Source organism: Lethenteron reissneri, chromosome 46 (genome assembly GCF_015708825.2).
Source record: "Lethenteron reissneri isolate LAM-NWPU_2019-01 chromosome 46, ASM1570882v1, whole genome shotgun sequence".
NCBI lineage: Eukaryota > Metazoa > Chordata > Hyperoartia > Petromyzontiformes > Petromyzontidae > Lethenteron > Lethenteron reissneri.
In genome coordinates this window covers 10,325,297-10,469,475 of record NC_083824.1, presented here as the reverse complement: position 1 = coordinate 10,469,475, position 144,179 = coordinate 10,325,297, and the positions used below count along the sequence as shown (strand labels likewise).

General features: G+C 47.8%; 5 protein-coding genes across 10 annotated transcripts; 1 reads left to right on the top strand and 4 right to left on the bottom strand.

Moving 5' to 3' along the window:
• Positions 1-3,875: 3,875 nt before the first annotated feature.
• Positions 3,876-16,845, bottom strand: GCNT4 (glucosaminyl (N-acetyl) transferase 4). 2 transcript variants are annotated; one of them, XM_061570739.1, is made up of 3 exons: positions 16,663-16,845; positions 16,090-16,237; positions 3,876-9,114 (listed from the first exon to the last, which is right to left on the bottom strand). In XM_061570739.1, the coding sequence occupies exon 3, from the start codon at positions 8,969-8,971 to the stop codon at positions 7,631-7,633; it is 1,341 nt and encodes a 446-aa protein (XP_061426723.1). In that variant the 5' UTR covers positions 8,972-9,114; positions 16,090-16,237; positions 16,663-16,845; the 3' UTR covers positions 3,876-7,630. The 2 variants fall into 2 exon arrangements, with proteins under 2 accessions (XP_061426723.1, XP_061426724.1); XM_061570740.1 differs by lacking the exon at positions 16,090-16,237.
• Positions 16,846-28,176: 11,331 nt separating this feature from the next.
• Positions 28,177-42,919, bottom strand: ANKRD31 (ankyrin repeat domain 31). 3 transcript variants are annotated; one of them, XM_061570862.1, is made up of 15 exons: positions 42,879-42,919; positions 42,399-42,448; positions 42,170-42,237; positions 41,068-42,042; positions 38,923-39,051; positions 38,163-38,305; positions 37,474-37,845; positions 36,650-36,740; positions 36,282-36,375; positions 35,053-35,905; positions 33,628-33,768; positions 32,024-32,147; positions 30,368-30,502; positions 29,395-29,493; positions 28,177-29,248 (listed from the first exon to the last, which is right to left on the bottom strand). In XM_061570862.1, exons 4-15 carry the CDS (start codon positions 41,606-41,608, stop codon positions 29,046-29,048), a joined length of 2,925 nt encoding a protein of 974 aa, XP_061426846.1. In that variant the 5' UTR covers positions 41,609-42,042; positions 42,170-42,237; positions 42,399-42,448; positions 42,879-42,919; the 3' UTR covers positions 28,177-29,045. The 3 variants fall into 3 exon arrangements, with proteins under 3 accessions (XP_061426846.1, XP_061426849.1, XP_061426850.1); XM_061570865.1 differs by having other exon boundaries at positions 42,408-42,448; positions 42,879-42,917; XM_061570866.1 differs by lacking the exons at positions 36,282-36,375; positions 36,650-36,740; positions 37,474-37,845; ... (4 more) ...; positions 42,399-42,448; positions 42,879-42,919 and having other exon boundaries at positions 35,053-35,940.
• Positions 42,920-48,136: 5,217 nt separating this feature from the next.
• On the top strand, positions 48,137-66,704 carry HMGCR (3-hydroxy-3-methylglutaryl-CoA reductase). The gene is given in 21 exon segments (XM_061571058.1): positions 48,137-48,332; positions 53,452-53,626; positions 53,881-53,992; positions 54,144-54,231; positions 54,450-54,534; positions 54,712-54,817; positions 54,962-55,068; positions 55,646-55,765; positions 56,449-56,609; positions 57,012-57,184; positions 58,092-58,216; positions 58,218-58,316; positions 58,987-59,181; positions 59,312-59,470; positions 61,000-61,157; positions 61,985-62,090; positions 62,552-62,722; positions 63,458-63,598; positions 64,074-64,232; positions 64,830-64,984; positions 65,680-66,704. Coding segments are annotated over 20 exon segments (2,640 nt in total). The 5' UTR covers positions 48,137-48,332; positions 53,452-53,461; the 3' UTR covers positions 65,735-66,704.
• A 2,365-nt stretch (positions 66,705-69,069) lies between these two features.
• On the bottom strand, positions 69,070-89,150 carry LOC133354165 (sodium/iodide cotransporter-like). 2 transcript variants are annotated; one of them, XM_061570791.1, is made up of 16 exons: positions 88,841-89,150; positions 87,616-88,021; positions 84,529-84,594; positions 84,168-84,219; positions 83,625-83,692; positions 82,890-83,044; positions 81,349-81,489; positions 79,793-79,922; positions 79,048-79,136; positions 77,892-78,004; positions 76,789-76,859; positions 75,367-75,453; positions 73,510-73,757; positions 73,075-73,178; positions 72,322-72,434; positions 69,070-71,565 (listed from the first exon to the last, which is right to left on the bottom strand). In XM_061570791.1, exons 2-16 carry the CDS (start codon positions 87,952-87,954, stop codon positions 71,371-71,373), a joined length of 1,971 nt encoding a protein of 656 aa, XP_061426775.1. In that variant the 5' UTR covers positions 87,955-88,021; positions 88,841-89,150; the 3' UTR covers positions 69,070-71,370. The 2 variants fall into 2 exon arrangements, with proteins under 2 accessions (XP_061426775.1, XP_061426776.1); XM_061570792.1 differs by lacking the exon at positions 88,841-89,150 and having other exon boundaries at positions 87,668-87,795.
• Positions 89,151-122,506: 33,356 nt separating this feature from the next.
• On the bottom strand, positions 122,507-143,947 carry LOC133354074 (arrestin domain-containing protein 3-like). Of its 2 annotated transcripts, none has more exons than XM_061570632.1 (8): positions 143,157-143,947; positions 133,113-133,200; positions 131,310-131,457; positions 128,568-128,670; positions 126,981-127,237; positions 126,035-126,197; positions 125,409-125,563; positions 122,507-124,447 (listed from the first exon to the last, which is right to left on the bottom strand). In XM_061570632.1, the coding sequence occupies exons 1-8, from the start codon at positions 143,431-143,433 to the stop codon at positions 124,433-124,435; spliced, it is 1,206 nt and encodes a 401-aa protein (XP_061426616.1). In that variant the 5' UTR covers positions 143,434-143,947; the 3' UTR covers positions 122,507-124,432. The 2 variants fall into 2 exon arrangements, with proteins under 2 accessions (XP_061426616.1, XP_061426615.1); XM_061570631.1 differs by having other exon boundaries at positions 122,507-124,410.
• Between the last annotated feature and the right edge of the window lie 232 nt (positions 143,948-144,179).

The window sequence follows — 144,179 nt, the reverse complement described above, 5'->3', positions numbered from 1 at the left end:
GGGGAGATCACCATGCACAAAGAGGTTGTCATAAGAGGCCGTCCATAAATGACGTCACGCGATTTTGGACAATTTTTGACCCCCTCCCCCCCTCGTCACACATCGTCAAAAATGTCTGACCCCCCCCCCACCCCTAGGTGCGTGACGTCATTTATGGACGGCCCCTAACGAGCAAGGCTCCTGCAACAATCCGCATGGTGGAGCTGAGGATGTCAGAATGCAGGGTCCCAGGTCCAACTGAATCCATCACACCTCCCTCCTTGCACGAGAGCCGATAAATCATCGCTGCATCTTCCACGCTGGAGATCATCACAGCCGCTGTTGTCCAATCCTTCTTTGGCCGCCGCTCTCACGAACAATTGTGGTCCCGTCCAAATGCCTAAACGTCTCAAGATGTAGTTGCAGGGCAAGCGCGTACCCGTGAACGACGTCACATCAGGACATATTATTATTATTGATTGTTATCGTTAAGAATAATAGAGTCAAACAAACAAAAAACAATTGAGGCCTATTGAGCTGAGTCCGTCGCAAAGTAACGCTTCGTACGCCACGACCCCACGTTGTCGATAGTGAACTGTGCCCTAATCGGAGCCAGAGGAGGGTTATTATCGTTCCCGAGAGGCCACGTTAGGAATAACTCTCACTCCCTTCGGGGTGGTGGAGCGTGAATCTATGGCACATGGGGTTGGGGGGGGGCATTGCAACATTTTAATTAAAACAACGAGCCAGCAATGAGCGAAGGGAGTGTTGTTTGTATTGCTTTTATTAAGAAGGATAATGAGAATAAACAATCCCATATGAAACACAAAAACGACGTGTGCAGTGTCTTGTATTTGTTGGTTCATGGGGGTCTCTGCGAGTCTTGGACCCTGGGCAAATGTCCCGCTCGCCTCCGTCATCAAAATCCAGCTCTTGTTGGCGTCAGAGTGCAATAGCCGAGGTAACAGCATCTCAGATACGTTACGTATGCCAACAGCATACTGTATCTGTGGATCGCTCGTATTTCGAGGGCCACTGCAGAGCGCACGCGCGTGCGGGTGCTGTTTGCGATGTTATTTGGTGATCGTGTTGGGACTCGCTATCCAGACGTCGACGGTTCGATCCCACCCCTCCTGGCGAGAGGGTTTGAATCAATCTGTTAAGTTTCTTAAATCTCTGCCCCCCCCCCCCCCCCCACTAATCCCCATTATTCCGCCTCTGTCCACCGAGTAGTTAATACACCACAGTCGATCGGCAGGTGTAGCGCGTGGTGGGGTAAAATGTGGGCACTCGCACCGCTTTCTAAGGTGTGTGGCCCGCGTGGGATAAGTGGCCAAATTCCCCCCCCCCCCCCCAGAGGGGGCTCGCTAGAGCCCCTCGTTTTATAGAGAAGAGGTCCCTTCGACCAGCAGTTTGAGTGTGAGCAAGAATTCACAATAACAATAATATTTCAAATGTGTAAAGCGCCCTCCACCCTAAGACCCCAATGCGCAAATGCATGAAAAGCAGTGAAACAAAAAAACAGAACCAGGGGCAACTGACCAACCTAAAGATGGAAGGCCGCTTCAGAGAAATGGGGGTTTCCAAGCAGACTTGAGTTTATCTACTGACTCCGATTGCCCGGATGTCAAGTTGCCCGCTCCTTTACAGGATCCTTCACACACACGTGGAATAGTGCCGCCGGACGAAATGTTCAACATTGCGCGCAGTAAACTGATATGTGATCCATAATCAACGTTTTTGGGTTAGATCGCGTTATTTATAAATGTGTCGTAACCCTCCACCACCCGATACGGCCAATCAGCAAAAAAGTGTCACGTTGACAAAAGACAAATAGTTCACTGCTTTAGCCCACCGGTGTGTTGAAGCGTGAAACCACAACATTTATAAATAACGCGATCTAACCCAAAAACGTTGATTATGAATAATATTGGTCGCGAAAGCCTATTACGTGTTAAACTGACATGTGATCCTTTATGCACAACCTTACCATCACGTCCACCCACACGGCCTTCCCGACACCGCCCCCCCCCCCTACCAAGCGACAAGAAAGACCCTGTCTTTACTCGCACCAACAACAAGAACAACACCACCACCGCGACTAAAGGTGTCTGATTGCCAGTACGGAATTCCTCATCCCGAATGACAAAGGTCACCAGGGCAACGGTGCAAAACAACAGAACAGTGTTCGACTAAATGCCTAGACTAGGGGCACCTGAGATCCCTGCTAAGTCGGCATAATGTCATCTGCGGTGAGGTACACAGGCAAAATAATTTCACGCTCGAATGAGCAACTCCTTGTTTCGTGTGGCTGCTGATGTAGACGCGGTGTAACAACTACACTCTCACGTTCAGATGGTCAAGCCCAGACAAACGCGCCGGGAGCAAGCGTAGTTGTGTATCGCTGTGATGTCTTCTTCGCATTTGTGGATAGGGCATTGCGTCGTTATACGTTGTTACGGTCTGTTATGGTTAACTACAGTCGCACGCTGCTACTGGAGAGTTTTTATGTTTAAATTTTTTGCATCAGGTATCTGATGCACGGTTTGTGCGGTGGATGCGATTTGAGGTGGACCACGAGTTCGTGGAAGACCAAACCCAGGGGATCTTCTGCGTTGGGTCTTTAAAGCGAGCACTGAGGTGGTGTTTGTCTCCTCTTTACAACTCTGAGTCAGTGGTGGGAATTCCACATTCCTATGGCGGGGGCTGGGTGGGGGTGGTAGGTTTATCCATAGGAAAATCACTGTCGACTTCCCTGGCCTATTGGTACTAATTTTATCGACCCCCTCCGGAGGGATGATGGGCTGAGTCAACCGTCAACCAGGGATGTGAACACCGCACCCCCTTGCCATCGCGAGCCGCCGCCGGTAAAAGTCGCTAGACTTTTGGCTGGAACGAGTCGCTTTGACTGAAGCGTCGTTGCTCGGGGAAACCCCCACACACACCTCGTGGCGAGGTCTCGAGACAGCCGTAGCTCTAAAAAGTTGGCAGCCTCTCGCTCCAACTCGTTTGGCCACGCGCGATGAAAAATCCGGTCGAACTGGGTGGTGGTTCTGAAGCCAAATCCAGCCAAGACCAACGAAAACCTGCATCCACTTTGGAGCGGGGAGGCCCTGCAAGAACACGGTGGGGGTTGGTGGGGGTGGGCGGAAGATACGACATTGCCAAATATTCGAAACGGCACTGTCTTTTTTTTTTCATCAAACGATGCATCACGACGAGATGTGAGAAATAATTGACTCGTGAGGAACGCATCGGCCCGGTTCGATCGGGGTCATTTAGGGCGGATGTAACAATGCGTTGAAAATCACAAGTAAGAGTTTAAAAATAAATGTATTTAAAAAAAAAACGAAGGGGAACCAAAGCATTGAAAATAAAACTTTAATAAGTACAACATCAACATTTTATGAACAAACAAACAAAAAAACCACCACTTTCAGCAAAGCATTCACTTCTGAAATGTACGGACTGTGCTTGTGTGAAATGTAGCCGACTTGGTTCAGGATTGATCGTGAGCGAGCGTGCGTGCGACAGCCACGGCCGGCCCACGGCACGGACGAACAGAAAGTCACGAACCACAGAGCCGCTGTCAGGGCACCACTGCTCCCCCCCCCTGCCCGCCTCTCCGGGTGACCTGTGCAGAATTCTAGATTTGAAGCTTTCGTGACTGCAATGATTCATATTCCTAGGTTTTTTCGGTAAAGTCACGTAGGTAAAACATCAAAATTAATAAAAATAAAATAAAGATCACGACGTTTCGGAGGCAACACAAGTCTCCGTCATCAGGTGGAATCTGGCTGTGACGGTCCCACCTGATGACGGAGACTTGTGTTGCCTCCGAAACGTCGTGATCTTTATTTTATTTTATTTTTATAAATTTTTATGTTTTACCTACGTGACTTTACCGAAAAAACCTAAGAATAAGACCTGTGCAGAAGTTCTGATGACCACCACGGGGTTGGAACGATGCACCACCGAGCCGATCGAATCGACGTCGATCGATAAAGCTCGCACAGTCCACGCGTCGGATTAGCGGGTATGAGAAATGCCACGTGACTGTGTGCGCCGCCTGTGATAGACGCAACATCGCCTCGCAGCCGCAGTGTTTGGGTGAAACCATTCTGAGATCGAAACGGGACCCTGAATTACAAGAAGGGTTTGGTGGTGCATCATAACATCCCTGGTAAATCAACATACATGGACCATGAAAAGTGGTTCAATAGCCCCGGCTTTAACATCCGTCCACACACAAATCAGACTGACGGAAGCACTTTTCATGGAAACCCAAGGTCCACTGTACATCATTACACATACTTTTTCCACACTTCCATCTGCAATGCGTTCAAACCGACCGCAAGCAAAGGCAGTACGGCACCACCTCACTCATCTGACCATCACATTGACCCTGACCAACTAATCTGTGATTTTCTACCAGATGTTCCGAAAACCTTTGCGTACGCAGTCACTAATTCTCTTAACCTCGCGTTCGTCCGCGATGAACTGAACTGTCGTTTTCTGTAGATGATCTCATATCCGACCTTGTCACGAATCTGCCTACGCCTCGGCCTCCCCAGCGAGTCGGATACGCGACACCGTACCGTAGACGAATGCCGACTCGCGTCCAGTAAAGTGCGGGCTTCACACCGGCGAGCCAAACGGAAATTTGGAGGACAATATGGAAACAGGCGGTCACTGCGGCCAGGTAGGGTTACCCCTGGCTTCTGGCCGGCCACTATAAGCCACACGTCGACAGCGACACTCATCAATCATTCATCCATCGCCCTGCACCACGCAACTCTGCTGATTCGTCGACTTTGGCGACGAAGCACAAAGTAGAAAGAGTTTTATTTTTAAACAGCGCTTCTGCTTATTTTTTATTATACAGTTCATGATTTGAATTACACCTGGCATTGTGACCCACTCATTGCTTCATTTGTATCACTCAGTTTTTTTTATGCAAGGGCCTTCAATACATTTGGCCACTTTATTTATTTATGTTTAACACTGTCGGTCCCAAGACGCACAAATATAATGTGGCTTGGATTGGATCAGCTTCACGTGACGTTGGAACAGACGGATGGATCATGCGTAATAGATGTTTTTGGGTAAGGTTGCGTGAATATAAATGCATCGTGAAACCTGCCACCACCCGACACAGCCAATTGGTAAGGTTTGACACGTAAACAAAACGTGCCAATTCGTTACTGTTCAGCACACCACTTGTGTGTTGGAGGGTAAACGCACAACATTTACAATTTGATTCTAGATTTGAAGTTTTCGTGACTGCAAGGATTCATACTCTTTGGTTTTTTCGGTAAAGTCACGTAGGTAATTTTTTTTAATAAATTAAATCACGACGTTTTGGAGGCAACACAAGCTTCTGTCTTCAGGTGGAATTTTTAACCTACGTGACTTTACCGAAAAAACCAAAGAGTATTTACAATTTGAGTCGCACAACGTTTCGGCGCTAATTACAACAACCAGCTTCACGGCACTCAAATTGTAAATGTTGTGGGTTTCCTCTCCAACCCACCGGTTTCCTGAACAGTAACGAATTTGATTTTATTTGTTGACGTGACACACCTTAGTAATTGACTGCGTAGGGTGGTGGCGGGTTTAACGACACATTTACGCAATCTAACGCAAAAACCTCTCATGGGTAATAATGGTTTCGAAAGCCTACTTCGTCGTAGCGAATGCATTCGTGCTTTCAACCGTAGTTGGAAAGCAATAAAAAAAAACTGTTCTGCTCATCTGCACTGTACCAATGGACCCAGCTCAGTGATTTCAAGAAACTACTGAATTCTAGCGGGTAAACCAATAACGAAATAAATTAACCCAAGCCCAGGCATATAAAGGGCACTTCCTGCTCACTTTTCCAAACATATTCTATTTGAAGTTGCATTAAAAAAGGCCACGTTTAAACAGTTTGAAACACACACACATACACACAGCAACACATAACCCCTCTGCATGCATGTAGAACTTCTTTTGCACCGTACTTAGCCAGCAGTGCTCACATCACTTCATGTGCCAATACAAAAATATATATACGCTACTTACATGAGCCAATTTTAAAACCATGCAGAGGGCACAAACACTCCCTGTGCAGTCGTGCAACTTTGTAAAACATGGATAAATATGTTACTTTCAAATCATCTGTAACCGAACAAGGCTCTCACTGTGTTGACCTGAGCTGCACTTTACAAACCCAGGCCAAATCTTCCGGAAACAACTCGGCTATTTCCAGACTCAGCAGAGTCCAGCCGTCGACTGGCATTATCGACACTTATCGTATGTCCCAGGGACTTTGTTGGCAGGAGGAGGCCTGCCTATCTTTGTCCTATGCATGTGTAGGGGTGTTACAGGAGGGCAAACAAACACACAAGGGGTGGTTGCGCCCGCACGCGTAAGGGTGCCTACATCCACGTCCGCAACGGTTAGCCCTGGGGGGCTGTGACGGCGCTGTGATCCCCCACAGCCCCACCCCTCGGGGGGAGTTGCTATATAAGGCGGGGAGCCGGTGGGCTCGGGGTCGAGTATTACAGCTTAATCAGCGAAGAGCGAAGACCGGCAGGATAGGCCCTGGGACTCCCCTGGCTCGCTGTCCTTCTAAGGACCGACCAGGGCAAGCCAGCGGCGCGGCCCTGAGAGCCCAGAGCCGATGCTCTTGTAAGAGCCGGTCTGGTTGGCTAAGGGTGCCGAGATCCTAGCTTGGCCAGAGCTGGATCAGCTAGCCTCCCCTAGCTCTCTAGTGGAGGACCTGGGAGCAGACTAGCCGGGCTAGCGCTAGGGGTGGTCTCCCTGTTAGATGGGTTAAGGGGCCGTTACCCTTTCAAATATTGTGTTCTGCCCTTTGGTTGAATAAATAAGTGTGCCTCCGACTACGTCGTCTACGTCTCCTTGAACTCACTACACATGTATGTGGAACTTCGCAAATTGCGTAGCCGGCCGTGTTAATCCGAGGCGCTGCCGCATTTTTTAACTTCCACGAGCACTGAGAATTGCGCTCCCTGTCCCAGAAATGACTCCACGATTTGGCCCAGGAATTGCCCAGACGTGACGCGGAAGCAGCATCGGGCCTGAGCCTCCGTCCCTATCCTCCGCATGCAGTGGGACTCTGTGGGCTCTGCTCATCACATTTGTTCTGTCCCCTCAGCGCCCCTTTCCTTCCTCCACCATCTGCGTCCGGGAGCTGGGTGGGTGGGCAGGGGGGGGGGGGAAGCAATCTAAAACAATACTCATACTTCAATAAAAAAACATTAAACTGTGGTTCGGGTAGCCTATTTTACGCTAAAATAAATTTGTCTTGTGATTTTCTACTGCACAATTTTTACGCGCACGTGGCCGACGAATCCGTGATGTCACAGCACGTGCCTCTTGCTCCTACGTTGACCCTTACCGGCTTTGGGGTCAGCCTTGCTCTGAGCATACAGCTCGATATGGGACTGAGAGCCAAGGATGAGTCAAGAACTCTGTAGCATCGCTTTGGCATGGGCCAGGTTGCTGTGGACACGCCAGCTCTACCGACGTAGCAGAAAGGCAGGATGATTCCCGCCTTCCTGTCTAACCAAAGGCTTCGGGTCCGCCCTGTCTCACGAACACCAGCAGCTCCTCTGTGGACCCTCACGCGTCCGCGAAGGCACTCCCATCACTCACGTGCGTTCTGCCTGCTGGAGATCTCCTCTTCAAGGCACTTGACGACCACGGGATCGACGTGCGGGTCGAACTTGTTCGCGAACCAGTGGCCGTCCTGCAGCAGCCAGCCCAGCTCGGCCGCGCCGTAGATGCACACGCTGCGCACGTGCCGCCCGGTGCACGCCGGGTACAGCCGCCCCTCGAGGTAGCTCCACTTGACGAGCCGCGTCTTGCTCTGCAGGTCCGACACATCAGCGCCGCCGCCGCCGCCGCTGCCGCCGCTGGGGGCCTGCGGCGAGCGCGCCAGGGTGGCCCAGAAGTGCTCATCGGGCGAGTAGGTGTCGGCGCACCAGCGCAGGAAATCCGTCGCCACGGCGCTCGTCATCGCGAAGCGGACGAACTCCCGGCTCAGCACGAAGTAGGCGCTGCCGACAAAGACCTCGAGGCCGTGCGGCGCCGGCGCCAGCGCCGTTTGGGTGTCCTGCAACGCCGGGAGGGAGGAATCCCTCCTGGCGAGGACAAACTTGCGCGTGAACCTCTGCTGCTTGTACGCCGACGGCTTGCCGGTCTCCAGCATGCTCCTGCCTTGCAGGCCCGTCAGCTCGCTCACGAGCTCTCGGTTGGACCGCAACGGAAAGTCCTGCCCGCAGAGATTAATTGCGTACCTCCAACGCACGGGCGATTTCAGCAGGTCGGCGAGGCAATTGATGTCGGCCTGCAAGCGCGAAATATGCGCGTAGTGCACCTCCTCCAGCTTGGACGCTACAAATACGTTGTCGAAACACTTGGCGAGACTCTGCACGGCGGACTTGAACGTGGCGGACGACTTGGCGTCGACGTGCACGCAGTAGACGTTCTGCGGCACGAAAATCGCACGCAGCAGGCGCTCGAGCGTGGCGGCATTTTTGTGCACGACGATCGAATACGCGATGGGGAAGTCTCTCTCCTCCGCGGACACGTGCTTCGAGAAGTACTTCCTCGTCTCCAAAAACACCGGGCAGTCGTCGGTCAGGAGCAGCACGTCTTCGTCGGTCAGGTCGACTATCGTCTTCTTCCGGATCTTCAGCGTTTTCCCAATTTCTCGCGGATCCTGCTGGAGGATCTCGCTGCACCGGATGTCGTAGAGCTCCTTGTCGGCGGCCTGCCACTCGGCAGGACTGATCTGCCACTGGACCAGCTTGGAGGTGCTCAGAGAGGGCTCCATGAGCCACATGTCCTTTAAACTGTCCGAGTGGTCGTCGGTGTGATGCACCGTGTATATCAGGAAGGAGAGCAAAACTGCCACGAGGATTATAACCTTCATGATCTGGCCCCATAGCTTCATGATCTCGCAGAGATTCCTTTTCCGCAGCATCAAGGGCGTCAAGCCGCCGGCCGGTGTGACGCGACGGGAGAGCACGCCGCCGCTGGTGCGAGCTCCGTACCCGCCGGCTACGGGAGACGCGCGACCTCCAGCCCGCCAAGGCGTCGCTCGACAAACCCAGCGGCCCGCAACATCTGGTGAAACACCGCGGGTAACGATCAGGACCGCGAGCCTCTCACCCCCGCGCTCGTCGCACACTCGGCAAGTGGACGATCGCCGTGCCCCAGCGATTCACTCGATGGCCGCTGAAGACTCCGTCTGTGCATCCTTCACAGGCCGCAAGGGATAGTGCTATTAGCGAGCAGCGCCCATGAAAGTTGGCATGTCACATACCTTTTCTAGGCCCTGCGGCGTTCAAACTGAATGCAGAAAAATACATCGATGCCGGAAATCCTCCAAAATTAAATGAAAATGCATTCCATCCACTGTTTAAGCGCGTGATCGGGGTAAAATGGTGGCACAGTGGTTAGCGCACTGCATTATGGTAACTTTGGTGGTAACCTGCATTCGAATCCCGGCCACGGCTAACGTCAGTGACATCTGAACTGGCCCTCTTCTTTCTCCACCCCCATGTCCCTTCACCAACCCATACTGAGCAGAGTGGTGAAGTATGGTGAAAACAAAACCCCTCCATAACCAATACGTGGGGGGTAGGGGGTGGGGGGGCTTCATCTTGCAGTAGATTATTGACAAAGTGAAGTTGCTTCATCAATTGAGGGGCTGTCATCACGAGTGGCGTCAGTTCATCACAGGTGGCGTGAGTTCATCAGGAGTGGCGTGCCAAATTGGCAGCGTTGAGGCCGCCACCAGTGGAGATCGAGCGAATTTCTAGCCTGTCTCCATAATGATCGGGAGTCGCGGACTGTCCCTGTTTAAAATAATGATGGGGTGGAAGGGGGGTGGAGGTAGCTGGGAGGTCAGAGCAGAGAGCTAGAACTGCTTAGAGCCTGGGTTCAATTCCAGGCAAGCTGCTTGTGATTACACTTGTGTTCTCAAGTGTAGTCAGTTTATGTTCGCAGCCCAAATCGCCAATGACTGGACACACACGCACACTTTGGAGCTCTGAGAATGAACAAAAAATATTGGTTTGAATGTCATGCGATGAACATCACTCTCAGCGCATGGGGGAAGTTCTGCCTAGAAGCCTCCCGCGGGCCGCTGTACAACACGAAGAAGGGCCGCACTGATCGGAGAGAGATACAAATGGATACCACGCTTCATGGTAACTCTGGGTGAACGTTAACAGGCAAACAGCGTCAACATTAACGATTCTTGCCAAGTGTAGAAAACACATCTGCTTTATAAGAGTAAGGAAGATCATGACTTTTCAACAAAGGCACTTCATTGCCAAAGCACACACCGTGAGTCAGGTTTAATGTACTACCTGTGTACATGGAGTAACAGACTGCATAACAGACACAAGGGGGGGGGGGTTTGTGGCTTAGTAAATGATTAGCCAGGCGGTGGCTTCCACGCGGCCTGTAATTCAGCATTGTGGAGGCAGCGAAGGTTGGAGGATCACAGCACAAAAGTTGTCAAACTCCCCGTGAGCGTCAAGGCGCCACTTACCCTGACTCGCAAGGGGGAGGCAGTACAGCGAACGGACTAATCACCATCTGTGTCCATCTGCATGGGGATCGAGCGTTGCCCCCTCACGGGCATGGGTTTTCTCCGGGCGCTCCGGTTTCCTCCCACTTGCATAAACAACTCATCGTTAATGAGTTGAAAGTATCTTAAAATAAAAACCCAATGTAGGACCCTCCTGGTATTTGATGATAATCTATAATTTAACTTAATTTTTCTTAAAAAAAAAAGAGAATTTTCCTATTGCGATTATGATTTGCTTGCTATTTTTTCCTCTTATCTGTTATTGTTTATTATTGACTTATTTAACTGTGACTTTTGTAGGATTATCGTTTTTGTTGATGAACCTCGATTTAAAAGCTTCTTGGCTCACAGGGTACTTCAAAATAATCTGAACTGAAAAATCTGTCTGCGACTCAGTGTGTCTCTCCGGGATAAATAATCAAAATGCAAGCGTATCAAAAAACACATTACATCAACGCTTTTGTAGATCGACTAATTGCGGAACACACATTTTCACTGCTGGTGAAGGGGGTGGGCAGTCATTTAAGAAACTTGCCGCACCAGGAGATGGAATCAGGGCGCTGACCATTACACCGTAGCAGCTTCCTTGCACATTAAATTATAACGGCCAAACTTCACTGCACATAAACCGTACAACTGTATTATTTATTCATGCTAACAAATGTGTAATACATTACGCCCTGTCATGAGTCACAATTTGCATTTATGCAGTATCAACACCTAAGTGCACGGCTATGTCAGACACGGAGACAATTCACACAGTAGCTGCAGAGACAATGTCGTTCTCTTGCCAAAAATAGATATTTAAAAAAAGCTTTTGTGATAAACTGTGCGCAACTTCTCAAAGGCGGACGCAGTTTCACGGTGTTCTGATATGCACGCGCGCAAGCTACTCACTTTCAGCCAAATTCACCAAATTGATCTGCAGGGTTATTCGAAAACTGCCGTACGTCAGTTACGGAAAATAAAAACTGTTTAATCATCGTTTCACTAAATTTCAAACAACGATCGTGCAACCTTTGCAGTGAACTTATAATGAACATTAATACTTCTTCGTATTATTAAACAGCTACCTGCTTCTGCCGTAACTGATGTAACCTTATTTGGGGAATTGCCATTGGTGGAAATTCCAAATTTCCATGGCAGGCGTCAGTAAGGTCATAGAATATGGCTAGCGATCAAACAAAGACGGTCACTACATCACGCGCTTTCGGATGCTTTGGGTGCCGTCTGGAACGCTCTTCCTTCCCATATTAGGAAACCATTGGAGCTGTGCACTTTTCAATAATTTAGATTAAAAACTAATTTCTTTAGGACAGGTTTTTTTATCGTTAAGTTTGCTCGTCCTTCCCCGGCACCTCCTATTAGCATGGTTGGCTATGTACGGTGCAAAAGAAGTTCAACAGCAGCAACCCATCGTGTGTGGTGGGCTGTCGGGGGCTGGACCCCTTCCCTCTACCTCCCCTCTCCCACTGCTGAATGCTCTGCCGCCTCCCCATACCAACTTATTTCATGTCAAGTAAATAAAATGTTGGCAGACTATTTAGCACCAGTGGTGTTTTTTTTCCGTCACAGTTCTTGTTACACTACAAAAAACTTTTTTTTTATTTTAACAGGTAAGGCCCACTGAGCTATGTAGCTCTTTTTCATAAGCGACCTGGCGGCCACAAATGATAGTTGAACGAAGTGGCTTATCACGTGGAATTTTACAGCAGCCAAATACTCTAAACGTATATTGCTAAATGTGGAGGGGAAATCCGGAAGAGCCGGAGAAAAATCCACGCGACCACGTGGACAACGTGCAAACTCCAAATATACAGCAGCTGGCGTCAGGGGTCGGGATCGAACCTACGGCCTCCTGTTTACCAGGCGAGGTAGTTAACATCTCCTAGCCACCGTACACAGGGGGTCACGGAGACCAAGCAAGAAGGCACGGGTCGACAAGCAGGTCACATCGCTACTCTGTTCGGCATTCTAACTTTCAGTTGAAGTTTCGTTTAACATCGCGTGTGTCGTGACTCCTACCGCCCTGATATATTGTCCGCCCCCGCCCCCCGACTGTGAAATTAAGTGACACTACAGCATGTGTTGTGTAGTGTGTAGCAGGCTGTGGAGGTTTAATGATTGCGTTCGGACGGCTTGCTCAGAACACGGCTCGCCATCAGTGGTGTAGAGTTTTTTTTTTAATACATATATATATACCGTGCCGCATGTATAAATAGCGTTGTGTGAAACGCTACACGTGTCGGCATTCTGCAGGTGCGGGGGGAGGGGGTTATCGTCTATTTAAAACCCGCTGGCCACGTTCGCGACGGAAAGTTGTGCCAACCAATTTGCATGGAGGCGCGGTGGAGCACCTGAGGTTAATGTCGTACGTGCGTGCCGACCAATTGGTTAACTGCTGTAAACTCAATTTCGATTTAAAGCTATCGTGACTGCAGGGATTCATCTTCTTGGTTCTTTCGGTAAAGTCACGTAGAAGGGAAGTGATAAAATAATAAAAATAAAACATAATAAAATAATTATCACGACGTTTCGGCCACACTCACCTGAGGACGGCTGCTTGCGTTGTGGCCGAAACGTCGTGAGAATTATTTTATTATGTTTTATTTTTATTATTTTATTACTTCCCTTCTACGTGACTTTACTGAAAGAACCAAGAAGATGCTGTAAACTATGTCATTTTAACTATCTATATATTAAAAATGTTTTACCAGGTAAGGTCCACTCAGCTATATATCTATTTTTCAGAAGCGACCTGGCTTTCACAAATCGTCGCCCAATGAAGTGGCTTTTCTTCTTCTTTGTTCTTTCGGTAAAGTCACGTAGACTGGAAATAATAAAATAAAATAAAAACATGATTTCCCTTCTACGTGACTTTACCGAAACAAACAAGAAGATGAATTCCTGCAGTCACGAAAGCTTTAAAATCGAAATTTAAGTGGCTTATCATCATGTGAAAATGTATAACAATTTGTGACAGGTCGCTTCTCAAAAATAGATATACAGCTCAGTGGGCCTTACCTGATTAAATAACAACTGTTTAGTGTAGTTTAGTTTACTCTCAACTCATGTTTCTAAATGTGGAGGGGAAAAACTGGAGGACCCGGAGAAAAATCCACGTGACCACGGGGAGAACACGCAAACTCCAAATATACAGGCGACGGGGTCAGGGTTGGGATCGAACCCACAACCTCCTGTATGTCAGGCGAGGTGGCCACTGTGGCGATATGTTTTGGCCTGAGCACAGGCCAAAGACATCCAGCGGCCAGCAACAATCAGCACTGTCACAGTTGTAAGAGATACAGAGCTACTACGTTTCCTGAAATGAGCTACGTACGATGCGAAAGAAGTTCAACGTATATACATTCAAGGTTGTTGTTATTATTATAGGAGCTTGGGAAAGGAGATGACGGGAAGGAATGGTAAAGTGCAGCAGTGTGAGGGACGAAGCAGAGGGGGCACGTGTTGTGTGACCTGTAGTCTGGTGAGTGTGTGGGTGAGTGGATGGGTGAGTGAGTGAATGGTTGAGTGGGTGGGTAATTGAGTGAGTAAATGGGTGGGTGAGTGTGTCAGTGACTGCTTGAATATGTAAGTGTGTTAGTGATCAGGTGAGTGAGTGAATGATTGAGTGGATAAGTGAGTGAGTGAATAGGTGGGTGGGTGCGTGGGTGACTGCTTGAGTAGGTGAGTGGGTGAGTGTGTGAGTGATCGGGTGAGTGAGTGAATGATTGAGAGAGTGGGTGGGCGGGTGATTAAATGGGTGGGTGAGTGAGTGAGTTGTGGTGACCTGAAGCATGGCGAATGAGATGAAACAGTGAGTCTGGTAAACATGGGTGGAGCAATGAAGGAGCAAAGCGACCATGGCATTTGTAACCATGGTGAAGGCGTGATAAGAAGCCGACTTAATTTCCACAATTTACAAAAATATTTGGAAAATATACTGTGGCCTGCAATATACATAGAGTGTATGTAGCATTGCATGCTATACTAATGGATAGCAATGGGCTTTTGCTTGCTTAAACACCAATTAGTTTTTTTTTCCACTATGTGTGTTATGCCAACATTTCAGACAGCTGTCTGATGACGCAAACGTTTGGCACTGTTTTTCCATCCCTGGACTTTGGGTGGAATTGTGTCGTTCTGGGAACAGGCGTGTCATCCTGCGTATGTAAACACACGCATGGGGAGCGGTCGTGCTGCGGTTAGCACAACGCACATCGAACCCGCTTGTCCCGAATTTTAATCCCGCTCACGGCCAACATCGCTGATGAGCATTTGGACTGGTCCTCCAGGTTGACATGGCATAAAATGAGTACCTGGTGCGGTGGGGTGAACATCACGACTGGGGAAACAAAGGTGGCCGGGCGTGGTGCTGGCCACCAACCCCCTTCTGCAGGCTATATGGGGGATTTTATCTTGCATGTATTTACTCTACACGGTGTACGGTTGGTTACGTACGGCGCAAAAGAAGTTCAACATACATACGTAGACTCCTCTCCAGTTTTATGGTTGAGGTCCCCGCATAGATATGGAACCCTTGACGCCCGAGCGTCAAGGGTTCGATGTCTACGCGGGCGAGAATTCATCCAGCCACTCCGCTTTGAGAAAGAAAAAAATCCCACTTCGGGTGTTACAGAGCCCCAGGTGCCACGTGGGGGGGGGGGGGGGCGACAATTGGTGGTGAAGTATGTCCGTGACGCTGCCCGGAGGTTGCCGCGTCCGCCCCTTTGTTACCGAGGCCCACGGTTCGAATTCAGCGCCCCCCCCCCCCCACGATGGATACCCCCGCATCAAACACTACCAAACTACCAAGTGCCGCCCGCTTCACGGCGGACGTTCCAGATCACGTGGGGTCACTCGCAAGAGTGGGGCCTCATCGTGTGCTGGTGTCATTGTCCAAAGTTTGAAACAAGTTTGGAAGAGTTATCCGCAAGTGACTCCGTTGGAAAGTACACGGCAATAATTGGGCTCATATTGCGAAAACTTGGCAGGACCCTCCTGAAAAAGAATGTCACGATACTCCGTGAGGATTTTCTGGGTAAAGAAGCACAATAACAACAACAATATTCATATTCTTGGTTCTTTCGGTAAAGTCACGTAGATAGAAAATAAAAAGAAATTACAAAATTTAAATAAAATATTTTTTAATAAAATGAAATTTAAATAAATTAATTTTATTATAAAAAAATGTAATAAAATAATACATTGAAAATAATATAATGTTCTTTTAGAATTTTTAATATTTTTAATTATTTTTTGTTTTTTATCTACGTGACTTTACCGAAAGAACCAAGAATATGAATTCCTGCAGTCACGAAAGTTTTAAGTCAAAATTTTACAACAACAATTTTATCATCACCACCATGTAATGATGACCAGATCTTCTGAGGAGCTGCGTACGTTATGCGCCCCTCTGCTCAAGAAGCCACTCAACATGAGCTCACCGCCATCGCAATTCAGTCAATCTGAGAATTGAAAACCCCACGGGTTGGTCGTACCTACTACCGCCCAACGCTTCCGCGGTTGTGCCGCGCGGCTCTTTCCGAAGTGTTGTCGTGTTGCCCCTCGTGTTGTCCAGCACAATGTCCGTCCAGCGCCTTAATAAGCTCCCAGTATGTGCAGCGTAACGCCAGACATCCTGTCAAACTGATAAATAAAATACACATATTTGCCAAGTGCTGCACAGACGAGCGGGAAGGCTGCCAAAGCGGGGGCCATGAATCGCCCAAGTTCTGTGATCCTATTTTGGGATATTTGGTAAATTCCATTAATGAGAATGTATACATGTGGGAGGAAACCAGAGTATCAGGATAGAACATACACATGCAAGGGAGGAGAGGTGTGATCCCCGTGAAGATATAAATGAACCTACTTGCTGTACTGCCGTACCCTGGCAAGCCAAGGGGATGGTGATATCGCAGCCCAGAATTTCACTCATCTGTGCCATCCACCAACAACCCTGGCTTCAAGAGCGCTGGATAAGCGCGCGGGGCAAGGAGCAGAAAAACACAGCGGCGAGCTTCTACTGCCCTCCGAGGTGGAGTTTGCAGACTCCTCACACCTGGACTTACCTGAGCGCTCAAACGCAAACCTTGCAGCGGCCGGAACCCCCCTGCCAAACGGAGCGTTGCCCACGGAACTCTCTGCCAGCTGCCGAGCCGGTGGTGGCCTTGGCCGACTGATCGCGACTGTTCCACGCGAACTGGCTGTGGTGGCGCTCTAAAAGCCTCCCTCCTCGCTCTCTCGTAACCATACCGCCCCTGCCTCCGCCGTAATCCAATACCAGAGACCCGCACGCACGCCGCTAGCGACACCCCCCACACACACATCACATCACCCGCCCACCGCCACCGCTTAATGCCCAGAAGCTCCGGTGGGCACACACACACACAGACACATCGCGAAGGGTTCGTGCTGGTCAGCCAACCAGCCCCGCAAGGCAAAGTGTGCCAACGCCGACACGTGGCAGCATACCGGCAAGTGGAGTTTAAAGCGCGCGCACGCACCAATACACGTGCACTGACACGCGTAGTTGTAGGAGTGTTGTTGTTATACACACACACGCGTGTTGTTAATGCACGTGTATACACTAGGGGTATACGTTTGTATGAACGCGTGTGTAAGGGGCCGTCCATAAATGACGTCACGCACCTGCGGGGGGGGGGGGGGTCAGACACTTGTGACGATGTGTGACGAGGGGGGGGGGGTTGAGAAATGTGACGTCACATCAAAATGCGCCACTTTAAATAAATATAGACAACACGTTCTACTTAATTAAATAGACTTTTTAATAAATGTTTTCTCCTACAACATCAGAGTGCAGCGGCACATTAAATACGCACTACAATGACAATAGTTTAAAGCGATTTGAAGCATATTCTTGGTTCTTTCGGTAAAGTCACGTAGAAGGGAAATAATAAAATAATATAAATATAAAACAACGATTTGAAGCATGTTTAATTTTTGGGGGGGGGGGGGGGCAGAGCTTTGTGACGTCATATTTGAGGGGGGGTGGTCTGACTTTTTGTGACGCCGTGTGACGAAGGGGGGGGGGAGTCAAAAATCGTCCAAAATCGCGTGACGTCATTTATGGACAGCCCCTTAGTGTTGTACATCACTCTTAGCTCGGTTGTCTCAGGCTGTTAAAGTTATCACGGTATGTAACCCAAAGTCAAATGTCAGAGACATTTCCTCGCCAAATGAGCCTTGAGGCAGTAGGGGAAATTCCACATTCCCATGGTGGGGGCTAGTCTATCCACAGGACAACGACTGTTGACTTCCCCACAAAGCGGTACCTATTTTATCTACCGCAGGATGTGAACTCGCGACTTTTCCACTGGGAGCCGCTCACTCTACCGCCGAGCCACAGAGATATTCACTCTGGGCAATTTCCTGAGATGGAGCATCTCGTACACAAGGCAGTCCAGAGCTGTCATGTGACACATGCCTAGCAAAAAGAGACAAAGATCCCCCGTATAGCCTTAACAAAATGTTGGGGCAAGTGCTGTTAGCGAGCACCTATGAAGGCCAGCACGTCACACGAGGGGGTGGGTGGCGATGTTTACACGCCGCACCAGGTACTCATTTGAGGCTGAGTCAACCGAAGGGAGGCCCAGGACCGATTCGAATAATCGTCACCGATGTTGGTGGCCGTGAGCGGGAACCGAGCTCGAGTCGCCGGGCTTCGTGGCGCGACACACCGAGCGCTACGCGACGGAACGACACGCGTGTACAGCACTGCCGTGTCACTCATGGGGTGGAGAGTATATTTAGTATACTGATGATACTATGTAGTTTATACTTTAGTTGTTTACGTGGTGGTTTAGTTACTGCAGCTACAGACTATTAACATTCCTTCCCTTTATTAATGCTTCCCCCTATCTCCTCCCTTTGATGCTGCTAATCCTGCATAATGCACGGGCAAAACACAACTTTAAACCCCTCGCTAAACCTCCTACGCATTTCACAAGTAGTACTCATCGCATATCTGCATTTCCCATGAATATGCTAAAATTCCTCTTGATATGCAAATTATTTTGTCAAGGCGCTCTTCCTCCTCCCTCCCAGCTTAAATATACGCTCCAAGCCTGGGGTGTGTCATTTAGACTCTGTCGTCTCGACAGACCTGTTCTTCACCTGAGGACGGCTGCTTGCGTTGTGGCCGAAACGTCGTGAGAATTATTTTATTATGTTTTATTTTTATTATTTAATTATTTCCATTCTACGTGACTTTACCGCCGAAAGAACCAAGAAGATGAATCCCTGCAGTCACGAAAGCTTTAAATCAAAATCGTGGGGGGTTGTTTGACCATACTTCACCACGCTGGTCATTGCGGTTTTGGTGGTGGTGGTGACGACGGGGAGGGTGGCGACTGAAGGACCCAAACTAGTTCGGATATCGCTCGCCACCGATGTTGGCCGCTCCTTGTACCCACGTGCGAACGTACGAAGGGCCTGTCGCCGGGTGTTGTATTTCTTCGGAATAAATGGAACGCGTGGCATCCGGGACGTGAACAATGTCTGGCAGGGAGAATGAACGCGCAAGACATGTTGTTTCTACGGCCCAGCGCCGAAAAAAAACAAAGCAGTGTTTTAATTCTTCCAAGTTTCAAATGTATGACGATGTAAGATGACTGTAAATACGCCCATTGTATAATACAGTAGGGAATATAATAATAATAATGGGGAGATGAAAACGGCTCTGCTTTTTGGTGTGTCGCGGTGATCCATCAGTGGTGGTGGCGACGGCGGCTCTTGGGGGCGGGGGGCATTTATCCATCAGTGGATTGACCATGGCTGGTGATTAAAATAATAAAAATAATGTCCTTTATTTACCCAGGAAAGCCTCTCTCAGTTCCAAGACTCTCATAGAGGAGCCCCCCCTCCCCCTTTGGGACGTTTTTCCCAGTTCCGCTAACGAGTGATTGTGTAGCGCGATTTCTTTTACAGATACCCCATTGGTTTTTAAACTAAATAAAAAACTACAAACACATTTTTTTATTTGACCAGGTAAGACTCACTGAGCTGTGTAGCTCTTTTTCAGTTGCGACCTGGCCACAAATGATAACTCAACGAAGTGGCTTATCACGTGGAAGTTTACACCAGAAAAATGCTCTAAACGCACGATTCTAAATGTGGAGGGAAAACACAGAGGACCCGGAGAAAAATCCACTCGACCACGGGGAGAACACGCAAACTCCAAATATACAACAGGCGTCAGTGTCTGAATCGAACCTACGACTTCCTGTATACCAGGCGAGGTAGTCAACATCTCGCCACAGTTTCTCATAGACATGTCTTATGCTCTTCTCAACAGGTGACTGAATGGAGCAGACCATGGCTCCGTCCCTACTTTACAGAGGAAAGTTAGAAAAAGTAATAATAATGTAATAATTTAAACTTGTAACGCCCACCGCCGAAGCATTTCCTCATTCTCGTCGTGAGGGAATGACTCAGAGTCGCAATGAGGAACCACAGACAAGCGAGAAGGCAGCCACGTGGTGAGCCGGCACTACCAGCAATTGCCAAGGCTCTGCGGTTCTCTATATATTAAGGTGTCATCGGCCAATTCGCTTACACGTGGGAGGAAACTGGAGCACCCAGAGAATTCGCACGTGCGAAGGAGAAACGCTCTATCCCATAAATACGGCACAGGTGGAGTGCATGTGTGTGCTCTACCGCAGGCTGCTGGCGACTCAAGGGAATTGCACGTTGATGCCCATGGCAAGGGAGTTTCACGACATTTGTGCGTTAATCCACCAACCCTCGCTGCGGCCTCCACAGTGCTGGATTACAGGCAGCCACGCGCATAGCCACCACCACCGCCTGGCTAATACGTGTACTGAGGATGTTGGTTGGGGGACATGTAGACATTGTAGAGGCTTTTAAATAATGTGTTTTTTTTTTACAATTTAATCCCCATGTCTATAATGTTCGTGGGCTATCCATAATGGTTCACTCTGTATAGTGTCGTCAAAACCTCACGAAGTGCTTCACAGCTGAAGGTGAAGCCCTGAAAAGTCTCGCTCACGCCACTGCGGGCAGAAAGCCCTCCCACTAGAGTAGGCCTACAGAGTCACTCCAGAGGGCATTTTGGCCTACTCTAACATGCTGAAAAGACAATCTTGAAAGGTGAGTGCTCATATTTTACCCCACCATATGCGATCTACCAGGGGCGGGGGGAGGGTGCTGGGTAAGGGGGGGAGATTCGTCAAAGGAAGTTTCACCAGTGTTTCAACTGCTGCATGGGAGATTGAACTAATGACCTCCTAGTCCAGTGGTTGTAATTGTTACACCCTGACCCTGGCAGTATCCTGGCCAGTAAAAGTTAAACTAAATTAGGGAGAAACAAAGAGGGGGTGTGGGTAGTAGGGGGTTTATGTGGATAAGTATTTACCTGAGTGGATGATCTATCCAGGTGGCAAAAACATCTCCTGGGTCTCTAAAACAAGTGCCACTTCGTTGGGAGACGACTGTGCAGGTCCTAAAGAAATACTGAGCTCAGCCACAAAAAATTGTATTAATCTTCTTGGTTCTTTCGGTAAAGTCACGTAGAAGGGAAATAATAAAATAATAAAAATAAAACATAATAAAATAATTCTCACGACGTTTCGGCCACAACGCAAGCAGCCGTCCTCAGGTGAAGAACAGGTCTGTCGGAAAGACAGCGTCTGAATGTCGTGAGAATTATTTTATTATGTTTAATTTTTATTATTTTATTATTTCCCTTCTACGTGACTTTACCGAAAGAACCAAGAAGATGAATCCCTGCAGTCACGAAAGCTTTAAATCGAAATTTAAATTGTATTAAGTTCAACCAGTGGCTCTGGATGGGCCGATGGATGAAGACGAGCGGGGAGACACTTTGACGTTCCGAGAGGCAAAACAATTTTAATTGGTGCGAAGGCGAACGAGGTTCACGTCCTTTGGTGGACGCGTTGCGATGTCGCGCGCGCATCAAATCCCAAGCAGCACTGGCACGGCAGGTGTGGCTACTCGGCCTCTCGTTTACACCGCGTGCACTGCGCGGCGCGTTCATAGCGGACCTTAAATTGTGGTGATGTATTCCGGGTTATTGTACCATTTGGGAGCATGATTATGAAACCCAATTGGTCCTTGAGTAAATACATCACGCCCTTTATCAAAGGTCCTGCATTGACATGTTTGGCCAATACAATTCATGCACGTTTGCCATGTTGGAAAACATTCAAAACAAAAGTAGCATTTGAAAAGCCTAATGACAAGCTTGGCAACGATCAGCACCGGGCTTTGAGGGATCGGGGGGGGATGAGTCAGGTTCAGGAAAGGTTCATACATCACTCGACGCTGGCTCCTGATGTTAGCCGCGGTCCTGATTCGAACTCAGATGGCCCATGATCAGAATGCGACCTGAAGCACGTGCCGGGAACGTTGTGACGCCCAGCAATCATCGTTATGACTCACGATCAGTCCCCCGAGTTCAGATCGTGCTGCACAAGGGAGATTGCGATGACGTGGGCTAAAGAGGCATTACACCAGCAGTGGATAGATTACGGCTGATGATCCAGTCCCGTAGCGTTGGGGGAGGTGGGCAAACCCCCCCCCCCTACTTAAGGACCACAACCCCCCCTTTCTAAATTCTTAAACAGCACTGTCGTAGAATAAAAAGAAACTTGTATTTTACCAGTCAAGGCCCACTGAGCTACTTAGCTCGTATACACAAGCGACCCGGCTTTCACAAATGACCGCGCAACGCAGCAGTTTATCGCGTGGACATGAATCGCAGACGCGCGCCCTAAACGCACGTGTCTAGATTGGCATCACAGCATTTCCTCGGTACTGTTTAAACACAGCAGAGCCATGAATAAACAGGAACAAAGAAGATGTTATCGTTACTATGTCCGCCTTACGTTTCACGTTTGTTTAACAGTGTCGTGAACCTTTGAATTGTTTCCATGGCCTCCCGCATTAAACGAGGTAACCCTACAGGATTGTGAAGATGGTGACGACGACGACAATGATGTCGTACACCAAATACTACTCTCGCAATCTTGATTTGAAGCTTTCGTAACTGCAGGAATCCATACTCTTTGGTTCTTTCGGTAAAGTCACGTAGGTAGAAAAACAATAAATCACGACGTTTCGATCGCAACACAAGCAATCGTCATCAGGTGGGACAACCACAGCAAGAAAAAACTGAAGTAGCAGACACCTCCCGCACGGACACGTGGAGGTCTTGGAGGACGAGAGGGCTTTGGGGGCAAACCAGCTCCGACAACTCAGACCGCAGTGAAACTGGTAAACCAAGGGTGGCACAGTCGGGTTTTTTACAATCGGGTTTAATTGTCTTTTTATATTAAACCCGATCGTCTGAGATTGGGAGAAATCCGGTTTAATTGGTTCTAATTGCAGAAACGCACTTCGCCAACTTCTCAACGATGGGCTTCATCCATTCCAAGCTAAGGAACTCACTGGCGCCCACGATTGTGGAGGAGAAGCTCGTGTTCATCAAGACCAACCTGCCCGCCGCATTCTACGACTACCCTGTGCCCGACGGCCCCGAGTACGATAGCAGCACCGACGAGGACGCAGCCTAAGCCTTGGATCAGAGTTTTGTATTCATTAAACCAGGTTTTAATTCCCCAAAATCGGGTTTAATTGTATTAAAGAAAAAACCCGATGCCTGCCGCTGGAAAAATCGGGTTTTTTCCAACAATGTGGTAAACACGACCACCAATCTCACCCTACTCCCCCAACCACAGAGCAGGCAGGAAACGAGATAGCCACGCCTTGGCCATACTAACGTTGGTGTATGAACACACACGTGTTTGCCGGGCATTACAGTTGTACAGTTTCCACACTCGAACTAAGGCCCACGCATATATTTTTAACACGGGGAGGGATCCTTGTTCTATAACCATCGGGCAGTGTTGGTTTCAGCAGGCCTGAATCCTGTTCAAGGTTTGTTGAAACCGATTCAGGTTGCTTGCTGTTGGGGAACCAACGCTGTTTTAGTGTTTAGTTTGTTGTCCTTACCCCCCCGCACCTACGATTAGCACGGTTGGGTACGTGCGGTGCAGAAGAAGTTCAACGTAGAATACGTTGAACGCTGCTCGTAAGATTCGGAAGACCGCGCGATTTAATGGATTGTGGAAAATATCATCTTAACTTGTTTCGCACGTGGATAACTAACCCGTGATTAGGCGGTGTCTGTACTTGCCTTTTAGCGTTCCAGCTTCCCTGCAGGGCCGCGTGGTATTTCAAAACGCCTCGCCAATGCCCCGAATGGGGCCCTGGGTTCTAATTCGATATTTTCCGGAACACTGCCACTTATAGTGCAAAGCACGCTCATACATCGACAAGCCGATAATATTGCGTGGCACGGTATTCCTATAATCCTCCGAATTTGTTGGTTAAAAAAAAGATTCAATGAGGGTGAAATACAGAGCGGTGGATGTAGCAAAATTATTCCTGCAATTAGCATTATTGACTTTTCTGGCTTTTAGCTCCATACCCTGCCTATGTGAGTCCGTGCCATCCCGTTTAAAATCCAGAAGCCTTTGTTAAAATCCGCTGCAGTATTTGGGGAACATCTCGCACTGGAATGTGAGCAATTAATTTGAAATGAGTAATTATATAAATAACGAGGTCTCCCGTCACTGCGTACAGGACAGAAGATTGCAATGTTTGAGTCCATTGCCATCATCATCACGGTCATCCAAGGTCACTCCACTTGATGATGAAGGGCTTGCAGAGCCAGTGCCATCTCTCACGACCCTGCGATGTGCTCATTCATGGAAACTCTCAATGTTCGCTCCATCTCCGTCGGTGCGCGTGCTTCCACTCCTATACACATCACCTGCTGCTTAGCAGCGTCTCCTGCCGAAGCCCCAATTATATTTGTCCATCAGCCTATTGGATTTCCACGCCAATGTTATTCAAGGGCATTCGTAGACAAAATACGTACTCTGTTGGGACATCCTCCGATGAGCACGGTCGGCTACGTACGGTGCGCGAGAAGTCCAACGTGTACACCAGATGTCATTGACACGACGAGGGCCGATTCAACGCAAACACATTCCTCCTGCGGAGGGAGCTGGTAGGAACGTTGGGTTGCTCGGTCAATGGCCAGGGTCAACGGCGGCGTGGTGTATTCCACAAATATGCCCGACTGTGAGGGCGGGCACAAGCCGGCGTGAGTAGGCTAAACGTTGAGTTTTATAAGGGCACCACGGGGTGACCAGCCCCTCCTCACCCAGCCCCACCCCTCCCACCCCCCACCCAGCCCCACCCAGCCCCTCCCCACCCAGCCCCTCCCCACCCTCCCCACCCAGCTACACCCTCCCCACCCAGCCACACCCTCCCCACCCAGCCCCTCCCCACCCTCCCCTCCCCACCCAGCCTCTCCCTGCACGACGGACACAATCATCCCCTGTGGGCTGGTGTAACCAGGAGGTTCCTACCAGTAAAAGGTAACGTTCCTCGGACACGTAGCCCACGTCATCGTATCCCACGAGACTCCCGCAGTTTGCGGTTCAAAAATGCAGTCAACGCCAATCATGCACTGCCGTAGGCTCCCTTTCGGTTTAAAGATTCTAAGCCGTGCTGTTGTAATACACTCCGCGATATTGATCGTTATATACCTGCAACATTGAAGAATGTGATCGGGTTCCTTGCTGCAATGTTTAACGATACGATCAGAGCCGGCCCAGCCACTAAGCGACCCTTGCAATTGCAAAGGGCCCCGTGGCCAGCAGAGGGCCCCCTAGAGTCACTGCTAGCTAGTGGGTGAAAACAATCATACATCAAAGGGGCCTCCAACCAAAGTTTACTTAGGGCCCCCAAAGGTCTAGGGCCGGTTCTGGATACGATTAAAAGTCAACAATATCAAAACAATTACCGCTCAAATGAGCATTGAGGAGGCGCTCATTCTCTGTTTACAACCCGGAGCCAGTGGTGGATATTCCACGTTGTTATGGCGGGGACAAGTCTATCCATAAAACAAACCGCTGTTAACTTCTCCAAGCGCTGGTGCTCGTCGTGCCGACCCCGGGGGGCTATGATGGACTGAATCGATTATCGCGGACCTAATATATCGCACGGTAAATTGCAATTTCGCTCTATCGCAGAAACGAATAAACATGCACGCACGTGGAGGAATCCGATGAGCTATGAAGCTCTTTCACAGTAGGGGCGGGTCAGAGCGCTACAACAACAAATACAAAGACACGGTAGGAGTGTAAAGTATAGGAAAGGTGAGCAAATCACTAAAACAAATACGAGGAAACTATTTTTTATTTTACCAGGTAAGGACCACTGAGCTTATTAGATTATATTTCAGAAGCGACCTGGCCACAACTGATAGCTCAACGAAGTGGCTTAACATGTGGAAATGATTAGCAGCCAAATAATCGAAATAATCTAAACGCGTGGAGAGAGGGAGGGGGTAGGGAAAATTTTTTACATGTCAATGAGTACGAAGGGAGGGGAGGTAAGGTAAGCAGGCTTAGAGGGAGACAGAACACACTAAATTAAATAACCTAGCAAAGTATCGAAAAATTAAGATTAAACACGTGTATTTAAATGTGGAGGGAAAAACCAGAGAACCCGGAGCAAAACAAAATCCACGCCACCAAGGGGAGAGAGACACCACAAACTCCAAATATACAGCAGCAGGCGTCAGGGTCGGGATGGGATCCACGACCTCCTGCACACCCGGCGAGGTAGTTAACATCACTCGTTACCAGTGTTGTGCTGCAAGTCGGAAGCAAGGCAGCATCGGCGGAGTTTGACTTCTATTTTGGGGGGGGGGGGGTCGCTTTGAAATCTTCTCTGGCTTTCTGTACCGAAAATTTTAGCAGTATTCACTCCCTTGTTTTGTCATTACATGTCCACGAAATGTAACTGGCCGTTCTTTTAATTAAATTATCATACATTTGTAGTACTTGAGATACGCGTCACGCGCTGGGGTCGGTGTGCGCGCACGCGGCGTATAGTGAGAGCAAATGAGGACACAGGGCGCTGATTGGCTGGTCGTTGTTGTTGTCCCAATTGAGGTGGCGTGATGTTTGAGGATGGTAGCAGGTGGCAATTAAGGGTGCAAGGCGCTGATTGGCCGAGAGGGTGTTGTTGTCGGAGAAAGGCGCCAGTGTCTGCAAAAACATGCCACGTGGCAGCGGGGGCTGGGGGCGAGTGGCGTCTTGGGGGATGCCCAGATTAATTGGGAATTAATTGGTTCGGGGATAAAGTCAGGGGTTTTTGGAGACGGGAGTTCGCGCCTGGGAGGAGACAGATGATGGAGAGTCGGAGCAGCAGAGTGAGTACCAGGATAGGGTAGCAATGGAGAAGCGTAGGGTAGCAGTGGAGAAGCGTAGGGTAGCAGTGGAGAAGCGTAGGGTAGCAGTGGAGAAGCGTAGGGTAGCAGTGGAGAAGCGTAGGGTAGCAGTGGAGAAGCGTAGGGTAGCAGTGGAGAAGCGTAGGGTAGCAGTGGAGCAGCGTAGGGTAGCAGTGGAGAAGCGTAGGGTAACAGTGGAGAGGAGAAGCGTAGGGTAGCAGTGGAGAAGTGTGGAGTAACAGTGGGACGACGAAGAGTAGGAAGCGGCTGGAGCGTGGGAAGAGAAGTTGATGTAGTTACGACGGAGTGGGACGGCGGAGCTGATAAAGAGCAGCCGAACTATGGTGGAGAGAGCGGAGAGGAGAGTCGACGGAGGAGTTAAGGGGAGCGAGTGAGGCCGGCGGAACGCGGCGAGCGGAGAGAGGGGTTGTGGATCGGCGTGAGCGGAGGAACATTGAGCGATGTTGAAGGAAAGAATGTTGAGCGACATACACGCAATAAAGTAATGAGGAAAGACAAGAAGCTGCCGTGTCGGTTCGAGCACTAAACATTTAATTGTTGTGTACCCTGCTATCCGTAATGTTACTCATCTGGTCAGTACATAAAACAAAAATATCCTTCATAAAACCGTATTTATCTCGGTTATAGTTTGCTTTGTAGGGTAATTGTCCAGCTTTCACATCCATTTATAGTAACATATCTAAGCACTATCCAGGAACAATCCTGATCTTGAACACATTCCCAAGTGATTTAGTTCCTATAGACTGTCAACCATTTACTCCTCTAAGATTAATTGACACTCAATGCTTAAGTTCTCACTTTACCATCGCTGGCTTCGGTATTCTTGTATTCATGTAACAGCTACATGCATTGCTCTTTTTCGCATCTTTATAACCGATGTTATGTGGCCTGATGGAATTATGGTGATTAAAAGTGTTTTGCATTCATGGTAATTGCTTAAAAAAACGGTGATTTTTTTTCTGTGCAAGAGCAATAAACATAACACGTTCGATTCACCTATAAATCCAACACAGCCAGTCATTGCAGGCATTGGACACAGCGATGTACGAAAGCAAATATTCGTGTCCCGTCTGACATCTTGAGTCTCTGTTGGCGGTGTGTTTGAGTTAAAGACAGCCAGATATGCCAGCAAGGGTAAAACTCACACAGTTGCAATTAAAGTAAGCACCACAATTAAAACACACATTTTATCAATCAGTAACAGAAGGTGAAACCACTCGTAAAACGTTGCTCAATCGAATTTTAATGGATCTGTTTCAACATCCAACTGCAAACACTTGTAGAACTGAGCAATAAACAGTAATGAATAACTGAAGTTTTAAGCACTAACAACAAACTACGCTCTTCACCGGGGCTTACTTTAACTGAAAACCTTATTGGTCACTGGCAGAGTCGAGTAAGGTACAATATGTTGCTAGTCGGCACAGCCAGAGTCAAAGGTATACTGGATGTGGTGTGACGGGTGCAGAAATGTTTTCTGGATCGCCAACTGGGACAGACCCAGCTGTAATCGATCTCTCATTATAACCATCTGAACAAAGACGTTAATTTTCACATCAACTACACACATCTGGCTTTTACATTGTAGAGCAGTTGTAAATAAATATGCAATGAACTGGCATTAACAACATTCACCCTGTGTGAGCAACAGATTTTCCCATCAAACCTGACCCAAAAAGAACAAAGCCAGTGGCAACTGGTCGATCAGATTTGTGGTGGGGTCCTGGCCCCAACGCCCTCTCATAAAGACCGGCAGTTACGGAGGATAGACTTCATAGCACGCTCGTTTCTAACAGCAGACAGCTCATCGTGTTCATGAGACACCTGGAATTGATCATACGGCAGATGGATTGAATCACACGCCCACCAGCACTCACAACCCAAATCCCCGACGCCCTGAAAAACACTCGGCACTGCTCATAGCAGCCTACGATCAACAAAGCGGAGTCATATTTTGCCTTGGGGAGGCCTTCATCCAGCAGTCCATTAACCGTGGCTGATGATGAAGAAGATGAGTGGAATAAAATGAAAATTAAATGTTTAGTTAGCAACATTGGCTGCTGATTGAAGCGGTGCTTGAAGAAGAGCCGCATGCCCGCTACTTGTGTGATTGCTCGCAATTTAAGAGCATTCCCTGCTGCTGGAGGGCTGAGTTGAGGTATGATCAGCGTGTTTGGTTCCTTCGCTGCATAGGAAATCCCAGTTGTCTGGGTTATTAAATAGGTTGTTAATGTAGTACATGGGACAGAGTTCAGAATTCTGTACCAGAAGAATCCTCTTTGGATACGTGAATATCTGACAGCCTTCACATCCAGTGAGGTCACCTGTAATAAACAAAGTTGTGCAAAACATGTGAAAGGGTGTGCAGATTTTGCAAATAAATTACACAAGCTAAAATAATTTAATTTGGTTATGTAACTATTAACTGAATATGTTAATCAGCCTGTGAAAAGTGAAAGCTATTACTTACAGTCTGGCGATGGCAAAATAAAGTATTTAGTGATGGGGGCATCCCTGGGTTTAGTGCAAGACCGAGTCTCACTGTAGATAGGTGTCTCTTGGGCAAGACCTGTGGACATAAATGCCAGACATAAAGACCTAGAGAAGACATTATATCATTAATTGTATGGGGGAAAAAACTGGATGCATTAATCATCCCACATTCATCACACGAATCCGACTGGTTTTGACATTTAATTCTTGAGTAAATCGACAAATGAGTAAATTTAATTATGCTTGGCTGAACTGATAATTGACGTGGTAACTCGGAAAGGATGTTGACCATAAAGAAAGTTCACACCAGACGAGATGTCACAATATGCGATAAAGAAATGCAAAAAGTTGTATCTAACATCGAAAGAAGTTCAACATACATACATACATAAAAAGGGTTATTCAGGAACATGCTTATTCACGGATGATTTTTTACCTAAACCATGTAAGCACTAACGGGGAAGATGAAATACCACGTACAACTGTAAGCCTGTGTGTACATTATTATATTAATACTAAATGCAATCCAATCCACAAGCCTTAGACAAATATATAATCTCCCCTTGCTTAAAGTACGACGAGTCAGCTTCACAAGCTTCAGCAAATATACATGTTATCCCTTTGCTTAAAATATTTCAAGCAGATTACATTACAGAAAGTTAAACATTCTTAACGTTACACTTTGTCCTCCAGTTTTTACAATCTTTTCATGAAACAGTACATATATACAATAAGAATACAACAATCCATCGACAACCGCCGCATGTTACGCTCCTGACTAGTAAGGCATTATGGGAAATGGGGGCAACTGTGGCTGCAGTTACACTCGCCAAAGTCAACGTTGCCTGTTCCTACACTAAGCACAAATAAAATACACAATAACATAACAACAAAAAACCCAATAAATGTTCAAGTAATATAATTAAAAACGATAAAATTATGTTATTTACCTTTTATACTGAGGGATGAAGTCCATGGTAATGGCGTTGAGGTAATAACGGGGGGGTGGAGGCGATTGTTCAAAGGAAGAGGGGCTCTGCCCCCCCCACCTTTACCTGGTGGTGGGAAGAGAGCGGTGGCGGGAGCTGGGAGACGAGAAGATGCACGGAGGGAACACATTGCAGGGTGATTTCAAATTACAAGTGCCGGTCGCCGTGCTCAACCGCGAATACACAAAACTCTGTGCCGCGGTTAGCAAAGTTAGCAAAGTGATATGCCGCAAGGACACGTAAATACCGCGGATGGCGAGGGGATGCAGTAATAACATATCGATGCTATCAAGTTACTTCCTTAAGCAACAATATGTAGTTACTACTTGTCACTGTATGGTGCCGGGAAGTCACAGCCGGTAACATTGTGATTACGGGCAGCCCTGGTTGCAGGCTGCAGTACCAACTCTAGCGGTGGTTGGGTGAGCGCTGGTGAGAGCGGAGGCACCATGAGCAGTGTGCGGTGCCGGCTCCCAGTGAGGGAGCAAGAGGGAGAGTCAACCAGCGAGGGTTACTCTGGGGCACGACACTCTGGCTGACCTGTTGTCACGTGACCAGACGATACTAGAGGGGGGGGCACCGGTGGACGGGGGCCGAGGGGCGGTCACGTGGTCCCGAAGAGCTCTCGGGAACATTCGAGAAGGAGCTCTAGAAGCCTGGAAGGTGGACGGGGCTGAGGGCGGAGCCAGCCCCAGCCCGTGAGGAGCTCGGGGTTCTTCAAGTGTTGGTGTTGGAAGATCCACGTCGGGGAGAAGAAGCCTCTAGCCACGCAGTCCGGGACCCAGCTCATGGTCCGGGATAGCGAATCGTGTCTAGTTCTAGCGTAGCGTGGTGAGATGGGCATTTGACACCCGATACCAGATAACGAACGAGACTCCGACGTACTAACTAGCTACGCGGCCCCTGTATCTTCACTCAAAACTGCTCTAGAGGAGTTGTACACCCCTAGCTGCTACTGCTATTCAGTGGCCTAAAATAAAATAAAATGTTTCGCTCCGGATGACCGTTGCAAAGTATGATGTGTGTTTTGATTTAGTGTGCTGATCTTAAAGGTGCATTGAAAAATTGTGATACTCCGACTGATGCTCCTGCTGTTGTGGAGTGACTCAAGCAGCCAGCTATGGCTGCATGTTGTTTATGTCGTTTATTGTGAAAATTCGGTCACAGTTCCTATGATCACTGTTACATTGCTTTTATGGCTTTATTTTGGCGATTTCGAAAAGTTTTTTGGTTTGGCCATGTTTGTTGTAGTACAGAGTTAAGACTAATGGCCTTAATCGAAGTTGTCTTGTGGTTGTTGTTGTTTGACTTGCATCCCACTGGGATTTTTGCACACAGCGTTGGTGTACGGTGCTTTTTCTGCAATATTTAGTTGTCTTTTTTTGGATTTTCTGTTTGCACATAGTCACATAGTCACTTTAAGATGTTTTCTTGTTCATGTTTTTGTTTTTTGTTTGTTGCGGTTGCACCCGATTCAAGAGCCGAATGGCTCACAGGGCTATACCAAATAAATGAAACTGAAGGTTGTGTTATGTTACGTACTGTTATGTGAATAAATAGTGTTGCTCCCAACTACACATACATGGCATTGTATTCACAACATAATTCAATACGCACGAGCAGCAATGTTTGCTGTATTCGATGTCGAAACAGCGACTGCAATGCTTGGAATCGCCAGAGGTGCGGATGGGTAGCTTTCACGTTTAGCATAACTTGACATCATTCTTCCCTCGTACGATACCTGAAAGAAGGCAATTACATGAGCAAGGCTTCACAAAGTCAACCAAAGAAATATTTATATTGACACTGTTTGCACCGCCATGATCTAATAAGAGCAAACACTGAATGTGTGCGCGGCGTTGGGGCGATGCCGATGGGATGTTGACAAGTTCTTAAGTGCACTGGTATTGAATGTCACATGTGTGGTACCAGACACTTAACATTACTCATCTCAAAGCGTTTGGCCTTGCTACTGTGCAGGTGTTCGCGTTTGTTGCTGCAAGGCTCTCCGATGTGTTTTCGGGTTGTGCCGCGTGTTTGTGTGCACGTTGAACTTCTTTCGCACGTAGGCTAGACAACAGTGCTAATTGGAGGTGTGGGGGGGGGGAAGTACTACAAACTAAACAGCAAAAAACAGTTCTCAAGAAATATCTGTGGGACCTTTTGGCCAATGTAGAGGAGTAGAACAGAGTGGCGGCGTCATGTGCGCTGTCCGGTGCGATGGCGTCACGGGACGTGGGTTCACGCGCGCTGGACAGTGCACATGACGACACAGCTCCTCGAGGATAAAGGGGGGACCCCGTGACGTAAGCGGGGTCGTAGCTGGAGTCAAGGGTCGAGAGAGGGTGCAACGGGGAGCCAGGGTCAAGAGGGTAGGGATAGTGGATATAGCACAGCGCCAGGGCTGGACGTGGCTGTGCTCCTCGGTCGGCCGTGTTGGCTGATCCCACGGCCGGCGCAGAGGAGACGGCACAGGGCAGCCGGCTGTGTCGGGACCGAGTGGGACCAAGCCCGGGACCCCTAACCCCTGGGAAGTGGTTCACCCCCCCCCCACCCCCGTGTGTTGTGTAGCCCTGAATAAAGGGTGAAAGCCCTTAACCTGACCTTCGTCTCTGAGTGAGTCGTCGCCAACTTCTCTACACCAGTATCAAAAATGATGAAAGACGAACAATAGCTTTACCCTTTCTGGCAATCATATTTTTTTTTTTCGATTTAAAGCTTTCGTGACTGCAGGGATTCATCTTCTTGGTTCTTTCGGTAAAGTCACGTAGAGGGAAATAATCAAATAAAAGGCGTCATCTGGTCCAACCCATGTGAGACTAGGCTCTAAGGAAAGCTGTCTCGGGTGTGGACCAATCAACTTCAAGGACAGTGCATACATTATCAGAGTTATGTTTTTTGTTTGCATTATGACTACAGGTATTGTGGTCTATGCAAACATGACTCCTTGTAAAAAAAGTGTCAGTTTTGTTGCCAGATAGAAGGGTAAAAAAACAATTATCATCTTAACAACTGTTTTATTGCCATAAAGGGTAAACACCTATTCTTATTTTTTCACGAGTTTTCAATATTTGACGTGACGTCCGGCGTCAAGCTACGGCAAACAAAGAGCGGCACACGTCCGCACACCGCATCGGAAAAGTGACCATGGCAAATCTCATCAACCCTGAAAAAGAAATATTGATGGCATGCTCCTTGGAGCGTGGCAATGACGCACGTACCACGCTAGCAGTAACGCTCCACTTGGGGCTGGAGTTGCTTGCCAAGAGCGCCTTATGCCACAGCATCGGGGATTTGTACATCACCAGCTGTGGCGTCAGGATAGTCCCATTCATCAGCAAAGTGGCATAATGCACCGTGCCCTGTGAAATGAGGCATGCACACGCATATCACAATTATTCCACAAATGGTTACTGCTAATCCTGTATATTGTTTTACAATCCTGTTTTATATTTTATACGGTCCTTTAGTCAATGTACTAATGGATTAAGGACTCCCCAGTGTGTTGCTCAATTGAGTTGAGTGACAATACTCCACCATGCTGTTCAGTGCGGCTTGAAGGTGGATCAAGGACGAGTTCAGATATCACTCGTCCAACAGTGTCAAATGTGGCTGGGAATCAGACTCAGACTTATTTTGATTTAATAATTGGGCCACAAAAAATATCGCTGTCAACTAAACTCTTGAGCACACTGAAATATTATGACACGGTCCACAGCCTTCCAAATTTGAAGAACTTCGATTTAAAGCTTTCGTGACTGCAGGGATTCATATTCTTGGTTCTTTCGGTAAAGTCACGTAGAAGGGAAATAATAAAAATAATACAATAAAATAATAAAAATAAAGCAATAAAATGATAAAAATAAAACAATAAAATTCTCACGACGTTTCGATTGCAACACAAGTAATCAGCATGTGTGAAAACCTGATTGCTTGTGTTGGAATCGAAACATCTAGAGAAGTGTACTGTTTTATTTTTATTATTTTATTATTTCCCTTCTAAGTGACTTTACCGAAAGAACCAAGAATATTTGAAGAACTGTCATGATTCAAGGCAACTCTTCCTTTCAATAATTATTTTTCACGAATCGGGTGTCCTTTGTCCCGTTTCTTACGTTTTTTCCAATGCTACATTTTGTTTGTGCCGTCTATTTCACTCCATCGGACTAATTGTATGTTTGTACATGTACAGCCCTTTGTCAATCCACTGCTGGACGAGGGCTTCCTCACATCGTGCAAGCCGTGGGGAAGTTATTTGACCATACTTCACCGCGGTGACCAGTGTGAATTTAAGGTGGGGATCACAGGCGTGGCAGCATAGCACAGTGCAACTTACATTGTTTTTCCCTTCATATAGACCCGCAAGCCTGTAACACTTTTTTTTACTGCATGGTGGCTACCCATAAAAGCACTATTCAAGCTCAAACCTACTTAGCTTCCGAGATCTGACGCGTTCAGGCACATTCCGGGTCAATTGGTCATCGGCAAAGCTGCAAATAATGTTTACAAACTAAATAATTGATTCTTGTGCGCATGACACAATATACATTTTGTGGAGTAATCCGTTTTTAATCGACGATTCACTACATGCCTAACTGTGATCACTTGCATGTCCATGTAATTGCATTCAACACTGTGCGTATTACCTTCACGTGAATGGAGAGAACATCTTTCCCGGGCTGTAAAACCCCTTGATTAACGAGCTGTCGATAACTGAGAAACGACGGAATGCTTTTTCCCGTGACACCTGTCTGACTTTCAGTTGGCCGCATGATGACCTCTCCCGGTGCAGCTCGAATAACTACTTCCACGTCCGCATCCTGACGTTCTACGCCCCCTTTTTGCTGTCCGTGCAGCCGGGTGTAGTCATGGTCATCTGTAGGATGCCTTGTAACACTTAAAATCTGTGGTGTGTTTTGAAGAACGACAGCCGACTTATCTGATACGTATTCATTTTGTGCTCCCGCTGACAGACCGTTCGCAAGTATTTGCATTTGGCTGTTACAGGGCTCAGGTGTCACTGCTGAACTCTGGCCGCTGCTTTTCTGTGTACAGCTGATCAAACTATCGGGGATATAAACCACCTCCTCAGAATCAAAAGTCATATTTCCTACTTGCACTATAGTAGCTCTGTCCTTCTGCACTGCATAATCGGTGATTGGCGGAGCGGACGTGTTTTCCGAAGTACATGGAATGACCACAGATGATCCCATGGTTTGTTGTTGTTCTGCTTGCACAATGGTGTTCGGAACCTGAGCAAAGTCACTCGATTCCACAGTCATTCCCGATGCCGAGGGTATTTGTTCCCCCTGAGAATTTCCGCTCTCCAACGTCTGCTGCTGAAACTCCGACTGCTGTTTAAGTTCTTGCTGGAAAGTCTTGTATCTGAAGCTGAGCTCCCTGTGAGTTTTGAGTCGTTCCATAAATTTTTTTTTGCGAATCATGAGCAGATCCCACAGTTCACTATTCGCTTTGGCTCGGCACACACTTGAGTGCTTTCTAAATGTAAACAAAGCAGGCAATGTGAAAAAAGAGTTAACGTTTGTAATTTTACGTCACATTTTAAAATACACACATTTGCGTTTTAAAATATACACAAATGGTTATTATACATTTAAGGTGCTACTTTCTTGCTGACAATTTTCAATCTATTTTACGTAATGTAATTTTTTTTTTAATACTTGTATGGGGTTTGACTGATCGGGAGAACACCACAACTACCATTCCCACCAGCCAAATGTAAAGGGTTATAATATGTTTGCCTCCAATTAATTTAAGTTTCTGGCACTCTAAGGAGGAAAAAAAGTATTACTTTGAAGCTAATGAATATACAGATTAAAAACAACAATGTCAAAGACGCCGTTTCACTCATTACGTGCTGTTGCTCAAAGAATGTGAGTCTTTCTTTTGACGTTGAAGCAAAGTGTTTAGCATCAAATGCATCTTCTGTACAGCTTGTTTGTATTCGCCTGTTAAAAAAAATAATAATTTAGTTATACTGCACATGTACAACTTCCCATATGTAAAGCGTTAACCTACTCCTTTCAAATCAACATAATTGTTCTTTATCACATTTGCCATTTTTATCCGGTACATTTTTTTTACCACATAACATAATTATCACAAGTCGTACCTTTGCAGCTTAAAAGGGAGTGTGATACATGTACGGTCACAAGCTTCAAAAAAACATTCATGTTTTAAGACGTGTTTTCTACAAAAGAAGAAACTGATCTGAAATTGTACCTGCTTTTCCAGTCACTGAAAGATCCCATGACTTTATGGACTGCAGGGTGACCTCGATATCGTCAAGTTCTTTTATAGCCTCCTTAAAAACCTAAGTAGCATTCATTACAAAGCAAAAACAAAGATCCCCCACGTAGCTTTTAATGGACTGTTGGCACAAACGCCGATAGTGAGCACCCACTAAGTCCAGCATGGCACACGATTGGATGCTGCCTTTGTTTTCCCAGTGATGATGTTACATACCAGTTACTAATTTCAGGCCGAGTCAAAATACCAGTGGTATCGGTGGCCTGGGACCGGTGAAGACATTCACCAGTGATGGTGGCCATGACCGTTCACCGGGTTCGTAGGGCAGTGCGCTAACCACTACACCTCCGCTCCCCAGAGCTTTTAAAGCACGTACCCGCTGATCAAGTCATTTATCGATTGACCCCCTGCAACTAAAGAATGCATATTTAAAACACATCTTATTTTACAATATTTTTTTCCCATCAATTATGCTGTTCATTTCATTTAAAATAAATGTAACATTTGTGTATCTGAAAAGATACAGAAATTGTAAATACTTGCAATTGTACTCATGATTGTACGTGTGTATTGCTGTGCGTAGGAGTCGATGAAATAAATTAATGAATCATTACATCCATATTGATGAATAAACACACTGAAAGATTTGAGGTACAATACAGCAATTATCGTATATCCACGGCTAGCCTCCCCAAGGTGTCACCAGCTCAAATTCTCGTAATCCAGCACACAAGCTGATTGTCCCCTTGGGCAAGTTCCCTTATTTAGTAACTAACACCTCCGTGTAAAACCTGTACCTGAATGAGATGGAGCTGTTTATCACTTGAATGTCCGTGTCCTTTCTTCTTTCCTGGTTTCACTGGATATGTCTTCCCTTCTGGACAGTGGTCCTTCAATGCCCCATCACAGCTCCGTCTGATCTCTACCTCGCTAGCAGGGCAGTGACGTCCCCTAAAGGCGGTCACTGGCTCCTTACTAGCTTCACCTGCAGGGAAACGGGCTGGCTCGTCCACGAGTAATCTCGTTTGGTCGCCATCGGCGCACTGTGCTTTAGCCCAGGTACTCAGCAGATGTTGCACCCTGGCATCTTGACACAACTCGAGGGCGGTTTTGCCGTGAGCATTTTTTATCCGGGGGTCTGCGCCATTCTCCAGCAGGCACTGCACCACCTGCACACACAACCACAATATAAACACATTATTCGGACACACTGTATTGCAAGCTTAATATAAAAAAAAAACTGAACACATTCATGAACACATTACATTCATTGAATAACGCTGCCTTAAAAGGAAATGTATATTACAGGCAATCTTTTGGGCAGTGACACTTTTTCACGGTCCATGTTGAATGGCATTGAAATGATGCACTCCCAGAAGGCCGTGCGGCTTACGGGATGTATAAAGAATACTGTACTTTTATTTGTGTTAGGTGGAAGGGCAGATATGGGAAGGAGGCGAATTGTACGTCGAAGGTGCACCGTTACCTTCCAATGACCACACTTGGCAGCGTCGTGCAGAGGGGTAATGTCATCCAAGCCACGGCAATTAACCTTTGCTTTGGCTCTGACCAATTCCAGAACTACATTCACAAACCCATGAGTACTCGCTACATGCAGTGGCGTCCAACCTTAAGAGTAAAAACAAAGTTATTCGTAAAACTGAGAACGTATTTGTAAACAATGTTTCTATAATGCGTTTAACCTCAGAAAGTATCTTGTGAACTGCAGGAGATGACGTCACGGGCAAATTACATCATTGGGTGGGGCAAGGCACGTGCTAGGCTTGTGATGTCATTGTCTTGGTGGAAAAGACTTATTATTTGGACGTATTATTTTTTATTACCACGTGTTGGGCAACCCTTGTCAGTTTTTTTGTTGCGTCCTGAATTACACAACTTTGTACTAAAGTTGTATTTATCTTCACCACAGTTATCGTGACCTCTCGTTACAGGCTAGAGCTAATGCATTAATGCGTTTCTTAATTGAATAACATTTTTAAAAATGCCATGTTATGGCCAAATTATTAAGTGATACTGCATTGCCAGTGCTAAACAGGCAAAAATAATGACATTCATAAAATAAAAAAGATAAAATAGGCAACGTTCAGGCAGTGGCTTTTCTTCACAGCACACAGAGGCAAGAGAGTCAAATGGACAGTATGTTCCAAGTAGATAAAATAAATGTCACATGCGATGATGTATTTTTTGTCACGAGCAAAGCATGTTTCACAACACAGTAAGCTCACCAGCATAATCCGGAGCATTAACGTCTGATCCACTCTGAATCAAAGATTTCACCTTTGACAAGTGACCTTTCAAAGCTGCCAAATGAAGTTGAGTCTCGCCTTTAATGTTGCACGCGTTCACGTAGTCATCTGCTGAACAACAAGTGCTCACATGGATTACAATACAAACTTAAACAGCTTTATTTTCTTGGTTCTTTCGGTAAAGTCACGTAGAATGGAAATAATAAAATAATAAAAATAAAACAATAAAATAATTCTCACGACGTTTCAGCCACAACGCAAACAGCCGTCCTCAGGTGGAGAACAGGTCTGTCGAGGAGACAGAGTCCGAATGACTCTGAGACAGAGTCTGAATGATTTATTATTATTTTATTATTTCCATTCTACGTGACTTTACCGAAAGAACCAAGAAGATGAATCCCTGCAGTCACGAAAGCTTTAAATCGAAATTTAAACAGCTTTAGCTTGGACCTAATCACCCGTAATGCATCCAATCTCATCAGATCCCAGCAGCTGAGCAGGTTGAGCCTGGTTAATGGTTGGATGGGTGACCACAAGTGTGTTGTCATAGGGCTGTGGGGCTACAAGGTGGGCAAGCAGTGGGCCGCACAGACACACCCACTGCTGTAACTCTCGACTTGTGTGCTCCATTCCTTCACCATCACCAACCACTGTGGTGCAGCACGTGGCTTGTCCCTCATCCAGCAGTGGGTTGACAAAAGGGCTGTACAAGCTTACATAAATATATTAGGCACGAAACATCATTAAATTACTTCGAGACCACCACGCTACAAATATATGAAAGATTAAATTTCGATTTAAAGCTTTCGTGACTGCAGGGATTCATCTTCTTGGTTCTTTCGGTAAAGTCACGTAGAAGGGAAATAATAAAAATAAAACATAATAAAATACAATTCTCACGACGTTTCGGCGACAACGCAAGCAGCCGTCCTCAGGTGAAGAACAGGTCTGTCGGAAAGACAGACCTGTCGGAAAGACAGCGTCGGAAAGACAGCGTCAGACGCTGTCTTTCCGACAGACCTGTTCTTCACCTGAGGACGGCTGCTTGCGTTGTGGCCAAAACGTCGTGAGAATTGTATTTTATGTTTTATTTTTATTATTTTATTATTTCCCTTCTACGTGACTTTACCGAAAGAACCAAGAAGATATGAAAGATTGACACATACCCTTCTTAACGTGACTACTTAAGCTCATTGTGCTTATGCTGTCAATTGAAAAAAAAGTGCACAATCCTTAATGTTAACTTAGAAGTCTGGGTTAATGCATACTACAATTGGCTTTCACTTATCCAGGAAAGCCTCACAGAGTTTCAAGACTATTTCATGAGGGTCCTGCATTGGGATGTTTTTGCCAATTCCAATACTGTTTGACATGTGGGTGGAAGGCTGGGGTACCCAGCGGAAACCCACATGAGTCTAAGAATCCACTGCCATCTCCTGGCCAAAAATATTCTGAACATGTACGACTAGTCGAAAGCCCGTTGAGATTACAAGCCTCTGTTGCAAGGGCAACCACGGTTACAAAATAATAATAAAAATACAAAATTACAAATATAAACCACAAAAGTTATTACCACAGGCCTATGATAGAAACTAATCGAAGCTATTGCTCTCCGGTGCGTTGTTAGTTTGCACCACGTGCTGTTCGTGCAGCCAAATGTCCGACATCATGCCGAACACGCGGCTCAACCCAAAAACGCATCATAGACCGCACAACCGCATAAATAAAATGAAAAGTATGTAGATGGCGATGAACACAAATAATTAATTTTTAATTACCCTTGCAAAGAATAAATTGTTCAAAGAAAACCGATTGAGAGGGAATAGCTGTTAGATGTAAAATAGACGACGTATTTTTAGACATAAAACTTTCGTGACTGCAGGAATTCAAATTCTTGGTTCTTTCGGTAAAGTCATGTAGATAGAAAACTAAAATCAAAATTAGCTACATTTGGAGGCTTGCCCCCTCTTTTCTCTCCACCTGAAGACCACTTGTGTTGCGATCGAAGCGTCGTGGGTTTTTTGCTTTAAATTTAGATTTTTGTTTTCTATCTATGTGACTTACCGAAAGAACCAAGAAAATAGACGATGTATACATGCGAATGTATCACACAAGCCAACGTACGTGTCTCTGTTTTGATGTTTTTGACTCCTCTCCAGAAATAAGTTGGTGGGCCATCTTTCCACTTTCTTGCCAACCGTGACGACTTTCTCACTTCGGGTGGAAATTGTGAATCAAAATTTGAGTATTCTGTTGAATCCAGCAACACTTCAACACTGCAGCTCTCTGCATTCTTCTCAGTCATTTGTCCTGCAGTATGCTCGCCACACAGCACATCTAATGAACAAGAGGTGTTTGAGGCATCATCAGCAATGGTGTCTTCCTGACAACTCAGTGGCGATGTCATCTTTGAGCAAAAAGTAACCTCACCCACTTTCGTTTTTCCAGCATTTTCAGCGCAGCTATCAGTTCTTTCTTTGTATTTTGCATACGTTCTCAATTTCTCATTCTTTGGCACATTAGTTTCAATTGCGTCTTCCAAATATATACTTTTCCCATTTTTCCAGATGGTCACTAACGGTAATGTAGCCGCGGAGATTTTAGAATCAACCACAATCGTGTTCAAAGTGTTCATCGCTTTGTCTGATGAATCTATTACTGTCATGGAGCTCTCCTTGCTCTCCTGGGTGATCGATAGGTTATCAGGTCTTGTAGGCAGGGCAGCGATATCACTTGGTGTACTCTCACTCGAACCAAGGACATCGACACTTTATTCGATGTATAAACTTTGGAAAAAACATCGTTGGGTGTGCATTTATAGGAAAATGTGTTTGGAGCACTCTCTGATGAAATGCTCACTGCACGAACGTCTTCAGCTGGCACGGAAACCCCAAATCTAATATGAATAGGAGAGGCGTGCGGAGAATAGTGGGAATCTTTGAATTTTTTCATTGCAACACAATCTCCAACCTGGAGCATTCTTTGACTTTCGTCTTCAGCAGCTGAGCTTTCAGAAGTATGTGCCAGTGGGCGATACACCGACACCACATTTCCAGATATGAGGCTGATTCCAGAATTTTCATAATCTGGTTCCATTTCCTGAAATTATTTACATTGTAATGTTTAAGATAAAATATATACTTTTTACATTGTAAAATTATATTACAATAGACACTGTATCTTGTAACTGAGTGTAATGGGATGTTTTTTTAAATGTATACTTCACCTGTTGTACAACTTCTTCTCTGTCACTGGGGGGTTTAATTATCATGCCCTCACCAACTCCCACCAAGTCTAAAGGCAAACGCACAAACAATATGACAATACATTCTCGTGCACACATGTTCACAACGAGCAGCTGCAGTATATTTTATGCTTTTGCCCATTTAGAATGCGAGTGTCTATTATGTGTTATGTACAACAATTATAATACGCTTTTATTTTAACTTCCTGACCAAAATGACCTTTGGCTTCTTCAGAAGAATGTACATTTTTCTTCGAAATGCTGAAATAGACAAAAATGCCATAATTGAGCAGAGCCACCGTCATGTTGAGTCTGTAAAGCAATCTCGATGTGCATATTTCATAATAAAGGTTTCTGGGTTAGATCGCGTGGAAAAAAGAACTGTTGAAATTATAATATAAATATTTACACAATCTAATCAAAAAAAAACTTTATTATTAATAATATTGGCCGCGTAAGCCTACGTTTTAAACATAATAATTTCAGCTGGTTTTTCCACGCTATCTGTGCTCTATTATTATATTGCAGGATTCAATTTGGAAGGCTGCAGCTTGGAGAGGCCTTCATCCAGCGGTTAATCGACCATAGCTGATGATGGTGATGATGAACCATCACCAATGTCAGCACAATATAGCGTGGGAAAATATTTATATTGTCAACTTTAAATCTGAGGAGCACATGTAACACTTACATTTCATCAAAGAGAGATTGGGAAAACCCTTCCTCTTCCGTTTCCTGTGAACAATTGAACATGTTACCATATTTTCTGTGATTACATGAATATGCAGCACAAGCAAAAAAAAATATATAATAAAACGCTTAACCTCCATGGCAGGACGCTGAAGGGTCAGTCTCGAGTCCCCAGTCCTGAATGTTGATTTTTATTTTGGGCACGACTGCGATCACCGGAGAGAGCCCTTCTGGAACATAAACATTACATTTGTCATTTGGATAAGTCAATGTGGCCCATGATATGTTGGATTACGAAGACGATTCAAATCGGAACAGCCAAATGTCATTAAATTAGGCCAAGTGTAGTGAATTGATAATCTTAGCCTAGTCACTAACATTCATCATTTCCAGTCCTTTGTGAATCCAATGCTGGATGGCTTCCCCATGCCATGTCAGTCATGGGAGTTCTTTGCTCATACTTGACCACACTGACGAGTGTGGGGGCGGGGAGGGTTGGGGACCAGGACTGACTCAAATATCACTCGCCACCAGTGGCGGCTCGTGACATTGCCACTAGGTGGGGCTGTTGTGAGTGACCTCTGAAAATCTGGTGTTCTAATGAAAAAAATCTCATCATGTTATTGGCCTTCCCGTGAAAATTATATAACTGTGTTATCTACCAACACTAGGCATTTGTAAACAACTAGCGGGAAGTACCCGGCATTGCCCGGGTGAAAAATGTATTTAAAAACTTATCTTAAAAACACAACATATACATAGACAAATACTAAGCTTTTGTGAAAGCCCAGCGTGCAGTTTGTCTGTCCATTTGTCCGTCAACAACATTATAAGATGCTTGCAGAAGTCCAAAAAGTTATAGAAAATGGGGGGTAAATAGTTTATCTAAAAGGTTTCCGAAAATTGTCGATCACCCCCCTCTAAAAATAGTTTTACCCACGCGTAGGCATATATACCTAAACACCCTACACACAATAGAATGACTAATATCTGACTCTATAGTAGTATCTAGCTCTACAGCAGTATCTGACTCTATAAAAGTATCTGTTTACTCTATAGTAGTATCTACTGACTCTATAATAGTATCTACTGACTCTGCAGTAGTATCTCCCGACTTTATAGGGGTATCTATCGACTCTATAATAGTATATATCGACTCTATAATATTATCTAGTAAGTATACAAAGTGCCATTGTGAGGCCTAGTCCCGTAGAGAGCCGGGGCTTATCATGTGGTATCTGGGTACTTTTTTTAAGCGTAAACCCCACAATTTGTGAGTTAAATCCGTCGCAAGTTGCGTCCACGCACGGACAAAAAATGCCTTTTATAGGTAAGAGAAGAAAACACAAATGCAGTCCCCATGACCCTCAAGTCCACGCTACACAACCCCTTTGACACTGCCAAAAGCCTAAAGAACAATGCAAGATCAGCTGACACGCCTCAACAAATTAGCCAAGGAAACCAAGACACCGCATACTGTACAATAACAGCATCATACTGTCGTACACCCACCTAAGTGTAGGCCATGACCTGCTATATTTGCAGTGCCACCTCGCGTTGTGACATCGTAATTACAGCCATGGGCGCCTTTTTACCGTCCTAAATGGGTCTCAAACGGCGTGGCTACGAGGCGAAGCTCATTTCAAAGAATGAAGAGAAATCTCTCACTCGGACGCCTTCACAGGCGCCCCGAGACCTCCCCGAGGCACAAATCAGACTGTGTTTTTTGCAGCGGTGTCTAATACGAACAACTTAAAATGTTATCTTCATTAGGCAATTCACGTTGAAAGAACCAATAGACATGTTTAAACACAACTAAACGATTGATATACAAGTATTTTTTTATTAGAAAAATAATTTCTGATTTACAGCTGCTATAGTGGGGCGGCGCCTTGGCCAGGCATTAAACTCAGGTCGCCGGGTTCAGAGTTCAGTGCGTTAACCACTTCGCCACCGCCCTACCAGTCGCAAAAATAAAAGAAATATGAAATCTGGTTGTCACTAAGTTGGCATACTCCGGCTTTGATAGAAAAAATGCAGTTTGACGTGTAATAAAAAAAAACACTTTGCAGGGTATAGACATGGCGTGCCCCTTGTGTGGATAGAATACCAATGTTCTGTGACATCTTCCGAAGCCATTCTTCGATACACGTTGGTGCAATGGCAGCTGCTGGAATAGAAATCACAGCTCATGACGTGACAAATTAACAGAAAATATAAATTCTAGATTTGAAGTTTTTTTCCGTAAAGTCACGTAGGTCAAAAAAAGAAATTGATACAGTAATTTTGCTGTGAAGGTTCCACTTGAAGACGGAAGCTTGTGTTGCCTCCGAAACGTCGTGATTTGTTAAAATTTTTTACATAGGAAATATAAATCCATGAAGCAGATGACATTACCTTCCCGTCCCCACACCCTACAACTTCATTTTCACCACTGAAGGCAAACCCTCACCTGCATCTCCATGTGTCATTATTCCAGCCACTTCTCCCATCATCTCATCTCCGGTGGTGCTATCATCCTGCACTCGCCTGATCGACAGCAACACAGCACAGTTCAACAAACGTGGGGCTTTTGTGACATTAGAACATCAACGGGACGTCCAAATTAGCGCGGTTGGCTACGTACGGTGTGAAAGATGTTGAACATCATGCACGTACGGTGTAGAAGAAGCTGAACATACTGCACGTACGGTGTGAAAGCTGAACATGCTGTACGTACGGTGTGAAAGAAAAGCTCAACATAATGCACGTACGGTGTAGAAGCTGAACATCATGCACGTACGGTGTAGAAGAAGTTTAACATCATGTACGTACGGTGTGAAAGAAGCTGAACATCATGCACGTACGGTGTGAAAGAAGCTCAACATACTGCACGTACGGTGTGAAAGAAGCTCAACATACTGCACGTACGGTGTGAAAGAAGCTCAACATACTGCACGTACGGTGTGAAAGAAGCTGAACATCATGCACGTACGGTGTGAAAGAAGCTGAACATCATGCACGTACGGTGTGAAAGAAGCTGAACATCATGCACGTACGGTGTAGAAGACGTTTAACATCATGCACGTACGGTGTGCCAACCAACCCCCCTTCGTCAATGGATAATTGAAGACCAAGGCCACAGTCGGGCGTGTGATTAAAGCTATGGGACCCGAACACACGTGCAAACTCAATAAGAGAATAAATTGCGATGAAAACGTATAAATGTATATAAGTGAAGGCCTCCTCGAGGAATGCGGCTGCGCGCGTGTAATCGTGGAGGACATCACTGTGTCCTGTAATCGATCATGTTAATTCGTACCGGTGGTGGGGCTCGTTCCATTTGTCCTCGTCAAAGGAACATTCCACCAGGCTCGCAGTGGAGTCGCTGTCTTCATGATCCATCGTGGCGTCGTTGTTAATATCGGATCGATATTATTGTGATCGGTGGGCCAAATTCATGGAAATTGATTGCGTTGGAATTGTACGAGCGCACGGTAGTGTACGCAACTGTGTACTTCGTGGAACCACGTTTAATTATTAGCAATCTCGCGACTTTAATCAACTTCGGAATACGATGGAAAAAAGTACGTAATTAATTGTAATAAAACTTGTCAGCTAACACGAGGGCGCAGATGAATCTAAAGTCCCCCCAAAAAACACGGTAACGAATTACATCAACAGCAAGTACCTCGTTTAACGCGGTAACCACGTTCGTGAAAAGTTCCACGTTAAGCGAAAATGCATTAAGGAAAAAAAAAACTATTAGCGAGATAGGATGCACTACGTTGACACAGCGAGATGGAGGTGGTACTCATAACTGAGGAGGGTACCGCCGCCGCCGCGTGACTGTATCAGTCCGCGTTTCGTATCACTCCGCTCAGTCGCGCAGCTCGAGAAAGTAGTTCGTCGTCGAGGCACGGCAACCGCGTTATAACGAGGCACGTTCCGCGTTATAACGAGACGCGTTCCGCGTTATAACGAGACGCGTTCCGCGTTATAGCGGCGCGCGTTCCGCGTTATAACGAGACGCGTTCCGCGTTATAGCGGCGCGCGTTCCGCGTTATAACGAGACGCGTTCCACGTTATAGCGGTGCGCGTTCCGCGTTATAACGAGACGCGTTCCGCGTTATAACGAGACGCGTTCCGCGTTATAACGAGACGCGTTCCACGTTATAACGGCGCGCGTTGTGCGTTATAAAGGGTGAGTGTTGTGCGAAAAGTGTTCCCCGATGGAAAAAGCGTGTTAACGCTAAAACTTAGTAACATCACTGAACCATAATATAGGCATTTTTTGGGTTAAATCACGTAAATATAAATGTGTCGTTAAACCCGCCACCACCCGACACAGCCAATTAGTAAGGTTTGTCACGTAAACAGAACGTGCTAATTCGTTACCAGTACAGCACACCGGTGTGTTGGAGAGAGAATCCACATTTACATTCTGTGTACGACGTTTCGCCAGTAATTACAACTAGCATCATCAGACGGACAGCCAGATTTGTGGAGAAATCCTTTGTTTACGTGACATAACTTACCAATTGGCTGTGTCGGGTGGTGGCGGGTTTAACCACACATTTACGCGATCTAACCCAAAAAAACTATATTATGGATTACATCGCGAAAGTCTACGCGTTATTACTGGAACCGCATCTCAACATTAATCACCGATTTTAATCAACTTCCGATATGCCTAAAATAAGACGATAACTCTTATTTAAACTTTTCAGGTAACACGTGAGTGCAGATATATTTTTTTTACATGTAGACGTCCTAAAAACACAGATAATACTGATGGCTACGACCCAGAATAGAATCTTCCGGAAGACGTAGACGGCTTTGATCTCCATGTCGTAAGAGATCTCATCTCTACTCTTTGGTTCTTTCGGTAAAGTCAAGTAGGTATAAAATAAAAAAAAATATTTTTTTTATAAAAAAATAAAAAAGAATAAAAAAAAACTACATTTTGTGATTTAATTAATTTTTTGATAAAAAAATTCTTTAGAAAAAAATTATGCAATTTCATTTCATTTTTCTACCTACGTGACTTTACCGAAAGAACCAACGAGAATAAAAAAAAATATTGCAATGATCCGTAACAGCATTGCCACCGACAGCGAGTCCGTGTCACCGCACGGGAGCCCCCTGCTGAGCGAGACGAGGTCAGGCCCCGGGGTTCCTCCCCACCCCCATCGCCCCGGGCTGGGCCGTGCCCCTCTCCCTCCCCTCCTCCTGATCCTCCTCCTCCATCTCCTCCTCCTGATCCTCCTCCTCCATCTCCTCTATCTGCCGGGCAGCAGCAGCGGCAGCAGCAGCAGTGTCACCGAGCGTGCACGCATCCCCATCACTATCATCATCCCCACCATCACCATCATCCCCACCACCATCACCACCCCCACGACTCTTCTCTCATCACGAACCATCATCAAGCAAGATCCGCCTGTGACTCAAGTTGAAGAGAAGCCGCTCTCACCAGGTCAGCTTCGGCGTTGATAATCAAATCCACTGCTGGATGGAGACATCCACCAAGCCGTGGTCCATCTTATATCTGTTATAACAGTTATACATTGGTACTGTGTGTGTGGAAATTGTCCTACATTGTGTACGATGGATGGGTATGCTGTATACAATGCTCATAATCACCAACATCTCGAGGCCACTGCTGGATCAAAGCTGATTTTAAATATTGTTCGAACCCGTGCCTTTTGGTGGTCATTATATTTACGTGCTTGCTGAAATTGCTATTTTATTTGACACAATTGTAAGTGGCGATGCGTGCGATTTGTATGGAATTTTTATTTATTTTATTTATAGCAAACTAAAAGACGGTGGGCGTTGTTGCTGCTTGCCAACGAAACATCAATCTAAAGTAAGAAAGGTGTTGTTAATTTTGCTACAATATTAAAATAAAAACCGCGTACAATTGTCGCGACTAGATATTCATTTACGGGTCCCATAAATGCCATTACAACAACATAGAATGGGGGAATGTACAGTATTGCATTTAGGTGCATCTTGTTGGTAAGCAGATTAAATTAATCCGACAATTCAAATGTTGTCACATGCATTCGTATCAGCAAATGCAACATCTTTATTTTATACGCAATTAAATTGACATACTATACTTTTGCATGCAAAAAAAACCCACCCACCATGGTATTATAAATGCACACAAATGCATTATTATAGGCAGTGGAATCAATTGGACAATTTGCTTTTCTCCTATTGGCTTAGCCCCATTGTCTCGCCGCGGGGCGGGGCTCCGCGTCGTCGCGGGATGTAATATGTGGTGAGCGCCGTCGACCAATGGGAGAGCGCGCCTGGGCTCATGCGATCTCGCGTTCGAAATCTCTACTCGGCATGCGCAACCAATGGGCCCGCGAGATTCCCCGTGGCCACGCCAATCGACTCTACGAAATTTAACGGAAATCCCCCCCCCCCCCGTAGCCCCACCCCCTCCTACACACCCCCCCCTCCAACACCCCCCCCCCACTAATCGACCCCCACCAACCCCCCTACACCCCCTCCTACACCCCCCCCCACCAACCAACCCCCTCCCCTCCCACTCCCGACATCACGCGGCTGTCACTCGTCTGGCGCGTGCAACCCGTGACGTAGTCACGAAGTCGGGGTGTTCCCACCACCCCGCCCCACCGCCTCGCGACCGTTGACCAATCGGCGAGCGCCGTCTCAGCTCTTGGCAAAAACGACGAACGACCCCGGATGACGTGACGGGTTGGAGGGGGGGGGGGTGGAGGGGGGTGGAGGAGGGGTTGGAGGGGGGGTTGGAGGAGGGGTTGGAGGGGGGGGTTGGAGGGGGGTTGGAGGGGAGGTTGGAGGGGGGGGTTGGAGGGGGAGGGTTGGAGGGGGGGGGTTGGAGGGGGGGGGGTTGGAGGGGGGGGGGTTGGAGGGGGGGTGGGGGGGGGTTGGAGGGGGGGGTTGAAGGGGGGTCCCCTCCCTCCCCCCCCTTTTTCGTACGATGACGTCATCGCGTAATGACGTCACCGACCCGGGCGTCTCCATGGTGGTGTTGCCGCAGTGGTAGTCGAGGTGGGGTTAGAAGATTCCAGGCTCATCGTCAACAGTCGGTAAGGCGAGAGAGAAAGAGGTTTGGCAGTCGGGGGCCGCCCTTGAGTCTCGGTTCTTCCCCCCATCCTGTGCGAGCTGTGGCCCGGGGGGTGAAGCGGATGTTTGTTGTTGAGCGGCGGGCTGAGGTCAAAGGCCTGGAGGCTTAGGCCGCGGCGTTTCTTAGGCTTCTGTTGTGTGCTGTCCGCATCCAGCGTGTCCGTCATGTTGCATGGAGCCGCTTCGTGTGTGTGTGTGTTCCGTACCCTCGCCGGTCACGTCTGCTCATCTCGTAGCCTTTGTTTAACAATCCTGGCTGCCGATGAGACCCAGAAGTTCGAAGCTCGCGCAGAGTTTGCTTGTTTAAACGCGTCTCGATAGTGGTTAGAAATGGCAATAGGCTCGTTGGTGACGTTACATTTAATTGTGTATCTTATGTTGATGACATTCGTGAATGTGCTAGCGGGTTTTTTTAATACGATTCTTGAATTCGGTTCTATGGACCATACAGTGAACCACTGTCGTCTGCGTCCCTTAATCGTGGGTAGAGCAGCTAACTTACACCAACTTTCTCATGAAACCCTCTCGTCGTGGCTAGCAGACATCACCTCGACATTAACATTTAGCTCCTGAACGTATTGTAATGCGCAAGAATAGAATATAATTTTGTTATATCGTATATTCCTTGGGGGTTTCTGCCATTGGTTTATTGAGTTTCAGACGTACGTGTTTCTTCGGTTACTTTCATTTCTTCATAAATACTCTTTGGTTCTTTCGATAAGTCACGTAGGTATCAAATAAAAACAATTATTTGTTATAAAATGAAAACAATTATTTTCTACTTACGTGACTTTACCGAAAGAACCAAAGAGTATGGATTCCTGCAGTCACGAAAGCTTCAAATCAAGATTTTCTTAATAAAGTTTGTGTTAAATAAGACAATGTAATGGACGGCTACTCAGGTTAGTACCACATTCTGATGAGCTCCCCCCCCCTCTCCTCCCCCCTCAACTTGCTTTTAAGGGATTACATCTTGAATCATTGCCTCACTTGATGCAGCAAATCTGGCTGTGACGGTCCCACCTGATGACTGAGAATTGTGTTGCCTCCGAAACGGCGTGATTTTTATTTTATTTTACTTTCATTAATTTTAATGTTTTACCTACGTGACTTTACCGAAAAAACCTAAGAATATGAATCCTTGCAGTCACGAAAGCTTCAAATCTAAAATTAGTGTGGCGAGTTGAGTGGCTAGTATTGGGATTTCTCTTTAAACCTATCGTGAAGACCGGTCTCAACATATGGTCGCATAACGTGCGTCATTTATTTGGCAATGACGGGTCTTGATGTACATGTTACGTGGTTGGGAAACCGATGAGTCACACTCGTTTGTTAACTGTTTGTATTGGCGAGTGTGCAAGTATGTGAATTTACTTCAACGTGTACCAAAAATGGCCTTTGTGGGTGCATGTGTATTGTGTCGAACAGTTGTCTGTATTTGAGGTGCCACATGGAGTTTGAATGGGTGAACCTGGTCACAACAAAGTGACAACATTAAACGCTGGGTTTTATTTCGTTTTCAACGGAATGTGTGTTATGTTTACAGTAACTTTAGGAAGGTCTGCGTGATGTAATAATTTGCACGATTTCAAAACTTGACTCACTACATTGGGCACTTTTTGACATTGGGCACTTTCTGACAGTCGAGGAATTTTTATTGTTTTACAACATCCATGAAGAAAAATATTGGCTAACAGTTAAACGGATAAGGCACGCATGCTGTCTGAGCCATGTAAATAATGTCAGCATTTTCAAATGAGGTCAAGGTTGGAATGAGTCGGGTGAAGGTTGGAGTGGGTAAAATCTATTAGTTAAGATACAACAGTTCAACAGGTCAGTGATGGTAACAAGGCCAACATTCTAGATTTGAAGCTTTCGTGACTGCAAGGATTCATACTCTTTGTTTTTTTGCATCAGCAGTCGGTCATGCTTTACCACCTGATGGCGGACGCTTGTGTTGCGCCCGAAACGTCGTGATTTAATTTAGTTTTCATTTTTTTTACTTATGTGACTTTACCGAAAAAAACAAAGAGTAACAAGGCCAAACTTCATGCAGGTTGCTGATTGTGTAACTATAGACGAAATAATTATCATATCTAATGGGTACAAATTATATAGATATATGTTACTTAACAGATATGAGTTTTAAATGTTTTTACTGTGACTTCAGCCTTTAACCCTAGTTTGCTGCTTTAATAACAATTTCAACGTTTAAATACTTTACATTTCCATTGTTTGCATCTGGAAGACCTGCACAGGCAATAATTTGCTCACCAGATGAGTTATGGATCCCTTTATGTACTAAGATGTTAAATGTCAGGTGTAAATTCATGCAAGAGGTTGTGGCATGGACACCAAAAACATCGTGTTGGGTTTTTTGGAGCTAGGTTTGCATCTTAGGGTTACACTTCATGGATAGGTCAGCCCAACTATAATTTGGAGGCTGTTGTCAAGAATGCATTTATTATATATTTCACTTATTTGGCACAAAATGAAGCATTGCTGTTATATTAAACATGTGTTGCGCCATAACAAGGTGCTGTAAGCAGCTTACCTGCCACCACGCTCACAGGCCAACAGGGGGCCGTGACCGGAGGTTGACACCCCTGACCCCCCAGGGGCTGGGGGCTGAGGACAATGGGCTCCCCCCACCCCTTCCTAAGACCTCTTAAGATTAAGACCTTCCAGAAGGTTCTGGAGGGAGGTTCATGAGGGGAGGGGTAAGCCCGACCTGGGGATAAAAGGCCGACCCTCTGAACGGGTCTGGCAGTGTTCGCCAACTCAAGCTTGAAGTCATCGGAAGACCTGAAGACTGGACCAGCACTCGGGACCCCTCAACCGAGGCTCTCATTAGAGCCGGGTTGTAGCGGACCCGAGGTAGTTCAGATACCCTGGGACCCTCCCCACGGCTCTGGTCAGAGCCGCGGTGTAGCGGACCAGGGGTGAGCGCCGTACCCTGCCTGGGATGGGCCGGTCCAGTCTTCCCTTGGCCACCGTGGCAAGGGACCAGTGTGTAGAGTAGCCCGGAGTGTGTAGGACGCGCTAGAAGGAAGGCTGTACCTCCCTTAGGCTATGGGGTTGAAGGGGCCGTACCCCTTCGTGTTACAGTTGTACAGTTGTATTTAACAGAATTGTTATAATAAATGCGTGGCCTCCAACAGACGTCTCCATGTGGTTAGTTATAGACACAACACATGTAACATATGGGAACTCTGGTATACAATACTAATATTTGCACACCAACTCATTTGACTAGCATGGTAATGTATAATCATAAAACCGTCACTGCCTGTATGGTGTGGAGATAGCGCCTCATATAGTAGTGAATTGACAACTGGGTTGCGCATTTACATGCTCACTTGAAAGCTGAAATAGTGTAAAACAGTATTGCTTGAATCTACACACACTTTTTCCAGCATACTGTACATTTTTGGCATTCATTACATTTGTGTGTGTTGTCCTCTTGGCAGGTAGCTAAAGATGCTGTCACGACTATTCCGCGCCCATGGGCGCTTTGTGGCCACCCACCCCTGGGAGGTGATTGTGGGAACCATCACCATCACGCTCTGCATGACCTCCATGAACATGTTCATCGGCAACGACGTCGTCTGCGGCTGGAACTACCAATGCCCCAAAACAGATGAGGTAGTTAAGTGCATCAGGTTATTCTCTATGTTCGGGGAATGTGTTTATAAGCAAATATTTTCATGAAAGTACAATATCGTTTGCAGTGTAATATAATTTGTTAATGGGAGTGCATGTTGTATATATGTAATGATAATTTAAAAAAAAATTGGTGAAACGAATGTAATAAAAGCATTGAAAGTTACATTGTTTTGATTATAATTTGTGTTCCTGCGTGTACGAATAGATTTCACTTGTGCTTTTGTTGCCCACAGGAGGTTCTCAGCAGTGACATTATTATTCTGACCATAACACGCTGCCTTGCCATTCTCTACATATATTTTCAATTTCAAAACCTGCGACAGCTTGGTTCCAAATATCTTTTAGGTGAGTGCTGTGAAACATATTTTATACACTTTGAAGGTGGATGCCGCAGTTGTTGCAAATTCTTTTTAAGAGCCACTGTAGTGACCAAGCTGATTATTTATTCTCACCGAATGTTGAATACCTCTCTGAATTGAATGTTTTGACTTCCCAGGCATTGCAGGATTGTTCACCATCTTCTCAAGCTTTGTGTTCAGCACAGTTGTCATTCACTTCCTCGGAAAGGAGCTCACTGGACTCAAGTGAGTGTTGCAAGTCTTAAGTTTACATTTGTGCATGCATCCACATGTTTCTAGATTTGAAGCTTTCGTGACTGCAAGGATTCATACTCTTAGTTCTTTCGGTACCTACGTGACTTTACCGAAAGAACTAAGAGTATCATCCACATGTTATTGAAGAAAAATGTTGTACTCTCTGCATTGTTTTGTTTGACACTAATATGCATGTGTTATTCTTTCAGTGAGGCATTGCCATTCTTCCTACTGCTTGTCGATTTGTCCAAAGCAAGCGCTCTAACCAAATTTGCCCTGAGCGCCAACACACAGGTACGTCAGTACTATACTATTCATCACTTGAGTGTAATGTATGGAGTTCTCAACATATAACACACAGCACACAGTCATTTTTACACAGCTGCTGACGTTCTCTACTCGGATATTTTTTAAAGTATAATGTGTTTAGCCATAGTCCTGCAGAATTCTTATTTATACATTTTCCTACAGGAAGAAGTGCGGGATAACATTGCCCGAGGAATGGCCATTCTCGGACCGACCATCACTTTGGATGCCCTTGTGGAGAGTCTTGTCATCGGAGTGGGAACCATGTCAGGTGTGTCTTCTGTCACCACGTGCTGCTAGTTAATGTATTGTTATTGTGGGATTTTTATTTTTTGGCAGACAGCCCCCTCCCCCCCATTAGCCAGGTTACACGTGCAAACCTTTGTGTGCGCGTGTGTCTGTCTTGTTCGAGCAGGTGTCCGGCAGTTGGAGATCATGTGCTCATTTGGTTGCTTCTCCATCCTGGCCAACTACTTGGTGTTCATGACCTTCTTCCCTGCATGTGTCTCTTTGGTGCTTGAGGTAAGCAATATTGGCAAGTGAAGAGGATAAAACAAATTCAAACCACGGTGCGGTAAAATAAAATATATAGCAGCAATGGCTATTTCTATGACCCCCGGTTTATTTAATCATAGCATCCATCCATCTCCCATGACTGATCCAACGATGAGGTCATTGGGACATCGTCTTAGCAGCTCTGGTCAGATCTGGTCGTGTCTCCCTCCACCTTTCCTGGTTATCCATCTCACAAATCAGCTGGTTGTCTTCCCTGCTCACCTTACTTTTCTAGTCCCTTAAATTGTGTCTTGTAGGATGGATTTGGATAGTTTTTTTATCTATTGATTTATCCAAATTACTCAGATTTCCTTTTTTTGATGGTAGCTATAAGTTTTTATTTCTGCCCTCATTGGGTGATAATTGGGCTGCATATATATTAATTAGTTATGTCCCATCATTGGCATCACTAGCATTTAAGCGATGTTAAATTATGGAATTATACCCTAACGGCAGCGGTTGGGCACGCCTTGGCAGATCAACAGCAATTGTTTAATTTCGGGATAATTTTGAGCAATTGTGGAATGTAAATGTTGGCTTTCAGGTATCTCGTGAGAGGCGAGAGGGAAGGCCCATCTGGCAGCTCAGTCAGCTGGCTCAAGTCCTACAGGAGGAAGAGGACAACAAGCCCAACCCCGTGGCCCAGCGCGTCAAGATCATCATGGTCCGTGTCACCCATGTGTGCTTGTACTTTACTTTAATAACAATAGTACACCTATCACTTGCCCAGTGATGTTTGCCATGGCCAGTCGTCATACTCGGGATTCTTAGCGGAATGTGCTAACCACTGAGCCACGGATCCAATCCTGTACTTTATATAGTATTTAAACATGTCTAAGGTTACGGGTATAGGTTATATGTGTATATATATGTTTACCTATCACTAATTTTTGTTATATTTGTACGTATGTTAGCGATGAAACTGTACCTGAATGTTAAACTGTTGGAAGTAAAATTTATGAACTTAAAATTACAACATTCAGGTGCAGTACTAATTTGTAATTGTTATTATAATTGTTACCCTTGAATTTCTCAAGTTGTAATTTAAAGCGGTTATTAAAAATACATATGTTAGATATATTGTCTCCAAAAAAAATCTGTAGAAAACTACTAAAACTGGTTTTCACCCATACCTGACAAGCAGAAGTCAGTTGGAAACTTAATCATACATATTCATGATGGCTGGCTTCAGTAATGAGGTGTGGCTTAATGGTTATTTTAGGATTTATGAATAAGTGCTAATTGGAAAATTGGAAAACAACAAGCGGCTGTTATCCTGGCAATCCTCACACCCTAAATGCTTTCACAGATTGACACGTGCGTGTGTGTGGTTCCTGTGTGCCACAGTCACTGGGGCTAGTGCTGGTGCATGCCCACAGCCGCTGGCTGGCTGAGCCCGTGGGGGAGAGCAGCCTCTCCAACTCTCCCGGAACCCTCGACGACTTTAACGACAACTTGCCTAAACGCATCGAGCCCAGCGTGTCTCTTTGGCAGTTTTACTTTGGACGGTCAGTGAATCTTGCACCCAAACACACACTATATATAAGTGTTAACAATGTTACCTGCTCGTCTGCTGTGATAAATACGAAATTATTTTCTTTATAAATGGTTAAGGTTACAAAAGTGACAATTGCTGCTGGTCAGTTTCGTCTTTTTAATGTACGAGTAAAATAATGCACACATAGTATGTATCGCTGTCCGTTGTTTTTTGGTTGTACAGCGTGTTGCATTTAACCTTTTGAAGCAGCTCCCGTTATGCGGGGCGAAACAGCAGATATGCTGAACAACATCTGATACGACCCAAACACATATCGGAGAACTGTACAGCACAACTACGACAATCTATGTAGCGGTAATAATAGTATGTGATATTTGACATCTGACATTTATGTACGTATTTTGTTTTGTAGACTGGTGAGCATGGACATTGAGCAGGTGGTCACACTTGGCCTGGCACTCGTCCTGTCCTTCAAGTATATCTTCTTTGAGAAGATAGACGAGAAGGCTGCCTCGGAGAACGGCCACGCTACCCGCCCACGCTCGCTGGAGCCCACGACAGATGCCGTCTCCATCAAGGCCAGGGGTAACGAGTGGCTCTGCGATGAACCCCACGCTTAAACTCGCCTTTTTCTCTCCTGCATAATAACGCGAAACAAGTTTCCTGAAATGGGTGTAGTGTATTGTAAAATGTGCATGTGAAGCCCTTTGGTCTAGGCCAAAGGTCTTTAAAGACTGCTTCGTAACGTTATTTATCAAGGGCCACCGTCTGGTGTTCACCTGCATTGAGACTCTTGAAATATTGAGTTTTTTGTTTAAATCAAATTCGAAAAAAAATGCCCTTGTTATTTTGGTTGCCGAACCTTGGTCTAGCCTCTGCTCGATAAGGAATTCAACGTGTTGTGCAGGGTCGTGGGTTTATTTGACTCTAACTTAACCATGCCTGCTGGGTTGGTGAAGATGTGGTGGAGCATAGATGTGAAAATATGGAGATGCAGTTTAGCAATGGATTTATTGCACACTGCCCTCTACTGCCCATAGCAGCTCGAGTAAACTTAATATTTCATGTCATTTTATTTGCTGTCATCTTCTGTTGAAAAAGTACTGTGTCAGATATTACATTTATGCTAACGGAATATTCCTTGCTTTTCACATCACTGTAGAAAACCTGTGCAGACTCATTGGGTTAATTATGGCCAGAGTTGAGGTGACTCCCTACAGTTCTAATTGCGGTTTTAGCCACATCTTGTAATGCTGTGTGTAATGTTTGTATCTTCAAAGTACACTGCATAAGTTAGACTTGTTTGATAAATAATTTATTTCTAAAACACAAACTTTTGCTTTACTTAAGTTTAGAGCATTCAGAATCAACTTGATTTACTTAAATATACGGTGAGCTGAAACACTTGCACCAGATTTATATTTTTTCTTGTGAGCATTTGTCCCACTAGATATGGTTGCTAACTCTTGTTTGAACATTCTGTTTTTTTTAGAAGACATGTTTGAAGTTATTAAACCAAAGAACCAACCCGAAGTCGAAGCAGCGGTCGTCCCTACCGTGATCCCCCGCCGGATATCAAGGCCTTCCTTCACACTGGGGGACACAGATTGGTCTCCTAGAAGAGCTGACCGAGGAGCTGCTGGATGAAGATTCAGAGGAGGATATTCCTGCTGAGCCACGGCCCATCGAAGAGTGCAAGAGCATCCTCAACTCAGAGGTGCAGCCCCCCCCTCCCCCCCGAGCACACACAAGTGAAGCGACCACTTTTGTCCTGCTCTCGTAAACAAATGTCTTGGCTTTGCCTTTCCTTTGTGTATCTGCATAATAATAATATTTTGTCCATTGTCCATATGAACTAGACTTGGATTTGCCATGGTTAATGTTTATTTAAATTAATTTTACATCACTTTGTTTAAACTTTAATTTTATAATTCCCAACCAAGCATGATTAAAATCTATTTTACGTGAATAATTAATCCATCAAATCATGCTTGTGAGAATCACTTATTTTAAATGATTTTTTTTACAAATTATATAAAAAAAATCCTTTAGTATAATGGATTAAATGAGATGGCACACATAGGTCAAAAAGGAATAAATTATTTATTCAAATTGCCCCTGAATCATATTTCATAGAATTGTAAAAATACAAAGGAGACATTACAGCAATACACTCTGCTGCTCCTAGCATAGTTTTCTAGCTTGGCTGCCTGAATGTGGTATTGCAGTTGTTGCTCTGCATCTACATCAGCCATACTAAAGAAGAATTGTGGGGGTGGGGAAAGTTACACGGCAAATGAGGAAGTAGAGATAGTGGCACGAACACCCTTGTGCACGCGGAATCAGTGAATAATTATAGTTTGTGTTTTCTTCTGCTGCCGTGGCAGAAGGGAGCCCGCTCCCTCTCCGATGCAGAAATAGTGCAGCTGGTGCAGGCCCGTTACATCCCAGCATACAAGCTGGAGAACCTCATGGAAACCCCGGAGCGCGGCGTCCACATCCGCCGACAGATGCTGGCGCAGAAGCTGCCAGAGTCCGACGCCCTCGCCACGCTACCCTACCAGAACTACGACTACTCGCTGGTGAGCTGCGCCGCTGTGGCCGACTGCCGTGCTCAATTATTGGACGGGTTTATTGTAAAGGTGCGGCTTGGGCCTGGTGCCAGGGATGCGTGTCGCGCCGTGGCTGATTGGCGTGCCATTACGGCTGCAGGTGATGGGGACTTGCTGCGAGAACGTCATCGGCTTCATGCCGGTGCCCGTCGGCGTGGCTGGGCCCCTCCGACTGGACGGGAAGGACTTCCAGGTTCCCATGGCGACCACGGAAGGCTGTTTGGTGGCCAGCACCAACCGTGGCTGCCGCGCCATCGCGGTAAGTCGGCTCGGAGGGGAGTTGAAATGCTTTTAAATGACCGTTATGAAAGTCGTATGATGTAATATCCACGATAACCTGTCAGCTAGTGACTTGGCTCATTTGTGGTTGCTTTGTGATTGTCTGAAATAATTCTGTGAATATTTTAGCGACGACATAACGTGTACCCATATATGATACATTTATACATTGCAACGTTCATTTTTTTAATATTTATTTTTTCCCACTCGTGCCGTGTCATGAGACTAAGGATGCTTTTGAAACGCATAGAGTAGTACATCATCCTGTTATAGGATAGTCTGTGGTAGGAAATGACAAAATTGCTGCCAATATATTTTCCCATGTCCACTGGTCCACAGTAGGTGGCAGCACTTTCTCACAGTAAGGGGCTGCACTCTGAAAAAATTAACCCGTAAAAACAAAGTTTTTCACTATAAATCCTTTATATGCGTGGTGGCTAGAGTCCTCTCGTCCTCTGGCTTGAGATAGCTGCCACCTATGGGTCAGATGATTGCCTGGCAGCATTAAGCAATTGGTAATTAATTATAAAAAAAAATTCCCTAAAAAGTGTAAAATTTTGCACTTTTTTTCACGAGAATTAATTGTCACGCACAACGAGTCTCTGTGGAAAATGTCAGCTCGATTTGATCACGGGAAGTGGGTTAAAAAACGACCGAAAGATTTGCACGGTCGTAAGCAAGCAAGCAAGCGAACTTAATATAAAGGATTTAAATAAAAAACGACCGAAAGATTTTCACGGTCGTAAGCAGGCAAGCAAGCAAGCAAGCGAACTTAATATAAAGGATTTAAAAAGAGAGTTCAGTCTGCAACAGAGTAATATTCATAATAATATCTTTACAAGACAATCTAACCAATATATTTAAAAATAAAATGTAGCCAAATTAAGTGCTGATACAAATTCAAAGTGGTGTTTTTTTGCATAGTAATTTGTGACCATCAACTCACTATACTCGATGATATGGTTTAATAATTATTAAACCATTATGATAATCATAATCACAGGTGGCATCTGCCCAGAATTCAACCCAGAATGTCAGTAGTGCCAGCTCCGCACACTGGCCATTTGGCCACTTGTGCACATGCTATTTAATAAATAAAGAATAAAGAAACACACCTTAAATGTGTCTTGGCTCAGTCCACCCTAGTTGGGTGTTATTTCAGGTTTCCGTCCAATTATTGCAGCTGATGCTTATTGCGGAAGTGTTTCTATTGCTGGTAATAATATCTAGATTTGAAGCTTTCGTGACTGCAAGGAACCATACTCTGTTTTTTTCGGTAAAGTCACGTAGGTTGTTAAAAAAAGGAAAACATAAATTAAATCATGAAGTTTCGGAGGCAACACAAGCCTCCGATTTCAGGTGGAACCGTCACAGCAAAAATTACTGTAACAGAAGAAGGGAGCTCCAAGAGACAAGACCTTAAATCCTGGCTCCTCCTTTTCCCCTAACCAGTAGTTAAGGTCGTATGGTAATATCGTTAACTCATCTGCACGATCCGTCTCTTCACAGCTGGGTGGCGGTGCTCACAGCGCCGTCCTTGGGGATGGCATGACGAGAGGCCCTGTGGCCCGACTCCCTTCCGCCATCGAGGCAGCCAAGGTGAAGGGCTGGCTGGAGAGCCCGGAGGGCTTCAGCATCGTCAAAGAGAAGTTCGATAGCACCAGCAGGTAACTCCCTTTCCATGACAAAACGGTTGAGCCACATTGACCTGTTTTGTTGAGTCTTGAAAGATGGCAAAGCAGGATATTGCGCCTTTTGGCATCATCTGGTCCAACCCATGTGAGACTCGGCTCTCAGGAAAGCTGTCTCGGGTGTGGACAAATCAACTTCAAGGACAGTGCACATTATCAGAGTTATGTTTTTTGTTTGCATTATGACTGCAGGTATTGTGGTCTGTGCAAACATGACTCCTTGTAAAAAGGTGTCATTTTTGTTGCCAGATAGAAGGGTAAAAAAACAATTATCAGGATATTGTTTTTAATAGTGACTTCTTTAAGCAGGGAGGTCGAGACACAATGCTGTTTTAAGCGCGGGAAAATATCACCACCGAATAGAATGTTGTAGCAATATCTCTGGACATTATTGAAGGCCAAATGTTATGAAGCCTGTATAATTCTGTAGCTTCACACCATTGCACTATTCATGAACGTGTGAACTATTTGTTCTTGTGTCAAAGCTCGGCTTACTCATTTTAAATGTACGTGTCCAGTCCGTTTGTCAATCCACTGCTGAATGACAGCCACATCACATGGGTTGCGGTGGTTATTTGACCGTACATCACCACGCTAAGTCAGTGCAAGTTGGTGAAGGCAGAGCACGGATGTACAGAGCAAGTGGATTTTTCTGCTGTTCCCGCTGCTGCCCACGTAAAAGCAGGTGGCATAGACTGCTGCATAAATTGTCAGCTAAATATAGGGCATGCTTGCTATGTGTAGCCATTGAACATGTGTTGTTTCAAACATTAATTCTGTGTTTCGTTTGTGGGGTGGTGCAGGTTCGCTCGCCTGCAGCGTCTGCACGTGGGGCTGGCCGGACGCAATCTCTACATCCGGTTCCAAGCTCGCACAGGCGACGCAATGGGCATGAACATGATATCCAAGGTAGCTCTTCGTCAATACGACACAAACTTTTTAAAAGGACATTTGGCGCGATGGTAGCTAGAGAATGTGTCCATGAATGGACATCGGTGCGTCCCTCAATACTGGCTAAATGGGCCATTTATTGCTTATGATTTTATTTAAATATATTTTTTCATCAAAAAAAAACTATAATGGTGGGAAGGTTAAAAAAGACCAATGATACCAGTAAAATCACAAGGCAATTCTGGGTTACACTCCTGAAGCTCAAAAGTTGTTTAGATTTCGAGTTTCATGAGTGCAGTTTTCAATCTTTTTCCAATTTTTCTGGATCTCCCAGCACATTCCTGTTGTAAGGGGGCACAGTTTATCCACCTCACGTTATAGTGAGGGCACCGTAACTTCTACTAACCATGGCGAACGAGACCTAAAGGAAACCCTTACCTCCTGTCCCCCCCCCCTCTCTCTACCTGTCGCTGACCCAGGGCACAGAGCTAGCACTGAGCCGTGTCCAAGAGGAGTTTCCAGCCATGCAGGTGCTGGCCGTATCGGGGAACTACTGCACGGATAAGAAGCCGGCCGCCATCAACTGGCTCCTGGGCCGGGGCAAGACGGTCGTGAGTGAGGCAGTCATTCCTGCCAAGGTGGTGCGCGAGGTAGGTTTTAAAATCTTTTTTATCAACATCGCACCCTGCTGAGCGCAGGCTCAAAGATCCAAAACGCCAAGAAGCCAGCATCAAACAGCACTATTCAGTGTCTAATGGATAAGAGTTAATCCTGATTCTTGAATTGAGCGTGGGTATATGAATGTGAGAAAAGAGATGGTGGGAAGGGAATTTCAAAGTTGAGCAATGCAAGGAAAAGAAGTGCTTTGACCTGCAAGAATGGTGGCTGAACACAGAATGTAGAGCGGAAAACAGTCGGTCTAATTAGATGGATTCCTCAACAGTTTCGACTCCCCAAAAACAATGCAACATTTCAAAAAGGGTGTCCCTGTTTGACCCCCTAAAGGAGAGAAAAGATGCCAGTAGCATGGAGAATCTACATTTTACTTCATTTGAGTGGGATCGTGGATGGGTTGTGTACATTTCTCGTGGGCATCCATGCGCCCGTTTGACATGTTGATACGTGTACATTTCTGTGTCAGACTTGAGGTAAAAAGGTGCAAAAGGTTTCATTACAAATAATGCAGCAATTCACCAAGGAGATGTGCTTGAACGTTTAGCGAGTATGGGAATCTGTCCCGTAGTGTTTACGTGGTATTGCTTGTAGTTTTTACCACGTACGCAGGTTTCAAAAATTGGCTTTTTATTTGTAAAAACGGTTAGGAATGCTTCTTCTATGTTTGTAAGCAGGCTAATATAACCAATTATAAATGTCGATTTCTCTAGGTGCTAAAGACAACAACAGAAGCCCTGGTGGAGGTGAACATCAGCAAGAATCTCATCGGTTCAGCCATGGCGGGCACCATTGGAGGCTACAACGCTCACGCTGCCAACATCGTCACAGCCATCTTCATTGCCTGCGGACAGGTCAGAGGTCACCTGCAACACTGGCCCCTCAAGAGCCGCAACGGAGCCAGTCTTTAGACATTTCGAGTTAATACGTTTCCAAGGGCATTTACACAAAGTAGGCAACCTAATTTGACAACACTTCAAACAATTGTGGAAATGCCTGCATGTGTTACTTGTACATTTGAGGGAAGAAGGTATTTAAAAAAAAATGTTTTGTAGAATATACCAAAAATGTATGCCTAAAGCAAATATTATTACACCACATTTCGTGTTGCAGTATATTGTCTAAACACAAGACATTATAAAGGAAATGTAAGTAAATTATCTGGAGCAAAAAAAATTTGTCAAGCTTTGGGTATTGTTTTATTTTTATTATTTTATTACTTCCCTTCTACGTGACTTTACCGAAAGAACCAAGAAGATGAATTCCTGCAGTCACGAAAGCTTTAAATCGAAATTTGATGGCGCTAACGTTGGTGGTGTTGCTGTGCAGGACCCTGCACAGAATGTTGGCAGCTCCAACTGCATGACCCTGATGGAGGCAACCGGCCCGTACGGGGATGACCTGCATATCAGCTGCACCATGCCATCCATCGAGATTGGCACTGTCGGAGGTGGCACCAACTTGGCCCCACAGCAGGCCTGCCTCAAGGTGAGCAGCATGGCACCAAGATTGTGGGTACCACCAATAACAGCTCTGCGCACGTGGTTTAGCCCTTGTCAGTTATTGTGCTGTAATTACATTTTAAAAAATTATACTGAAATATTTTCAACATTTACACAATTACAGTCCAGCCCTGTAGTTAGAGTAAGGCGTGCCCAATAACATGAAATCTGCAACTGGCTAACAGGTGAAACCAACGAAAAAGGTGAGAATTAAGGGAACAAATTCAGGGTTTTTTAAGTAATTGAAAGCTCATTTGGAATGAAAACTATAAGACAATCATTAAAAACTGGAGTTGTACACCCATTGATTTTCAATGCACAGGTGTTCAAATCCCAGTCTGGGGTCAACTCGGCCAATAATACCTACAGGGCCAATACAATTTATTACATCTTGTTGCAAGTTAACTTTTGATATACTGCCCCTGCCATATGAATGTGGAATTTGTTCAACTGGATCAGGGTTGTGAAAAGGAGATGCACACCCCACAATCAAGTGGGACACCACTTGGAACTTTCATGAAGAGCAAATTGATTTTGAGCCGTGGTTTAGTTTTTGACGCTGCGTGTCTGTGTGCACACGAAGATGCTGGGCATCCTGGGCGCCAGCAAAGATGATCCAGGCTCCAACGCCTGCACACTGGCACGCGTGGTTTGTGGCACCGTGCTGGCTGGAGAGCTGTCCCTCATGTCGGCACTGGCAGCCGGACACCTTGTCAAGTCCCACATGATCCACAATCGGTATGTGTCACACCTGGTTGGCCACACCCCTTTGCTGGGAGAATGACTTCTTCAAAGAAAGCATTGTTGCGGCTAAATAGCTCGGGTGTTGCCGAACAATCATTTACTAATAATACAGACTGCTCCTATGTCAGTAACAAGATTAATTAAATTTGGATTTAAAGCTTTCGTGACTGCAGGGATTCATCTTCTTGGTTCTTTCGGTAAAGTCATGTAGAATTATTTTTATTATTTTATTATTTCCATTCTACGTGACTTTACCGAAAGAAGGAAGAAGAAGATTCATTAAGTGTGCTTGCCCTGGTGCAAATCCCACATTTTAATAGCTCCCACGGCTAAAATTACTGATGGATCCACACTTTAATATCTCGCACAACTAAAATTACTTGTGGATCCAATTCAACTTTGATTTATACTTCTCTAACAAATGTAGAATATATATTTGGGACATATCATAGGGTAAAAAAACAATAGTATCCCAATACTGGAAGAGAGAAGTAGATGTAAATGCATTGTCTTAACAAATAATAAAAACCGGGACTTGTAATGTACAAGCTACCTCAAAGGACAATTCTAGGAAAACCAGGACAGTTGGAAACCCCCCCCCCCACCCCATTTACTTGCCATGGTTTCTTTGGTAATCGTCCATGCAAATGTGTAATGTCTCACCCGCCGTATGATTGTTTTGTGCACAGCTCCAAGATTAACCTACACGAGGTGACTGGGAATTGTACCAACAAGGCCGCCTGATGGAGCAGTGGAGTCATCATAATGGAGACAACACACACACACACACAACCGCAGTGCGGGTGTTAACAAAGCCACGTGCTTATTGGAACGACGTTGCAGCTGGTTATGACGCTGTGGTAGGCGCGAGGCGGTGAAGGCATCCTGCGTTTGCAGGCCAATGATCCGCTCACATGTACCCCTTTCCTCCCCCTCCCTGTCATGTTTCACGTTCCCCAAAATGTTAGGAAATGAGTGTTAGACGTTGCAGTTTGTCTTGTATCAGAGTAATGGTTTCAAGATGAGAGCTATCTTGCCAATTTTTTCCAACGTTTTGTTACGGTCCTGACGTTTAAATGTTTGTTCTTAATCATATCATTCCATGAACAAAGTCGACTTTGGAAGGGAATGTTGTCCAAATATTTTACAATTAAACCCCTGACTTTGTTTTATGAATTTAATTTGCGATTGTTTCCATCAGCTGCTTGAACATGGCTCTGTGATAAGTGTGAGTACCAAATTCATAGCCAGTGGAGAATTTGCTTACATGAAATACAAATAGCATCCAGTGTTTTTTTAAAAATTAAAGTACTGTTGACCCTCAACAGGTAAATATTCAGTACATTTGCTTCATGTTTTAGTTGCTTGTGTAAATAACCAGTTTTGTTTACATTGTTGCTTTTAAGCCCATGGTTTTGTAAACCTGAAGATTGCTTTGTAGCCACATTGCAAGTCCTGTACATCATAAATCGGTGTTCTGAGTTCACTCTTATGAAGATCTGGGCATTGTCTCCACGTCGTCAATGGTTCAGTTGAAGTTTTATGGCACTTTTGGTATGCAGATTAACTTTGCTGTGGTCTTGCATACATCACTTTCAGAACGGTGGCTTTCGGTTGTAAAGACTTTCTTGTGCATTTGCTTTGTGCATTGCTTCGGATGCTGTGCTGCAGTGGGATGTAAAACGGTACATCATTAAAAAGAGGCACAACCCAATCTTTAAACGCTGGTTTTTGTTTTTACGGAACTGTATTCTGCATTTAATAAACGAGGGTTTACTTTCCTAATTATTGGGACACTGCTTTAAATATCGTCGATGCAAAAACTGTCAAGTATGGTCAACATTTTTTGTGCAAAAACTCTCTGCGTCCATAGTTACTGGTGTGATGCACGCCACCCTGCAGTAGATTTGAGCGATTGAACATTTGCAAGCGCCTGTGATATTGACCCCGAAGCTTTGAGTTTTCTGCAACCATAGCAAAATCCCCAATGCTTTCCCAGGCTTGTGGCCATGCAGTTTTTTTTTATGCACGACTGCACAATGCCATTAAGAAATGCTCACACAACAAAAACATTCCATCTATATGCAACGTTTTAGTCCCCGACAACAAAACATCCCCGAAAAGGCTTGGGCAATTTATAAATTGCGTTAGGCCATGATTTATCGTCCCATTTCCGATTCCCTACGGGAAGTTCGCAAGGGGGAGGGGGGGATTGTGTAAATTTCTGCGAGCCAGCATTAGACCGGCATTACTCTTCGACACAAGCTGCGTGGAAGTAGAGTTCTGTGTTGTAGTTGTGTTTGAGCAGGTGTGTGCCTCTTCTGTAGTTGTTGGTGTTTGATCGGTTGGAATTGCTTGTGTAGTTGCACTTTGTGATGTACGATTGTGGTTGGGAGGTTGTTCATGGTTGTAGTTGGAGTGGTTGTTTGAGGTTGGGTTATGATAGACTATTATAACATAAAAACATTGCATTATACTACATCAACTTTGATAACATTCCTAATATAACAATACTTATTACACACTCGTATCACTTGAGCAACAGCACCATGCTTGCCTCTGCCATAGACGCACGGAGCTCACCGGCTGTGCGCTCCTTTCCCACGGAGGTGGACACCCGCTACAAACGATGGTTTCCCACTTCGTCACACACACGGTCGCTTTGCTTGCACTTCTTGAGAAGAGGGGCTGCCGTTGCTGCAGCAGCAGAAGTTGCATGAATGAAAGTTGGCGCCTAAAATGACCATTGCAGCCGATTGGTCCGTGCAGAGGGAGTGATGTCGCAATCCCGAGCCACCGTTGAGTGTTTGTGGTTTCGCTGGGATGATTGCACAGGAACTCGGGAGTTTTTCACGATGCGAATTTGCTGCCTTGTAGGTTCTAAGCAGCGTTTTCTGTACTCAGGCGGGGAAGGCCCCCCGATTGTATGTTTGCATGTAGACTTTTTTCTGCAGGGGAAGGACAACAAAACTAACCACAGCAGTTCTAAAGAAATTACTTTTCAATCAAGATTTAAGTGAAGTTCCAGTGACTTCCTAATATCGGAAATGAGAGTATTTCGGATGGTCACAGAAGGGCATCTGTAAGCGAGCGATGCAGTGACCGTCTTTGATGGTTTAGGCATAAATTTCTGCGAGGATGACCGGAGATGACGTGATGGTTTATGCTCCTTGAGATCAGCAAGGTTAACGACTTGTGGCACGTGCTGCTCGACGAATGAACATTTTGGCCATTTGGCATGGCTGCTTAGCCCAACACGGACTGCATTTCACCTGCTTGAGACCAGGTAACATCCCACCGACACTTGAAGTTCCATTTGGTTTGGTGCATTTAAATTAGTCGTAAATTGTAATAGTTTAATAACCATTCGTCCAACGGTGAATTGACAAAGGGCTCACCAGGCCACATTGTTCGTGGCGGTTGTTTCACCTTCATGGTGGACGTGGGGGGGGGGGGCAAAGAATTATTCAGACATCACTGCCATCGGTATTAGCCACAGCCGGTAATTGAAATTGGGCCGCGAGGTTTAAAAAAAAACCGCATTGTGCCATCTGCTGTGCCACTGCCACCAGCTGAGTTAAATTGGCACAAAACACCTATCCAATAATATTTCAGTAGGTAACGATGTTTACTGTGGTACTCCTAGGATGTTACTTATTCTGCAGTTTCTAATACATACGTGGCAACCCGTAACGGATCACCTGTATTCTTGTCCAGGCAAATTTATTTTTCATGTCTATACGGCGTACAGCCGTTTCAACACAGGGAAAAAAGTGTTTCTCCCTTGTGATGGGACTTTTTAGCATGAACGTTGAGATGTATAAGGGCACGGGGTGATCAATAAGGTCTGAATTGGTCTGTAATAAGGTAGGGCACTGATAAGGCGTTCACATGTGTGCTAATAACTTTTAAAGTTAGGCTGGCTGCCAAGATAGTATAACTTTCAATAAGAAACATCCTTTAGATATAATTCGCGTATGGTCTCCTGGTCGAGAGAAATATAATAACAGCAGATTCTTAATGTGAGAAATACATTTTACCAAAGGAAATGTAAGGCCACGAATGGGATCCGACCACTTTAGTGTTTAATTTTCTGAATACAGCATTGCATAGTTGTATCACTGTTAAGGGCTGAAAAATGCCTCCTGTTATGGTAAACTTTTAAAAGCCTCTTAGCTAAGTAAGCCAGTGTGATGCACTGGTGGATTTTCTGAATGTCACTTGTGGTCCTTGGACAGGAGTTATATTTTCTTTAAACAAATGTGAAGTACATTGGGTCCAAAAACGCACGCTCAGTTAGAATCGCAACAATGTACCTGTACAGTACGAGTACTTAAAAATGTTTAGTCTTGGACTTTAAACATTTCACAATCTGTTAAGTTCAGTAAGATCGTGTGCCAAATGCAAATTAATATGCTTATTTGGAGGTGCAAGCCAACCCGATTAAACGTAACTTTACACAGTATATCCATACCCACCAAATACAAACTAAACTATTGTATCAGGTAAGCCCTTTCTGAGCTACGTAGCTCTTCTTCAGAAGCGACCTGGCCACAATTGGTAGCTTAACGAAGTGGCTTGTGGACATTTATGGCAGTCAAATACGGTTAAACGGACGTGGATTCAAACTGTGGAGGGAAAAACCGGAGAATTCTCGGGAAAAAAAATCAACGCGACCGCAGAAAGAACACGCCAACTTCAAATATACAGCAGGCGTCAAGGTCGGGATTGAACCCACAACCTCCTTCATACCAGGCGAGGAAGTTAACATCTCGCCACCGCATCCAGTGTATACACAGAGGGCCATGCACTGCATTTCCATTTAAGTAAGCAAATCAAGGGCAGACACGTGGGGTGAAATAAATGCTGGCTCTGCAAATAAGCTCATCCACCCAGTTATTACAATGCACCATCGTGAATGCCACGGTGCGGTGCTGTGGTCAAGTACAGGTAGGTGAATCCTTGTAACTAGAATTGGATTAAGGCTATCCCTGGGCTGTATGCCAGGACAATGACTTGGCCATCCTCCATCTCAAGTCATCAGTTTCTGCCTTTACCTGTGCGAGGCCATGCAAGACCACCCCCAATGCTCTTTGTCAAGGTCCGATTGGTTAAGCTTCTCTTTAACTTCCTCTCCAGACATGGTGGGAAAAAAAGGGCTGATACGTTGAAAAGACAATCACAGGCACCTTTAACGAAGGGAACATAATTATACACAAGTCGGTTCTTAATGGGAACATCAATGTTAAGTTATTTCGAGGTTTTTCTCTTAATTCTTGAGCAGTTGGTAACACCATGGCCACGTTCGGCTGTGGAGCCGCTGCAGACATTTCATTTCAGATTTTGGAAGACTTGTTCATCCCTAACCAAGTGCTGCCCTTAGGTCGATCCACTGCTGGATGAGGGCCTCGCCCAGCCATGTGGTTGGGGATTATGTGACCATACTGAACCGCCGGTCATTTCAGGCTGGTTAAGGCGTCTAGAATACAATGTGGACGCACAAAATGTGTCAGCGATGGATAGTGCTGCACTGATCTTCGTTGTCCACGTAGCCCCGCAGCTTGGAGCAAGCCGCTACGCATCGTGGTCGCCCTCTCGAGTGCTAACCAGGCCCGATTCTGCTCAGCTTCTAGGGATCGCATTCGTCAATAAACACTGCCCCAAAAATGAGATGATTTAATGGACGACTTTTTACAGGTAGGAACAATAGTTCCACACTGCTCACCAGGGATTATTTGTCTGTCGTGCATAGCCCCTCCCAAGCATGTACCGCTCCCGGATTGGTTGAAGTGCGTCACGTGACCGCGAGCTCTCTGTCGTGCACGAATGCGCTCTCCAACCAAGTTCCTACCTGCCCACTCCGAAGGAACGTGTTTGGCAATAACCCTTTTTCATCCAGCACGTAAAGTGTCGAGCAGCCTAGATTATTGTCGACGGCGTTTGCGATGCGTGCTCGTGCACCACTGCCAAAGCATGGTCACCAAATAATTTGTTTCATTTTGAGATGAGAATAGGTATCGTCCCGGGTTGGTTTGGTCACAGACAACGTATACCGTAGTGCAAGTGGATTTTATTTCCAGCTCGCGGAGCTAAATCAGTGGACAATAGGCTCGCACGAGTCATTTGGCAAATTCACTTCAAGTTAATCGAACAGCAGAGACGTTATATCTTACATGTTTGGTGTTCGTAGTTATAGTCTGTTATTTTCAAGCCATCGTTTACACATGTACAGTATATTGCTAATGCGGTGAAGTTTTAACAATGGTAAAAAAAAAATGTCCCAATTCTACAGACCTCGTTGACGCAGAAAGTTAATACATTCCACAAACCCATTGCCAAACGTCACGCGGCGTGACCGAATACAGACCGAGACCACACGGTCAAACGTTAGTTTCGCGCTCGGGCAGCAAACCGAATGTGACATCTCCAAACACCTTGTCTTTCCCGAGTGCACATCGTTCGCCTGCGCTCGTCGCAATGCCCGTGCGTTCACCATTGTCGGCGTCTTCCAGAAAGTACATCTTTGGCGTGCTGCCTTTGCTGCCATTGCTTTCCAGAGGGGCAGTGTCCAGATCCTAAAGTTAGCAACAGACAAGTGTTCAACTCCCGGTTGGCGACGTACGGTGCGCGAAAGGAGTGCAACGTGCCACACGTACAACTCGGCGAGCAAACGGTGATACGCGCGCCCACATTTTTTAAACGTGTTCACGTTTCAATTTCAAATAGATTTGTTTGTTTAACCAGGTGAGAACTTGAGTGACCAGGATGAGGCTGGAGCATTAGTTTGCCAGTATTGGGGGTGGGCGAGGGGGAAGCAATGGTTGTTACGTATCATCTCGCACGATTAGCACGGTTGACTACGCACGGTTATAAAGACGTTCGCACCGTGCGTAGTTCAACGTACACACGCAACCCAAATCGCGTAGTTTGCCGTAAAATTTTCAAACGCGCCAAAATTCAGACCCCGACGCCTTTCACACGGTGGGTGGTCTGCTCTTCGCGAATGACGTCACGGGGCCTTCAACGCCCACGTGGATGGCGCATGGTATCATTACGGTTACCGTACCCCGCAGTAACAAAATCGGGGCAGCCGCCGCATTCGAACTGCGAACGTCGACAGGCAGAGGGTGCGCGCCACCGCTCCGCGCGTACGTTGAGCAATCACAACGCGAGGCTATCGCAATGTGATGACGTAGAAAGGATCATATTGTTAAAATGAATTTTCTCGTTATTCAAATCCACATGGCATTTACTTAAAAGGGCAATCCGGTATCCAAACGCACGCACGCCACTCGCACCGTGGGTGACAGCCGTCGGGGACTCACTCTCACCTGGGAGTTGAGAGAGGCCAGGGAATGCTTGGCCTTCTTGAGCTTGTTCTTGGAGGGCCAGGAGAGGTCGCTCCACAGCAAGCCTGGCCCAATGTCCTCTCGCCGAGTTGGGCCTAGCATGAATGCGAACATCATCATCCTCATGGTTAATCCACTGCTGGATGAAGGCCTCCACAAACCGTTGCCAAGTGCTGTTTTCCAAAAGCACTCCACGCTACTCTAATCTGCCTCGGCGTCGTATTTATATATTGTTTTATCCTGGTCGGCTTTTAATAACTGCCCTAGTTATACCTACTCCTCGGCACTTAAATTCGCAGTGAATATCTTCTGGGTTGCTGCTAAACTGGATTAGGTAAGCGACTCGTAGCCACAGGCATGGTGAAGATGTAAACACACAGCTTTAGACTATTTGGCTGCTATAAATTTCCACGTGACAAGCCACTTCGTTGAGCTATCATTTGTGGCCAGGTCGCTTCTGAAAAATAAGCTCATAGCTCGGTGGGCTTTACCCGGTAAAATAAAAAGTGTAGTCCTATTTAAGTCAAGATTTAGTTCTATTTGTTTGCTTCTATTTGTTTGCTTACCTTTCCTATACTTTTCACTCCTGTCATGTTTTTTTTGTATCGTTTGCTGTTGTAACGTTCTGAACCGCCCCGAATAGACATCTGTGAAAAAATAGCTTTATTGCTCATCGGATTCCTCCATTGTTGTGAGCAAAGCATCCGTCTGCTGCAGGCGAGACTCGGCATTTACCTGTGAGGTAGCTGACGGCGACCCCCACCAGCATGGTGACGACCGTGCCCAGCGGCCCAAAGTACAGGTACGACATGGCATAGAAGCTGTCCGCCAGGGCGGGCCTGCACGGCATGACACGGGGCGCACGCACCACCCACACGCAGAGCTGTGGTTTCCATGAGGCCACAACGGTGGGACAATTGACCAGGGGGCACCAAACTTTGCACGTCTCTCTTCCCGTGCTCGCTTGGATTTTTCTACGGCTCCCCCCCCAGGGGAATTTGTCTACTATAAATTTCCACGTGATAAGCCACTTTCGTTGAGCTATTATTTGTGAAAGCCAGTTCGCTTCTGAAAAATAGAGCCACACAGCTCTGTTGGCCTTAACCTGGTAAGATAAAATAAAAAAAAATCGTTTGGTGTAACCGTGGTATTCATGACGACGGCACCAACCTGGCGACATCACAGATCTCCGGCACCGCGGAGAGATTGGCCCCGAAGGTGCGCAGGTCGGGTGCGGTGCTCGCGTTCGCGGATCCGCCACGCAGGTGCCACGTGGCGGCGGCGGCGGCGGCGGCACCGCACGCCGACACGGAGGTGGGCAGGGCGCCCATGTCGGCCAGGCTGGGCGGGTAGATGGAGGCGCCAACGGAAATCCACAGCGACGCCACGAAGCCCGCGGCAAGGCCGACCAGCACCCCCTGGGGGATACATCGAGCCACTCCAAAAAAAAACGACGGGAAACTCGCCACCCCTCTCGCCACCCCTCTGCCGCCCCCGTACCCTACCCGTACCCGGCCAGGTACGAGTAGGGTACGGGTATCGAGTACCTGATTGCGACCTCTGGGATGAAGCCATGTTGCAGGCGCGGGTGGGTTGATTCTAGGAACTTGAATTGTCAGAAGAGACAAGACGTTGGGAAATGAGTGACAAACGGTTACTCACCAGTGACTCACGGCCTACCTGTACCCGGCCGCACCAGGGTCGCAAACGGGTACCCGTACCCGGCCGGGTACGGGTAGCCGGGTATCGGGTATGGTACGGGTATCTGGTAGCGGCCTCTGCTGGAGGGGGGCCCAGTCGCCGACCGTGCCACGCAAACAAGAGCACTGGGTTTGTTCGACTGGCGTGGTGCGTCATCATGGAATGGGTCACACGCAGTCATCCACGGACTTGAAGTGCGTCAAGGAGACGGAGCTTTCTAGATTTGCAGTTTTCGTGACTGCAAGGATCCATACTCTTTGGTTCTTTCGGTAAAGTCACGTAGGTCAAAAAAATAAGAATAAATATTTAAAAAAAATAACCAAATTAAATCACGACATTTCGGAAGCAACACAAGCTTCCGTCATCAGGTGGGACAACCAGAGTAAGAAACAAGTATTTTTTTTTCTTACTGTGGTTGTCCCACCTGATGACGGAAGCTTGTGTTGCTTCCGAAACGTCGTGATTTAATTTATTTATTTCTATATATTTAAAACAAAAACAAAATTCCCTTGCGTGACTTTACCGAAAGAACCAAAGAGACGGAGCTTCTAACCGCAGTCATCACATTTGACAAGCCAGCAGTGTTCTGCACCTGCGGAAAAGCCGACAGAATTTTGGAAGCCACGACGGTGTTTGTGGGACGCGTTTGGCGTAACCGTGCACGTCGTGCACCTGGGAAATGTTGCACTGTCGACATCGCCAGCCGGTCGCTATGCAAAATTTTGTTGTCTTTTCTTGGATTTTCTGTTTGCACTTAGTCACATATTCACTTTAAGATGTTTTTTGTTCATGTTTTTTGTTTGTTGCGGTTGCACCCGATTCAAGAGCCGAATGGCTCACAGGGCTATACCTAATAAATAAACTTGAACTTGATGCGATTAATCCAGGTTCTTGAGTAAAGAGAGGTTATAGTTTCAGCCCGGTCACCAAAGACTGGACACAAAAAAAAATGATCACATTCAAATTTGTTTCTGGACTTAACTTGGCTAAACTCCAGGTCTGAGAAATAAATATTACTTGTCTGCCATGCAATGCTCTAAAATGCTGAGAGGATGGGAAAGTGCTTCCCCCTCTACTGCGTGGAGCAGAGATCGCTCGAAGGGATGTCCGGCAGTAGCTTCGCGATATCCACTTCTGCGGACCATCACCTAACGCGGTGCGACGCACCGCTCTGCGAGAGACCCGATTGGACGCTGTCTCCGCCCCTCCGATTTAGCAAGGCTGGCTCCGTACAGTGTGCGAAATAAGTTCACACACATACACACGCACGTACGTCTCGTCACATGGACAAAAAATGAGCAAAAAAAACACATAAACGAGACGTACGGTGGAATTGGACGGCGGAACGAAGATGCCGAGGCTGAAGGCCCCGAGCAGAGGGCCGCTCACGACGCCCATCACGGTGAAGGAGGCCTGCACGCCACACACAGCCCGTCCCCGTACGTACATTCTGTACGCACGTCGAACTTTTGTCGCACCGTACGTAGCCTTAAGTGCTAATCGGAGATTCGGGGGGGGGGGGGGGAAGGACAAACTAAACACAAAAAGCAGTTTTAAAGAAACGAGTTTTAAATCTACATTTAAAGTGCATAGCTCTAAGTGGCTTGCTCATATCGGAAGGAAGAGCGTTCCGGACGGCCGCAGAAGCGCATCCGAAAGCCCGCGATGTGGTGACCGTCTCTTTGTTCGATGGCTCGTGCCTCTCCCCCCCTCGATTCAAACGAGTTGACAGCCTCGCTTGCGTGGCGGCGGCAGCGTCAAGCGCGCGTGTTGTCAAAAATGGGAATCAACCAAATGGCTTTAAAAGTTTCGTTAAAAAAACTCTTGCATTGGTGTTAGGAATTGTTGTTTTTGCTTTGGTGAGTTGGCACATTCCCACCACCCAGGAATGTCCCCCGTCACTGCCGTCCGATGCCGACAATGTTTCTTGGGCTGCGGTTGCCCTTGCAAAAGAACTCCTCAGCTTAATGGGTTTAAAGGGTAAAAACACATTCCTGCGGACGGAGCTGGTAGGAACGTTGGGTTGCTCAGTCAACGGCCAGGGTCAACGGCCAGGGTCAACGGCCAGGGTCAACGGCCAGGGTCAACGGCCAGGGTCAACGGCCAGGGTCAACGGCCAGGGTCAACGGCCAGGGTCAACGGCGGCGTGGTGTATTCCACAAATATGGCCGATTGTGAAGGCGGGCACAAGCCGGCGTGAGTAGGTTAAACGTTGAGTTTTATAAGGGCACCACGGGGTGACCAGCCCCTCCCCACCCAGCCCCACTCCTCCCCATCCCTCCCCACACAACCCCACCCCTCCCCACCCAGCCCCTCCCTACCCATTTTTGGATGCACGACGGACGGACACAATAATCCCCTGTGGGCTGGTGTAACCAGGAGGTTCCTACCAGTATAAATTCCGAGTCTGACGGACGTTCTGTATGTATGTAGAACCGCTTGTCGCACCGTACTTAGCCAACTCCGAGCTCAAATTCGGAGGTATTTGAGGGTTGCCCAAAACTTGGGAGACACAAACCAGAGCAAAGCGAACTGGATGTCAGCTACCCGTCAGCTTCCATACTGGCTAACAACACAGGACAAACACGCCCGTTGGAAAAGCATTAGAGAATCCCTGCTCATGCACCATTCGTCTTCCTTATTTATGCTAACATTGGGAGGCATCGAGGGGCACTTTTATATTTCGACACAAATGTTGACTCGCAAGCACGACCACCGCTGGAAGTGTGAACGAGACTCCGAGTTTACCTGCAGAACTCCGCCACCCAGCAGGGATGACAACGCCGCCACGATGATGCACAGGGACCCGTACATGAACGCTAAAAAGACAAAGATCCCCCGTATAGCCTTGACAGACCGCTGGGGCAAGTGGTGTTAAGCGTGCACCTATGAAGGCCGGCATGGTACACGAGGAGGTGAGTGGCCAGCACCACGCCCGGCCGCCTTTGTCTCCATAGTGAGGATATTTACACACCGCACTAGGTTCTCATTTGAGGCCGAGTCGACCTAGGGGAGGCCCAGGACCGGTTCAGACATTCATCAGCGATGTTGGCCTTGAGAGGGAATCGAACTTTGGTCACCGGGTTCATAGCGAAGCGCGCTGACCGCTACACTACACACACGCACGGCGCATCACCCACAGCTTCACCCCTACGTCGCTTACCGGCAGACGCACAGATGTTAACGTGCAGCCCTTTGGTCAATCCACTGCTGGATGAGGGCCTCCCGAATTAACATGGCGGGCCGGCGGGGGGGGGGGGGGGTTATTGTACAAGGAGCCCGACCGTACCCCATCTGGGCTCGGGGACAGGGAGGGGGCTTGGGGCGGAGAGGGACCGCGAGTAAAAACTAAAACAATTTTTGTTATTTTACCAGGTAAGGCCCCACTGAGCTATATTTTCAGAAGCAAACTGGCCACAGATGATAGCTCGACGAAGTGGATTGTCATCACGTGGAAATGTATAGTAGCCAAATACTCTAAAAAGGCACGTTTCTGAATGTGGAGGGACAAAAGGGGAAGATACCCGGGAGAAAAACTCCACGCGACCACAGGGAGAGAGATATGCAATCTCCAAATATACAGGTGTCAGGGTCGGGATCCAAACCACGATCTCCTGTGTACCAGGAGAGGCATCTAACATCTCACCACGCTGACATCCACAGTAAGGAGGCTCGCTTGGGGGCTCTGGACGGTGGGCTAAGCCAGGAGCCGTCTCAGCCGCGGGCGGAAATCGAACCGAGGTCGCCAGCTTCGGAGCGCATCAACCAACCCTGCCACCACTCCCCCCCCCCCCCCCCACAACTGGCGGGACGACGTTTCGGGGGGGGGCCGGCACAGCGCGTGGACTCACAGAGGCCCTTGGAAATGAGCGCGAGCTTCCTCTCCGGCAGCACCCTCACGTTGGGCTTCAGCAGGTCCTCGAGCGTCACGGCCGCCAGCGCGTTGATGCTCGTTGACGCCGTGCTGCCCACGGGCGGGGGAAGTGAGGGTGAGGGTGGGGGTGACAGCGATCGCCTCCCCGTTGCTCGCCACGTGGTTCCCCCCCCTCCCCCCCCAGCACTCATTGATTCAAGTCCAGGTCGCTCGGTCGCTCGCCCCCCCCCCCCCCCCGCGGCCAGTTGCCTCCTGAGTACTCTGTCGCTACGAAGGTGGTTCCCGTGACAGTGACGGTGGCGTCTCTTTCACAATGCGGTCAAGCACCACACTGCAGGTCACACTTGCCTACACACCACATTCACCACACTGCAGGTCACATTCACCCACTCACCACACTGCAGGTCACACTCACCCACTCACCACACTCACCACACTCACCACACTGCAGGTCACACTCACCTACACACCACACTCACCACATTGCAGGTCACACTCACCCACTCGCCACACTCACCACACTCACCACACTGCAGGTCACACTCACCTACACACCACACTCACCACATTGCAGGTCACACTCACCCACTCGCCACACTCACCACACTCACCACACTGCAGGTCACACTCACCTACACACCACACTCACCACATTGCAGGTCACACTCACCCACTCGCCACTCTGAATTCCCTCCCATTAACTTCCCAAGTTCTTATTATAACCTTTCTCAATTGAAAAAAAACTAATCGACTCATATCTCTTATACTTTTAATTGCGCCGTCTGTTGCACGCTGCTTGTGGGTCTTTGCGCTGCAGATCGTCACGTTCCTTTAAAAAAGACCTCTCGGCTTAAATTTGGTAAAAAAAACTCTTTGAACGTCGAAAGAAGCGGCCATGGGCCGCGCTCATCACAGGGCCTCATTTCAACCGGGTCTGTCCAGCTCAGCGACTCAGAAAATATTTAAGCGCCCGGCACATTGCATCCAGAATCCCTCCAGTCGTGGCGGCTACGCATCACGTGCCACCTACTCTAGTCTACCAGCGACCGGGCGAATACTCCCTTCACCATGACATCTCCGACAGTGAGAATGAGCGAGTCACCGTGGCCGGGAACGCAGCGTGCGATTGATACCTCAGTGTCCCAGAGTACGCGCAGGACAGGAAGAGCCCCGGAACGCCGGGAATGTTTTCGAAAATATCCAGCACAAAATACGGCATCAGCTGCAGGAATATCAACCAGGTGGCGATGCGATGGATGAGTTGAAAAATAATACCGAACTGCGACATGAAACGCACTAAAAAAATTCAAACGAATGAATAAAATGATACAGCAAAAAAAAAACACGCAAATAAGTGAGCAAGTGAATGGATGAGTGGATGAGCGGGTGAGTAAATGAGCGAGTGGTCGGGTGGATGGATGAATGGATGCGTGAGTGGGTGAGTGAATGAGCAGGTGAGTAAATGAGTGAGTGGTCGGGTGGATGGATGAATGGATGCGTGAGTGGGTGAGTGAGTGGGTGAGTGAGTGGGTGAGTGAGTGGGTGAGTGAGTGAATGAGCGGGTGAGTAAATGAGTGAGTGGTCGGGTGGATGGATGAATGGATGCGTGAGTGGGTGAGTGAGTGGGTGAGTGAGTGGGTGAGTGAATGAGCGGGTGAGTAAATGAGTGAGTGGTCGGGTGGATGGATGAATGGATGCGTGAGTGGGTGAGTGAGTGGGTGAGTGAGTGGGTGAGTGAATGAGCGGGTGAGTAAATGAGTGAGTGGTCGGGTGGATGGATGATTGATGCGCGAGTGGGTGAGTGAATGAGCGGGCGAGTCCACGAGTGAACGGATGAGTGAGCGAGCGAGCGAGCGAGCGAGGTGCTGGTCTGCCTACCTGGTCGGCGGCGGTCACAAGACCGGCCTGCAGCGGGTCACAGTCCTTGTACAAGGCGAACATGACAAGGCCGCACATGCCGGCACTGCATACGATCACCCACAGCCCCACCAGATTCACAAACAGGGCCCTGCAAAAGCCACAGTGGGTAGCAACACGGCAATCGCCCATGGGTTCGGAGCAGCAGTTCTCAGCCTCTCTGGCCGTGCGCCAATAGCATTTCTACCCCAAATGTACCGTGAAAAGTAACAAGTAAACCCGTAAAAACTAAGTTTTTCACTATAAATTCTTTATATGCGTGGCATCGGGGCGGCTAGAGTCCTCTCGTCCTCTGGCTTGAGATGGCTGCCACCTATGGGTCAGATGATTGTCTGGCAGCATTAAACAATTGGTAATTAAATATTTAAAAAAAATTCCCTAAACAATGTAAAATTTTGGAAATTTGTTTTCACGAAAATGCATTGTCACGCACAACGAGTCTGTGTGCAAAATGTCAGCTCGATTGGATCACGGGAAGTGGGTTAAAAAACGACCGAAAGAGTTGCACGGTCCTAAGCAAGCAAGTGAACTTAATAAAGGATTTAAAAAAAAAGCCGTAAACACAAAGGGAAACCTGCTTGCCATCGACTCATCTACATTGTGCAATGGGCGGTAAAAACAAAGAGTTCCGTGCACCACTTGTATGTACGCATGTTGAACTTCTTTCACACCATACGTAGCAACCCGTGCTAAGCAGAGGTGGCCTTGTGCACCAGTGGTCACGGAACGGACCCGGACGAGTCTATGAATTGGCATCTGTGAATTGAGCATCCGTCTTTGGGTTGCAGGAATTGATTTGTAGCGAGATCTGGTACTGGTATTACTGTGTTGAACTTTAGTGCAGTAAAGGGCACAGCTCTGACACTTGACCTGGTCGACTGACTGACACAAAGGCCCCCCGTGTAGCCTCAACAAACTGTTGGGGCAAGTGCTGTTAACGAGCACCTACGAAGGCCGGCACGTCACACGAGAGGGTGGGTGGCCAGCACCACGCCCGACTGCCTTTGTCTCTCCAGCGGCAATGATTTTACATCACCGCACGAGGTACTCATTTGAGGCTGAGTCGACCTAGGGGAGGCCCAGGACCGGTTCAGATAATCATCACCGGTTCAGATAATCATCACTGGGTCGCCAGGTCCGTAGCGCAACGCACTAACCGCTACACACCCACACACACAACCCCGGGTTTGGTCTGCGTGGAAAATGTAGAAACCCAAACGCGGTGGGGAATCGCCGGCCTAGGGCAGCGGTCTTCTTTGCAAGGCCCACGGGCCACTGGCGGCCCCCTGGGTGGTCTTTAGTGTGGCCCACGAAAATACACAAAATGTGAAAACACCCCCTCACCATCATCGTCCTGACACAAACCCCAATGGTTTAAAATGTGTGGCGGCCCTCACACGGATGATGTCTTATCGGTGAAAGTACCCCTGCCCCAACCCCCTCTGAAAATTAGCGAAGAACACCGGCCTAAGGGGCTGGGGGGGTGTTGCGGTGCCGTGGTGCCGCGGGTGCCCAACCTGCGGGCCTGCGTCTCCGAGCGGCAGGCGAGGTAGCGTTGCACCTGCGCCTGGTTGACTCCGTACATGGAGAGCCAGAGAAGGGTCGCTCCCGTCGTGAGCGTCCAGAACGTGTACCTCCGCCGGGGGTCTGGGTCAAAGCTGGCAGCGAGAGAGTGCGTCGTCGAGGTCACCACGGCGGCTTCCATTCGCGACACGTTTGACACAACAAAAACTCAACGACGCTTGCAAATCGGTCCATTCGTGAAATGTTTGAAACTCCGTGAGACTCGATAAACACGCTGCTCCCGATCGTCACCCCCGAGGGTAGCGGAGCCCAGATGCCTCTACTCCATCCCTAATTTTGAGGGTGTATCGCTCTGGGTTTGTTCCACGTCATCTACTTCCCCCCCTCCTCCCTATTTGAAATCGACTTTGTATTCTGGGTTCTAGAATAACAATAAACAAGGGGGCAGCCTCCCCCTACAAACAACGGCCAGCGTGACGCGTCTGATGATGTCACCAAGCCCCGCCCATCACCTCCTGTCCAGCGTCACACGCGGGGTCACAGTTGACACTTAAGTTTTCCCGTAATTATCTGCGTGTTTATTCCATTAGTCAAGTGATCGATCGATAAATCAGTCGAGTCACTTGATACATTACTCAGATACAAGTGGTCGGATAGACCAGCTCCCATAAAAAAGAAAACTACTGCACTAAAAACCCCAGCACCGACCTCGCCCTAGTCCAAAACCCCCAATGTTCTTTGCAAGTACGTCGATATAAAAGCCATTTCAACTACAACTCTGATATTAAGTGCACATTCAAAATGTAACATTTGCTCAGCTTGCTTTTACCATTTTGTTTAGTCCGAACTGATTGAGCCAATTCAGCCAGCTCATCCAGCATAATCAGTACAGACAGCACATTCACTACAGCCAGCACAGACAGCACAGCCATTTATAACTCTTAGTAGGGGGTAGAAAATTTGGTTCCCTACTGCTAACAAATGCTGCGCCTGTTTCTCTGGTCGTTCAAATATTCCCTTAATATTTGTTCATGGAGGAGGCAAAAATGATAATCGCACCAGCTCCGAGCTATTAACGCTGTACCGGCCTCTAAACCACCTGGGGGCCCACCTCAAGCAGTGCCCCCAGGCTCACCCCCCAGGCCCACCTCCAGGCCAGAGGTCGCAAACGGGTTTTGATTCCTTACCCGTACCCGGCCGCACCAGGGTCGCAAACGGGTACCCGATTGCGACCTCTGGGATGAAGCCATGTTGCAGGCGCGGGTGGGTTGATTCTAGGAACTTGAATTGTGAGAAGAGACAAGACGTTGGGAAATGAGTGACAAACAGTTACTCACCAGTGACTCACGGCCTACCCGTAACCGTACCCGGCCGCACCAGGGTCACAAACGGCTACCCGTACCCGGCCAGGTACGGGTAGCCGGGTATCGGGTAGGGTATGAGTATCGGGTACCCGATTGCGACCTCTGCTCCAGGCCCACCCCTTGGCCCACCCCCCAGGTTCCACGAATCCCCCGCGGGTGCTACTACTCACTCTCCAAAGTTGATCCGCGAGCCGTTGTTCACGCGGGAAATGGCCGTCGAGATCCCGCCGACCTCCATCGTGCCCTGGATCAGGACGGCCCAGAACCCGGCCAGCATCACCATCACCTGGAAGGCGTCCGTCCACACCACCGCCTTCATCCCACCCTGGAGGGCGGTGGGGGTAGGGGGGGGGATGGGGTCGGTAGCGGGTTAAAAAGGGGCGGTGCGTTGAAATTCACCGTTTAAAAAAATCACATCCAGCGAGGTATGTGGTGACGTGGACTTAGTCCGCAGTTACCAACGCCGGCGAACGAAAACCCGACGCTCTCTCATCGATAGCGCGGCAAAAAAATGTACAACAGGTGACGCGTCTGGATCTCTCCCCTATTAATAAAGGACCATCGCCCGAAACGTTGTCCATTATATGGATAAACAATAATCTCTCAAAGGCAGTGTTTACCGACACAGTTATCGAGGGTTTGTGTCACCACATCTGCACCCTGCCAATAAATCCCAAACCAGATGACAGCAGCACATTTTCATCACACAAACAACAGCAGCAGCAACCGCCCACAACCGCCAGAAACAGCCTGCACCAAGTCAATGAGGACGGCTGCATCAACTGCCCCTTGCATTGTTTACAGATCACAGGACTTGCAAGACGCGACTGAAAATGTTGGAGAGGTTTGTTTTTCTGTTTTTGTTTTGGAACCTTGGTATCTCGTCAGCAGCAGGGGCGGCTTACGATGGTTGTGTAGAATGTGCAGATTGCTCCACTCGACAGAACGGAGAACCAAATGCTGAGACCCGTCACTGCACAAAGGAAACAAACACCCCCATTGACTCTGGGAAGGGGCCTTCATTCAGCAGTGGATCGATCATGGCTGATGACGCTGATGATGATGGACAAATAAATGTTCACGTCACACCCCAGCGGAATCGCATTTCCAAGTTTAATGTTTTAGCAAAGCTCAAAAGACCAGAGGATGGATCTCATCTGCAAGAGTGACCTGGGGTCACCAATATGGACAGAAGCAAAACGACACAAACAAGGCACGGCAACGGAACAAATAGAAATCGGAGCAAAATAACCGTGGCACGGAAGGCACCGTGCACACAGCAGAGACGCAAATCCACACATGTGAATAAATTAATTTCCTCGAACAAAAATGGTCTCTTTCAAATTTACTTAACAACAACAATAATAAAAAAAAGACATCCACAGTAAAATGAGGCTTCAGAAACAACGATATGGCCCCTGTGGGGTGATTACGTGCGACCCGCCGACCTTGATTGAGGATGAGAGCCGGAGCGTAGATGACCACTCCCGTGTACAGGACCTGCAGCAGTAGCAGCAAAAAAAAAAAACACGTCTGGTCAGCGTGAAAGAGTCGGCCCGAAATAGCCCGCTCGACTGGCTCTCTCCAGACGAGCTCCCTCGAGCAGAAAGGCCCTCCTGCCAGCAGTGGCACGGCCAGGCAATTGCGGGGCTGTGCCCTTACCCCCCTTTTCACCGGACGACCCGACACAAGATGCAGCCGGTGGCCGTCCTCCGGGCTGCTGTGAGCGCTGCCCGAACCCCTCTCGCCATTCCTGTACAGTGGGAGTTGGTTTTGCTCGCAGTTTCAAGAGGGGCTGTGTTTCTTTACCGTGGCGACGATGTACTGGGTCGTTCCGCAGAGCCGCACGACTTTGTTGAAGCGCATTTCCAGGTACTGTGGGGAAAGAATGTCATCGAGCCGTGAAATATAAAAGCAGGTGCCTGTGACCAAAAAAAATAAAAATCACGTAAGCAGCTTAGAGCCTGGATTTTGAGCTTGGATGGGTGAACGCCACGCACAAAGCGGGTCCCCGTCAACGGGTTTCTGGGGATACATCGGCGGCTTCATCATCAGGGATTTCTCACCGAGACTTACAGACTCGACCGCAGAGACCCACAAGCTCGCAGACATCCACAGAGAGACCCACAAGAATTGCACAGCCCACCGATGAACGTGAAATGTCACGATTCTGCTCGATTTTCTCACACACACATTGAAAAACAGTTGGAGGTTTATAGATACACACACGACACAACCACTCACCACGGCCACTCGTACAATGCTACATGTTGTCATCCAAGGTCAGAACATTTAGGGGAATATGTTTTTGCAAAAGTGTGAACGATCAATAATAAAACCAGACCCCGAGTCATGTCGAATGCTTCCGCTTGATTTCCGTTGTGTTGAATTAGGTATTTTATCAAAATTTTACGACAAGATAGTGTTGCTGTACTGCAGTGGAGGGATGGCTCTTGTCCATAATACCTGGCAACCTTGCTTCATTTAACAGGCCACCGACTTGCTGACGAGTTAGAAAAGTCGAAATCGTTTCACGCGACTGTAGAGATTGCCAGCTCAAACAAACTCTGCTGGACGGCATCGGTCCAAATGATTCTAAAGTAATCGACATCAATACGGTAATACCTCGATATGCGAATTTTATGCTATACGAAGTTTCAGCATAACGAACTTTGGATTTATTATCATTACTTTAACGGTAAGAAGAAAGTTAAATAATAAATAAACACGAAATAAATTATTAATGTGTCGGTCTCCTGTATTGCAGAAATAACAAGATTACGTTTATTCACTGTGTTTATTTGATTTATGTCAGTTTTTTTATACTGTACAGTATGAAATCGAATATTATTTTCAACATGAATTGTCGTTGTTAACAATATGAATGGTAAGTTGTGAAGTGTTGGGAGCATGAAATAATAAGTTACGAAGGCTGTGAGAACGCATCCTCATAGTTATAAGTGATTCAATATGTGAAGTTTCAATATATGAGCAAAGCTCCAGGAACGCATCTACTTCGTATATCGAGGTATTGCCGTAGAGTACAAAGTCGCATATCCGACTCGCTGGGTTCCGTGGTGGCTAGGATATGTTAACTCCCTCGCCTGGTATACAGGTGGTCGTGGTTTCGATCCCGACCTTGACGCCTGGAAATGTGGAGTTTGCGTTTTTCTCTCTCTCCCCGTGGTCCTGTGGATTTTTCTCCGATTTTTCCCCTCCACATTTAGAAACACGCGTTCAGAATGTTGCCCGCTATAAGTGTCCACGTGATAAGCCGCTCCGTTGAGCTGCCATTTGTGTCCGCCAGGTCGCTTCGGAGAAAGAGCTACGTAGCTAAGTGGGTCTTACCTGGTGTAAAATAAAAAAAATAAAAAAGTTTAATCGTTTAGCGTTGGAATAGTTGAATCTGTGCACAATGACAGTTACGCCGCGTACAGAGGCAATTGCTCAGGGCGGCATTGCGACGTTGTACTGCACGACAGAACAGTAACTCTACGTATATATTCTTCTTGATTCTTTCGGTAAAGTCACGTAGAAGGGAAATAATAAAATAATAAAATAAAACATAATAAAATTATTCTCACGACGTTTCTGCCACAACGCAAGCAGCCGTCCTCAGGTGAAGAACAGGTCTGTCGGAAAGAAAGCGTCTTTCCCTTTCACGTGACTTGACCGAAAGAACCAAGAAGATGAATCCCTGCAGTCACGAAAGCTTTAACTCGAAACTCTACGTATAGTTTAGTCGGTTAGACAAATCGTTTGGCGACTCGCTCTCCGTCAACAAGGCCGCCTTTTGAAAGTAGTAATCCATCGGCAACGTTTCGGGCAACGGACCTTCAAAGCGCCGTCCGATTAAGCACGGTTGGCTACGTACGGTGCAAAAGAAGTTCTACATACGGTACGTACGTAGCAGAAGGGTCATTGTCTGAAACGTAGCCGATTATCATGTGTTATTATACATGGTAATAATAATAAGATGTAGAAGGGAAATAATAAAATAATAAAAATTAAACAGAATAAAATAAAATAATTCTCACGACGTTTCGGCCACAACGCAAGCAGCCGTCCTCAGGTGAAGAACAGGTATGTCGGAAAGACAGCGTTTGACACTTCTACGTGACTTTACCGAAAGAACCAAGAAGATGAATCCCTGCAGTCACGAAAGCTTTAAATCGAAAAATAATAAGATGGTTAAAATGTGAACCATCTTCCTCCCTTCCTAACCTCACCCACCCCTCCCTCTCCCAATCATCACCATTCCCTTGCCATCCCTTCCCCAACGCTCAAACCCCATCCCTTTCCCCCCCATCAGCCAATGCTGGTGTGCAATTTAGAATTCTTGTAAAGCGCTTTGATAAAAGCGCTGTAAAAATTCGTAGATAAAATGAGGCGAAATATTAGAGTTAGCGGCGGTTCCATGGGACCGGCAAATCTTAACAAAAAAAAAATCATCACCCAAATATTACGAGCAAAAAATTAACCCGTAAAAACAAAGTTTTTCACTAGAAATCCTTTATATGCGTGGCGGCTAGAGTCCTCTCGTCCTCTGGCTTGAGATGGCTGCCACCTATGGGTCAGATGATTGCCTGCCACCATTAAGCAATTGGTAATTAAATCTAAAAAAAATGTACCTAAAAAGTGGAAAATTCTGGAAAACAATTTTCACGGAAATAAATTGTCACGCACAACGAGTCTGTGTGCAAAATGTCAGCTCGATCGGATCACGGGAAGTGGGTTAAACAACGACCGAAAGATTTGCACGGTCGTAAGCGCGCAAGCAAGCAAGTGAACTTAATATAAAGGATTTAACAATCACCCGAAGATTACGAGCAAAAAAAAAACACCCCGTGCCGACTGCTCAATGAGCATCGCCCACACGCCCCCCCACCCCTCAACCTGATAAGTGCTGGTGATGCCCAGACGATAGAAGACTGGCAGGAAGACGTACGCCGTGATGAAGACGTTCACCGACTGGCCCAGGCACATCTGCAGGAACTTGGCACCGTAGCGGTACGCCTCGCCCGGCACGCCGAGCACCTGCACGGCCGACATGAAGCTGGCCGACAGCGACAGCCCCACGGGAAGAGCGCTGAGGTGCCGCCCGCCCATGAAGAAGTCTCCCGTGGTGCGCTGGCCGCCACCGCGCAGCGCGTAGAAGATCCCGATGGACGTCGAGACGAGCAGCATGACCGCGAAGACGCAGTAGTCCCACGGGCTGAAGCCTCGTCCAGCCATCGCCGGGGGCAGCGGGGGCAGCGGAGTCGGCGGAGGAGATTTCGTGCGAGCCTGCACTGACACGATGCTGTGGGTTTCAGCGGAGACGCGGCACACCAACAAAGATTACCCGCCCCCCCGTGTAGACTGAACAGACGGTTTGAGGCAAGTGCTGTTAGCGAGCACCTATTAAGGCCGGATGGGTGGCCAACACCAAGCCCGACCGCCTTTGTCTCATCAGTGGCGATATTTAGACACCGCACCAGGTACTCATTTGAGGCCGAGTCGACCTTGGGGAGGCCCATGACCGGTTCAAATAATCGTCACTGTGATGGCCGGGAGCGGGAATCAAACTCGGGCCGTCGGGTTCGTAGCGCAGCGCGCTCACGGCGCACGAGTAGAGACGCAGGCACCCGGACAAACAACACCTCACACGGGCAGACACACGCACAGGCACTATTATTGACACACATACATGAGTAACACACACACACACGCACTATTATTGTCACACACACACACACAGGAGTGACACACACACAGGAGTGACACACACACAGGAGTGACACACACAGGAGTGACATACACACAGGAGTGACACACACATAGGAGTGACACACACACAGGAGCGACACACACACACAGGAGCGACACACACACACAGGCGCGTCACACACACACAGGCGTGTCACACACACACAGGCGTGTCACACACACACAGGCGTGTCACACACACACAGGCGTGTCACACACACACAGGCGTGTCACACACACACAGGCGTGTCACACACACACAGGCGTGTCACACACACACAGGAGTGTCACACACACACACAGGCGTGTCACACACACACACAGGCGTGTCACACACAGGAGTGACACACACACACACACGCAGGTGTGTTACCTTCCCCAAGGGGCCGGGATGGGTGACCGGTAGAGCGAGGGGGAAGCCGCCCAGGACGCGCGTGATCGTGGCGACTTTTGTCCACTTGTCTCCTCCTCTGGGACACAACGCGGGGCTGCGTGCAACACAACCAGCAGGTCTCTGCTCGACGAAGAGCGAATTCACCGAAGGCGAACGACTTCTCTGGGTGCCACACTGATATTGCTCAAGAGCGCATTCGTGTTGTTAATGATCACGACGATGATGATGATACAGACGGAGGGGCCCAATGTCTCTCCTCCGCTGTGCTCGCTGGGTGTGTCTGCCGATGGCCACGTCGTGAGCGGCAAGAGGACGCACTCAGGTTCTCAATATCCGCCTCTCGAACCCCCTCTAAGAGCCACCGCCCCACACACTCTCACCTCGACCCCCCACCCCACGCCGCTAACCCATCGCCCATCTTCTTTCACAAGCAACACGGCTGTGTGAAGATCACACGCGGGCGAGCTGCTGGCACGCGCAAGTTCCTCGTCCTCCACTTCTCTCTCCGACTCTTCTCATTGAGCAGCCTGGCGAATTATGATCAGACAAACACCGCCACCCCCTCCCCCGACCACCACAACTTGCAAGGGTGGCCGAGTGGCTGGGTGGCAATTTTCACCCAGCAGCGAATTAATCAAGAAGCCGTGCAAGTGTTCACACAATTTCCGGGCACCCCATTCTCTTTTAATGAATGAACACTAAACAGCCTGCTGAAGTATGGTCAAACCGCCCCGTCCCTCCCCTCCAAACCACAACTTGCACGGCCATAATGATGGGTGGGGTGGTGGGAAGAAGAGAGGACATTCATCCAGCAGTGGATCGATGAAGGTCTACGCAATGCATAACCGACGCGGTGGTCGTGCATTGTACGATCGATGGCAGGGGGGGGGGGGGAGAGGCGACGCTTGTCGGCACAGCGCGAGACGCGGGATCCGCCCGTGGCGTTGGCCAAGTGGTGCCCCCTCCTCCACCACCACCTTCATCTGCTACGCGCGCGGGATTAAACAATCGTGAGCGTCCCCAAATGTAGCGCATTGACGCCGGATTGTAGGGCGGTAGCGGCACCAACGGCGCGTCCGTCAATATTAACGGGAATCCCCCACTGATCGCCTTCGTGATTCGCACAGGCTGATTGGTTACACAATGGGCCGCTCATGAAAAGCAATTTGTATAAGTAGCGCGCACGTGCGTCGTGATGAGTCAACGGTAATGATCGGGTTTGTAGCGGTGGCAGTGGCGAGCGCATTGCGATGCGCTATGACTCCGGCGGCTTCTGAGTTCGATTCCCAGCGTCGGCTCATGTATGTGGTGAGCGCCTGGGATGCGAGGATGAAACCAAAAGTCGACATTGAAAGGAGTCCGATGCCGGGCGCAATCGGCGATTCAAAACGATCCCGTGGCGTTCAGTGCCGAATCGGAAGGATCCTCAGACGAATTCCCCATCGATGAGCACGTGCGCGTTCATATTAAAGTCTATCGCCATGCACAGCTTTCAATGTGTGCTAAACCACTTATCTTAAAAGCAGCCTTTGGTGCATTCAAACGTGAAACAAAGCGATAATTGTTTAATTTAAAAACATCTCACGAGTTCAAATAACACGTCGCGTTTAATTACTTTGCTTGTTAACTGTTGGTGAGCGAGCACCAATGAAGGCTAGCACGGCACACGAGGGGGTGGGTGGCCAGCACCACGCCCGGCCGCCTTCGTCTCCCTAGTGGGATTGCTCACACATCACACCAGCTACTCACTTGATGCTGAGTCGATCTAGGCGAGGCCCAGGACCGGTTTAGATAATCATCGCTGGTGTTAATCGTCGATAAGCAATCGAACCCGAGTCGCCAGGTTTCGTAGCGCAGGTGCGCTAACCGCTACACCACCGCTCATTCAACCATTAGCCCCGCCTACCACTCGTAGGCTCCGCCTACTGCCCAAGTAGCCCCGCCCACTGCTCAGGTAGCCTCTGCTCAGGTAAGTTTCCAGGAGGGTACCTTGATATGGGGGCCGGTCGGATGCATTTCGAACCGTGGAACGACTCGTCGTGATTGTCACTAAGCCGCTGGCTTTAGTGACACCCGAAGGGGAAATGGAAGGGCAGATTAGAGTCAGCATCGGAGTGTTGTAGTTATACCGGAAGAATCCGATGAGCTGTAAAGCTGTTTGTTTAACAGATGTCCAGTGTTTTTACAGATGTCCTGTAAGTTAAAGAGAATGGAAACGCTCTGAGCTCACTCATGCATACAGACGCGCACACATTTTACTCATGCTAACGATATTATAATTGTAACGTTTTTATTGAAATCATTTAACACGACGGAGGTTTGCTAACACGGGTCCGCTTTACGTCTTCACAAGCACAATACATTTCGACTTAAGACTTTCGTGACTGCAGGAATTGGTTCTTTCGGTAAAGTCACGTTGATAGAAAAAAAGAAAAATATTTTTTTTTACAAATAAATGAAACTAAAGGCAAAAACACACGACGTTTGTGTTTTTATTTAAATTTATTTTATTTTTTATTTTCTATCTACGTAACTTTTCCGAAAGAACCAAGTGTTTATTGTTTGTTGCGTTTGAAGTGGGTGAGCATCGTATTCTTAGGTTTTTTCGGTAAAGTCACGTAGGTAAAAAAATAAAATTAATAAAAGTAAAATAAAAATCACTTGATACAGCTATCGTGCTGTGACGGTTCCACCTGAAGACGGAAGCTTGTGTTGCCTCCGAAACGTCGTGATTTTTATTTTATTTTAATTTTACTTTTATTACTTTTATTTTTTTACCCACGTGACTTTACCGAAAAAAACCTAAGAATATGAATCCTTGCAGCCACGAAAGCTTCAAATCTAGAATGGGTGAGCATCGGTTAGCGCAGTGCTCCGCGGGCGAACCCGACGACCTCAGAGTCGAACCCTTCCCAGGCGACAATTAAATTTCTCACGTTCAGGTTACTCGAGCCGCACTCTCGACACCCACCCTGGAAATGTCGCACTCAACGAGGACAGACAGTCCATTTCCACCGCTGCACGCTCGAGCAGCAGGAGCAGCAGCAGCAAATGTGACCCCGGACAGACCTGTGCCATACATCCTCCTGTGTACGGTATCATCTATAGACATCATCATCAGCATCATCAGCATCAACAGGCATGGTCTGTTCACTGCTAGTCGAAGGTTCTTCTCAAGCCGTCGCAGGCCGTCAGGAGCTTGCGATACCACGGCCCATCTCGCTCATACTCGTGAGCTCAGAATCTTGATTTTTAAACGGGAGGAATCCGATGAGTTATACAGCTCTTTTTCACAGATGTCCGGAGCTGATCCAATCGTTCCATCTCCACGAGGGTTGTCCACCCAGGCGTCTTATCTCTGCAATTGCATTACAAGTCTGGCTCATCGGCCATCAATGCATTCTAGCCACGATGTACTCGTCTACAGAAAAAAAACCAAGATCGAATCATATTTAACATACGTTTTCACTGAATTCGATATATTCCAGCTCTACGGACTAAATACTCTTATATAAGCGCACACCTTTATCTGTGATGAACGCTGCACTTTCCGTCGTTTTCATGCAGGGGGCGCTGCAAACCTACGCGGCCCCTGCATGAACGACGGAGGCGCAGGGACAGACGTTCGATTACGTTGGGATCGATCTGCAGACGGCGGTCTTCTCGCACGGCCAGCAGCTCCGTGTCGCCTTATCTCGATCCCGCAAGTCCCAAACAGGTGAAAGTTCCGCATCTAACCGAACCCCCAGCAAGGCCATCGACTTAACGACGAGAGAAAATTCACGCGAAATGTCCTTGTCAATGAAGTCTTCCAGATGTAAAATGATATAAGCCTTAAATGAAGAAATACAATTATATAATTCAAACATAATATAATTCAAAGATGTTTCATTTGAAAACTTCAAAACGGAGCATCGGGTGCTTGCGTGAAGGCGTCGTTCGTGTGCAACTTTTTTCGTGACTTTCCTGGCCGAAGGCCGTCAATGGTTGTGAGGGGCGCCACTGGTGACCTCCGAACAACCTCTAGTGTGCTATAATGCTATGATGTGTTGTTCAATGCTGTGGACGGATAATTATAGAGCGAGGCACGGGAGAAGATGCACGCAACATCGACTGTGAAGGGGCCTCAGAAGTGGTTCTGCAATGTCATCTTCTGCAGGCCACTCTCAAACCTGGGGGGGGGAGGGGGGTGACTATGCGATGGTAATATTTATTTATGGTAATATTTATTCGACTCGTGGCATGCCACCGTGGTAGTTGAGGATAATTAGCAAATAATTGAGTAAAAAAAAATCCGAGTTGGAAGGAAATGGGGGTGGGGTGGATGGGGTGGGTGAGGGTGAGACGGTGAGTGAGAGTGGGTGAGGGTGGGTGAGGGTGAGAGAGGGTGGGGGGTGGGGTGGGTGAGGGAGGGTGGGTGGGTGAGGGTGGGTAAGGGTGGGTGAGGGTGGGTGAGGGTGGGTAAGGGTGGGTGAGGGTGAGAGTGGGTGGGGGGTGGGATGGGTGCAGGTGGGTGGGGGTGGGTGAGGGTGGGTGAGTGGGGCTGGGTGAGGGTGGGTGAGGGTGAGTGAGGGTGGATGGGGTGAGTAGGGGTGGGTGGGGAGTGGGATGGGTGAGGGTGGGTGGGGGTGGGTGAAGGTGGGTCAGGGTGGATTGGGTGGGTGAGGGTGGGTGGGGTGAGTAGGGGTGGGTGGGGAGTGGGATGGGTGAGGGTGGGTGGGGGTGGGTGGGGGTGGGTGAAGGTGGGTCAGGGTGGATTGGGTGGGTGAGGGTGGGTGGGGTGGGTGAGGGTTGGTGGGTGAGGGTGGGTGGGGGGTGAGGTGGGTGGGGGTGAGTAAGGGTGGATGGGGTGAGTGGGGTGGCTGGGGTGAGTGGAGGTGAGTGGGGAGTGGGATGGGTGAGGGTGGGTGGGGTGGGTGGGGTGGGTGAAGGTGGGTGAGGGTGGGTGGGTGAGGGTGGATGGGGTGGGTAGGGGTGGGTGGGGGGTGGGGTGGGTGAGGGTGGGTGGGGGGTGGGGTGAGTGAGTGAGTGAGGGTGGATGGATGGGGTGAGTGGGGGTGGGTGGGGAGTGGGGAGGCCTTTGTTTGGAGGTCGTTAATGAGAGTGCGATAGGAGGTAAAGACGACGGGGGAGGAGGAGGAGGAGGGAGGGCAGCGCACGGGGGCTTCACGGAGCGCGTGAATCTGCAATGCATCTGCGGGCGGAGATTCTCCGTGACACGGCGCGCTGTGATCTGAGTGTGAATAATGCCCTTGTGCAAATCGCGAGCCGCGCTCATCGCAACGATGTGGAAGGGGGAGCTGTGGGGGAGGAGGAGGTTGCTGGGTGGGGGGCGACGTGGATTTTGTGCCTAAATGTAGGGGCTGGACCTTGCTTATCTGCGCCAATTCATTACCCGCACGCCACATTTGTTAATAGCCATCGTTAAGCACACACGGGGCTGCTGGGGTCCAATTTAAATCGGCGGGCGAGCGATATTAAAACGTTTTCCTGGCACGCCGGAGATAGCCGCCGGCCGGGCTCATTGAGGTCACGGGTTAATAGGTGAGCATCAGGTGTGAGCTTTCCTCAATGCGGGAATGCCTGTGATTGGAATAAAAAGTGTCACCGCTGTCCTGTACAGATCTGCCTGTATTTACTTTATTATATATATCGGGGTTTTTTTTGGTCACATGCAGTGAATTTTAAATGTAATGCATGCAAATTGCGTTATTAGAGGCAGCGCTTTAGTTGTATTGGGCGGGAGACACCGCATTCTTAAATAAAAGGGACATTTGTGATTCCATCTTCCAGGCGAGATGCAGTGTTTGTAAAAAATGTATACATTTGGTTATTTCATGATTTGAAGCTTGGTTATTGCTTGCGACAACAAATGATAACGTAAAATTAAACGAGTTTATTGACGTGCTTAGAAATGGAGAGACGGATGATTGGTTTTCTGCGCTTTGCTTAAGACTGTTGATATCACACGTTACTCTTGCAGTGAAATGAGGCGTAAATCCCAATGCGAATGTATAAACCTTCACAAGGACCGATTTCACGAGCGTACAATTTCCTATCAAGCGATAATCACGTTCCTCTCGTTGCCTTTGTTATGCTGCGTTTGTTTGTTGTGCCACGCATTCATTAGATTCTGTTTTGCAAGCCATAACCTCATTTCCCCAAAGTGAGATATTTTAATAATCGGCAACTTTGGCTCATTATTTTTCTCACTCTGGCCCTATCGTCATTTCTTGTTGTATTTATTAGACTCGCAAATCCGTCAGTCCCACGACAGTCTCCACGTTTAGTGTGAGCTTCCACTGCACCCAGAGAGGGTCTTGGGGCCTTCTTTGCGTCGGCAGGAAGTGATCGCGCGGTGTTTTGGTGCCACGACTCACGCCCTGCGAGTGGCCATCGAGGGGAGGTTCCAGTCAAAGACGTTAAGTGCAGGTTCATGGCTTTGTGGGTAAATCTTCTTTGGAAAAACATGAACAGCATGCTTCAAAAAAATGTTGACACTTATATGGGACTATCGTTTTTAATGGAAAAAGAACGGATAATGTACTGTAACATGATAACAAATTTTGGCTTAAAGTTTTCGTGACTGCAGGAATTCATACTGTTTGGGTCTTTCGGTAAAATAAAAAAAATATAGCTATATTTTTCACCTGACGACGATTGCTTGTGTTGCGATCGAAACGTTATGATTTTTTTCTAATTTTTCTATCTACGTGACTTTACCGAAAGACCTAAAGAGTATGATAACAAATGTATCCATAATAGAGGCATTTTTATGGGTAAGATCGCATAAATATATAAATGTGTCGTTAAAGCCCACCACCACCCGACACAGCCAATTAGTAAGGGTTGTCACCTAAACAACCAAAACTAATTCTAGATTTGAAGCTTTCGTGACTGCAAGGATTCATACTCTTTGGTTTTTTCGGTAAAGTCACGTAGGTTAAAATAAAACGGATTAAATCACGACGTTACGGAGGCAGAAGACGGAAGCTTGGGTTGCCTCCGAAACGTCGTGATTTAGTTTATTTGTTTTCTTTTAACCTCCGTGACTTTACCGAAAAAACCAAAGCGTATCAACCCTTACTAGTTGGCTGGGTCGGGTGGTGGCGGGTTTTAACGACACATTTAGATATTTACGCGATCTAACCCAAAAAAAACTCTTATGTTATGGATGATATTGGCTGCGAAAGCCTACGTATTAAACTAAGAAATATCATGTTAACATCTTCAAAAAAGCAAAGAGTCTCCACTTATTCGCCATCGTTGTCAACGCGTGCCTGGAATTTTTTCCAGGTGGTCTCCAGAGCCATTGAGGCAGTACATTTCTTGTGGTAATTGTCGCAAATTCTTAGAAGTGTCTTTGAGTTGTGCGCCTTTTGGCGTCATCTGGTCCAACCCATGTGAGACTAGGCTCTAAGGAAAGCTGTCTCGGATGTGGACCAATCAACTTCAAGGACAGTGCATACATTATCAGAGTTATGTCTTTTGTTTATATTATGACTGCAGGTATTGCGGTCTATGCAAACATGACTCCTTGTACAAAGGTGTCAGTTTTGTTGCCAGATAGAAGGGTAAAAAACCAATTATCATATTTTTACTGGCAAATTAGGTTCCCATGGTGTTCACATCTTTTTGAAGCACTCTGTATTCTGAAGGAGACGATTCGTGCCAGATGCAGCCACATTTGCGAATGTGATTTGTAACTGAAAACCTTTACCCGTGTATCGATAGTTCAATGTCATTGAGAGATTACTGTGTGTTGTTGTCTTGGTGTGGTCTGGGAATGTTGTTGTTGTTGTTTTGTTTCCTAGCCCATGCTTGCATTTGGTGTTGACAAATCGGGTGCCATTTGTACTTCTATACTTGATTTATTCTCAGTGAAGTGCTAACCTGTTCTCTATTTGGCACTTATAAAGTTTGTTTTACATGCTTTGTTGGTGTACCTGGCTTACCCCCACCTCCTTACTGTGAAAAAATTAACCCGTAAAAACAAAGTTTTTCACTATTAATCCTTTATATGCGTGGCGGCTAGAGTCCTCTCGTCCTCTGGTTTGAGATGGCTGCCACCTATGGGTCAGATGATTGCTTGCCACCATTAAGAAATTGGTAATTAAATATAAAAAAAAAATTCCTAAAAAGTGTAAAAATTTGGAAAAAAAATTTCACGAAAATTAATTGTCACGCGCAACGAGTCTGTGTGTAAAATGTCAGCTCGATTGGATAACGGGAAGTGGGTTAAAAAACGACCGAAAGATTTGCACGGTCGTAAGCGTGCAAGCAAGCAAGTGAACTTAATATAAAGGATTTAAAAAGAGCTTCATAGCTCATGGGATTCCTCCTCCGGGATAAAAAAAAAAGATTCAGATTCCGTACTTCCTGCCCAAGCCCAATTACGTTTCTTAACTAAATGCATTATTTACAGTTAGCGGACAAGACGAATCCTTTGCCGTATCACATGGAAACAAAGTATATTATTACTTTGTTATTAGTGATTTATTTAATTGTATTTCTACCTATGTGACTTTACCGAAAGAACCAAAGAGTATATATTATTACGCACGACAAGATGCTGTCACGACCAACAACCACCGTGTTTCCTCCTGCCCATGGAACCCCGTCCCCTGTCTCCAGCAAACCCCTCCCATAGACTGACCCCAACAGAAACAAAGTAAAATCAGTAGTTGGGTAGCTAAAACACAGCAAGTTGACACAGTTGGGGGCACAGGTGGTACATCAGCCAGTCATCTCAGCCAGGCGACCAATGGCACCTGGGTCTGTCCCGTGACCTCATGCCAGCCGGCGTTCGACACTTCACGTGGCCTTAACGTGCACATAGCCTGGCACAAGCGCCGTAGTGACGTCACCGCCACTTAGTGGCAAATGTATGTTTTTTTTTTAATGGGAATAACTGGAAAGATTGTTGAAATTGATGTTGTTTTCAGAAGGGACTCTCTGGGCCCCGGCGAGAACCATGGAGAGCGAGAGAGAGAGAGAGAGATCCACTTTGGGCGTGTTTATGTTTATTTATTTATTCTATTTTTCCATTATCCCCCCAAGGGCTACGAAATGAGAAGGCGACATGCGCAACAAAATAAAATTGGGCTCTTCCAGGTCCGTCCGCGCAGCTGCGACTGAAGCCACAATTCATCATGCGTGTGTTGTGTGTGTGTGTTTAATATCAGCATGCTAATGCGCGCGCGTATCCCAAAGGTGGGCAACGCAAACAAAAGGCGGGCGGCTCTCGAACGCTGCCATTGATCAATGCGTCTCGTCGCGAACTTAATTAGCACTGTCCTCGCGCTCCCAGCTCCCAATTCCAAAGCTCGCTCGCTCGCTCCGTTCCGTGCGTGATGCTCCGCTACTCCCCCTGCCCCACGCTCCACTCCCGGGACAGGGACGTGCAGGGCCCACGTCCCACACTGCACCACGCCGTAGCAGTCACGGGGGGTTGTTTGGTCATACTTCACCGCGCCAGGCAGTGTGGGTTAGTGTAACGGGGGACGGGGATGTGGGGAAGAGAGGGGGGGGGGCAGGAGCAAGATAGGTTCAGTTATCACTCACCTCGAATATTGACCCATTGGTTGGCAATTGAACTCGGGTTTTCGGGTTCGTAGAGCAGCTACGCATCCCATCACCCCGGAATTTAAATGCCACACGGCAATGCAGAAACGTACCGTTCATAATCGCAATCCGTTGCGCGTTAATTTCCACGCGCCCTCAGTCTGTCGTGGCGACGTTTCGCACCGCGGATCTCCGTGTCCACGAGGGCGAGAGTCGCGGCCACCGCCCTATGTGGACAACGACCACCTTGTTCACCATGCCGAGCGGGGCAAGGTTGGCCGTCCAGAACGAGCAACTCACTCGCAATCCTCGAGCATCATCGCACGTCCGTTAAAGCGACGCAACTCGATGCTGCAGTCAAGTTCACACTGGGGTCATGACCTCTAGCAGAGTTGTCCTTTCCCCTCCTCTGCCCATTAGAGACGGACGGCGAAGACCGCATCGGTTCATCGATCACTATCGATTATCCGAGCTCACGATAAAACAAGTGTTACTGTCGATGTGTTTCAGTTTGTGTCTGTTGTATTTAATGGGGTGGGGGGGGGGGGCGCACTGCGTTACGATTCCGGCGACCCGAGTTCGATTCCTGCTCGTGGCCAACACCAATGACAATTATTTGAACCGCTCCTGTGCCTTGACTACGTCGAGTACCAGGTGCGGTGTGTGGTAAACATCGCCCCTGGGGAGACTAAGGCGGCCGGCCGTGGTGCTGGCCACCCATCCCCTCGTGTGCAGTGGCGTCTCGCAAACAGCACTTGCCCCGACAGCCTATTAAGGCTATCGTTGAAGCTTTATCTTTGTTTGTATGTAATGGGTTCATGTGGCCCTTCGAGCCACTATAGGCCGCTACATTCATCGCAATGTCCAGGGAAACAAAGATTCCTGACCTTGAATCGTGACATTGAATTGAGACAATTCATTGTTTTTTTTTCCGGGGTGGGGGTGCCAGGTGGGGGAGGCTGGGGGGGAAGGTGAATCATTAAAATGAATATGTGGTGGGGTAAAGTGTGGGTACGCCCACCTCTTCCAACAACATCTAGTCAATGTGGAAGAGTAGACCAAATACCCTCGAGAATTTACGCTCGTGGAGGGTCTTCCACCAGCAGTGACGCGAGAGAGAAACGACAGGGCTGCTCCTTTATCCCGTTTTGGACACGCACAGCAAGGAACAATTAACAGCGACGGGTTTTATTTCACCACGCATTTTGTTTTAAAGATCATTACGGTTGATGGCACAATGTAAATGAACGTTATTGTTTAATTCCTGCTATAAAGAAAATGCCCTTGCATAATTCATCATCGCAATTGAAATGCCACGCATTTCTCTCTCTCTCCGCTATTGTTGTTGTTGTTATTAAGGTTCACGTTGGCGGGCGCCGAGACCTGGAGTCAGGTGGAGCCAACTTGAGTTTCTTTGAGCCGCTAATTAAAGATCTTTCAGTCCAAAGGAAATGTTGCTTAAATTTCCCCTAATGCTTCCGTCTAAAGTAAATTGCCCGGGGTTAAATGGGGACACCGCAGGCGGTAATTTCAAGCTGACACATCGGCCGGGAGGAATATTTGAAATGCAGCGTTTTAAGCGCTATTAGGCATCGGAATTAGAGTTTTAAGATCCTCTGCGTACAGGCGGCATTAAACCGACAGGGGTTAAAGAGGGTCAGCGGGTTTTTTTTTTATTCCCTCCGGTAATATCTCCGCACTGACACTCTAAATGGAAATGAATTTTTGCGGAATATGCAAATCCCGCGGACATGAAGGGCCACCGTGGAGACAGCCAAGATGCAGCTGCCCCCCCCCCGAAACCGAGGCACGCGTCACCCCCCCAGTCATTGCCCCCCCCCGAAACCAAGGCACGCGTCACCCCCCAGTCATTGCCCCCCCCCGAAACCAAGGCACGCGTCACCCCCCAGTCATTGCCCCCCCCCGAAACCAAGGCACGCGTCACCCCCCACCCATGCCCCCCCGAAACCAAGGCACGCATCACCCCCCAGTCATTGCCCCCCCCCGAAACCAAGGCACGCGTCACTCCCCAGCCATTGCCCCCCCCCCCCGAAACCAAGGCACGCATCACCCCCCAGTCATTGCCCCCCCCGAAACCAAGGCACGCGTCACTCCCCAGCCATTGCCCCCCCCCCCCGAAACCAAGGCACGCATCACCCCCCAGTCATTGCCCCCCCCCGAAACCAGGGCACGCGTCACCCCCCAGTCATTGCCCCCCCCGAAACCAAGGCACGCATCACCCCCCAGTCATTGCCCCCCCCCCCCCTCCGACTTATTTTCCCACTCACAGCCAACACCAGTGACGATTACCTGAACCGGTTCTGGACCTAGATTAGGTCGACTCAGCCTCAAATGAGTAACCCGGTGTGGCAGTTAAACATCACCATTTGGGAGACAAAGGCGGCCGAGCGTGGTGTCTGGTCACCAACCCCATTCGTGTTCCGTTCCGGCCTTCATAGGTGCTCGCTAACACCACTTGCCCCAGCAGTCGTTGTGTGAGTGTACCTCGTTGACACTCGTGCCTTATGACGCGTCCCTACAATTTCGTGAAAGCTGTTTAAGTTTACTCTGCCCGTAAATCTTCTTCTTCGGCTGCCCCTGCAGCATCCCCACGCCTAACAGTTATGCCATTTATTGTGAAAATTCCGTCAGTTCCTATGATCACGGTTTCATTGGTTTCATGGCTTTATTTTGGTGATTTCGAAAAGTGTATTGGTTTAGCCATGTTTGTTTGTTGTAGTACAGAGTTAGACTGATGGCCTTAATCTAAGTTGTCTTGTGGTTGTTGTTGGTTGTTTGACTTGCATCCCACTGGGATTTTTGCACACAGCGTTGGTGTACGGTGTTTTTTTCTGCAATATTTAGCTGTCTTTCTTTTCTGTTTGCACTCAGTCACATATTCACTTTAAGATGTTTTTTTGTTCATGTTTTAGTTTTTGTTTGTTGCGGTTGCACCCGATTCAAGAGCCGAATGGCTCACAGGGCTACACCTAATAAATAAACTTGAATGAATGAACCTGGCCTGTACCGGTGTCCTGCGCTGCTCATCAATGTGGTTACCTTCGCTAATCGTTCGTTCATCATTTCATTTCAGAATGCTCAGCCCTGTCTCAGCAATCTACGGCTGGATGAAGGCCCCCCCCCACCACGTGCCGTGTTGGCCATGGGGGTTGTTTGACCATATTTCACCATGCTGGTAAAATGGGCCAGGGCAATAATGGAGGGGGGGCTGATTTAACGGTGGCCTATAATTTAAATCCGTTTTCAGGGTTCGTAGCACAGAGTGCCAATCCACTGCCTCGTTAATCATAGCCACACTACTGCACTGAATAGAATGTATGTTTTACACGAGTACACGATGTAATGAAAACAAACGAATGTCTAAAGTGTATCCGCTTCCTAACAAAGCACCTTGCCCGTGTCTGCTGGTGGCTCCGTGCGCCTGCTGGAATCTGCACGTCGCCATGTGCGGGGAGCCAATGTCTCTCTCTCGAGACCCACGACTCACCCACGGCTGGCTTGGCACGGAGTGGTGCAGGTGTTGTGCTTGTGCAGCAGGGGGCACTGAAACACAGCAGGAGGCCTGCAGAGCGCCTCTGGTTTCCCATCAGCGTCCTTCGTACTCAAACGGTGACCTAGAATATGCAGTTGAAATCAAGTAACGTGCAGTAGAGGCGATATTACGAATATTATTTTAGGGATGGAGTGATCGCGCTGTGGTTAGCGCATTGTGCGATGACTTACGTTTGATTCCCGGCCACGGCCAACATCAGCGATACCTAAGTTGGTCCTGAGTCGCCTGTGCACTCACCCGCACCGACCGGTTTGGTGAAGTATGGTAAAAAAATACCCCCACGACCGAAACGCCGTGGGGAGGCCTCCACCTGGCAGTTGGGTTACAAAGCACTGTGAATTCTACCAAACACTCACTGCCAAGGCGGCTCGGCATGTGATGCAAATGAGAATGCGTCGCTGTGTGTGTCTCGATCAGGCGTCTGTCACCTGCGGCTGCGGAGCCGCATGTGGCTGTTGAAGGGCCTCTTCGTGGCGATATTATTCAGGACCTCACGTGCAGTGCGGCTCTTGACATAAATATATATTTTTTCGGAATTCAAAAATAAATGGCTCTTCTTGTTATGTTGGTTGTCGACCCCTGTTCGAGATGAATGCCAAACGCATCCATGTAAACACAGAGCCATGATACTCGATCCATAAGAATAATCATCATCATTACCGCCATCTTCATTGCCGTGGTTCGGGGTGCGAACACGTTACCAGTTCCTAACCAAGTGGTGGCAGCCGAGATTCAACAGAGTCAAGGTGACGTCTCAGCGTCGTCCGTGTCCGCTGCATCCACGTGCTCCCTCCTCTTCACGTCTCTCGGTGCAAAGCCTCGCATGCGAATATTTGAGCACCTCGTCGTCTTTCGTTCCATTCTTTGTTCGAACGCCGATGCCCGATGGTCACGCAATTGTCATGCACCACTCCTGGGCAACAGTGAAAAAAAATCGCTTCATAGCTAATCGGATTCCTCCAGTATAAATAAAGATTGCGATTCTGATGTAGGCACGTATTGGCATGGCTCTTCTTTAGGCGCTTTGCTAAAATATTTATTCTTTCTAATAAGTATGGTTCAGTTTGCCAAAAAAAAAGACACCCCCCTCCCCCACTCTAACCCGCTCTCTCATCTGTTACGGAATTACAGATTTAGGTCACAGAACTAGGTTACGCGATTATTCAAAGTCAGTTATTTTTTTTGAAACGTTCACGTTTGTGATCTATATACGGCTTCGTCTACAGTTTGAATATGTGCTTTTTTTGTTAAATATAGGCAAGGTCTTTAAATATATTTTAAGAAAATGTTACACTCTAATTAAGTTAATAAGACCCAAGTTGTCTTTTTTTCTCAACAGGCATATATTTAATCTTCATAATCAACGTTTTTGGGTTTAGATCGCGTTATTTATAAATGTGTCGTAACCCTCCACCACCCGACACGGCCAATCAGTAAAAAAGTGTCACGTTGACAAAAGACAAATAGTTCACTGCTTTAGCCCACCGGTGTGTTGAAGCCACAACATTTACAATTTGAGAAATGTTGTGGCTTCAACACACCGGTGGGCTAAAGCAGTGAACTATTTGTCTTTTGTCAACGTGACACTTTTTTACTGATTGGCCGTGTTGGGTGGTGGAGAGTTACGACACATTTATAAATAACGCGATCTAAACCCAAAAACGTTGATTATGAATAACATTGGTCGCGAAAGCCTGCTACGTGTTAAACTATATATTTAATCTCCTGGTTAAATCAAGGATGCCCATACTACATCATCATCATCATCATCAGCAGCCATGGTCAATCCACTTCTGGATGAATGTGTCCCAAATCTGTGGTCATCTCTCAGACTTCTGCGATGTAATATTCCACGCCAGCACCCGCGCGCGAGTCTAATTCATCACTCCATCTCCACGCCATCTTCACCACAGATTAAACACACTCGCATTGCCGCTCCGCCTCTTAAACACATGCGCTCAGACGATTTAGAGGATTTTGCTGCTATAAATGTCCAAATGATGGGCCACTTTATAGAGCTGTCATTTGTGGCCAGGTCGCTTTTGAAAAAATAAGTTAATACCTCCAGTAGGCTTTGTCTGGTAGGATGGTGATGGTTTGGTTTTGTTTGTACGTGTTTGGGTGCTTTGTTTAGCTTTCTTGTACTCTGCACTACAATTGTGTTTTTGCATCGTTTGTTGTTGTGATGGTTCTTACCCGCCGCGACTGGACGTCTGCTAAACGTGATTAATAGCTCATCGGATTCCTCCAGTTTAAATACATATTTTGAGTCTGAAAAGTCAACGGGTTTCATTCGAGAAGGTATCCCGTACCAGAAGCAAAACATTCAATTGATGTCCATGTAACGTTAAACTAAAAATAAACACATAGCAGGCATCACAGGAATAAAATAAGAATTGCACGATGCATATTTTCCAAGTTTAGAATTCTGTTCGATTTTTTGTTTTTTTTGATTTGCCATGTTTTGTGTGATCAATAACCGGCATAATTTCCTGCTATGAAGCGTGGAGAGAGACAGACACATGCTCGGAGGGCAGCGAAGAGGGGCACGTGGACTCGAACACAGACGAGACATCACTTTGAGTGGTCAGTCGAGCAAGTGGAACTTTGGGGAAGGACACGTCGCTCGGAGGGACTGTGGCCGGTGGTTCAGACTAATGAATCATTGAAGACTTGGTCCAACAGGGACTGAATCCTGATGTACCAACTTTGGTGAGGCACTGCCTTACCAACACTTACTTCATCTGGAATGGTACATTCTACAAACAAAATGAAGGTACCCCTATGGGTTCTCCCTTATCACCAGTGGTAATTAATGTTTTCATGGAGAAATTTGAAACAGATACCATCCTGACATCCACCCTACGTCCTTCCCTGTGGAAGAGATACGTAGATGACACTTTCGTCATCTGGCCACATCACCAGCCAGCACTGAACCAGTTTTTCAACAACATCAATTTCATACACCCATCCATCAAATTCACCATGGAAGTGGACAAATGATGGCAAGCTACCATTCCTAGATGTTTTGATCGAGAAGATGCTTGATGCTCGTTGAGACATTCTGTCTACAGGAAAGCCACCCACACGGATTTCTATCTAAAGCCTGACTCCCACCACCATTCGGCCCAGAAGAACTCCCTCATCAAAACACTACACCATAGGGCCCGCTGCATCTCCGACCAGCGCCACCGAGCCAGTGAACTGGAGTACGTACACCAAGCCCTCAAGATGAATGGATACTCAGACCGCACAATCTGCAAAGCTGTAGCCCCAACCATGGGGAGACAAACATCTGAGGACCCAATCAAAACCATCACCTTGCCATACATAGCAGGTGTTACCAAAAATATTTTCAAAATCTTAAACAAACACAAGATCCAGGTCCGATTCAATACAGTACACAAAATCCGTGATTTGATCCCATCTGTGAAGAATGTCACTTCTGACATGTAATACCCTGGCGTCTACAAACTAAGTTGTGTCTGCGGCAGCAGTTACATTGGGGAAACGAAACAACATGTCTCGGACCGTGTTCGCGAACACAAGGCAGATTTGAAACACGGCAGAACCAATACCTCTGCAGTGGCTGATCATTGTTATAACGTAGTGGGCTCGCACGATATTGTTTTTTTTTCGAGACCAAGGTACTCTGCAAACCTTCGGGCTACCATCAAATATTTGTCCATGAAACCATCCAGATATATAAACACAGAGACAATATCAACCGAGAAGATGGGTATAAGCTGAGCAATCATTGGAAGGACATTATTAAACAAGCAAAGTCGTGACTTGCTGTGGTGCTTCCATTCTCCTCTGCAGTTTGGCTGTTATCTCCGACTCTTTGAGTTGCATTGCCCTGTTAGGTGCCTCTGCATTAACGGGCTGGGGTCTAACTAACATGGCCACCTCTGCTCCCTTAGCCTCGATGTATCGATGGTTCTGGCTGTGTGATGGGCTGTGTGTCTCACTGGCGCGACCACCGTTGTGGTGATTCTCTTGTGTAGACGCGCTTGCCTCTCACAGCGCAGTCGGGCACGGGGTAGTCGTAGAATGCGGGCAGGTTGGTCGTGATGAACACGAGCTTCTCCACAATCGTGGGCGCCAGTGAGTTCCTTCGCTTGGAATGGATGAAGCCCATCGTTGAGAAGTGCGGTTCTGAAATTAGAACCAATTAAACCGGATTTCTCCCAATCTCAGATGATCGGTTTTAATATAAAAAGACAATTAAACCCGATTGTACAAAACCCGACTGTGCCACCCTTGCTTTTTTTGTTGTTGTTACCGTTGTAGTAAATCTGTTAAGCTCACCTCCCCTCCCACCCTCCCACCCTCCACCACATCTCTCGTTCCATTGTTTGCGAGGCCTTCCCTGCGTTGCGTGACGTCTCGGCGCAGTGCAAACAGCTTCGGTTCAGTCAAAGGCAGCTGTCGAGCGCTCACCACCGCGGGCCGTGTAGACTCTCATATCGCCTTACGACAAATATGCTACTTGTTTTCCATTTGCAGAGGCGCAACGGAGGCGACTGCATTCTTACATAAGCAGCAACTTGTTGCACACACAGATATGTGTGTTGTGTGTGTGTTTTTTTTAGGGGAGCGGTGGTGCAACGGTTAGGCTGCCTGCTCCGCGAACCCGGCGAGCCGAGTTTGATTCCCGCTCACGGCCAACGCCAGTGAAGATTATCTGAACCGGTCCTGGGCCACCCCTAGGTCGACTCGGCCTCAAACGAGTACCTGGTGCGATGTGTAAACATCGCCACTCGGGAGACAAAGGCGGACGGGCGTGGTGTTGGCCACCCACCCCCTCGTGTTGCCGTGTCGGCCTTCATAGGTGCTCGCTAACAGCACTTGCCCCAACAGTCTGTCAAGGCTATACAGGGAGTTCTTTGTTTATTTTTTTGCCAAGCACATTTGCGCTTTGATTCTTGCGTTGATGTCATTTCTTGAGCATCGCCACTGCTCTGCCCTCCACTCCCTATGCACCGCTCAGTCGATGTACTGGACACATGTGGGAAAACATAGCTTCGTAGCTCATCGGATTTCTCCAGTATAAATAAATATTCTGATTACGATTCCATTTCTTCCCGTGTTTTTTTTTTTGCCATCGCAATGTTGTTCCTGCCTCGACGCGCCATGCACGGTAGTGGAGTACTCCACCGCAGCGATTCCATGGATGCTCTCCTGCAATCACAACCCAGCGCCTGGATTGCAACGCGACTGCGAATGGCACCGTGCGATCGTCAGCATTTTCTATGCGACGGGACCATCGCATGGCAGCCAAGTAGCAGTCGCGTCGTGACGCACAAAAATCCAAAAGCCACGACAGAGCCCAACAGCGAAAATCTGTCAGGCAGTGGCAGTTACGTGGAGCGCCGTGCCAGGGTTGGTTTCTCCTCCTATGTTTCCCCATCGTAGCTCCAACAAGAATGGTCACTGCAGAGTCCCATTCATTTCAGTGGTGAATCTTGCCTCTACGAATGGAATTCAACTGGATGATTCTCACATGGTAGAATCCCTGTCAGAAACCCATTCAAGTCAACGGAATATGGGAATCGCCCATAGGAGGATCGCCCATAGCATGGATTTTGTGGGATTCAAGTATGAATCGTATGAAGAATCGCCTGGCACTGCGATTGGGCTTCGTGACGCTGGTTTCACCCAGCAGTGAATTTTGTGCTTTGGCCACCAGTGGCACCCGATCGGAATGGGGCCCTTCCCTGTTCAGTGCCCTCTAGAATTGGCACCGTGTCACCACACTGAGCCGTGTGCCAAATCGCAGCCAAAGCGCCGTGCGTCACATATTGTATAAACAACGTTCCAGTGTTGGAGGACACGTGTGTACACAATTATAGGCGCAGCCCTGCAATTACTCACTCAAGCCACTGCTGGCGGAACGGCCTCCACTTAGACGTCTCGGGAGAGGCGGGAGTTCCCACACTTTATCCCACCACAGGTGGCGCGTTCATCGATTAACTGCGGTGAATACATTCACACTGCCGGGTGAACAGAGGCGGTGGAGGGGGATTTAAGAAGCTTGATGGAATCGACCTCCGATTTCACTTTCATTGTGCTGACCATCATGCCACGGCAGGTAAGTTTACTCTTTCACGACACCTGTCCGAACCAATATCCTACCGAACCCTGACCCCAAGGGTACAAATCAGTCGGGAGGAGCAAACACCTGGCCACGGTGGCTCAGTGGTAGAGCGCGTGACCCGCAATTCAGAAAGGTTGCCGCAGTTCAAATCCTGGTTGGGGATTGACTCAGCCTATCATCCCTCAGGGGTCGATAAACTTACTACCACTTTGTTGGGTAAATCAACAGTGGTCGTCCTGTGGATAGGCTCACCCACGCCGTAGCAACGTGGAATTCCCACCACTGGCTCGAGGCTGTAAACAAGAGACGATCGCCGCCACGAACGGCGCGCACTTGAGAAGGAAATCCATTTTCAATCTTTCTGGAGCAATCCAATCAATATTCAAACTCACGTGAACATGATTTTCGCTTACACCATGTGGTCGCGAGTCAGGCGAGGGTTACTCTAACACACGTCGGGGTCTACATTTGGACAAGGTGCAAAACAATATATATATCTGTCCTTTCCAAACATTGCCGATTAGTCAACAGCTAAAGATAGCGGGCGTGAATTCATGTGTGCCTTGCCGTGCCGTGCCTTGCCGTGCTCTGCTGTGCCGATCCACAAGACGCGCCCTGGGAAGCGAGCCCTGGCCGTGTCACATCCATCCGCTTGGTCGCACCCCAGCACCAACAAGGATAGACAACAGCCGGAGCTCGGAGCTACGGCTCTGACAGCTGTCGGTACAGCTCCAACAACTGTAGCTTGGAGCTACGGCTCCAGCAGCTGTAGCTCCAGCAGCTGTAGCTCCAGCAGCTGTAGCTCCAGCAGCTGTAGCTCCAGCAGCTGTAGCTTCAGCAGCTGTGGCTCCAGCAGCTGTAGCTACAGCAGCTGTAGCTCCAGCAGCTGTAGCTCCAGCAGCTGTAGCTCCAGCAGCTGTAGCTTCAGCAGCTGTAGCTCCAGCAGTTGTAGCTTTATCAGCTGTAGCTCCAGTAGCTGTAGCTCCAACAGCTGTAGCTCCAGCAGCTGTAGCTACAACAGCTGTAGCTCCAGCAGCTGTAGCTCCAGCTGCTGTAGCTCCAGCAGCTGTAGATGTAGCTCCATCAGCTGTAGCTACAACAGCTGTAGCTCCAGCAGCTGTAGCTACAACAGCTGTAGCTCCAGCAGCTGTAGATGTAGCTCCATCAGCTGTAGCTCCAGCAGCTGTAGCTCCAGCAGCTGTAGCTCCAGTAGCTGTAGCTCCAGCAGCTGTAGCTCCATCAGCTGTAGCTCCAGCAGCTGTAGCTTCGGCTCCAACCGCTCACACCAATTTCTGGCTCAGTTCGCGGCTGTATCAATGTTAACATTTTCCGTGCGAGCACGCAACCTTGTTTTTTGACGAGTAGGATGCAAAGGAGTTACGCAACTGTTGAGGGTACGGTTACCGTGGCTGGAATTTCAAATGGACTTTTAATCCCTTACTGGGGAGGGCAAAATTGAGAGTCGCTTAACGCAAGGCTCGAGATTGAAGTCGGTAACGTGGAACGTGAACGTCGCCGAAAGAGGGAGGTCGGACTTGATCATGACGGGCACACGTAGGACTGTTAAGAGATAATGAAAGTCGAGCTCGGATGTTCGGTGAATTTTAGACGGATTCTTAAGCAGCAGCTGCACAACTGCAGAGAGAGAGAGAGAGGGCAGAGTGATGGCCAACGCATACCACCAGCACCTCGTCTTGCTCTGTCGTACGGCTGATGTCGATGCAGAGCAACACATCTTGCACGTGGTGAGGCCCAGATAAGCGCGTCAGGAGCAGAGGAGTGCCATCACTGTGATGCCAAACTCCTTCTTCGTATTTGTGGGTCGGGGCATTGCGTCGTTATACGTCGTACGGCATGTTCTGGGTGACCGCATTCGCACACTAATACTGGAGAGTTTTCTTTTTATTAGAATTTTCTAAAAATTTATTTAAAGCTTTCGTGACTGCAGGGATTCATATTCTTGGTTCTTTCGGTTTATATTTTTGTCATTTTATTGTTTCCCTTCTACGTGACTTTACCGAAAGAACCAAGAATTACAATTTTTTGTTTGTGCATCAGTTATCTGCATCTGCCATGGTTTGTGAGGATGGGATTTTTGGGTGGACCATTCATTCGTTTAACGCAACCTTCTGTGTTCGGTCAGCGCTGATTGTAAGGGACAAGCATGATGAAAGTGGGGCCAGATAAAAAAAAACGCGATCTGAAGCCAGAGGCACAAAGGAAAAACACTCTGGCACGCACACACCTGTGTGAAACCGTCAGGAAAACGATGAAAATAAAAAAATCAGAAGACACAATCGTCGACTCGAGAAGGTGTCGTAACAATGGGCGCGTGAGAGCTGCATGAAGGAAGTTGGTGATTTGCTCTCATTGTGCCATTCATTACAACTTTTTATTCAGATTTGGCTTTCATTTAGTTTCCATCCAGGAAAGCCTCGCCCCTAATTCGAAGCATGCGTCTCTCCATTCGCTTCGGTTTGTGTTCCACGCGTTCCGTGAATGACCACGCTCGTGAACGTGACGAGATGCAGAGGTCCAGGATTCAATTCCTCATACTGCCAGGGGCGGTTTCTTCATTAGGGCGATTGGGCGACGCACCACCAACGTCATTCAACCACAGTCACGCTAGCCGTCACTGTCAGCCTCTGGATATAGTCCAATCAGCGTCATGTCACGTTCTGTGGAGTACCGCCTCTTTTGGGGCGATTTCGCTCCGGCTGAGAATCGCCCCGAGTGGCCCCATAGACTTACATTCAAAGATGTTTTTTTTCGAACGGGGGCGCTCCCATGCATTCTCTATGGCTTCTGGGAGGGCAAGCCCTAACGTGCTTACGTCATCATACGTGCTTACGTCATCATACGTAAGCACGTTTCATCCAACAATATAATTTATCGCTACCTAGTGGAATCTTTAATAAAATAAACTTGAGTGGTTTGTTTTAATAGTGAGTATATAAACAAACAAGATGTATTGTAAGAGTCACTTTATTTTTCATTAATATTAAAGAAGTGAAGTTGCCTTTACATGCTTAAGCTGTTAATTTATCCATTACATGGGTGGACCTTATCCTTATCAATCATCCAGACATTTGCCCCCCCTGAGAGATTTTGCAGGAGCCGCCACTGCATACTGCTATTGCCGTGGTGCCGTCTACAGCGGGCTTAGTTTGTTGTCCTTCCCCGCACCTCCGATTAGCAAGTAGTTGGCTGCGTACGGAGCGAAAGAAGTTCAACATCTATATGCAACAGCGGCGAAACGACATCTCAACTGGTCCTGGCCCTCCATCAACCAGCATTGCCCAGCGGAGTGGAGCGTAACTGCCGGTCTGTCAAGGTGTGGAGAGGCACCTGCATCCAGCGGTGCATTTGCTGTCCTGTACAAATGTCGTAACGTCCATCACAGCACACTCAAAGCTTCTAGCACGGGACACGAGCAACAGGAGTTTGATTGGCCGATGGTTAGGGGGCACAGCGCCAGGTGTTCACAAAGTGAGCCGTGATGTCCGTGACTTCTCTGATGCCACCGAAGGGATTGAAAATTAACTCACAGACAAGACATTTTTTTTCGTTTCCTTTGCACATTCATTTCTGTTTTCAATCATCAGTACTTACAAAACACATTAAGTTTTAGAAAATAAAATGGGGGGGGGGGGGGGGGTCACAATACATCTTGACCATCCCGTAGACTGCACCAACTAGTCGACTGCACTGTGATCCACGCCTGCCGCTAGGACCGCACTGTGTGGACCAAGGTGAACAATGTGCAATGACAAATCCCCGCGGTGCCGTGGGCTGGTGGAACGAGTCTGGTAGGCTCCACAAATGATTGCGATTTCTATTGGCTACGGTGAAGTAGTGAGGCCCTCCTGGGATAAACGTATGGACGTTGAACGTCTTTCTCACCGGACGAAACCAACCTGTCCTTGTCAAGGGTGCGGGGTAAGGACAACAAACTAAACACAAAAAGTAGTTCTGAAGAAATTCGTTTTCAATGTCGATTTAAATGTGGATAGCTCCAGTGGCTTTCTAATACCGGAAGGAAAAATGCCTCTTTTTGTTCTCTTGGTTGTCGACCCCTGACCATGAGAGTCCAGTTCACCATGGGAGTCCACTTTACCATGGGAATCCAGTTTACCATGAGAGTCCAGTTCACCATGGGAGTTCAGTTTACCATGGGAATCCAGTTTACCGTGAGAGTCCAGTTTACCATGGGAGTTCAGTTTACCGTGAGAGTCCAGTTTACCGTGAGAGTCCACTTTACCGTGAGAGTCCAGTTTACCGTGGGAGTCCAGTTTACCGTGGGAGTCCAGTTTACCGTGGGAGTCCAGTTCACCATGGGAGTCCACTTTACCGTGAGAGTCCAGTTTACCGTGGGAGTTCAGTTTACCGTGGGAGTCCAGTTTACCATGGGAGTCCAGTTTACCGTGAGAGTCCAGTTTACCATGGGAGTCCAGTTTACCATGGGAGTCCACTTTACCGTGGGAATCCAGTTTACCGTGGGAGTCCAGTTCACCATGGGAGTCCAGTTTACCGTGGGAATCCAGTTTACCGTGAGAGTCCAGTTTACCATGGGAGTCCAGTTTACCATGGGAGTCCACTTTACCGTGGGAATCCAGTTTACCGTGAGAGTCCAGTTTACCATGGGAGTCCAGTTTACCATGGGAGTCCACTTTACCGTGGGAATCCAGTTTACCGTGGGAGTCCAGTTCACCATGGGAGTCCAGTTTACCATGGGAGTCCAGTTCACCATGGGAGTCCAGTTCACCATGGGAATCCAGTTTACCATGGGAGTCCAGTTTACCGTGGGAGTCCAGTTTACCATGGGAGTCCAGTTTACCGTGGGAGTCCAGTTTACCATGGAAGTCCAGTTCACCATGGGAGTCCAGTTCACCATGGGAATCCAGTTTACCATGGGAGTCCAGTTTACCGTGGAAGTCCAGTTCACCATGGGAGTCCAGTTTACCGTGGGAGTCCAGTTTACCATGGGAGTCCAGTTTACCGTGGGAGTCCAGTTTACCATGGAAGTCCAGTTCACCATGGGAGTCCAGTTCACCATGGGAATCCAGTTTACCATGGGAGTCCAGTTTACCGTGGAAGTCCAGTTCACCATGGGAGTCCAGTTTACCATGGGAGTCCAGTTCATCGTGGAAGTCCAGTTTACTGTGGGAGTCCAGTTCACCATGGGAGTCCAGTTCATCGTAGAAGTACAGTTTAACATGGGCAGGAGTCGGCAACGTGCGGCTTCAGAGCTGCAAGCGGCTCTTTAAGGACTTCTTCGTGATGCTTATTTAGTAAACACCACCGTCTCGCGTTCACCGCGTGCATTGCGGTTCATGAAATATTGAGTGTTTGACCGAATTCGAAAAAAATGTCTCTTCCTGTTAGTTTGATGGCCGACCCCCGTGATGGCCTGTGTTTAAAATGAGTCCTGTTGGGTTTTCGCAGCATGCAGCGACGATTGCTATGCGTTTCATTATTAAGAAATGTACGATAGAATGTTCACAAAATGTGGGCCGTGATGACGGCGTACAGGGGGCCTATGCCCAGTGCCAACGAATTCGACACCCTGCTTGGAGACTACGCGCCAAGCTGGCTGCCTTGGTTTAAAACAAAATGTTTAAGTTCCCTTTTCATCCAGGCGTGCTCTGTCGCTCGCATAGCTCACAGAACATTGCAACCCTTTGTGCTCCAGAGTGACCCACAGAAGCAGATCGCACGGAGCTGCCTCCGCTATCCCATCGAGTGACCTTTGCTCCACACAGCAGGGCAGAACTGTGCCACCCATCCCGACACGTGGCAATAATGTTGACCGCACGACGGTCAAACCGATTTGTCGAATCTCGGGGACTGGAATTTGGGCAAATGAAGCGCGCAACCAAATTGAACGCGATGGGTTTGTTGGGCAGTCACCAGGAATTCCCAGCCATTGGAGTGGAGGTCACACGCTGGGAGCTGGGAAAATAGATTGATTGCTTTAAATGTCTGTCTTCTACATTTTCATCCAATTTGTAGTGATCGCTGTCATGAGAATTAAACAAATTCAATTCGAGCTCTCGCACTGCAGAGTATCGCCCTTGTATTAGAGAGCGGGCCGTTGGAAGGAGATGCCACAGAACGACTATCAGTGTCCCGTCAAGCGCCCTCTGATCCACTCATCTGCCCTGCCATCCAGGGTCATTTTCTCGTCGAATTGACCTTTGTAAAATGTCCCGGGGGTGGCTTTGATAATGTTTATTCGGGACAGTAGATTAATATATTAATCATACATGCCGTGGGTGGCTGAATCATTAACCACACATGTTTCTCCATCGCCGATATTTACTTTCTAATCCATCATTTAAATAATAAGAAAACATTCTTGTAAGTTTTGGGGCAACTCCCGCGAGATATGGAGTCCCCGTATCCCCTTTGCCCCCCTCAACCTCCCCCCCCCCACCTCCCTCCTTCATTAGGCCTCCCTTGGTAACCACTGAGCACGGCAAGGATGAAGTCCATGAAGGCGTCAATTGTCAGACAACAACAACAACAACTGTCATCAGCCATGATCTTATCCACTGCTAAATGAGGGCCTCCTCCAAGCCATTACCATCTCTGGCGGTGCATGCGATGCAACGGCCCAGTCACATTTGGACACGCCTATAAATCCAAGTCGAATTGATGCGTTTAGAATCTCTCATAATGAATTCAACGTGATACATTCAGACGGTGCTGCGAGTAAATGCTGGAAAAGCATTTCCTTTTTTTTTGGTCAGTTCTAAGGAAAAGCAATGGGGGCCTCACATCCGCTCCCCGCGTCTCGACCCGCGGGACCGCGACTGGGCTGCGAGGATGGATTTCATCGGGGCGTCTCTGACGTCTGTCTGTGAGGTTTGGCGAGAGAACGGCAAGTCGGGTGGGGGGGGGGAGATCTTTTTGGACGGTGCTGCGGTCAAAAGGGCTCAGCTCTGCCAAGTTAAACATTGGTAGTTTTTTCCCCCCCCAGAGCTTTTTGCATATTGTAAACAAGGCAGTCCCAGCGCCTGCCCGCTGCAAATTCTGGCACTGTGTAAACACGCACAGGAAAACACGTCGAAAAGTTTGCAAATGTCACATTTTTTTTTGGGGATGTGTGCGTACGGCGCGTTAATCTGCGCTCGCGATCTCGTCAACGTTTGCGAAGCTTTTAGAGCGATAATTTTGTTTTAATTAGTGTACTTAATCTATGAGGACAAAAAAATATGGTGCTCCCGCTTGTGTGATTCCCGGATATGTGGTTTGTCTTAAGTTACCAGGATTGTTTTTTTTATTTAACCGCACAGCTGTTGCTCGTCGTTGCAATTTTATATAACGCGTCGTGAAGCTTAGTTGTGTGGGTTACGTTGGAGAGAATTATTTTTTCCATGTAAATTTCGGTAGACCGGCCAGACGATTTTTATTATTATTACAAAACAAACACAGGGCTTCATTTCGGGCTGGCTCTGACAATATTTCCGTACCCGGCACACCACATCGAGTTTGCCTCTCGCTATGGCTGTGTATGTACAATATGTTGAACTTATTTCGCTGCGTACGTAGTCGACGGTGCTAATCGTAGGTGCAGGGCAAAGGACAAAAACTAAACACACACAAAAGTAGTTCTAAAGAAATGAGTGTACAATCTAGATTTGAAAGTGCATGGCTTCAGTGGCTTCCTCATATCGGGAGGAAGAGGCTCCCCAGGCAGCTGCAGAGGAGTTGTCTGCCTTGCTGTTTCCGAGAAAATGTGTTGCCACGAACTGGAAGGCTTTCCATGCCGTCTTGTCCACGCAGTGCACTGTCAAATGCATCATCTCGAAGAAGTTCACGAATCTGAGGACCACTTAACCTTGGAATTCGTATTCTTTGGTTATTTCGGTGAAGTCATATAGATAGAAAACTAAAATAAAATAATAAAAGCACAAAAACCCACGACGTTTCGATCGCAACACAAGCGGTCTTCATCAGATGGAGAGGAAAAAAAAGTTTTAAGTCAACATTTAACCTCAGAGGTAATTGAAAGCTGTTTGTGTTTTGTCCATGGCTTTGACAAAGTTTTTCATGAGGCCCAGCTTGATGTCTAAGGGTGGTCACAAAATCTTCTTTGATTCAACAAGTGTTGGATGCTGAACACTTTTCTCCCAGGCTCCAATGACTGTCGGAGTCGCCAATTTATCTTGATGTAGTGGGAGTTTCTCGCACGACTATCCCATTAGCAGAGAAAACAGCAGTACTTTTGCGTATCCAGTCTGCAGACCAAGCAAGAGAGCAACAACCTTCAAATCACCACAAAGCTGCCACTGATGTTGGTCAAAGTTTATGCACCTCAAAAGTTGTTTCATGTTGTCATAGGTTTACTTCATATGGACTGCATGACCAACTGGAATTGATGGCAAAACATTGCCATTATGCAGCAAAACAGCTTAAAGTCACATCTTCGATGAATCAATGAATAGTCTCCACTCATCTGGATCATGAACGATGTTAAGGTCTGCCATTACACCATCGATGTTGTTGCAGGCTACAAGATCACCTTCCATGAAGAAGAATGGCACAAGATCCTTTTGACGGTCACGGAACATAGAAACTCGAACATCACCTGCCCGGAGATTCCATTGCTGCAGTTTGGAGCCTAACAGCTCTGCCTTGCTCTTGGGTAGTTCCAAATCCCTGACAAGGTCTTTCAGTTCACCTTGTGTTATGAGGTGTGGTTCAGAGGAGGAGGATGGGAGAATATCTGGGTCACGTGACCTTGACGGTTCAGGACCAGAAGTTTCCTCCTCTTCCTCGTCTGACTCAAGTGAGAATGATTCTGGTGCATCAGAAACTGGCAGTTCTTCTCAGTGGGCTACTGGGCGAATAGCTGATGGAATGTTTGGATAATGCACAGTTCACTTTGTTTTTATCTGACACACCTTTCCCAACCGGAGGCGCCATGCAGAAGTAACAATTGCTGATGTGATCTGTTGACTCTTTCCAAATCATTGGCACTGCAAAAGGCATAGATTTCCTTTTCCTGTTCAACCTCTGGCGAAGATGTGTTGCACAAGTGTTGCAGCATATGTGTGGGGCCCACATCTTGTCCTGATCTCCAATTTTGCAGCCAAAATAAAGGTGATAGGCTTTCTTAACCATAGTGGTTATATTGCACTTTTGTGATGCAAAAGTCACTTCACCACAAACTTGGCAGAAGTTATCTGCTTTGCTCACACAAGTACGAGGCATCTCTGCTCACTTTGGGTAAACAGAAATGTGTCCCTTTGCAAAATCAAACACTGACAACTAAAAGAGCACGACACTGTATGATTTCTAGAGCTGATTTCGGGCAATTTGTTCAGCAGAGGGATGTAAGCCTCGTTATGATTGCATCATCCATGACTTCTAGGAATAACATGATGCAATTCATATCATGTATGATGCAATAGCAGGTTCAAATTGCATCATTCATTGTTTTGCTCAAAAAGCAAGTACTGTCCAAACCTAGTCATAGATTTATTCATAGATCCAGTCAAAGATGTATGTTAGTCATTTCTGGTTTAAATTGAGATCCATTCCCTATATAACTCACTTCTCCTCTGCCATTCCCGAGTCAAGGGTCGCATATATTGACCCGGGAGCACATCTTGAAAACTAGAGCCAATCAACAATTTTAAGCATCATTCTCATTCTCAGTATCCCACAATTCGTAAAGTTGAACTACATTTATTTCGGAAGAATTTTGGCTGGAGACCAGTGTAATCGTCACTGGTATTTGCTGTGAGCGGGAATCAAACCCGGGTCGCCAGGTTCGTAGCGCAGCACGCTAACGCTACACTACCGCTCCTCACCCACAAAACCCCCACCCACTCACCCACCCACTCACTCACCCACTCACCCACCCACTCACTCACCCACTCACCCACCCACCCACTCACCCACCCACCCACTCACTCACTCACCCATCCACCCCACCCACTCACCACCACTCACCACCCACCCACCACTCACTCACCCACTCACCACACGGCAGGTCACCTGAATTTCTTCTTTCTGCTTCTCCCACTTTGGTGGAATTCCCTCCTCCCTCGTCATCGTCTCGTTTCCACAACTCTTACAATAACCTTGCCCAATGCAATAAACACCCATCGCCACTGATTGGATGAAAACATCTTAATATAGAGAGGACTGCAGAGCTTGAGGAATTGCTGGTTGCGCCGGCTCCACCACGAATTTTACACTGAAAAAAACTAAACCCACCCAACTTGTGCGTCTTCAGCGATTGTGAGATGACATTTTCTGAACGGCGCGAAATATAACTAACCATTATTATAGCTATCACCATCGTCACCTATAACTACTTTGACGGTGCTATTTGTTGCTGGCCGCTTGACATTTTAGGTCTTTGGGTTTGCGCTCAGCAACTGTTTAAAGAAAAGCCAATTCACACGGAAAAAAGCCGCCCCGTCAACCCATAGTTGACCTTGACCTTGACCCGGTCATGGACCTCCCCCTGTGTCTTGCACAGCATGCTTGGGTTGTATGGAATAGGATGTCACTCGTTACAAATAATACATGGAAAACCTATTCCTTGCTCACAAAATACCATACACTCGGCTTATTGTTCCAACTAACATTGTTTTTTTAGTTTAAACTATCGGAAATTTAATTTAAAAAATCTTGGCTTCAAGCTTCAAAAATGAATTAGATGTTTTTTTTTCCCTGTGGAAACAATTTCTGCGGTCACGTGAAACGACGGCAAATATCATCCACGTGTACGGCCCTTTTCTCATTCCACTGCTGGATGAAGTCCTCCCCAGATACCAAGCCGGTAGTTTGGAGTTTGTTCGACCATACATCACCACGCCGGTCAATGCCCATTCAGTTGTCCATACATGGCTGGGAATTTATCTCAAGTAGCGCAGTGTATTAACCGCAAAAAAACAGACTTCCCACCACCACCACCACTCCCCGCCGGTCAAACGTTAGTTCTCTTGAGTTGTTGGTCTGGATAAGGCTGAAATATTTGTACACAAAACGCTGCGCAACTGTGTGTGTTGTTAATTACCCCCCCCCCCACTGCCCCCCCATCACTACCCCCATCCCCATCGAGGTGGCCGTCTCAGCAACCATGAATGCGGGTGCAGTGGTGGCGCGTAACGCAATCAAACCGAGTCCCAAGTAGCTCAAGGGGGCGCCAGCCTCCATGGCAGAGATTATCGGCTCGAATTCAAGAGGCGAATAAACACACGAAGTTGATAAACGTGAAACGTCCCATTAATCCCTCTCTTTGTCGACCTCAATCTCCCCCTCTTGTCGGTATCTCTCTTCATTTCACTACAACTCCGTCTCATCTGCACCTATCGCTATCTCGCTCCATCTCTATCTTTTGCCCAGATCTCTTTCGTCATCTCACTACGGAGTAGGTGGTAGGGAAAATATAATTTCTTTTTAGTCACCCATCCCACCCTCTCAATGATCCATCACCATCGTTGGATGGCACCCCACGTCGTATCCCTACCGCTGGCTCTGCAAGAAGTGCCAGACCGTAAGGGCTAACGTCTCCGGGTCTTATTTTAGCCACATTTTGCGATGTGGGTGTCGTGGTGGTGGTGGGGGCTGTGTGGGATTGGTAATGGTGAGAGATTGGTGCATGGTGATGGTATCAGCGCCACTTGTGCAGATTCAGGGCCGTCGGCACAGAGGGCATCCGGCTTGGCCGTCCGCGGGACTTGGCCTGCGGCTGTGGTCATGGAATACGAGCTGCTCTGAGCCAGAGCCAGGCTCGTCCCGTCCTTTCCCACCGAGCTCAACTGTGCGAGCTTATATATTTTTTATTTCCCCCCCCCCCCCTGTTGTTACGAAGGGGAGAGGCTGTAAAGTCAGCACTCCGATGTTTTCGGGTCGTACCGTACTTTGTTCGACACGATGGCCGACGTTTCGCGCCAATGGCTGGGAGCTTATTCACGAAATGAATATTCACGAAATGAATATGCTCCCACCACGTGGAAGGAACTGGATATGCTTCCAAGTGCTTGAGTGATCGAGTCATCGGACGTGATATAACGCAGCACAACACTAGCAGCAGCAAAAAAAAAATCACAGCCTGCCAAATCGCAGATGGCACCGAACTCACTATTGAATGACGCTCTGCTCGATTCGATTTGTCATCTTCTGTCGTACGGCTGCTGTTGACGCAGCGAAACGACTACAATTTCACATTCACGTGGTCAGGCCAGAAGATAGCCGCGTCGAGGAGGAGCAGCGATCGCTGCAACGTCTCCTTCGTATTTGCGGATCGGGGCATTGCGTCGTTGTATGGTGTACGGCCTCTGCTCTGGATGACCACAGCCGTCGCACACTACAACACTGGAGAGTTTTTAATTTTCCATTTGTGCAATCAGGTTATCCGCATCTGCCACGGTTTGTTGCAGTGGATGTGGCCGAGGATAAACTGTGAACCTCGTGGAAGATCAGACCCAGGGGTCTTCTGCGTTAGGTCATCCACAAGGCTTTATCGGTCATTCTGTCTCGGTGCAGGAAGGGATTGTTCCTGACATTCACTGGGAGCTCGTCTTTGTTTTGAAGCCGAGTCGTGGAAGTGGAATTGACGCACGAGTCTGGTAAACAGTTTATTGTTTCCCAAGCTGCTATTTTTACAACAATGTTCACAACGTAAATGGATTGCTTACAATAATTGAAATTCCGACTCGTGACAATCCGTTGAATCTCCGGGTAGGAGATAAGCTAGGCCAGTGGTTTCATAACCTTTACCGCAGCCTTACACCCTTTTGGTTCTAAGTAAAAAAACTAAAATGTCAAAACATTGCCATTATGTAGCAAAACAGCTTAAAGACTCATCTTCTATGAATCAATGAATAGTCTCCACTCATCTGGATCATGAACAACCATGTTAAGGGCTGCCATTACACCATCGATGTTGTTGCAGGTTACAAGATCACCTCCCATGAAGAATGGGACAAGATCCTTTTGACGGTCACGGAACATGGAAACCCTAACATCACCTGCCAGGAGATTCCACTGCTGCAGTCTGATGAAGAAGTGGTTGTACTGACCGTGCTTAATTCGTGTTCGGATCATTTACCTTCTGAAAGGGCATCTCGCACCCCAGGTTAAGAACCACTGTACTAGGTGAATCACCACAAACCTGCTGTAAGTTTCTTAAAATACAAAAAGTTAGGCATATTTTTGGTGGCTCTTCGTTGTGCACGAGTTCTGTTCGTATTGAGATGCAGCTACATTTCGAAACCTCTGCCCCAGCCACGATCGATCCACTGTTGGGTGAAGACATCCACCAAAACCAGGGGTCGGCAACCTACGGCTCCGGAGCCGCATGCGGCTCTTTACGGGCTGCTTCTTGACGATATGTACGTATGTACGTATATGTACTCAGATGCATTGCGGCTCTTGAAATACTGAATTTTGTACCGAATTGGAAAGAAATGGCTCTTCTTGTTATTTTGGTTGCCGACCCCTGACCAAAACCGTCTCTCAAGCTCTTGCAACTTTAACAATCCCACCCTTTGCTCATATTACACAAGCCAATTTCATTGCTCCATCTCCGCATTTGACGCACACGAAGAGAGCATTCTCTCTCCTTTAGCTGCCCTGTTCACTCGTCAACCCACTGGTCATCATTCATTCTCGGGTCGTGGACTTACCCAAAGCCACCAGTTTTCTCAACCCCCCATCTCTGCTAAGGAGTGGGGGGGGGGGGTGCAAGCCTCGCTGTTCTGTTGCTTCGCGGGTCGTTCCGATGACGCAGGCTTGGCAGAATTTTCCCGCTCGAGTGAAATTTTGAGAATTGTTTACCCTCCATATCTCGATGTTCAACTTGGCACGCTATCGCTGTTATCATTAATATTTACCTTAGCGCCGGCTGCATTACCCTTGGGCGGTGGGGGGGGGGGTATGAGAGCGAACGTCACCGCATTACACAGAGACATAAGGACACGGAACACGTAACATGCAAGACCGAGATGTAATTGTGGACTTAAGTAAAAGTGGGCTCCCGCTGGACACGTCGCTAAGAAGGGACGGCGGGAGACCAACAGAGAGGCAGCCAAGAGGAGGAAACAGTCCCGAGGTACGTCTAATGTGGAGATGGAGCCATTAAAACACAGCTCGTGCAGGAGCCACACGGTTATGGCAGTTTGTGGTGAGCCTTCGTCCAGCAGTGGGTAGACCATGGCCGAGGATTATTTTTTTTACTGTCAATTCGTGAGGAGCAGGCAGATGCAAAGATCTGCTGCGCATTCAAATGCCGGGATAGGAAGCGGGTCTCTTAAAACAAAAACCTAACAGGGAACACTTTAAAATTTCACGTTCCCCACGACTAAAGCAAGACCATTCCACGTACACACACGCACATACGTGGCCCAAGAGTGCATGGGAACAAGCGGAATAAACACAAGAGTTCATTTTGCTTTGATTTATTTGGCAAAGGGGAGGCGCAAACCGCATCGTAAAAGGGGTTTCCAACCAACACAAGAGACCGGGAGAATTGCGTGTCGCTCGTAACAGCGGGAGGGGGTCGGGGGTGGGGAAGTAACGCAACACGGCTGGCTGGAGTGTTCCAGCAGAGGGGGGCCCGACCAGCTGCCGGCACGGCACGCAGCATGCAGGCGACAACGAGTGGCAACGCCACACCAACAAATACTTTTTAGCTTAACTTTTCTTTTTATTCGTTTCTAAAAACCTTGCAGCTGAGCCACCCACACTCCCCCCCCCCCCAATTCACAATGTAACATTAAACGAAGCAAACGGCCCCTGATCCACCCCCCCCCACCGCCCCGAAAGAAAAAAGTGCTACGATTGATGTCCGTCAAAAAAGAACGGGGATACAGATTACGATAGGAAGAGGAAGCAGTGATTGTATATGGTGTGTAATATCTCTAGAACGCATTCCAATACACGTCTCTAAATAAAGTGAACACAAGACTCCGGTACAAAAAAAGGAGAGAATCGCTACAGTTATCCAACTCACCATGTACAAGCAACTTCCTACGTTTAAAAACTGTTCCAACACAAAAAAAACAACACGCGCCCACGCACACAACCAGGGTGGCTAGCGTTTCCTCCACAAACGATGTGTTTTTTTTATTTTGTTATATCATGAAAACGATACAAATGCCCTGTATTTGACGTGGATAGGAATTCAAAAGACGGAACTCCCCGTCACTCGAAAGCAATTATTGCACAAGGAACATCTGTGGGTTTACATTCGGACCGAGGGCATGGAATGAAATGGGCCTTCCAAGTCACATGGAAAAATTAAACCCCCGCGTCAAATCTTCACTTCGAATGAGTTTTTCTTTGCTTTAACTCAACGTTTGTGATGCTTTTTTTATATCCCTCCACGTGAACTTTATTTTTAATCATTAAGTAGTTTGTTCCCCAAAAAAACCGTACATTCATGTTTAGTGTGATCGAACATGCAGAATTCATATGAACGAGTTGCAAAAGGGAAATAATAATACAAAACTTTGAACAAGCGCGTGTGCACACAGGAACTCGCAATAATATACAAACAGAAATAACAAATCGCATAGCTGCATTACCTGAGTGTTTTTGTTGGCAAAAGTAAGCTTTAACCAAACATATTTTACTTTAGCGCTAGGCCGTGCCCATGAGAGAAAAACCAACGCAGGGTCGGTGACGATGATAATGACGTCAAATGTGTTTTCCATGTGAACAGAGGCAACACAGCATGTAAACCACAGATAAGTAATACTTACATCTAAAAGTAAGCTTCGTTTTTTTTATTTCTTCAGCACCATTCTTCACTCTTGCATGGGGGGAAAACCCCTCCCCCCACCCCCTTCCCCCAAAAAGTGTCCTCGTCCCAGCGCTACGCACACACAATCCCGTCCGTGTTCCTATAAAACCGTTCTCTTTATGAAGCGGGGGGGGGGGGGGGTCAGGTTTCTCTCTCTCTCTCCGAAGAAGAATGGTACCGGCGCGCAAGTGCTCCGCGAGTCTGCGTCTCTCGCTTTCGTTTTTTTGTTTGCTGTGCTTTGGTACTTCCAGTCTCGCAGTCGTCGCCGTCGCGTCCGCCACGTAGCAGCAGCAGCAGAACGACGGCCACCCCAGTCGGGGTGGGGAGGGGGCGGCGGGGAAGTGGGCGCAAATCGGTCGCCGCCAACCTCGTCGCGACGACGGCGGCCGCGGTGTTCTCCGCGGCACACCTTGCAGAGCCGCGGGGAAGGTGGGGGGGGGTGCAGCTCCTCCCGTCGGTTTCACCGGGTCGGATATTCGCGTTGTCTCCGAGGTTCAGTGCGAGGGGATCCTTTCGCTGGTTTCCGATGGGTGAGGATCGAGCTGCGGGAAAGGAGGATCGAGTTTAACCACTGTGGTTCTATAAAAAAAACACACACAAACACAACCATGACCATCCACGCCCGAGCTGGTTCCCCAACATAGTGATGACGCTCCCAGGACACGAAGCAGCACTTCGGACCATTGTGCCAAACACAAAAGACACGGTGCAACCCGGACAGCTGTGTGGCACACACACACTACAGCTAAAAACCTACGCGGTGGTAGTACTACGCTAGGCATAATCTCTGCAATGCTGTCCGCAACCAGGTCCACCCATGGTATTATGTGCAGTGCAAGGCAGTGGGGAGGGGAAGACACTTATGAAGCTGTAAGCAATCGACACAGAAGGGTGTTGGTGTCACGGTGCGGGCTGTGCTCAAACCGAGGGGGTCTGGAAAACACAATATTCCGGGAACTCTCCCGGGGATCTGGCTGACACCCCCCCTAACCCCCCCCCCCACCCTGTGTGCCCTCTACGAGCGTCAATAGCAATCAGGCCAGTGGCGTGGCCCCGTCTACAGCACACCAGGCATTTCGCTTGACGTGCCGGGAGGGTTTTAAGGGAAACGACGTTCGACAGAGACTCGTTTTGATTCGGTTTGGGGAAAATTGAAAGGATGGAGGCCGACAAACTACCACCCCCATTACCTCGCGCTGCCATGTGGAAGGCGCAAGGTGTGCAGGGGGGTGGTAGATTGACGGCGTAAAGGACTAGGAGACGCGCGAGAGAGAGAGAACGTGGCCATGGCCAGAGGCGGGAAGGAAGTTCGTCCAGCCTGGTCAGCCACCAAGCGACAACGGATGGACAAGTGAACGAAAATGCGGGTTGTGTGTATGCGTACACATTTCTAGGGAAATTTACACCAAGACCTCCTTCATCTGGTGCTTACAGCTGTGCCCAAAAGGAAAATATTTTTCACTGCAAAACAACTTCAAGACTGTCCCCCCCACCAAAATCCACGGATGGTGCATAACAGGTCCCCCAAGTATGGACGCACCTCAGAGTAGAGTGGCGGAGGCTGGTAGCGGAACTCCTGCACATAGGCGTAGACGGGGCGCGCGAGGGCGCCCTCAAACTCGTCCCGAGGCCGAGACGGCGGAAGACTCCTCTGACGCTCCTCCTCGCTCACCACGTCCGCGTACAGTGGCGGCTCTGAGCGCGGGGGGGGGGGGGGCGGGAAAGACCACGCGGTTCTCACCCGTCTCTAGCGCAAGCTGCCCACCGGCGAGAGAAACTCGTTAGGAAATCGGCGAAACACGAAAACGACGAGACATCTAAAGGAGAATGTGAGTGCGAGAGCTCACTCTTACCAACCCCCTCCACCGCCACACCCACCCCTCCTTTAAATCCAGGTACACGGTGACCAGGCCTGTGGCCTGAAAACTCATTTCTTTATAACTGCTTTTTGTGTTGAGTCTGTTGTATTTCCCCCGTACCTCCAATAAGCACGGTTGGCTACGTACGGTGCGAAATAGGTTAAAAAAAATATACGATAATTTTTGTATTTAGGCAACCCAACCCCTTAAGGGCAACACGCACTGATGGCGAGATTCCAGCCAACGTCCAAGGCACGGCTGCGCCATTCCTGCCGGCCTTGCGGTGCGCGCGAAGCGACCTTTTTACCTTCGGGCGAGTCGGGCAGCGCCAGGCGCAACCACTGCAGGTCGAGGCTGCACTGGCTGCTGATGCTGGAGGTGCGGCTGCCAAAGGCGTGCAGCGGGACTGTGCCGATCACCAGCGGCAGGCTAAGGCTCAGCTGCAGCGCGCCGGGGATGTCCACGTAAATCTGCGTAAGGACACAAGACAAAGATCTCCCGTTATAGCCTCAAGACTTTTGTCTTTACCAGGTAAGGCCCACTGAGCTATATAGCTCTTTATCAGAAGTGACCTGGCCACAAATGGCAACTCAACGTAGTGGCTTACACCAAGTGGAAATTTATAGCAGCCAAATACTCTAAAACACATGTTGATTCTAAAATGGGGGGGGGGGGGGGGAGAAACCGGAGGACCCGGAGAAAAATCCACACGACCACAAGGGAAAAAATGCAAATTCTTAACAGACTGTTGGGGCAAGTGCTGTTAGCGAATGCCTACGAAGGCTGGCACAGCACACAAGGGGGTGGGGTAGCCAACACCACGCCTTTCCAGTGGCGATGTTCATGACATGACGCAACAGGATCTCAAATTGTAGCCAAGTCAACCTAAGGGAGTCCCAGGACGGATTCAGATAATCGTCACTGTGTTGGTGGTCGTGAGCGGGACTCGCGTTTATAGCAGAGCGCACTAACCGCTACCCACACACTACCCATCGTACAAACGAGTCTATTCGAGCGTACGTGACAAAAAATATCAAGTTACACGAAACGACCTCTACTTGAAACGCAGGTCGACGGGTTTGTAGCGCAGTGTGCAAACCGTTACACTACCGCTCCCCTCGCACGCAGGCACGTGCACACACACACACACACACCTGGCCGCGAGCATACATGTCAGCCACCGGTTAGAAAAACCACCAGCCGCATTCCCGAATACGACGGAGTCATTCAAGCTGCGGGGTGGGGGGACGCACCAGCAGCTCGTAGGTGACGCGGATGAGAGTGCACTCGAGAATGGACGGCGAGACGGGCGGGATTTTGAGCAGTTTGCTGTTCCACGCCTCCGCCATCCCCGGAGACACTGAGTCACCCCGCAGGTTGGACACGAGCTGGCGCACCACCTTCTGCTTGCCCTTGGCGCAGAAGGTCTGCGTCTGGTAGAGGGCGGCTTTGGGCACCACCAGGCGGGAGGAGCAGTTCTCGATCTCCGCGTTGATGGGCACCGATTCGCCTGCAAAAGCAAAAAAAAACGCACGCACGCACGCGCGCAGCCGCGTTGAGATGCTGCACGACTCCACTGCAAACAGTCATCCCCTTGTACGTATGCAAAGAGGTGGAACTTTTTCGCACCGTACGTGCGGGGTTCTTCCGCTACTACCACGGATTGCGCATTTCCACGGCCGTCGCTCGCCAGTTCCCCCCCACCCATGCAGAGGACTCGATACCAGACTGACCCGTTTCATCTTATCCATCGCGTTCGCTCACCACACCAACCTGCTGCCACCTACTCGACTGACCTGCCTCTATTGGACATGTGAAAAAAGAACTTCACAGCTCATCGGATTCCTCCAGCAGAAATATTCCGATTCACTGCAGAGGACACCCTTTATTGTCGTTGCCTCTTCCCTCGCACTGCTCCGCTTTGGGATTCCCTCCCCAAGTTCTTATTATAACGTTGCGCAATGCAATACACGTTTAAACGCTCATCTATTATACCTTCACGAGTACCGTTTGTCCCTGGCCATTTGGCATTTTTAGCCTTGAGGAGCGTGCTTAGCAACCGGGATAAAGTAACAAAAACAGCTATCGCATACATGTCCAGCACTTGTCGCCAATCCACTGCTGGATGAGAGGCTCGCCACACCGAGGTCATGTGGGTTCGTGACGGCAGGGCACATCGTACAGTACAACGGCTCCTGTTGCATTGTGCATTGTATCCTTGTAGACATCGCATTGTGCAAGCAGGCCCTGAAAACCCACTGGTTAACATTCCTTTCGATTCAATGTGGACCAACTTGCCGAGAAAACATTACAAACATCATAATGTAAATACCGGAAAATGAAACCAAATTAAACCCGGACCCGCTCTCGTCAAAACGGCTCAGAATGTCACTTTGCAGCCTATAAAAAAAGGCCACATTACCCGCACCTCCGGTTAGCACGGTGGGATACTTATGGTGCGCGAAAGAGGTTCAACATACAAACATACATGACGTCACATGCACGTTGGAGAATTAGATTCAGCACTCCGATTGGAGCGTGGTGCCGCTTCAGATTTAACTCTGCGAATCGCGATGCCGACCTCGGATGTTTCACGACCCCAAAAGTTAATCGGAATGCTCGAGTAACGCTACCTTCACAAATCCAATAGAACTCTGGCTCACAAGAGGACCATCTGCGTCGCTTCCTTCTTTTCTAATATCCGCTGTCCGTAACGTGAAGCGCTTCGGGAGGACGGCGGGCAGGCAGGAAATTCAACCTTCATCGATTGCTACCCCGCCTTTCAAAAACGCGGGTGGGGGGGGGGCGGAACAAACCCACACATGGCTCAATCCACTCACCGGGGCAGTACCCCTTGCGCTGGATTTTGGCAGAGAGCGAGATGGGTCCTGAGGTGCAGAGCCAGCAGCACAGAGTCTTTTCCTTGGTGCCGCCCGCAGGAGACTGAGACACAACACAGCCACGGGGAGGGGGGAGGGGGTAGGGAGGGCGCCAGCCAGGGAAGGGGGGGTTTATAGCGCCTTGCCATCTGCAAGAGCAACCAGAAACCCCTTTATTTTTAAAAGCCGGTCGTTGTAAAACCATCGGGACCAGTCATTGTCACAGCGCGAGACCAAACAGGACACAATTGATGACGCAAGAGGGTAAATATATATTTTTTTAAGTCAAGGGAACAAAGCTGCACCGATGACCGCTCCGTGGGTCGGACAAGGCGCGTTGTTGCGGTTGCCGCTTCCTGCTCGTCCGCGGACACCGCTCTCAACTATTTTTTATGTGACCAGGTAAGGCCTACTGAGGTACAGAGCTCTTTTTCAGAAGTGACCTGACCACAAATTAAAGCTCGGATTGAAAAAACACATTTCTTTCCAACTGCTTTTTTGTGTGTTCAGTTTGTCGTCCTTTCTCCGCAACTCCGATTAGTACGGTTGGCTATGTACCGTGCGAAAGAAGTTCAACATGCATAAACGTGGAACTTTATAGCAGCCAAACTCTAAAAAACACATGTGGAGGGGAAAAAATGGAGGACCAGGAGAAAAATCCACGCGACCACAGGGAGAGAGAACATGCAAACTCCAAATATACAGGTGTCGTCAGGGTCAGGATGGAACCCACGATGTCCTGCATACCAGGCGAGGGAGATAACATCTCGCCACCGTGGCACAGCTGGGAGAATATGAACTCCATGACAACAAGTTGGGGGCACAGCTGAATGCACAGGACGAGCCATGTACAGATACCCTGCTGGACTCCAATGGCCCCTCGGTCTTCACAACTGGCGACCAAATATTGTGAAAGCAATGGCTCCATATCTCACAGGGGAGTGTGTGAAAGAATCTAAGAGTCTATGAAGATTGATGACAGACATTGCAAAGTTACACCATTGGAACCTTATTTGCCAGTAGAAAAATATAATTGGTTTTTTACCCTTTTTATCTGGCAACAAAACTGACACTTTTTTTTGCATTACGACTGCAGGTATTGTGGTCTATGACTCCTTGCAAAAAAAGGTGTCAGTTTTGTTGCCAGATAAAAAGGGTAAAAAAACAATTATTATATTTTTCTACTGGCAAATGAGGTTCCAATGGTGTAAATGCATACCCCGAGCTCTCATACTCTGATGGTGCATTGTCTTTGAGTTGTGCGCCTTTTGGCGTCATCTGGTCCAACACCATGTGAGACTAGGCTCTAAGGAAAGCTGTCTCGGGTGTGGACCAATCAACTTCAAGGACAGTGCATACATTATCAGAGTTATGTTTTTTGTTTGCATTACAACTGCAGGTAGTGTGGTCTATGCAAACATGACTCCTTGTAAAAAAGGTGTCAGTTTTGTTGCCAGATAAAAAAGGGTAAAAAACCAATAATCATTGCAAGGTTACCTTTTGTATTCTCTCATTTCCCCATATTATTCTAGCAGGGTATCTATGAATGGGTCACCCTGTATATCTTAAAATCAACAAGACGTTTCGATCGCAGCAAAGAGGGTCACGGTCTGCAGTCGCAACTTTCTTGACATTATGTCCATTCCAAAAAACATTCCTTTTTCTCTTGCACAATAAAACAAAAAGCAAAAGTCAATACAGCAAGAAACACACGAAGTAATATTTGTACGATCAACTCTCGATTGACCGTGGCAATGGTGGGAGAGGGGTGAAGAGGGGTGGCTCAGATAAAAAGAATACACACCACAGATACGAATTTAGCGATAAAAAAGCTATTTATCGTTTACCTACGTGAAGTCTTTGAATGTGTTGTCAGTCTTAAGATAAAATTGGGCACGCGTTACGAGTGAGGGGTAGCTAACGTTGCCGGGCACGCGCGCGATAGAAGGCGCCAACGAGTGTGGAATTACATTTCGTATTTATATTTTCCTATTTTCGCAAGAAGCATGGTCAATAAACAGCGTGGACAGTAGCAGCAATAATAATTATAGTTCTATAGCACGTGGTTCATCCTGACAGCACAAGCCAACAGAGTTAACATCGGAAGTGCTAACTAGACCGGTGGTAGCTACGAGTGACAAGGAAGTGACTGAGTCACCGCATCGCGTGCTTTCAGATGCGCTTCTGCGGCCATCTGGAATGCGCTTCTTTCCACTGCTAGGAAGCCATTGGAGCTATGCGCTTTTAAATATAGACTGAAACACTAATTTATTTCCAACCGCTTCTTGCATTTAGTTTGTTGTCCTTCCCCCGCACCTCCGATTAGCACGGTTGGCTTCGTACGGCGGTGCAAAGGAAGGTCAACATGCATATGTTTCACTGAGATCTAGCGACGGGGGCGACACGGCAATGTGGGTTTTCATACAATTAAGTAATTTGCAGGGCAATTTTTAAAAATTGGAAACTAGACGCTGGTCACCATTCTGCTCACGCTATTCTCGAATAACGACGTCAGCGGATCTACCGATGTCGACTGCGACGTAGATGGCACGTGTTCGCGCTCAACACGAACCCCCCCCCCCCAAGCAGTATAAAAGCCAGGGGAGTCTGCACACGGTGAGGGGACAATCGAGAGTTGAACCGCGTGAGAAAAAGAGAAGGGAGCACCGATCTGGTAGGAGGCAGCCACGGAGAGCGACTCACCAGCAGGTCCGGAGTGTTGATGTCGACCTGCTCGATGACCGTGAACTCCGACTTGGCTTTCTGCACGAGGGTCCACGGGCGGTGAAGTTCCACTTTGACCCAGTAGCGGACAAATCCGTATTTGCCTTCGAAGGAGGTAGCAAGAGGTCTGCGTGCGCAGCAGAACGTGACGGGCAGAGAGCGAAACATTAGCGTCTCATTAGCTGCACGTTTGGCACGCGCGCGCACAAAAGTGACTAAGGGTGGGTGGAGTGCGTTGAGTCACACTGGTGCATGCGGGGGCGATGACTTCAGAAATTTAATGTTGATTTGTTTCTTCAGTAACCCTCTGCGTTCAAAGACTAATTGAGTGACTCACACCTCAGATTAAACCACCTATTCCAAACTTTTTCTCATGGGGGTTTTTTTTTTTTTACCCCGAGCAAATCCTGTATGCACCTCTCTTCAGAAGTACCAAAACTACTGTCATATAGAGGGAGGTTGATATTCATAAGTAGTAGCAGTGGTGGTCCATGTACTGCACTTGAAACCCAGCAACTAAGTTTTTATTCAGGGCAACTGCTTATATAAGTGGCGAGTGGCATTTGAACTGGTCCAGAGGGCCTCCCTTCACAAACCCCCGCACTGACAGGAAAAGGTAAAATATGATCAAACAATCTTGATTTGATTTCCACTCTTTGGTTCTTCAAAGAACCAAAGAATATGATCAAACAACTCCCATTACCAACATGGTGTGGAGGCCTTTGTCTATCTGGCAGGGGATAGAAAAAAAACCCCTGTAAACTATCATTAGCCTTGAGGCCATTATGAAAACATGAGCCTCTTTTTAAAAGTTGGACCCTCTATTTAACATGTTAAGGTTAAATAAGAGCTGGATAATCCCAATGTGTAACAAACATGACATGGATAACACTGTACGAGACATTTAATTCACTCAAAAAATTATATAAGAATAAAAACACAAGGTCGAATGATCCGGTGCCATAAAAATAGCGCAGTCTGACAGTGGCCACCAAATCGCACGCTACCGCTGGCCGCTTCAAATCATTTGCCGGCAGCATCTCAGACATTCACCACGAGGCCACTAATGCCCGATGGCATCCACCGGCTCAACTCACCGACAAGAGAATTGAACGGAAAATCCTGACCAACTCCCTGCCATACAAAGTAAGTTGTGAATAGCTAAATCTTTGAGAGTCTATGAGACTCTGAGTGCGCAAATCTCACTGTACGTTGAATTTCTTCCGCACCGTACGTAGCCAACCATACGAATCGCAATGCATTTCTACGACCTGGAAATATGTGAAAAGCTTTATAGCTCATCAGATTCCTCCAGAGTAAATACATTTGATTTCCAACACATGCACCACATAGTCACACTGCTGCCTGCTATGATCAGCAGCAGCATCTCAGACCATCACCAGGTTACCAGTTCTGCAGCTGTTCTCACCGGCTCATCCACCAGCCTCGAGATGAACAGATAAATTGCCGATCAAGTCACCACCGCAGGAAGTAATTCGTAGCAACGGTACACCACATCGGCTGGATTTTATTTTAACAGTTAAGGCCCACTATTGCAGCCAAATACTCTGAAGGCATATCGATTCTAAATGTGGGGAGAAACTGGAGAACCCTGAGAGAAATCCACAGGACCATGGGGAGAACACGCAAACTCCAAATATACAGCCGTCAAGGTCGGGATCGAACCCACGACATCCTGTAGGGAGTTAACATCTTGCCACAGTGGCGCCAAATTCTGGGGGATGTTACTCGGCAGTCGTCAAGACGAGACGGTTAACGTACCCCTGAGGCAGCTGGAAGCTGAAGGCAAACTCGTGTTTTCCAGCCTGCAAGACGGTGGTTGCTTCTTCACGGTTTTCCACCGCCGTTTCTGCCAAGAAAGAAAGAAACGCAACGTGGTTAGAAGCTCTGGAACAACCACTCCCAACGTCAAGGACGACTTGCAGGCGACTGTTCTCCCGTAATGGAGGGAGATCCCAATGTGATTGATGGCATTCGCAAACCCACACACAAGCCGCTGGGCATTGTGACGACGGCAGTGGTCTAGATGGTGTGCAAGGATGTACGGGATGCCAGTTTTTGTCAGCATGTAGAGACTCGGTGGTTAAATGTCCCCCTCCTCCCCCCAAAAGATGCCCTAGGGCCCACAGGTGATGGGCCTTTGGCCCACAAAAGCTACAATGGACTCACTGGTGCAACCCCGGCTGTCCCTGGGACTTGCTGTTGTTGGTGCTGGGCCCTGGCAGCACCCCCCCCACCACCCATCCCCCTGTCCCCCACCTACAGAAAGTGCCGCAGTGTTGTTATCTCACTCTCCTCTTCCTCGTTTCCGTCCAGACACAATCCAAACAACGCCTTATACCCTCCTTAACGAAGTGTCCTTTTCGGTTTTGTAAAGCCTCTCGAGATGCCTTTGCTCTCAGACGCTCTATAAATAAAGGTTGTTGTTCACCACGGCATGGATGTGCAGGCTGAGTCTAAGTGCTCGCGTGTTGCCGTATTGCAAAGCCTTTCCCTCCACATGATTTCATAAATAGAGCTTTTGAAGAATCAAAATATCACCCAATTTCATGGCATTGAAATAAATATAAAACCCTTAGTTGTTCTGCATTTGAGCTATGACATTTTCTTGCTATTATTCCACTTGTTTAACCAGGCAAGCCTTACCGAGTCCCAATATTTTCAGAAGGGTTCTGACATGTATTTGTGGTCGGGTCCAACGGTTGCTCTGCTAATCCCAAATTGAGAAATTTTTGCAGGCAAGTTTTCAGCATCGGGATGCTTGGTTAATACCGGTTACACTGAGTCACTTCTCTAAAGGTGTGGCCGAATATTTGGCTGCAAATAGTGCAATGAGTGGCTTTGCACATCAAAATATGATTTGGCTGACCACCAAGCCACATGCTAAGTAGTCACTGTGATACAAGGCAGCAGACTTGTCGAACCACAAATCAAACTCTTGCCACTCCACAAAAGTCTCGACATAACGAGACAAATCACTGCATGAGAATAATCAATTTTAACCTTGAAAAAAAGGCCAAGGTGCAGCCCTGCAATTGCTTGCACATTTCACTGTTGTCTGAAGAGCCTCTACTAAAAAGGGAGGTCTAGACAACCCCTTTGAGAGAGTATTTGGTTAATCTTCCATGCTGGTCAGACCATCTGGTCAGAACATCTGGTCAGACGCCCAGGCGGGGTGGAACGCCCACTCTTTTCACCCCACCAAATGCAATATGCGGATTGACTAGCTTGGATGTATCCATTTATAATGCTTGGTAGACAGGAGTGGGGGGGGTGATGCTAGACCATACCAAGGTTTGACAAGTTGCACTACCAATATGTATTACAAATACATCATCAATAACATGTCAAATTTGCCCCTTCTCATTCCACACTGCCGCCCCGTGTTGCAGCACAACGCTGCGCTCACGCGGATGGTAATGGACAATAATCACATTGCCGTTTAAAAATATCCATGGATAATTGCCTAATATGTTCCGCTTCTGTTCGCGCATATCGGTTTTCCACGCAAACAATAGAAACAACCGTGCCCCTTTCGCAATATTCCGTGGCGATGACTTCACGTGTTTGTCCGAGTTGTCGTGAGCCATTGGGCAACTGCCGATAGTTGGGATTCGTCGCGCGACAAAAAAATTGGGGAGAAATTCGGTCGATCGCGAGCATTTGGGAGAAAACGTTCAGCCGAGCGGGAGCGGTGGTGGTTATTGATGGAAGCCGCTGCTCCCTTTTTTTGTGTTGTTAGCCGGCTGGATGTGGAACAGAGCGGTCGTAACCGGTCCGAAGCGGTTTTCCAACACAGCCAAGGAATTGCCTGCATAGGAGCGTGCGCGCGCAATGCCATGCGGTGACGCCACCGCCGCACCCTCTGCATTGGCACTTGGCGGAAGAGCAGCAGCGGCAAGTAACGGCACTGATTTGCTTCGGGCATTTGCGGAGCATGAAATGTAAAAAAACACTTTTCTGACATTCTGTAAAAAGCCAACTCTTTGTTAGGTGCTCGACCGTCGTTATAATATTCATGCCGTTCCAAAAGGAGACAAAATTACCGCCCCCCCTGCTGCACTTACCATAATGGTTTGTATCTTACGGGAAATTTATGGTGGCGGCTTTCGATTAATGGCTAAACTGCGATGCGCAAGAGCGGAACAAGCAACAACAACAAAAATGACAGATTGAAAGCGGGAGAGCATCGCCGTTCGATGCAAATCGCATTGCACTACACGAGTACGGAATGTATCCTGGGCATATAAAAAATGTGAAGCCATTGGCAGACCAGAGGAAATCTGCTTGTGTCAGTTCAGCGAAGAGTCGAGCCTTAACTCGGTTTGCCAACGGGGGCAATTTAAAAAAACCCACACAAGTCAAGGTGAACTGCAAACACTAACAAATTAAGCAGTCGTGCCGCACAACACAAGCGGGGTGAGGACGCTGCACCGACGGCAGAATTAGCGCGTGTTGCTCATGTGTTAATTTTACAAGAGTGCAGGAAGTGTGTGCTTCGTCAGCGAGGGTAAGGGTTCAGCATAGCCTTGGCCTCGAGCTTAAAAAAAACTTGAACTTGAACGGTCACCAGCTGAGAAGCTGAGCGATCTGCGAGTGGTGTTAATATGTGTGCTCAGCAGAATTAATAGCAGGCAAGTTGTGGAACACACACCTGTGGACAGGTGCATGATAGACGTTTGATGCAATTTATCTTTCGCGCCACGGTGGTGAGATGTTAACCATCTCCCCTGGTATACACAGGAGGGCGTGGGTTCGATCCTAACCTTGACGCCTGCTGTATATTTAGGAGTTTGCAGGTTCACCCCGTAGATTTTTCCCCTCCACATTTTATAAACATGCGTCGAGTATTTTGGCTGCTATGAATTTCCACGAGATAAGCCACTGCTCATTGGGCTATCATTTGTGAAAGCCAGGTCACTTCTGTAAACGAGCTACATAGCTCAGTGGGCCTTACCTCGTAAAATTAGAGTTTAGTTCATTATCATCAAATATCAATCCACTGCGAGATGAAGGCCTCCAACAAGCAGCAGCAATCTCAAGATGGAGCACAATGCAATCATCCACGCAGAAAAAAAAACCTTGTTTTACATCAGTGTGGTAATCAGTACTGGAATACGACAATTGCAAGTGGAATGTGTCACGTGGTAGACCTCGTTATAGCCACCCCTGCAAATTGGTGCCTTCATTTCGACAGTGGAAGTTGCGTCGGTCTAACGCAAGGCTGGCATCAATGCTTTGCACCACCACACATTAAATCACACGTGAGAATAATCTCACAGCTGTTGGGGCGCGTTACAGTGCAACTCCATTAATTATGCCATCTAAGAATGTCCTTAACATCGGTCATTGTACACACGCGTACCTTGAACAGATTAATTAACACATTTTTTTTTATACCTTTAACCAACTGGGAACCCGGCATCGGGACAAGACGTCTTCGGCACAGGAGCCTTGGAAGTAAAGCACATGGTGTTGGAATCGTTAAGCTCACTAACAACCCTGCCATTTAGAAATGAGGCATTAGACCCGGGGTTGCAACTTGGGGAGTTCCCTCCGACAGGACGCAGCAGGTCAAGGCTGATGCTTGGCACTGTGGAATGGCCACCAAGGCAGGCAGGCAAGACCTTCCAACCAAGACCTTCCAACCAAGACCTTCCAACCAAGACCTTCCAACCCCCCCCCCCCCCCACCGAATATTTGTGAAGCACCAACAATTGAAACCTATTTATTATTCTTCTTCTTGGTTTATTATTATTGTACAACTTTTAAAAAAATCGGGCGAGATGAAATCAACGAATTCTGAGACAACTGGTGGACATTTACGAAGGAAAAGGATGACTTTGGAATGAAGCAGGGGCATTTTCCCACGAGTGGAAATTTCAGGCTCACAACAAACCAGACCAATATCAGAGCTCCATCAGTATTTCTCTTCTTGGTTCTTTAGGTAAAGTCACGTAGAAGGGAAATAATAAAATAACAATGACACATAAGATACAATTCTCACGACGTTTCGGCCACAACGCAAGCAGCCATCCTCAGGTGAAGAACAGAGCTGTCGGACGCTGTCTTTCAGAAAGACCTGTTCTTCACCTGAATTAAATACACTCGTGAGAATTCGATTTAATTACGTAAAATGTTTATTATTTTATTATTTCCCTTCTACGTGACTTTACCGAAAGAACCAAGAAGATGAATCCCTGCAGTCACGAAAGCTTTAAATCGAAACTCCGTCAGTGTTGTTATTCCTGTATTGTGCAAGCAGCAGCTATCTGGGCCTTGCATCTACCACGGCACACACACGCACATGCCGTGAATGAAACGTGGCCGACCACATTGTGTGTACGTTAAATTGTGCAGTGGAAGTGTGGGGAGGGAGCGCACAAAGACCCTCCATACAACAAAACTTGTGGGGCAAGTGCTGTTCGCGAGCACCTATTAAGGCCGGAAGAGCACACGAGTTGGTGGTGGGGGCAGCACTGCCTTTGTCTCAACAAGGGCAATGATTACACAACGCTCCAGGTACTCATTTTAGACCGAGTCGACCTAGGGGTGGGCCAACACCAGGTGCCGATTATCTGAACCGGTCCTGGGCCTCCCCTAGTTCAACTCGGCCTCGAATGAGTAGCCGGGGTGATTGTGTAAAAACATCGCCACTGGGGAGACAAAGGCGGCCGGGCGTGGCGCTGGCTACCCACCCTGCTCGTGGACAGTTCCGGCCTTAATAGGTGCTCGCTAACAGCACTTGCCCCTACAGTCTCTTACAGGGCTATGGGATCTTCGTCTTCGTGGCCAGCAAGCACCACACCCGGCAGACAACAGCCCAGCCGCACACACACGCACACACGTGCCATTTCCTATTTGCAGCCATAATAAAGAACTTCCAACAACGGCGCTAATCTGGGCCCGGTGTGCTGCCCGCTGTGCGTGCAATGCCGCCACCACAACCACCAACAACAACGCCACCACCACCACCAACAACACCACCAACAACACCACCACCACCACCAACAACGCCACCGCCAACACCACCACCAACAACACCACCCCCACCACCAACGCCACCACCAACACCGTCACCACCACCAACAACAACGCCACCACCAACAACAACACCGCCACCACCACCAACACCGTCACCACCACCAACAACACCACCAACAACACCACCACCACCACCAACAACACCACCAACAACACCACCACCACCACCACCAACAACGCCACCGCCAACACCACCACCAACAACACCACCCCCACCACCAACGCCACCACCAACACCGTCACCACCACCAACAACAACGCCACCACCAACAACAACACCGCCACCACCACCACCCCCAACAACACCGCCACCACCACCAACAACAACGCCACCACCACCAACAACAACACCACCACCAACAACAACACCACCACCCCCACCCACAACGCCACCACCAACAACGCCACCACCACCAGCGCAACCGCCACCACCGCAACCACCAACAACCACAGCCAGTCAGTCCCCCCTCCCCTCCCCGCCGCCTCCACTTGTTTGTCCGCACTCGCTCGGCGGCCACGTGACGAGGCGGCCGACCAATGGGCGGGCGCTATCTCACACAGCGGGCCCCAGCAACAGAGACTGGTTTGAACAGGATTGAGCTGCTCCGTGGCAGACTCAAACCCACACACACACAAGCTACAGGCAAAGATCCCCCGTGTAGCCTCGGCGGACTAGTGGGGCAAGTGCTTAGGAAGAGAGTCGTGCCTATTAAAGGGCGGGCGGCGGGGGGGGCGGCAAACCACGCGCGGCCGCCTTTGTCTCCCGAGTGGCCGATGTTTACCGCGCACATCGCACGGAGTAATATTCATTTGGGGCCGAGTCTACCTAGGGGGAGACGGCCCCAGGACCGGTTCAGATCGTCGTCGCTGGGTTTGGCCGTGAGCGGGAATCGAACTCGCCCCCCCCCCCATATACACACACATGTTACACACATGTTACGCACAGAGGCGAGTTTGCCATCGCGTCCTATAGCCTGAACTGCTGTTAGCGAGCACCTATTAAGGCCGGCACAGAGGGGGTGGGGGTGTGGATAGGGCCACAACCCGGCCCGCCTTTGTCTCCCCAGTGGCGATGTTTACACACCAATGCCCCATGTACTCATTTAGTGTACCCTCACACGCAGCCATAGCTTCAACAACGAAACAAAAACACATCTCACACAGCCACGCATTTAGAATGCCATCGCTATGGCAATGTGGTGGTTTTCCCTTTCGCAGATGCAGAATGCAGAAATAATCCGCCACCACCACCACCACCAACCACACGTATCCCCACAGTGCCGTCTGATAACTTTTTTAAATGCCACCCCCCCGGTCAGATGTATTTTTAAGCAATGCATTAGCGACAACAACGAAGTGACATTTGGGCTGAGCAGCCAGAATCAGAATATTGCTGGAGGAATCCGATGGGCTTTAAAGCTCTTTTTTGCAATGTTGACCTCCCCTAAATAACAACAGACCTGCAGTTCAAAGTTCCAGCCGAATTGGGAATTGCAGTGGCATTTGGCACGGCGTAAGATTAAATGCAAGATAGAGAGGATGGGCAGGTACCACGTAAAAACTATTTGTTTAGATCAGGGGTCGGGAACCTTTTTGACTGGGAGAGCCATAAAAGCCAAATATTTCTAAATATATTTCATTGAGAGCTATATAGTATTTTTAACGTATAATAAATTAAATATGTCTTACTTTTAATGCGACTTCTGGTCACGGGACCCGTGACCCGAGACATTTTATCTTGAAAACTAATTTCTGTTTACTTTAAAATGACACAGTATAATTAAGCAATATCACAAGTATTTTAAAATCAGTTCCAAACTGATTTTATTTTATTATTATTATTTTTTTCAACTCAAAATTATCTGGGAGCCATATGCCGTCACCGGAAGAGCCATATATGGCTCGCGAGCCATAGGTTCCCGACCGCTGGTTTAGATGTATAATTGCTGTGTACCTGGGGCTGGATCGTTGTTAGCAAACGTGGCCTTTTAAAGGTTTAGATCGGTCGTGGAACACTCAGTTCAGGAAGGCTTTGTTTGGTTCAATTGATAATTGTTAGGAGTCAAACTTTCCCCCTTTCTCCTTAGCAACACGACGCAGCTTATTTACCACAATAACAATACCCGCCATCCGCCACCACGTGAAGTCCACTTTGATGAGGCCACGTGAAGTGTCAAAGGGGCTCGCTGACTGGAGGTCACGGGGCAGACCCAGGTGCAATGGGATGCCCGACTGAGATCACCAGGGTAGATGATGCACCCAGCACGTTTTATATTTAATGCACTTACAGGACACACCTGCAACTGCAGGCAAGAACGCAATTACATCAGTCATGCATCTACTACTTCCGGACACCAATGCGGAATTGCTGCTAACATTAAGAGTGGCTTACTCAATACCGCACAGAACACGTTGCTAACGCAGACTGCAAAAAACAATCCGAACAAAAAGAAATTCAGCGCCTCCCACCACAGTTTTGCTTCGAGTGTGACCTCAAAAAGTCCGCGTTTGACTTGCCTTTATTTTCTGGTGTTTCTGCCCACGGGTTCCAAGGGTGTTCGAAAGCAATGTTATCACCCCGCCTTGTGTACAACCCAATAGCAAGGGGCATGCAACTCTTGCCATGTGATGGATGTCCTTGTTGACTTTGCAAGGCCAAACAATTCGTGAACACCCATCGCAGTCCTTGTTACACAAGTGGGGTAGGAGGGGGCGAGCTTTGTTTAAACAGTTTGGAAGAACAGATGGCAGAAAAATATGACCGTAAATATGACACCATATACTACACGTGTGTGTGTGTATGCGGGAGCGGTGGTGAAGCGGTTAGCGCTACGCTACGAACTCGGCGACCAGAGTTCGATTCCCGCTCACGGCCAACACCAGTGACGATTATATCCAAGCCCTGGGTCGACTCAGCCTCAAATGAGTACCTGGTGAGGTGTAACCATCGCCACTGGGGAGACAAAGGCGGCCGGGTGTGGTGCTGGCCACCCACCCCCTCGTGTGCCGTTCCGTCCTTCATAGGTGCTCGCTAACAGCACTTGCCCCAACAGTCTGCTAAGGCTATACGGGGAATCTCTGTATTTGTCTTTGCACTGCAATGTGTGCAACTCGAGGTTCGGCGACGCAGCGATGCGATTGGATGAGGCAATGCAATTGTTGTGTGTGAACTCCCGTGCGTTGCGTTGGCATGCGTACGCTCTGGCATGCCTGAATTGGTAAACAACGCATTGCTATCATTTCGCTAGGAATCAAAACAAGAAAACTTGGCTGGGAAAATATGGCGGCACTGGATAGCAAAAAAATAATGAAACCAAAAATACCATGGTATCAATTTTAAGAATGCCAAGTCTGAATTGTCAGTATTATATTTATGATAACAGCTGCAAATCTATTGTCTTTAACTTCGCACCAGCAGGGATTATGGCTTGTTGGGCACATGTACAAACATTATTCTTAGTCCCGGTCATGCAGTTCACACAAATAAACAGGGAAGCGACTATGCAGTGCACGTATTTTGCTAAAGATTTTGTGAACCAGGGATGTTTTTTTTTAAGTCATTATTTATACATTTCCTGTATATTAAAGGGCAATGATCCCACAACTGCAAAGGGTGACTGCCGCATGGAGGAACAGGCAACACTCAAGAGCTTCAGGAGATGCAGAGCGAGTTCGTGAAAACGTTTCCAGGAAAATAGCAGCTGGGCAGACAGTTGTTTACGAGATTCTTTATTCTTTCATGCACAAGGTTGGTGACTGGTCCAGAAAAAATGTGCCCCTTTGCTTTGCCATAACTGAGACACGTTGGGTTAAGCCGAGAGAAGTGGCCATTGGAAACAGATGCACAGCAGACGAGCAACAATGGGAGTGGGGAGGGATTCTTCAACGCCGGACCAAACTCGATGCGGTTGTTGTGTGGCCTAAATAAGCCTCGCACACTCCCTGCTTAAAAGCCTCAACCACATCAGCAAAGCGGGGGAGGGTTCCCAGTGTCAACCCCCCACCACCCTCCACTCTCTCGCCCTGCCCAACCCCAGCTGCCGAGGCACAAAAGGGGGCCTCAGGGAAGGTGCACAACGGGACCACGGACCGCAACAAGACGAGGGGATGTTCGCACAGAGGACCGGTATCACCCACGGCAAGTTTACTCGCCACCACGAGCGTAACTAACCACTGGACATGTGTGAAAAACAACGAGAGCTCTATAGCTTATCGGATTCCTCGAGTATAAAGATTCTCATCACAAGCGTGTATCTCAACATCGCGGAGTTCTGACCAGCGGTGACTGGCAACAACTCCTTAGAGAGGTCACCGTCACCGTGAACCTCACCACGCCTCGAATCCTCACCACCTCGAGCCTGAACCACATCCCTGAGTGTCTCCCACCCCTCTCCAAAGTCCTCCTATTAACTACAGACTCCTCAACCAACCACTACCCTACCTGGCTTGCTGTTGTGCACCGAATACGGTCTGCGTGTCATTCGTTCCAGCCTCGTCGTATTATTTGTTCCGATTGTATCAGGATGTTGACGCACGACCTTGCCGTTCGGAACGCGCAGAAGCTTTTGGTTGGTTTTTTTGTTCACGGGTTTTATCCCGCCCCCCCCCCGCTGTAACCACGTTTCTACGGTGCGACCCAAACCCCCCCCCCCATCAACAACTGGGGATTCATTGCCCATTGGGGGTTCCCTCGTGGCAAAACAAAACAAAACCACGACCACCAAAAACCAACATCATCACCAAACCAACCTCGTCACTCACCGGTATCGGGCTCGATGATGGCGTCCCTGTGGCTGAAGAAGTCCACCTCGTCGCTGTAGTTCTGCGTGTAGGCCGTGTTGGAGCCCGCGTTGCGAGACTCGGTCCAGTGCACCTTGGCGTGTCCGCGGGCCTGCAGCATGAGCGAACGGAGCCGCAGCTCCCCCGCCGCCTCCAGCAACACGCGGCCCGCCACCACGTCGCCGCCAGAGAACACGGGTGCCTGGCCCGGCTCGCAGTCGAAGGCGACGCGCAGGGAGCGAACCTTGCCCAGCACCATTGCCGACGACACACACCACCACCAGCAGCAGCCAGCAAGCCAGCCAGCCACGCTCCGGGCTAGGAGCTGGCAGGGCTTGTAACCCTACCGCAGCCGCGTGCTTTTAGCACGAAGCGCAGCGCTTAATCGCGACGCGCGCATACGCGTGCAGTGTGTGCCTGTCTGAGTTGGTGCACGCTATAACAGCACTTGCCCTCCCCTTCGACTGCAGCTATCTATTGCAGGCTATACGGGTAATCTTTGCCTGTGTGCCTAATCCGGCGTGTGTGAACGAGACGAGTGGTATAACGTGTTAATGCAATTACGAACCGCGCTTGCGTCTGTGCGTCCAGTGCCTGCAATGCGCTGTATATTACAAGTACAAAAAGGGGAGACGGGGAGGGGGGGTGGTGTTAAAACGTACAAAATATTTAATTGTAAAAATTAAAATTTTACAAAAAAAAAAAGACTCCGAAACGGCGCGCGCGTAAACAGCGGCGGAGCGGGCGCCGCCACGCCGCTTTAAGGCGGCCACTTCCGGGTCCACTGAGACCACGCCCACTCGAGGGGCGGTGCCAATCACCTTTGAGTACGCCCACCAACTGCCATATTTAATAACGAGGGCGGGGCTAGACGAGACTAAGACACGCCCACAAGTGCTGATGGGCGTGGCCTATCTCCATCTGGCCACGCCTACTGCACGATGGTCGGTTCGGGTGTGGTCGCTGACATCATTGCAGTGTCCCTTTAAACAGGTGTAGGGACAG

Bases quoted from the DNA above. Each gene is read 5' to 3' on its own strand.
- GCNT4 (XM_061570739.1), bottom strand. From the start codon at position 8,971: ATGCTGCGGAAAAGGAATCTCTGCGAGATCATGAAGCTATGGGGCCAG.
- ANKRD31 (XM_061570862.1), bottom strand. From the start codon at position 41,608: ATGACAGTAATAGATTCATCAGACAAAGCGATGAACACTTTGAACACG. The intron at 38,306-38,922 runs GTGAGCTTACTG...TTTACTCTTAAG, and splicing joins TAATGCTCCGGATTATGCTG to GTTGGACGCCACTGCATGTA. The intron at 32,148-33,627 runs GTACGTGCGTCA...GCCTTCTTTCAG, and splicing joins GGAGCGTTACTGCTAGCGTG to GTATCGTACGAGGGAAGAAT.
- LOC133354165 (XM_061570791.1), bottom strand. From the start codon at position 87,954: ATGGCTGGACGAGGCTTCAGCCCGTGGGACTACTGCGTCTTCGCGGTC. The intron at 79,137-79,792 runs GTAGGCAGACCA...ATATTCCTGCAG, and splicing joins TTGTGACCGCCGCCGACCAG to CTGATGCCGTATTTTGTGCT. The intron at 71,566-72,321 runs GTGAGAGTGAGT...TGCTAACTTTAG, and splicing joins TGGCCTCTCTCAACTCCCAG to GATCTGGACACTGCCCCTCT.
- LOC133354074 (XM_061570631.1), bottom strand. From the start codon at position 143,433: ATGGTGCTGGGCAAGGTTCGCTCCCTGCGCGTCGCCTTCGACTGCGAG. The intron at 131,458-133,112 runs GTACGTTAACCG...CTGCGCACGCAG, and splicing joins AGCTTCCAGCTGCCTCAGGG to ACCTCTTGCTACCTCCTTCG. The intron at 126,198-126,980 runs GTGCGTCCCCCC...GTCCTTACGCAG, and splicing joins GCGTCACCTACGAGCTGCTG to ATTTACGTGGACATCCCCGG.